General features: G+C 50.0%; 7 protein-coding genes, 8 non-coding genes and 1 pseudogene across 18 annotated transcripts in view; 6 read left to right on the top strand and 10 right to left on the bottom strand.

The window, feature by feature from the left end:
- The first annotated feature begins 10,523 nt into the window (after positions 1–10,523).
- LOC142831984 (CDGSH iron-sulfur domain-containing protein 1 pseudogene) lies at positions 10,524–11,001 on the top strand (annotated as a pseudogene).
- A 5,033-nt stretch (positions 11,002–16,034) lies between these two features.
- Positions 16,035–24,807, top strand: Alox15b (arachidonate 15-lipoxygenase type B). Its single transcript, XM_075942406.1, has 14 exons — positions 16,035–16,181; positions 16,268–16,490; positions 16,742–16,823; positions 19,634–19,756; positions 19,971–20,074; positions 21,247–21,419; positions 21,621–21,767; positions 21,860–22,063; positions 22,865–22,951; positions 23,090–23,259; positions 23,439–23,560; positions 23,661–23,761; positions 23,840–24,010; positions 24,448–24,807. The coding sequence occupies exons 1-14, from the start codon at positions 16,035–16,037 to the stop codon at positions 24,625–24,627; spliced, it is 2,034 nt and encodes a 677-aa protein (XP_075798521.1). The 3' UTR covers positions 24,628–24,807.
- A 12,565-nt stretch (positions 24,808–37,372) lies between these two features.
- On the bottom strand, positions 37,373–49,628 carry Alox12b (arachidonate 12-lipoxygenase, 12R type). Its single transcript, XM_075942408.1, has 15 exons — positions 49,271–49,628; positions 48,145–48,349; positions 44,470–44,551; positions 44,262–44,354; positions 43,781–43,903; positions 43,424–43,527; positions 42,939–43,111; positions 42,584–42,724; positions 40,883–41,086; positions 40,575–40,661; positions 40,129–40,298; positions 39,619–39,740; positions 38,230–38,330; positions 37,758–37,928; positions 37,373–37,614 (listed from the first exon to the last, which is right to left on the bottom strand). Exons 1-15 carry the CDS (start codon positions 49,415–49,417, stop codon positions 37,435–37,437), a joined length of 2,103 nt encoding a protein of 700 aa, XP_075798523.1. The 5' UTR covers positions 49,418–49,628; the 3' UTR covers positions 37,373–37,434.
- A 6,898-nt stretch (positions 49,629–56,526) lies between these two features.
- Positions 56,527–80,628, bottom strand: Aloxe3 (arachidonate epidermal lipoxygenase 3). Of its 2 annotated transcripts, XM_075992073.1 has the most exons (15): positions 80,083–80,628; positions 79,112–79,316; positions 77,638–77,719; positions 76,588–76,707; positions 76,134–76,259; positions 73,723–73,826; positions 73,049–73,221; positions 72,145–72,288; positions 71,862–72,065; positions 71,686–71,772; positions 70,999–71,168; positions 70,319–70,440; positions 64,777–64,877; positions 64,068–64,238; positions 56,527–58,033 (listed from the first exon to the last, which is right to left on the bottom strand). In XM_075992073.1, exons 1-15 carry the CDS (start codon positions 80,227–80,229, stop codon positions 57,854–57,856), a joined length of 2,136 nt encoding a protein of 711 aa, XP_075848188.1. In that variant the 5' UTR covers positions 80,230–80,628; the 3' UTR covers positions 56,527–57,853. The 2 variants fall into 2 exon arrangements, with proteins under 2 accessions (XP_075848188.1, XP_075848189.1); XM_075992074.1 differs by lacking the exons at positions 77,638–77,719; positions 79,112–79,316 and having other exon boundaries at positions 80,083–80,533.
- Positions 80,629–81,361: 733 nt separating this feature from the next.
- Positions 81,362–81,434, top strand: Trnak-uuu (transfer RNA lysine (anticodon UUU)). The gene has a single exon. It is a non-coding gene; the product is annotated as a tRNA-Lys (tRNA).
- A 505-nt stretch (positions 81,435–81,939) lies between these two features.
- On the top strand, positions 81,940–82,011 carry Trnaq-cug (transfer RNA glutamine (anticodon CUG)). Its single transcript has one exon. It is a non-coding gene; the product is annotated as a tRNA-Gln (tRNA).
- Positions 82,012–82,462: 451 nt separating this feature from the next.
- Trnal-uag (transfer RNA leucine (anticodon UAG)) lies at positions 82,463–82,544 on the bottom strand. Its single transcript has one exon. It is a non-coding gene; the product is annotated as a tRNA-Leu (tRNA).
- Positions 82,545–83,044: 500 nt separating this feature from the next.
- Trnar-ucu (transfer RNA arginine (anticodon UCU)) lies at positions 83,045–83,131 on the top strand. Its single transcript is given in 2 exon segments — positions 83,045–83,081; positions 83,096–83,131. It is a non-coding gene; the product is annotated as a tRNA-Arg (tRNA).
- A 465-nt stretch (positions 83,132–83,596) lies between these two features.
- On the bottom strand, positions 83,597–85,323 carry Hes7 (hes family bHLH transcription factor 7). Its single transcript, XM_075942409.1, has 3 exons — positions 84,997–85,323; positions 84,361–84,448; positions 83,597–84,048 (listed from the first exon to the last, which is right to left on the bottom strand). The coding sequence occupies exons 1-3, from the start codon at positions 85,090–85,092 to the stop codon at positions 83,597–83,599; spliced, it is 636 nt and encodes a 211-aa protein (XP_075798524.1). The 5' UTR covers positions 85,093–85,323.
- A 2,335-nt stretch (positions 85,324–87,658) lies between these two features.
- Positions 87,659–87,729, top strand: Trnag-gcc (transfer RNA glycine (anticodon GCC)). Its single transcript has one exon. It is a non-coding gene; the product is annotated as a tRNA-Gly (tRNA).
- Positions 87,730–93,498: 5,769 nt separating this feature from the next.
- Per1 (period circadian regulator 1) lies at positions 93,499–110,263 on the bottom strand. Of its 2 annotated transcripts, none has more exons than XM_075992075.1 (23): positions 110,153–110,263; positions 104,336–104,745; positions 104,097–104,195; positions 103,847–104,001; positions 103,632–103,753; positions 103,342–103,543; positions 103,152–103,203; positions 102,891–103,033; positions 102,452–102,530; positions 102,275–102,381; positions 101,945–102,098; positions 101,747–101,855; positions 101,529–101,660; positions 101,263–101,368; positions 100,990–101,155; positions 100,774–100,904; positions 100,369–100,548; positions 99,605–99,847; positions 97,972–98,579; positions 97,104–97,290; positions 96,747–96,936; positions 96,307–96,457; positions 93,499–95,737 (listed from the first exon to the last, which is right to left on the bottom strand). In XM_075992075.1, exons 2-23 carry the CDS (start codon positions 104,608–104,610, stop codon positions 95,459–95,461), a joined length of 3,870 nt encoding a protein of 1,289 aa, XP_075848190.1. In that variant the 5' UTR covers positions 104,611–104,745; positions 110,153–110,263; the 3' UTR covers positions 93,499–95,458. The 2 variants fall into 2 exon arrangements, with proteins under 2 accessions (XP_075848190.1, XP_075848191.1); XM_075992076.1 differs by lacking the exon at positions 110,153–110,263 and adding an exon at positions 106,235–106,348.
- Positions 93,965–94,046, bottom strand: Trnas-cga (transfer RNA serine (anticodon CGA)). Its single transcript has one exon. It is a non-coding gene; the product is annotated as a tRNA-Ser (tRNA).
- Trnat-agu (transfer RNA threonine (anticodon AGU)) lies at positions 94,304–94,377 on the bottom strand. The gene has a single exon. It is a non-coding gene; the product is annotated as a tRNA-Thr (tRNA).
- A 1,901-nt stretch (positions 110,264–112,164) lies between the features above and the next one.
- Positions 112,165–116,030, bottom strand: Vamp2 (vesicle associated membrane protein 2). The gene is made up of 6 exons (XM_075992077.1): positions 115,943–116,030; positions 115,864–115,909; positions 115,240–115,360; positions 114,612–114,770; positions 114,468–114,519; positions 112,165–113,879 (listed from the first exon to the last, which is right to left on the bottom strand). Coding segments are annotated over exons 2-6 (351 nt in total). The 5' UTR covers positions 115,866–115,909; positions 115,943–116,030; the 3' UTR covers positions 112,165–113,862.
- Positions 116,031–135,724: 19,694 nt separating this feature from the next.
- On the bottom strand, positions 135,725–135,860 carry LOC142832027 (U8 small nucleolar RNA). The gene has a single exon (XR_012907121.1). It is a non-coding gene; the product is annotated as a U8 small nucleolar RNA (small nucleolar RNA).
- Positions 135,861–136,264: 404 nt separating this feature from the next.
- Positions 136,265–137,918, bottom strand: part of Tmem107 (transmembrane protein 107) — a 2,263-nt gene continuing 609 nt past the window's right edge. Inside the window, exons 3-5 of one of the 2 annotated variants that reach the window (XM_075942410.1) lie at positions 137,878–137,918; positions 136,737–136,833; positions 136,265–136,544 (exon numbers count right to left, since the gene is read on the bottom strand). The exon at positions 137,878–137,918 is cut by the window's right edge and continues 60 nt beyond it. In XM_075942410.1, the coding sequence (XP_075798525.1) occupies positions 136,475–136,544; positions 136,737–136,833; positions 137,878–137,918 (208 nt within the window). In that variant the 3' untranslated portion in view covers positions 136,265–136,474. The remainder of the gene's footprint in view (positions 136,545–136,736; positions 136,834–137,877) is intronic. The other variant, XM_075942411.1, reaches the window with a different exon arrangement.

Raw genomic sequence — 137,918 nt, forward strand, 5'->3', positions numbered from 1 at the left:
CAGAACCAATGAGTCAGGGGCCACTATAACCCCATTTCACAGCTGGGGACACAGAGGCTCACAGAGGTTGTATGACTCATTTCTGGTTACAGGTTAGCTACTCAGTGAGTGTCAGGACTGTGCTTTTCCTGACTAACAAAGGGGCAGAAACTGATAGGATTAAGTCCCTGGGGAAATGTGAGTAGCCAAACCACTTCCTCAGAGGCAGGGAGCTGTGTATGCAAGTCGTTATGGGAAGTTGCCAAGGAGCTTTCTGGACTCTCAGCATCAGTGGGTGTGAGCAGGGAAGTCAGAGGAGGCTGTGAAAGGACTTGAGGTTAGATGAGAGGGGGAACACACAGAGCAATATTCATAAAATATCCACATCCTCGAGGTCGTCAACTTCCTAGGTCCCAACACCCCTGGATGTGGAGACTTTCAGGAAAGGGCCAGTCCAGTGTCAGATATTCACAACAAACATTGTATGTGGCTAGGAAAGCACACAGCATGGAGTCACCGGGGGCGATCCAGGAGTGGAGCAGCGGGCACTCAGGGACAGCTGCGATGGATGGAAGGCATGGGACAAACAAGCGAGAAAGGGCTGGGGTCTGCCCAGTCGTTGCTGGAGCAAAGGGCATCTCCTCGCTCACATCTTAAAGCAGACAGAGGTCTCGTGTGCATCAAATTTGTCTGCTTGGAAAATTGTCCCAATTAGGGTCACTGTTTCCGTGACGAAACACCATGACCAAAGCAACTTGGGGACAAAAGGGTCTATTTGGCTTAAACTTCCACATCACAGTTCATCACTAAAGGAAGTCAGAATAGAAACTCAGATAGGGCAGGAACCCTAGGCAGGAGCTGATGCAGACCATGGAGGGGGGTGGTGCTGCTTACTGTCTTAACATGGTTTGCTCAGCCTGCGTTCTTAGAGAATGCAGGACCACCAGCCCAGGGGCTGGGCTCCCCAGCAATCACAATCACTAGTTAAGAAAATATCCTAACCAAGAGAGAGAGAGAGAGAGAGAGAGAGAGAGAGAGAGAGAGAGAGAGAGAGAGAGAGAGAGAGAGAACACTCTGCCAACTTGTCTGATTTTATGATCTTATTCCCATAATAAGATCATAAGTCCCTTCTCTCTGCTGACTCTAGCTTGCGTTGGGTTGGCATAAAAACTAGCCGGCAAAGACGTGCATGAGGAAATCATCAGACTTGGTGGAACAAGCTGCATTCAGAGCTGGGCGTGCTGACATTTGCAGAGGCCCCCAGACATTTGGTTCTTATTTTCTCTCACATAGCTCAGCAGCAACAGGGGCCAGGGAGTAGGCGGTGACTCAGCCAGAGGCATCTGGGACATCGCAAAGGTGGGAAGAAGATGTAGGGCAGTGGTTCTTAACCTGTGGGTCACAACCCCTTTGGGGGTGAATGACCCCTTCACAGGGGTGACCTAAGACCATCGGAAAACACAGAGATTTACTTTATGACTCATAATAGTAGCAAAATTACAGTTTCGAAGCAGCAGTGGAAATAATGTTATGGTTGGGGTCACCACAACATGAGGAACTGTATTAAAGGCTCACAGCATTAGGAAGGGTGAGAACCACTAATGCAGGGTGTTGGAGAGTGTGGTTAAGTTTAGGAGCTGCTCTCACCCACTTGTGGTAGCAAGTGTCCTCCTGCAGCCAGCTACACCCCTAGCCTGACACTGTCTAGTTTAAAGCCCAATTATTCTTGCAAGGAGCCACACTGAATGGTGTAGAGCATTTTACGCTGCAGTTTCTACCGTCCAGAAACAGTCTCCCCACCACTTCTGAGAGCCGCACCACCCCCACCACTTACGGCATCTTCAGCCTGGCTACAGTAGGCACAGTCTGTGCAGCGAATTCTATGCTCTCCTCCCACTGAATCAGGGGTGGCCCCTGCCTCAAACGGGGTCAGGGAGAACCCTTTGCTAGGGAGCTTGGAACTGGAATGAAGACATTCCAAAACCTGTCTGTCTACCCTCACGAACATGGATCCGACGCACAAAACATGAAAACACAGGATGCGCTGGTAGCCGTTTTCTGCCAATGGAAAGGAACGGGAAGAGGAACAGTGAGGGTGGAAGGGAGACAACAAAGTAAGAGTGCACAGGGGACAGATGAGAGCAGTGAATTCCTGGGTCAGACCTCTCGGCTGTCCCCGAGGCCCTGTTGCCCGCCTCGGCCTTACACTCTTCTAGTAGAGCCTCCATTTCCCTCAGGTTCTCTCTAGGGAGCTCTTGTTAGTTATGAAGGATGAGTCCTAATTAACCCAACTGCCCCTGTCTCTGAAGGACAGCACTCTGGTTCTGCATCCCTCTGTTACGGATCCGTTACCCTCCTTCTCTTCCTCCTTCCCTCCCTCCTTCCCTCCCTCCCTCCCTCCCTCCCTCCCTCTATTCTTCCTTCCCTCAATCCACCCTTTCCCTTTCTTTCTTCTCTTTATCTCTTTCTTTGTTATCAAAGCAACGTTCTGTGTAAGTGTCTTCAGGTCTTCCTAATTTTACAGCTTATAACTAGGCATATGTTTCTAAATGACGGGGAGGGGAGGGGAGAGGTTCTTTCTTTTGTTGTTTTGTTTTCAAACCTCAACATGTGCTTCACAGTGGTCAAGTTCCAATGAGCCAGGCATGGTGGGCACATTGATAATCCCAGCACTAAAGAGATGGAAGAAAGAGAATCAGGAGTTCATAGCCAGCCTTGACTATATGGCAAGTTCAAGGCCAACCTGGGCTACACGAGACCCTGTCTCAAAAACAAAAGAAGCTCCGAATGAGACAATGGTTCTCATTTCTCTGGGGCTTGTCGTCCATTGCCTTTTACTTCCTGTAGAGTTTTCTACCCCTCAGACTCCATGATGGCGCTAACCAGCTATATGTGAGGAACTGGATGCACAGCCATAAGACTACAATACCTGCCAGGTATAGTAAAGAGATTGGGGGAGGGGTGTGCACGCACACAAACAGCTGCGTGCCGTGGATTGGCACTCTTCCTTCCCAAGAAAGAAGAGACTGGACACTATCTGAGGTGACCTAGAGAAGGGTGGTGGTGCCTCTGCCACTGCTCTCATCTCCTCTGCCCCCATCTTCCTCCTCCCCCTCCCCCTTGCTCCCAACTGAAGTCAGGCTTCCTGCATGCTAGGCAGGCTCTACCACAGAGCTACCCCTGGCCCATTAACCTTTATTATGTGGGTCAGCTCCAATCAATTGATTGTCCTGTTTGTCTAGTTATGATGAGAAAGATTTTGCCTCAGGCCAAGGGCAGAAGGCAGTCACATCCTTTGACAAAATATCACACGAACCATCTCTAGCCCTGTTGTAAGGAGGCTGCTTGTTTGTCCCGGCTGCCCAGAACTGAAATAATCACACAGAAACTGTATTATTTGCAATACTGTTTGGCCAATAGCTTAAGCGTATTTCTGGGTAACTCATATCCTAAACTAACCCATCTCTATTAATCTGTGTATCGCCATGTGGCTGTAGCTTACCAGGTAAAGTTCTGTCTATCTCAGGTGGGGGCTACATGGCTTCTCTCTGACTTCACCCTTCTTTCTCCCAGCATTCAGTTTAGTTTTCCCCTCATATCTCTGATCTGCCCTGCTATAGGTCCAAAGCAGTCTTTTATTAACCAACTGTACGCACAGCATACAGAGGGGAATCCCACATCATAGTCCAGTTGCTAATATTGTCCCCCTCTGAAGTCTCTTGACCTGAGCCTCCACAATCTGCAAAGCTCTCAGCACCACTGTCCTCCAAAACTCTGCTTAGATAGTCCATTAAACCCCTTACAGTATTCGACCGCTTTTCTAGTCCGAAGTCCCAAGAGTTTCCATATTCCCCCACCCAAAAAAATTACTGTCAGGTCTGTCCCAGCAATAACCCATTCCAGGTACCAATTTCTATCTTACTTACTTTTCTATTGCTATGACAAAATGCCACGACCAAGCTAACTTTTTGTTTGTTTTTGTGGGCCAAGTTTCTCTACGTAGCCTTAGCTGTTCTGTGACTCACTCTGTAGACCAAGCTGGCCTGGCACTTAGAGATCTACCTACCTCTGCCTTCTGAGTACTGGGATTAAAGGTGTGTGCCACCATGCCCAGCTGACCAAGGTGACTTACAAACTAAAGCATTAGCGGGCTTCGAGTTTCATAGGTTAGTCCATGATGGTGGAGAGACGCAGGGCAGCAGGAACAAATGAGAACCCTGGGAATCACCCTAGTCTTTTGAAACCTTGAAGCCCAGCATTCATGATACACCTCCTAATCCTTCCCAGATAGTTCTACCAACTGGAGACCAACTCTTCAAACATGTGAGCCTATGGAGGCCATTTGCATTCAAACCACGGAAATACACTGTCAAGATTTCCAGGAGGTCTTGTGAGTGAGAGGACCCAAGGCCCTAATTATAGTCTTAGGCTTCCTTTCACGGGGCTCAAGAGAAGAGGGGCTGGTTACGAAGGGACAAGGTTTAGTTGGTTCTCTACTTTGTTTGTTTTGTTGTTGTTGGATTTTTTTTTTCAAAACAAGGTTTCTCTGTGTAAGGGCCCTGACTGTCCTGGAACTCTTTGTAGACCAGGATAGCCTTGAATTCACAGAGATCTGCCTGCCTCTGCCTCCTGAGCTCTGGGATCAAAGGTGTACACAACCACACCCAGCTGCTTTCTCTATTTCCATTGTTAGTTTAGGTCCTATTTTTTCTACTGCTCAAGTTCCTTCCCACAATGCATCTGGCTTTAATCACATGCATGACCAATTTTGCATAGGTGTAAGATAGTAAGTAGGGGATTCTCCCTAAAGATGTACTAGAAGACAAAGTTTTACTCGTGTACCCTTTATCAGTTCTGGCCAGATGAGCCCTCCTAATCCGGGTACTTTAGGAATACATTTGAATAGAAATTTGTTTAAGTTTGATTATTCCAGAAGTGGAGAAACTTTGTTCAGAGATGGGAGTGGTTGCAGCGCCCAGCAGGTAGGAGGTTGAGAGGGCTCTGGGCTGCTAGATGCAGATGTGTTGTTGGGAAGGGAGCATGTACCTGGCCATGAACAGACCACATTACCAAGTTCCTTATTACAAAAACAGGGCAGCCTTGTTTCAACCACAAGGTTGAAGAGGCAGAGAATGGGACAGCCTGGCTCAGCTTAGACAAGCGAGATTCAGCAGCTAGTGTCCCAAACCCAATGGGAGTCCCAGGGCACTAAACTGTGCTTGCCTGCCACAAACATTCAGTTTGAACACCTGGGTTTTTCCCATCAGTTCAAAGGATCCTGAAGAGCAAGGGCCATGTCCTCTTGGAGATTTTGTTGTTTGGTTCTCAGCACCCATTATACCCAGACCCCTCTCAGAGATGGCTTTACCCCATCAGACTGGTGGAGGAGGTCACTAGGTAGGAGCCCCACACCATCGCTTTCTCCAGACTATCAGTCCTTGGAGAGGACTCCAAGTTCGAGGCCAGCCTGGTCTGCAGAGCTAGTTCCAGGACAGCCAGGGCTGTACAGAGAAACCTTGTCCTGAAAAACCAAAATGAGAGAGAGAGAGGGAGAGAGAGAGAGAGAGAGAGAGAGAGAGAGAGAGAGAGAGAGAGAGAGATTTAAATAGCCTAGAACTCTGGCGACATTTCCCCTTGCATCAATCTGCTTTACCAACTCTGATCTCCTAAATATTGGCTGTCAGAGAACAAACAGTCCAGATCTTAATCTGGTGATAATAGCCACCTTTCAGATTTTACATCGAACCACCCATCCCCCTTCCCAGTCAGACAACTGGGTGAGGGTGACACCCCGAGTGTAGAGATGCCCTCCTGGGGCCTCGGTGCAGCTCAGCCTCCTGGCCACATTGTTAGTTCAGGGACTGTCAGACAACCTACACAGAGCCATAAAGCCTGGGGGTGAAGTCAGCTCCGGAGGAGGCAGAGAGAAAAGACAGAAAGATACCAGTCCTGTGGGCCTTTCCGGGACAGCCTTGCTTCAGCCACAAGGTTGAAGAGGCAGAGAATGGGAAAGGCTGGCTCAGCTTAGACAAAGATGTCCCTCTTCCTGCCCTCAGGCAAGTTCGGCTGTGTGAGAGAAGTGCCCATCTGATGAACCGTCCATCGTGAGCCTTCCCTCCATGCTTGAGTCACAGTGGTCAGCTGTGCTGCAGAAATCAACGGAGGGCAAAGCTTTCTGTTGCTTGGATTGGGTCCCACTTGTCACCGGTGCCGATTTGGGCTGAGTCTTGTCCCTGACGTTTTCTCAGGTGTCTGCTTTTGAACCTGTCCTTTCTCCTTCCTGCACCAATGCCCCTCTCTCATTCCAAATAGCACAAAGATGTGTTAGGACCATTCGGTGTCAAGCTTACGTTAAAATAAGCATATGCTATACTTTAGGTCTGGAATGTTCCTCCAAGGTCCATGTCTTGAAGGCTTGGTCCCCAGCTTCATGCCTTTAGAGGTAGCAGAACTCTGGTGAGCTAAGAGAGAAATTGGGGAAACGCCTTTGAGTATATCCTGGGACCAGGCCCCTTACTGTCTCTCTGGCCGTCATCAGATAAACAGGAAACCCCTGCCATGCACTCCTGCCGTGGTGCATTGTATTGCTATAGGCTGGGAAGAACAGAGCCGCAGGACGGGGGCTGAAGCATCTGAACCACGACTGAGTGCACACTGTTCATCCTATCTCTGTTGGTTTGTCATACTGGGGACTAACACACCAGAGAAGCTCTAGACATTACTATGTCAGTCGGGCAGTGGTGGTGCACACCTTTGATCCCAGCACTCTGAAGGCAGGGACAAGTGGATCTCTGAATTAGGGGTCAGCCTATAAGTCGAGGACAGTCAAGGCTACACAGATAAACTCTGTCTCAAAAAAAAAACAAATACAAACAAGCAAACAAATGTCTGGGGCTTCTGGTCAGGGAAAAAACCTGGGTATAGCTTTTTAAAATGTTTCTATCCTTTTTCAGAATTTTGTATGTACAGGTGTTTACATATATATAGGTCTCCGTGGGAGACCCTTTTTCCAAATAAAGGAAAAACAATAAAGGTTATTGATGTGAGCTTAGAGCCAACATGCGTGAGATATCTGGTTCCCTGTGCATAAAATCCATCAAAAGGATATTTCAGGTGTTTATATGTGTGTGTGTGTGTGTGTTCATCTTGAAAGAAACTCTTTGACTCCACATCCCCGGCCATGCTCCATCTCTCTGGTTCCCTATGCAGTAAAATCCATCAAAAGGATATTTCAGTCTCACTGTGTGCACTCCTGTACCGTGTGTGTGTGTGTGTGTGTGTGTGTATGTGTGTATGCGCGCGCGCATGTGTACCAAAGGACAACCTTTTGGGAATTGTTTTTTCCTTCACCTTGTTTTGAGGCAGGATTTCTCTTCTTTCTGCTGCTACATGTCACATGCATGTCAGATCTGTTTCCAGCCCACTCACTCCTACCCCTCCAGGTGGGACCGGGTCCCAGGATTATAAATAAGCTCCGCCCCACCTGGCATTTTTAAATGCAAGCTTGCCTACATGTCTAGAGCATGCAGGCCCGATGCCTGTGGAAACAACAAAAGAGCATTGGATCCCCTGGAACTGAGCTGCCATGGAGGTGCTGGGAACTGGACCCAGGTCCTCTTAACTGCTGAGTCATCTTTCCAGTCCCCACATGGCTCCTGAGGATCAAACTCAGGTACTCAGGCTTGGGTGCCAAATGTTCTTACCTGGGGAGCCACCTCCCCCATCCTGTTCACTAACTTCCAATAATTTTATAAGCTTGGGTAGTGTGAGTTTGGTGAAGAAGTGAGCGAGACTGTTTCACTGTGGCTCTCGTTTTTGGTTCGGTCCTAACCTCCTTATGAATTCAGCTAGGAGGACCTACTGTTTAGACCTTCAGGGTACTCCCTGGAGCGGCATCAGGACATTTGTCTCTTTCTATCCATGAGGGGTTGGCTCCAGGACCTCTGACATCCAATTCTGCAAATGCTCAATCCCCTTATGTAAGTACAGTGTTTGTGTAGATCCTACACATAGTGCCACATACTTCAAAGCACCTCCAGCTGACTCGCAGGGTCGTGGACAATGCAATGCTATGCAAATAGTAGCCATGACAGTTTAGGAAATAATGGCAAGAAAATTCCTCTGTACGTGTTCAGGGCAGACACAACCACTGCAGACTAGCAACATGGTTCACACAATCCAGCTGACAGGTCTGGAGCTGTACATAGAAAATAATGAAAGCTGATAGGATATGGTCATTGGTAGAACTAGTCGGTAACTACAGATCAAGAAACGCAACAGGACCAAAGCTAGAAGACTTCACGTAAGCATGGACTTCCGGCCCGTCCCTAAGACCCAGTAAATACAGCAAAGGGTTCTTTCCTTTTCTTTGCACCAAGAGGGCAAGTCCAGTCCTCTCCTATTTTGATGTTGGGCTGGACTGTAACTGACTTTGGCAAATAAAATGCTTTGGAAACAATTTTCCAGAAAAGAAAGGCCCTACCAGCCCCCAGAGTCATTCTAAACACAGAAGTGAAGTCACCTCAGATATTCCTGTGGCAGCCTGTCCCTGGGTGGAAGGCCAGCTCACACTTCACAGAGCCCTACCCACATTGCAAAACTATGAGCAAATTATTCAGTTCTTCTCTGTTTTAAACTATTTTGTCATGGGGGAGTTTAGTTAGGTAACCAAAACTACCATATACCACAAATTCCCAAAATAAACAAAAAATGTTAAATGTCTTATAAAAAGAGAAAATATGACAAATTGAAACATGAACAGGATATCATTTCAGAATATACACAGAACAAAACATAACTCCTGAAATTAAGAATATGATAGAAGAAATTAAAGTTGATAGAGGATTAGAAGAGATGATTAAGACAACACACTAGAAAGTAGCAAAAACCCAACAAGATGGAAGTGGGAGAGAAAATAAGGTGGAAAATGGAGAGTCGGGTCAGAAGACACACCTGTCATTGGGGGTCACAGAGGGGACCCTACACAAAATGTCTGTCATTGGTGGTCACAGAGGAGACCCTACACAAAATGTCTGTCATTGGTGGTCATAGAGGGGACCCTACACAAAATGTCTGTCATTGGTGGTCATAGAGGGGACCCTACACAAAATGTCTGTCATTGGTGGTCACAGAGGAGACCCTACACAAAATGCCTGTCATTGGTGGTCACAGAGGAGACCCTACACAAAATGCCTGTCATTGGGGGTCATAGAGGGGACCCTACACAAAATGTCTGTCATTGGTGGTCACAGAGGAGACCCTACACAAAATGCCTGTCATTGGTGGTCACAGAGGAGACACTACACAAAATGCCTGTCATTGGTGGTCACAGAGGAGACCCTACATGAAAGGATAAGGATGGGAGGGCAATAATGAATGAAATCATTGAAGACATCTTCTAAACATTTCTAAACATCATCTAAACAAGTTTCCAGACAGAAGGGCCCCAATGAGAGCACTGCCCTGAATAAACACAGCCGTGGCAGGTCACAAGGAAGCTATGGGTAAAGACACGATCCTGAGAGCTCCAGAAAGGATGTCAGGTCATCTGATAAGAACAAGGAACTCAGATGGCCCGAGGCTCATTTGAAGCAAACCTTTAAAGCAGACCAGTATTTTCAAAATCCTGAGCAAAGTTATTTCCGAACTATTGCCAAGCATATAGGTGGACATAGATGTTTCTATGCACACAACACTTACCTTCTCCTTCTTCTCTTTGCTCTTGAGAGGTGTGTTTATAGACAAAAAGAGCAAGCAAGGCAACACAGCAGAGAGGAGCATGAGAGGTTGGCGGTAGAGAAAGAGTCCAGCTGAGCAGCAAGTGTGAGCCCACTGTGGGGCTGAGAACCAACTCTGGTTCTTTGAAAGAGCAGAAAGTGCTCTTAACTGCTGAGCCATCTGCATAAAGCAGTCCCTGGTTTATGCTTTAAACCTAATGCTTTAGTGTTACAGGAGGGTAGAGGCAAAGGTGTGTGTGTGTGTGTGTGTGTGTGTGTGTGTATGTGTGTGTGTGTAGCAACTTCCTGCGAGTTAAAACTTGGAGCTTCCTAGAAGAAAGCTCATTAAAACTCAGAAAACTTGGCTGGGTGTGGTTTAGGCATACACCTTTATTCCCCAGCACAAGACAGGCAAAGGCAAATCTCTGTGATTTTGAGGACAGCCCGATCTTCATAGTGTGTTTTCTCCAGAACAGTAAGGGCTATGTAGAGAGACCCTATCTCATAAAACCAAACCAAAAGAAACAAAACCTTAGGAAAGTCTAAGAGAGGCTAGAAAAAAAAAAAAAACCCTCAGGAGTAAACAACTCACAAGTCTCAGGAAGTTCCTAAAACTTATCAGAAGTACAAAGCCACTCCCTCTCCAGAGTTATATTAGCAATGAGGACAGGTGAGGAGAGGAGACTCTCTAACCTGTAAGTTGTACACAAAGTTCCAGCCTTTATGAATCATTAGCCATGCTAGGGTGGGCTTTTAGGAAGATTTTGAGTTATCCGTGTTCCTATAAGTAGCCCTTCTAGAGCTTGCCACGGCGCCTGCACAGTGACTGGAAGTGTTCCTGAAGGTCGCATCTTGCCTGGGTCTCCCTCGTCCCCAGCTCTCACTCACGTGGTCCTGCCATGGCCTTCCCGCTGCCCGCACCATGGGCCTCGGGTACGACTCCTCAGTGCGAGTTGAGTGGATTGCAGCAGTGACATTTGCTGCTGGGACAGCTGCTCTCAGTTACCTGGCTTACGTAAAGATAATCGTACCAAAGCTATGGTGAACCTCTAGATCCAGAAAGACAACCCCAAGGTCGTGCATGCCTTCAACATGGAGGACCTGGGAAATAAGGCCCTGTACTGCGCTGCTGGAGGTCCAAAAAGTTTCTGTTCTGTGATGGGGCTCACATAAAACATAACGAAGAGACTGGAGACAACGTGGGACCTCTGATCATCAAGAAAAAAGAAACTTAATGGACATTTTCAGTGCTGCACCCCAGAGTGTTGTGATGTCACCTGATCGTTTAATTAGAATTAATTAATTAATGAGAAAAAAGTAGCTCTTCTCCATATATATATTATATGTTATGTGTATATATAATTATTTCACTTGATGATATCATTACTTCAGTCTGTAATCAGTTCCCTATCTGGGGTGAATAGATATGTGTGTCACATCTCTGCAGGAAAAGACTCACGCAGCACAGCTAGCATCTAAATGGGGACACAACAGAACCAACTAGTGGCTGTTGCTGTGGCATAGTGGTCTGATGCTCAGCTATAGATGGACATCTCCATCAGTCCCCTGCAAGGCTTAGGGAACACTGTGGAAGAGGCAGCAGGAAGAGAGGAAGAGCTGGGAGGAAGAAGGGGTAGAATGTTGTGCAGCTATCTCCTTTGAGTTGAAACAGTCCATCCTGGAGGGAGCAGAGAGGCTCATGGGATGTGTTTATATCATAGATATTGTAGGGCCCATGTCGCGGGGACCCCAAGAAGACCACCAGAGACACAGACTCACCGAAATGCAAAAGCAAGGTTTAATTCTGCAAATTACAATAGGAACTTCTTCTTGCACATTGATGCAGTGGGGGCCAGAGGAGGAGTCCCACCCTTCTTAGGCAGGGTTTATAAAGGAAAAAGCCACAAATCTATTATTATGGGCATAAGGGGAATGGGTTACTCTGTGATTGGCTCCAGTCTAGGGGATTTTCACTCTGCTGAGATCCACCTTCAGCAGCTGGGCTGCAGTCTAGGGAACTTCCCTCTCTGCTGATGTCAACCTCAAACTGCTGGGGCTCCAGTCTAGGGAACTTTCCCCTGCTGACAGCCACCTTGGAGCCTAGCACAAAATGGAGTTGGTTTTGTCCCTTTATTCTCCCCCTTTTTTTGTTGATCAACCCAATCCTGGGTCTCTTACAGTTAGTGCACCTTAAGTTGGATGGGCCCAATCTTTCCTTCATAAATTGGACTAGCCTATTGGGTATACATGGTCCAAAAGTCAGCAGGATCAGCAAATTTACCAGGGGTCCCGTCAGAGTGGAGATGAGCGTAGTCAACCAGGGGAACTATTAAACCAGGATTCAAACCATCCTTGGTTGGCTTCCCTTTCTCTCTTTGTAAGTCTCTCCTGCACCTTGGCCATGGTATCCTTTACAAGTCCTGAATGGCCTATACAGAAACAGCATTCTTCCCCCAGGGCTGCACACAGTCCTCCCTGTTGTAGGTCCAGTCCCCTTCTGTTTTATAAAACCATTTCAGCCAGTGAGGAGAGGGAGTCCTGCAAGTGGGAAGACTGAGGTCTCTAGGTGTTCTATGTCAACACCTATAGCTTCTCTCAATGCAGAGTAACGTTCACTTTGGGACAGAAGAGAGGCAGTCTCTGTCCCCAGCCCTGTAAGGTTCACCCCTAGGAGGATGCTGAGTGTGAGGGTGCTGACGGGCTCCCTTTTTATTCTAGTTAGACCAGCATCCTGCCCCATTCTATCTAGGAAACCTTGGTAGTCATGGTAAAGGAGCCGGGTACCAGTCTGATGAGGACACAATATCCGTTAGACTCCTTTAGACCTGAAGTCTGTGCACAAGGAGTTAACCCCAGGAGCGTGCCCACCAGGTGTCATTGTGGGGATTAGGTACTCTGCAGCTGCTGTGGGGATAAGGTGAATTGCAAAGAAAAGCCTTGGCAGTGGGCACTTTACCTATGCAAAGCCCCTGCCCTGTTACTTGTTCCAGGGTTAGAGAGTGTGGGGAATGCCAGCGACCTTCATCAGACTTAGCTGCTTCTCAAATAAGACCCTGGACAGCAATTCCCTCATGATAAGGGGGAGCCACATCAGAACAGAGCTAATAAGAGTTGGTTAGGGTCGGCCGTGAGGAGTTTAGTCAGAAACTCCAGGAGCGGATGCTCTTCTGGCGCCAAAGGCTCAGTAATAGCTAAACTATCTGGGGCTGGTGTTTTAGGTGAAAGTGAGGTTACAGCCAATTGCTGGGGCACCGGTCTCTTTGTGGGTGGGGGAGTAGGATTTGGGTCCAGTGCCTTATTGGGCCTATTATTGCTGGTTTTATTGGCTCTATCTTAAGCCGAATTACAAGGGTAGATGGAAGATATCCCCCGTATCTATAGTATATTACACTCCAGCATAGGCCTGATGACCATCGTGTATCCCGTTTTTCCTGATCAGTGAAAGTAATTTTTATCTGGCCTAAGTAACCTGTCCTGCAGGGCTTGTTAGGCTGAGGAAGAGAGGGGCCATACCAGATTGGTCTTACATATTTAAAAGTGTCTAAGTCTGGTCTGATTACACACCATCTCCATTCCCCATCATAAGACATGACACAGTCCCAACTTTTGCAGAAAGAGGATTCCAGGCCTCCACACTATTTCTGATGTGACCTGAGCACACGTAAAACCCATACCTCCTGGCGTCCACCTGGCCTGTTGCTCTATAGCCACGATTCAGATCACAAAAGCAGAGATACAGGCCAGGCCACCAGGTGTTCAATGGGGCCACACGGGTAGTCTGGTACAGAGTTTCCTATGACTCTCCATCCTCGAGGACCCAAGTCACTTTAAAGGGTACGTGGGAGTTGACTTCTTTAGCAGGAGCAGAGGGGACCAGCATCAGCACCAAGAGGATCAGGAACGACGCTTGAGCCGGACCTTTAGGGGTTGTGGGGTGTTTGGATGCCTAGCACAAAATAGAGCTGGTTTTGTCCCTTCAGATATAAATGAACTTCACAGATCCTGGAAAACTGAAGACTCCCCAGGCTCCTCCCAAGGATATAAAAACAGGAAGGAGACTCTAGTATGTTGAGGTGACTGCGAGTCATGCAGAGGAAGCCCAGGGTTCCAACCCTCATGAACTGACACCCACACTGGGGTGGGCTTGGACAATGCAGCTGCCTTTAAGTCTGAGATCCTGTAAGTAACCCCTCCCCCATACTCCTATAAGTCACCCCAGTTTGGTTCATAAAACCAGATATGGTGGTATTGCTGCTTTGATCTGTTGTTAGTTCCTTATCTGCGGTGAGTAGACATTTGTTCATATCTCCCCAGAACTCATGTCACACAACATGAGTGTGTGTGTGTAGTGTGAGTGCGTGTGCGTATGTGTGTGCATGTGTCTGCGTATGTGCGTGTGTGCATGCATATGTGTGTGTGATATTATCCCTAGTTATTCTGTAATCTTATCAATCCGGCCTCTACCCACCACACTACAACACTGTTCTGGGTCAGCTCACGTGTTAGGCGTGGTTTCACAGAAACAGATTGATTTATGCCAAGTGTACCAGTGATCTCAGCACTTTGGAGGAGGAGACCGGAAGATCAGGAGTTCACGGTCAGTCTAAGGCACAGGAGACCCTGTCTAACACTGTATACTCCAAACAAGGGCTTATCCACCCATCCATTCTTATAAGGTAATATCACAAGCTCTGAGGTCTTCTGGCAAATTCAACAATTATTTCTCCACTTTCTTCTTGCCCAGTCTCCTAGCAACAAGTGACCTGATTGTCCATTCCCTTCTTGGAGCTCTCCTCCTCATTGTAATAGTCTGAGTCTTAAATTCTCCAGATGCCGGAGAGTTGCAAATCTGAGTGCTCCTAGAAGGTGATGAAGCCTTGAAAGGAGGGGCCTGGTTGGGTTTCGGTTATTAAGCGAGTACCTTTGAAGGATCTTAACAAATTCTAGACCCTTCCTTGACTGTTTTGGCTCCCTGGTCATGAGGTGAGCATTTTTCTTCTAGCATGTACACCTACTGTGATGGCCCCAAAGCAGTAGGGACTAGGGTCCCCCAAAACCACGTGCCAACATAAAGTACTTCACTTTTTATAACAACAAAAAAGTTGCTGCAACACACACTGAATAATCTCTGCTGTTTCCACCTCTTTTGAAAAACTTCTGAACCTTCAGGCACCTAAGAGCCCACACCCCCCTGCCATTTCCCAGCTCTATTCTCTGTTAGCCCGTGGCTCAGACATCCCTGCGGTGACTTCCAGGTACACACCCTTCAGTGATCACTAGTGATATTTAATGGGCACCTAAACATTGTTTCCAGATCAGAACCCCCAAATCTGTTAGTTTCCAAAAAACAAACAAACAAAACAAAACAAAACCCCTCTGTCTACAGCTTCCTTTTGACACTTCTCACTCATTAAACCTCTGCCTTACTCTTCTCCAGTGACCTCGGGGCACAGCCAATTCCCCCAGCAGGAAACCGTCCTCCCTAGACACACTCATTTTAAAAAGACATATTTTTAATTTATTGTTGAGATTTTCACATATGCGTACAATGTCTTTTGATCATATCCACTCCTATCTCCCCTCTCCAACTCTCCCTGAATTTCCCCCATGCCAACTTCACCTTCTCTTCCTTTTTAACAATAACCCACTGAGTCCAATTAGCGCTGCCCGCACACGTGTGCCCTTGGCTCACCTGCCACCTCCTCTGGGTCTCTGAGGCCTTTTCTCTCCATCCCTATTTGTCAGACTCTCACTTCAGCAATGTCTGATGTTTTTTCCCAGCATTCATTATCATCTAAATTTCTAATGCGTACTGCATTTGAATGTTTTTCCCCGTTGTGCTTGGCTTTAATAAGCATCCAGGCAAAGGTAGAGTCTTGCCTGAATCCGTGTCAGCAGCATCTAACAGTCCCGGCACAGTGATGGCTCTCAAAAGTATTTATTAAAAGAAATGAAGGGATGCCTGTAGCCGAAGAAGAGTTATGGGAACCGGGGGAGCGGATCCTGCAACATACATTTAAATCTAAGCCGGCTCATAAATAAATTCAATAGCTGTACTCCACAACCCAATTCCATCTCGAACTTGCCCTGGGGATCCGAGTCACTCCCCTGTCCCAGGTGCCACTCATTGTCACTCCAGGTTTCAGTCTCTCAGTCCAGCTCCTCCCTGCCCTAATTCTGGTGGTGCTGCTTCTGGTGGCAATGAAACCAAAAAGGAATTCAGTGGCAGCAAACACGTTTCCCCTTAACCTGGCATGGTGGGCGGGGCCTGCCTGAGGTAGAGTCACCCAGCCTGGTAGTCCGTCCACCTCGCAGTAGAGAGCCAGACTGGTTAGGAGTATGACCAAATTCAGGGTGAGAGTATCCACCGGGGAGGCTTGTGGGGCTGGCACCTGGGACAAGGTGTCTGTCAGCATCGTGGGGACCCAGGGAGAGAGCCCTTTAGTGCCTTTGGACCGTCTGGGCAAGGAGTTCACTGCCGGTGCTGTGAGTGTTTGGGGGAGCGGGCAGTAGCGATGGTGGAGGAGGGGGCCGGAGGGACCACCTTCGGCATACTAAACAATTCTTCCTAGGAAGAGGACTTCGAGGTGACGCTCCCCCAGGATGTTGGCGCTGTGCTGATGCTGCGCGTACACAAGGCACCCCCGAAGCTGCCCCTCCCGCTTGGGTCCCTCCAGCCTGACGCCTGGTTCTGCCGCTGGTTCCAGCTAGAGTGGCTGCCGGGGGCTGCACTCCGCTTCCCGTGCTATCAGTGGCTGGAAGGGGAGGGGGACCTGGTGCTGCGAGAGGGAGCAGGTAAGGAGGCCAAAGAACTGACTGGGGCTACTGCAGGGGCTCAGCAGTGTGGAGGAGGCTAGGGTTGGGACTGGAGCGGCGAACTGGTGTGAACACCAGGAAGGGGCAGAGGGGGGAGGGAGGAAGGGGAGGGGGACTACGCTGCTGGTCCCCGGGGTGAAGGGACCAGTGGGTGGGCGATAGTAGAAGGGAGAACATTTGGAGCCAGAGGTCAGGAAGAGTATCATTTCAATCCACGTTCCCACCCACAGCCAAGGTCTCCCAGGAAGACCACCACCCCGTGCTCCAGCACCAGCGTCAAGAAGAGCTGAAGGCCAGGAAGGAGATGTACAGGTGAAGAGGGAGCTAGCCATTCTTACAGAGGGACTCACTTGGGAGTGGGAAGCCGCCAAAACAAAGACTAACGTTGAGCCTGGACCCCAGGCCCAGCGGCGGCGTTAGCAACAGTGAGCCCCTGCGACTCGCAGGCCCTCTGACTCTAAACTTGTGGTTGAGCAGGGAAACTCTTACCAAGCCTTTCGGGTGACTCTGGCACCCACTCAAGTTTGCAAACTACTGCTCTAACTAGCCATGCCCTGTGGCTTACTCCTTCTCCACCTTCCTTTGAGGCTGTTGTTTGGTTTCTCTCTTTCTCTCGCCTGTTAGGTGCTTGCATTCTCTCATAACATCTCCTGGGGAACTCGGAACACGCCCCTAGAAATGAGACACCCCCCCAGATGGGGGTGCTTTCTCTATTGTCTGCTCAGTGCAAAGAGTTAGAAGGGAGAAGAGCTACCTAAATGCTGTGCTCTGAGAAGGTGGGAATTGCACAGGAATGAGGGGCCCCTGAGAAGTAAAGTCAGCAACTGTACTCGGGTGGACATTCTCAAAAGAGCTTGGTGCTCTTAATCTTGGCTGCTTTCTGAGTCCTGGGCTGCTGCCTTTTGCCCCAGGTCTCTGGAGACCAAGCAAGCATCGACTCATCTGTGTCCTGGTGAGTCTACATTTGTCATGAAAGCCATGACAGTAAATCTCACAGAGACACCCAGGCGGGAGAGGGCAGATAGTGAAATCTACCTCATCCTTGATGATGCGGTGTTAGGGAAATCATTCCATCTCTTTGATCTTTATTTTCTTTTTATTTGGGTTGTTAGGGAAAACAAATGAGAAGCGGTTAAGAACATAGCTAATAAAACCTGGGAGTGTAATTCTGTACCCAGTCAAGGCTCTGGGCTTGTCCTTCAGCAATGCAGTTATTATAAAAAGAAAAAACAGGGCTGGGGATACAGCTCAGTTGGTAGAGCACTTGCCTAAACAAGAAACCCCGAATTTGATCACCAACACCACAGAAAGCAGATATGGTGACATCTGTAAGATGGAAGCAGGAGCATCAGAAGTTCAAGGTCACCCCTGCCTGTGTTGTGAACACGGGGCTTAGTGTATGTGAGACCCTGCCACCCTTCCCGAAAACAAAAACAAAACAAAAAGCCACTCGGCAACAAAAACTCTAAACGATGAGTAAAAGTGTGTGGTTGGTGTTATTCCTGTGTCTGTCTCTCTGTCTGGGTCCTTAATATTATAAATAAAGTGAGGTTTCAACCCCAGCATGACCACCGTCTGGGTGCCAGCTAGAGAAGGCAGGCTCTCAGCGACCTCATGCCTACTGAGACCCTGCTGTCTACCCAGAACCCCAGATGAATAAAGTACAGAATTGTTTGAGACAGAGTTTGGCCACCATCTGGTGGCAGTATACTTTTATTGCAAACTGTCCTTTGATGTCAGAAGCTCAATCTAAAGGTTTTTTTTCATTATTAAATTGTTTCGTTTTGATACTGTGGATTAAGCCCATGTACTTTGCATTCTAAGTAAGCACACATTTGTGATTTATATCCCCAGTCCTTTTATTTTTTTATTTTTATTTATTTTTTAAAAGTTTATGCCTGGTGGTGGTGGTACGCGCCTTTAATCCCAGCACTTGAGAGGCAGAGGCAGGCAGATCACTGAGTTCAAGGCCAGCCTGGTCTGCAGAGTGAGTTCCAGGACATCCAAGGCTACACAGAGAAACCTGTCTTGAACCCACCCTGCTAAATTGTAATTACATTTTTCTTACAAGTGTATGTCTATGTGTGCACAATATATGATATTCATATGGAGATCAAAAGGTGACTTGAAGAGATTGGCTCTCCCCTGCCATGTGGGGTTTAGAGATTGACCCCAGGTTGCTAGGTTGACAGTAAGCAGCAATTTTTAATATCTATTTTTATTTATTTACTTTTTACTGGGGATTGAACCTAGGGCTTTGTGCATGCTAGGCAAGCACTCTGCTGTTGCTGAAGTGTGTCCCCAGCCCTGTGAAAGCTTCTACATGTAGAGAAAGGGCCTCCCCATGTCGGCTTCAATTCCCACAAGCTATTTTCTGAGCAATCCTAAAAGCTTGTTCAGCTTGTTGGGACCGAATGTTACTATTCCACCAAAAGGTCTCTGGTCGTGGCTTGCATGATCGTGGGCCTTAAAGCCAGCCGCCTTAGGCCAGAGCAGAGTAAATCGATATAGCTCCCCAAGCTGAGCTAAGTGCCTCTAAATGTGATGTCTGCCAAAGCAACTGACTCCTTGGGGCTAACCCAGCTCAGGACTGCATCCCTTCCCAAGATGCATCTCCATTAGGCTCAGGGTACTTCAAACAGATTACAAGCAGGTGTGTCAGCAGAACTCAGGGTACTTGTAGAAGTACTAACAGGGAAAATAGCCACCTATCAGGTCATGAAGCAAGGCAATTCCCTCCTATTTCCGGATGCTTTTCTCCTCCCCTCTCCTCAGCTCTCCCTCCATCCTTGTCTCTCTCCCTCCTTCCCCTGCTTCCCTGATTCCCAGCTCCCAGCATTCACATCCTATAATCCAGATACTTAAGACACCCTGTCCATCTGTTTGGCTCAGCTCCAACCTCAAATTCCTTAAGGGGGACTCTAATTGACCTAGAAGTCTCTTGTGGGGACATGTGGCTTACTTAAAACCCAGTGAGCATGGGGGAAAGGTCTCAGGGAGGTCCCTGTTGGCAGAATGGGGCTAGCTGTAGCCCGGGCCCCCCAGGGACAGGACTCTTCTGTTTCCATCCAAGGGCTCCCCACAAAGCCTTTGGCTGATCATTTGCCTCTCACCTACTCCAGCTGGAAGACTTACGCTGACGGTTGGCCTCGCTGCCTTGACCACGCGACTGTGAAAGACTTGGACCTCAACATCAAGTACTCCGCGGTCAAGAACGCCAAATTCTACTTTAAAGTTCATTCTGCGTGAGGATGCCACACTGTCCGTTGTCCCCACCTCTATCTCCTCTCTTCTATTCAGTTCCCTACCTCAGTATAGACATAGCTCACTCAGCCCTGCTCAAGGCATAGTTTCCTGTTCCACGGGACAATGGCTGCCTTGGGGCACTGACTACATCAGGCGGACAGGGGAGGGTCTCCTGGAGCCCTGTGCCTTCTCACACTTCACGTGTCCCGTCAGGTTTACAGAGCTGAAAATCAAAGGGTTCCTGGACCGCACAGGACTCTGGAGGAGTCTGAGGGAGATGAGAAGGATGTTTAACTTCCACAAGACTCCTGCGGCAGGTGAGGCCTTGGGCCACGATCCGGACCTCTTTCTGAGACATCAGTTCCCATCACCACCAGGAGGCTTGTAACGAACGACCACTTCACCTCGTGGCTTTAAGCAATCTCCTTGTCCTTCCTACTAGACCTTAAAGTACCCCCCAGAGACAAAAGAAGTGGAAGGCAGAAGAAGGGACCCTGATCTAATCCAACAGTGTCCAGATAACTGTGACCATCTGTGTCTGTGGACAAAGGACTCACGGCGAAGTTAGGCTGTGGTTACTAATGAGACTCAAAACCACATTATTAATGTTTCTTGGAAGATGTACTTATTGGCTTCAGAAATGGGTAAAGGGAGGACTCACCCTAGCTTTCAGGGCACCCTAGAAAGCTCTCATGGGGGGGGGGGGGTTAAGTGAGTATTAACACTGAGGGTGAGGCTAGGGCAGAGAGTGCTCCAGGGCCGGGGACAGAGAAATGAAGGCCCTGAAGATGGAAGAATAGGGCACCCATAAGAGGAAGAAGTTGCTGAGGCTGGCGTGGACTGAGCAAGGGAAGGAAAGTCAGGGAGAAGTCGTGCCCATGCTTGTGTGGACTGCGACGGGCTGGATGCTCTCCTAGGCACAATGCAAGGCTAGTGAGTGGCGGCCAGCTGGGGAACACTGGGTGGGTTGGTGGCCTAAGCACGGAGATTGGCCATGTGGCTCCAGCTGAGGTCAGCAGGGGAAGGTGGCTTCGTCATCAACCATGGCTGTGGCTGCGTAGCAGTGAACTGGACAGAAGGGCTAAGAGACACCGAGGATGGCAAGTTCATATGACTTAGCGGAAGGAAAAGAAAGTTGCTTCCTACGGAGTTTCTGGGCTCTGCTATGGACAGTCAAATAGATATACATGCCATTCCTTGGGATGCCAGGAAGGGGGTGGAGGCTGAGCTGGAGGAAGAACCCACACTGGGGATGCATTTGAGCCTAGTGAGTCCCCCGGGATGGTATCGGGGAGATGCCATGATGATAGGCTGAGACTAAGATTTGATCTTTAGTGAACAGGCAGTAACGAAAGCCAAGGGATCAGGAGGCCACTGTAAGGAATGAAGAGGTACCCAGGATGGACGAGAGGGAATTTCATCATTCAAGGAAGGAGAATACCTGTATGAACTATGGTGACTGGTCCCCATGTCCCCCACCCTCCTGCAGAGTATGTGTTGGCGCACTGGCAGGAAGACGCCTTCTTTGCCTCCCAGTTCCTAAATGGCCTCAACCCAGTCCTGATCCGCCGCTGTCACAGCCTCCCAAAGAACTTTCCAGTCACTGATGAAATGGTGGCCCCAGTGCTGGGCCCTGGGACCAGTCTGCAGGCTGAATTGGAGGTGGGCATAGACTGCAAGCCCTGCCAACCTACACGAGTTTCTTCGCGCTCATCCCTATTAGAGACAGAGGGGACAACCATGTGTTACCTAACAAGAACCTCTCTCAGAAGGCACTCCCCTGACAATCGTGGGTCTTCTTCTTTCTGTCTGTCCCCTCCTTTAGAAAGCCAGGTACAGCCATAGCTCCCCTTTCTCCTGCAGAAGGGCTCCCTGTTCTTGGTGGATCATGGCATCCTTTCTGGAGTCCAAACCAATGTCATCAATGGAAAGCCTCAGTTCTCCGCAGCCCCAATGACCCTGTTATACCAGCGCTCAGGGTCTGGGCCCCTGCTCCCCCTCGCCATCCAGGTCTGTAAGAAGGCAGGAAACAGGGGGAGGGTCCCACTGAGTGATTGACAGACAGTGACACTGCCTTCCTCCCTGCTGGCCCTACCCACCAGCTCAAACAGACCCCGGGACCCGACAACCCCATCTTCCTGCCCAGGGATGACAAGTGGGACTGGCTACTGGCCAAGACCTGGGTGCGCAACGCCGAGTTTTCTGTCCACGAGGCTCTCACGCATCTGCTGCATGCGCACCTGCTGCCGGAAGTCTTTGCCTTGGCCACACTGCGGCAGCTGCCCCACTGCCACCCTCTCTTCAAGGTCAGTGGCTCAACAAGTCAGCCCAAGCCAGGCCTGGCGGCGCACGCCTTTAATCCTAGCACTTAGAGAGCTGAGGCAGGAGGATCTCTATGAGTTTGGGACCTGCCTAATCGATATAGCAGAGTGTCAGGACAGCCAAGACTACTACATGGAGAGATCCTATCACAAAACAAGGTGGCTCCATCCATAACCTAGCCTGCAATCAAGTCTGTGGAGCCCTGGGCTTTATCCTGTACCCTGTAGTGTCTCTTCCTAGTGGTCTTTCCTCAGATGGCCTTACCCCTCCAGGCTTGGATGCAGGACTCCCATTCTGACTGAAAAACATGGAGTAGGGTCTACAGCCAGGGCCTAGGAGAATATCTAAGCTGAAATCAGAAAGTGTAAGCAGCCATGGGGATGGGGGGGACCTTCTCCGAGACGTCTTAACTTGATGAAAGAAACAAATGTATCTTGTGAAGGCCCACAGGCCCTGCTCTATGCTCTTCAGTCGGACTTAGGCTAAGGGGGACAACTCCACATTGCCAGGCCCCAGTCCTGCCCCAGGGATAGGAAACCCCAGGAAGTTTCCAAGGTCCTCATTTGACAAAAAGATCTGATGTTCAGAGGGACAAAAAGTCCTGCCTGAGGACAGAGGACAAGATGCTGTGGGACCTTGCGCCCATCCCTGGATGGGGAATACCGAATACTGTCACAAACTACAGCTCCTGGCCTTGCTCACTCTTTCTGTGCTGCTCACAGGGTGGGTGGCTTTGTGGGGGTAGGTCCGGGCTTCCCCGACTTTACCGTCTCCTCCCCTTGCAGCTGCTGATTCCCCACATCCGGTACACACTACACATCAACACGCTTGCCCGCAAGCTGCTCATCGCCCCTGGGCAGGTGGTGGACAGGGTAAGCAACGCCTTTGGCAGGAGGAAATTCTTCAGATGGAAGAATCTGGAGTTCTGGGGTAGGATTGTCTCTGCTTCCCTAACACCAGCTGGCCCCTGCTTTTGAAGCAAGGTTCTGATGCGCAGTTCTTTCCCTTAGTCCACAGGCCTCGGCATTGGAGGATTCTCCGAGCTGATAAAGAGAAACATGGAGCAGCTGAACTATTCTGTCCTATGCTTCCCTGAAGATATCCGAGCCCGAGACGTGGAGGACATCCCGGGCTACTATTACCGGGATGATGGGATGCAGATCTGGGGGGCGATAAAGAGGTGAGGGAACCATCCCCAGGAAGCCACAGGGGCAGGGGAGGCAGGAAGTCTGGGTGGGAGATGGGATGCCCTGGAGAGGTTTACGGTGAGGAGGGCTGGCAAGCATGACTCTGGGCAAGGAAGCTTCTCGGCCTGGGTCGAGTTTGGAGCCAGTGACTGAATCCAGCTGCATCTTGCAGCTTTGTCTCTGAGATAGTCAGCATCTACTACCCAAGTGATGTGTCTGTTCGAGAGGACCAAGAGCTGCAGGCCTGGGTGAGGGAGATCTTCTCTGAGGGCTTCCTCAGCCGAGAAAGCTCAGGTACAGGGACCTCAGCCCTTGGGCCCAGCCCCACCCTCTGGCCTCTCTGTGAGGTCCTAAGATCCCCAGCAGCCCCCACCGCAGCCCAGCTTTCCCACAGGTATGCCCTCCTTGTTGGATACCCAAGAAGCCCTGGTCCAGTATGTCACGATGGTGATATTCACCTGTTCAGCCAAGCACACAGCTGTCAGTGCAGGCCAGGTAAGGGACGGTCCGGGCGAAAGGCATTGCCATGGAAGGGCCAGAGTCTTGTTCTCACTTTGCCCTCTCTGCCTTCAGTTTGACTCTTGTGTTTGGATGCCCAACCTACCACCTACCATGCAGCTACCGCCACCTACTTCCAAAGGCCAGGCTCGGCCTGAGAGTTTCATAGCTACTCTCCCGCCAGTCAACGCCACATGTGACGTCATCATTGCCCTCTGGATGCTAAGCAAGGAGCCTGGAGACCGAGTGAGTGTGGGGCTAGGAGGCAGGTCAGGCCAGGCTGGATAGGAAGTACATGTTGTTTCCCCTCCCTGGACCAAACTCAACCCCAACATTGAGCCCCACACCACACTCGCACCTCACTAGAAGAGAAGACACGTGACCCTTGGCCATCTCACAGTAAGGATCAAGTGTCCAAATCAGATGACGAAAACTGTCGCTCTCAGCAGCGACAGCAACACGGCACTAAATGTTCCTTTAAATATTCAAATTAAATGGTCAAAGAACTTACAGATCACTGTCACTTGGGAAGATGTTTAGGAAAGGGACAGGGAGAAGCTCAACCAAAGAGTGTGCAAAGTGACTGGGTCGGGGGACAAGTTGTGGCTATAGCCAGCTCAGGTGGGTTGCAGCTGCTCAGAAGGTGGGGACCTCAACAGCTCGACCCTGTGATTGGTCCCCAGAGGCCTCTCGGCCACTATCCAGATGAACACTTCACAGAAGATGCCCCACGGCGAAGTATGGCTGCCTTCCAGAGACAGCTGATCCAGATCTCTAAGGGGATTGCGGAGCGGAACCGAGGCCTGGCACTGCCCTATACCTACCTGGACCCTCCTCTCATTGAGAACAGCGTCTCTATCTAAAATCCTGGAGAAGAGGGTCCCGTGCGACCTACAGACCCCTTGGCCATATCACTCCAAGCTGAGTGTCACCCAGAGAAAAGTGTCTTTCAAAATGTACGGGTCCCCAGGTGCTTCTCCTGGACAGCCAGGCCCCATCTAACTCACCTGTGAAACACAACTACACAACTAATAAAACCAAAGCAGACAAACCCAAACTCCTGCAGAAGACAGGACCTCACAGGACAGGGACACCGAAATGTTTGCAAACACCGAGGCTCAGCTCTGATCAAGGGCTTTGCTAGTTCACTTTGTTCGTGTCCCATTAACCATGGACTGTCACAGAAGCACAGAATCCTGTCCCACTGCACACAGTCAATGAGACCTCACAGTCATCACCTCAGACAGGCTTCTCGACAAAACAGGAAGCAGCCCAAACAAAACCTACCAAGAGATCCATTGTCACCTACAGGCTGGCGTTAAAAATGAATAGAACACTGAGAAGGGCTTACCAAGAGGTGGACTGCCACCTACAGGCTCACCTTGAATAGAACACTAAGAAGGGGTCATTGGAGGTCAGGAACAAAGAGAAGGAGGGGCTGAACGCGTGGCTCTGTGGTTAAGAGCACTGACTGCTCTTCCAGAGGACCAGGATGGCTCATAACTGTGTGTAATTCCAATTCCAGGGGATCAAACACCCTTTTCTGGCCACCAGGCATGCAGGCATAATATCCATATACATAAAAATTAGGTTTAAGGTTTTTGTTCTTAAAAGAGGAGGTTAGACTACCCGGGCCATTTCTAGCCCACCGCTTCTCCAAGCCTTCCCCAAAGTGAACTGGAAAGCAGGTCCCGTTTCCAGAGAATTAGGAATATGAACACACCTCTAATGCTTTGCCCTCGAAATTCCATCTTCATTCTGGATTCCCAATATTTCATATACACTCTCTGGTTCTGGTTGTTTGTTTGTTTGCCTTTGTTCTTGTTTTTTTCTGGCGCAGACTCTGAACATTACTAAAGTAACAAATGAGCCATTTTGAAGTCACCTAGTGACTTTCATCTCTTATATTACAGGCATCAAAGTTCTGGGTCTTCGGTTTCATACAGTTTTATGAAACAGTACTCAGAATGTAACATTTACACTTGGGCTGGGTGGTCCAGTGGTTAAGAGCACTTGCTGCTCTTCCAGAAAACCCAGGTTCAATTCTCAGCACCCATTTCAGGTGGAACCTCTTCTGGCCTTGGCAGGCATGGTACTCCTGTACACATACACACATAAATTTTATATTTATATATATTATAATATTTATATGTATACACTATTTACATAAACCCGTCATTGCATCCAGTAGACCCAGCTTCAGAAAGAGCTGTGTGGTCCACCAGACAGCCTTGAACTGCTCCTTCTCCATTGATAACGCTTTGCCAAGAGTTATATAGAGTTATTCCTCTCTCACACCGTTTTTAGTTTCTGTCGATACGCAAGCCCTGGGACAGGAGAGCTGGCTCAGTGGTTAAGAGTATGTGCTGCTCCTCCAGAGGGCCTGAGTTTGGTTCCCAGCATCCACACCAAGTGGCTCACAACTGCCTGCAACCCTAGCACCATGTGTATTCCATCTCTGGCTTCCACGGGCACTTGGACTCATATGCACGTACCAGCATGCAGACACACATACCTACACGTGCTTATAAAAAGTAACAATCAAACCTTTAAAAATAAAGGAACAATTCTTGATTATTTAAGCCAAGCTGGGGTGGGGGGAACGGGGAGGAAACTAAGTGGCTTTGAGTGTGGAGCTGTTAAACCCTGCAATTTCAGGTGAGAATTGAAATTCAGCAAGCAGCTGGGGGCACAAAAGTCGAAGTGCACTCTCCTTGGCCTTGCAGTGGGAAGAGGGAAGCTCCTGTTGACCTCTTCCCTTCCTGTATTTGCCTCAGGATTCTTTTTTTTTCTTATTTATTTATTATGTATACAATATTCTGTCTGCGCGTAAAGAGGTCAGAAGAGGGCACCAGACCTCTTTACAGATGGTTGTGGTTGCCAGGAATTGAACTCAGGACCTTTGGAAGAGCAGGCAATGCCCTGAACCGCTGAGCCATCTCTCCAGCCCAGATTCCAGGTTCTTGAAGGGGGATATTTTACCAACCTTGAGTGCCAGGAACTTGAGTGCCCAAGATGAGGTTGCCCCCAACATTTCCCAGCCGAGGGTCGGGTTAGGTTGGGGCCGTGTGACTGAGTCTGGCCAATGGACTGTGAGAGGAAGAAATCCAGGTTGCTTCCAAGACTAGCAGTTTAACTGAGGCACCCCCTTTCCATTTCGGGTCCGAGGCTGCCTTGCAGGCATGTGGTGTGAACTCCAACCTTACCTCTGTCTCCGTAAGCTTGGGAGGACAAGGTTAACAGCCGCGGTGGCCGGCATGGCAGAAGTTCTCAGTGAACACATGCTGAATGCAGAAACTGATACCCAAATAGTTCCCAAATCCCTCTAGTGAGTTTCTTAAAGGTGGAACTAGAACTTGTTCAACTTTAGATGCCATATGCCCAGAAACATGCAACCACTGTTTTAAATAATAATAATAAGTGGATGGATAGATGGTAAAGATGGACAGTCTCAGGGCTGGGGCTCAAGGAGAACACTGAGATTGTCCCTTTGGGTAAGATGTTTGTTAGGAGAATTCTTAATGGTTTGGACAGACAGTCGCAAGGTGGGGGCTATGAGGAGAGTTCAAGCCCCCATACTATCAACAGCAAGATGGGGACTTTGATGAAAACACAGGCCCATGAGGCAGAGTGAGGGTCCCTTCTTACAGACCTCAGAAAGAAGGGAGGGGTTTTATGCAGCCAGGCTGTCTGTGATATACCAAGAGGGAGGGGGATGGGTCACCACTGTCACCAACAGCCCTGGGATATCCCAGGGAGTCCGGCAACCTGAGTTCTGGAAGTTTCCTTGGAGAAGTGAGAATGAAAGTACTCCTCTGGAATCTGGACCCCTGACTCTTTCCTGACTGACGGACAGGCTCTTACTAGGGGCTCGCCTTTCCTCTGGGGCAGCTGTCAGAAAGAGGCTGCAGGTGGGCGAGGCCACAAGAGTCCACACCCTCAAACCTAACCTGGGCACATGGATGAACTTGTGAGCGCTACTGTGCTCAAATAATAAATAAATAGATTGTTTTAATGTTTGTCTTTTAAGTGTGTGTGTGTGTGTGTGTGTGTGTGTGTGTGCGTGTGCATTTCAAGACAGTTTCTCTGTGTTGCCCTGGCTGTCCTGGAACTCACAGAGATCTACCTTCTCTCTGCCTCCAGAGTGCTGGGATTAAAGGTGTGTGTCACCACTACCTTTAACTTATAATAAAATTATATATTTTAATTATATGTATATGAGTATATTGTTTGTACACCTAAGCGCAGTGCCCAAAGAAACCAAAAGAGGGCATCAGATCCTCAGGAGCTGGAGTTACAGTGTTGGCTTGTAGCTGCCAGACAAAGGTCCTATTGCTCTAGCCCCTCAGTATATGTCTTTTGGGATGAACTATCATCTACGAGAAGGAAAGAATCCAGTGTGTCTCAACTGTAGAAATCCAGGCAGGCAGTGTCCACCCAAGCTTGAAGAAGCTGCCCCTGTCTTCAGTGCAGGACCTGTGAGGCTGTGGGCCCTGTTACAACAGCAGTGGAGGAATAAACAAAAACCAAAACCTGGCTTTGTCTCAGCTGTTTTCAAAAACCACTCATTTTGGAGAACACATAGCTTAGCAACACATTAGTAGTCTCCCACTAGCTTGCCGTGGACTTCTCCTTTGCCACGTGTGCTAGGCAGACTCAAGCCTGGGGCATCAGAGAAGAGGGGATGGCACCTGAGAAGATGCTCCCATCAAACTGGCCTGTAGGCAAGTCTGTGTGCATTTTCTTGCTTAGCAACTGAAGTGGGAGGGCCCAGTCCACTTCTGGCAGCAGCATCCCTAGTCCTGGGTGGTACAAGAAACACAGCTGAGGGGCTAGAGAGTTGGCTAAGTGGTTAGAAGTACTTATTGCTCTTGAAAACGCCTGGGGTCTGAGTCCCAGCACCCAGGTGGTGGCCCACACCTTTCTGTAACTCTAGTCCCAGGGGATTCAACACCCTCTTCTGACCTCAGCAGGCACCGGTCACACATGTGGTGCACAAACATACATGCAGGGAAAAGACACAAACAAATGAATTGTTTGGAGGGTGAGCTGAATGGGAACCCGGAGAATAAGCAGCGTTCCTCCCTGGTCTCTTCTTCAGTCCTTGCCTCCGAGATCCTGCCTGAGTTCCTGTCCTGACTTACCTCGGTGATGGACTGTAATGTGGAAGTGTAAGATAAAAAACACTTCCCTTCCTGAGTTGCTTTTTAGTGTGGCATTGTTCACAACAACAGAAAGCAAATGAGGATACCACGGTAATTGTTGACTAAACTATCTTTCAGGGACCCAGTAGCCACTCCAGCTGCTGGTAGTGAAATTCTATTTAGCCCTTTATTTACATCTGCTCAGTGGGTGACTGAACAGGTGAGACAGGTTAGCACCTCTGCCTTCATACTGTGTGTTTCTTCTTTGTTGTCTTAACCTACACTCAGATTCCAGTCAATTCTGAATATACACACAATGATCATTTGAGAAATGTTTGCCCAAGACAAATTCAGGAGAAGCTTGACCTAACTCGGTCTTATCTCTCTCTTCCCAGGTCAAGGCTGACAAAGCACCCCATCCACCAGCGCCAAGACAGGAAACAAGAGACCGTGGGAAGGAGCAAAATGAGATGGTACCCAAGTTCCCGGGAGATCAGCACCTAGCTCCAGGAAGTACGAGAATACTCCTGGTCTTTATTAGCCTTTTCTCTCACATCATTCCCCACTCCATGGCCATGAGACAATTCCTCTGCAGTTCAGAGTCCGGTTTGTTCTTTGGATTTACTTTTTTCTCTTACATGTATACGCCACAAATGTGCTTGCTTACCAGACCAGAAGGGTGCCAGATCCTCTGGAACTGCAGCTATGGGCAGTGGTGAGCCTCCTGTGTGCTGGGAACTGAACTCAGGTCCTCTGGAGGAACACTAGGTGATCTTAACCACTGAGCCATCTCTCCAGAGTCTGTCTGGAAGAAAAAGTTTCCATTTCTCCATTCTTTGATCATTCAAAAAAGTCTTTCTTTTCTCATTTTTTTCTTAGACATTGATTTCTCCATGGTATGAATTTCTGGACCTGAGTTCAGTCACATTAAATCACTTACAAACACACCACACACACACACACACACACACACACACACACACAACACAACACAGCTAGTCCTTGGGCTCTTGGCCGTGGGAGAAGAGAACATTGTTACAGCTAACATTTGCCCAAGGAAATGGTGAGTGAACTTTTCAAATTAGTGGGCCCACGAGAATAAAGATATTCTAAAGAGACTTGTGCCCTCCTTTTGACTGTCAGACAACTGAAATAATGGTACCAAAGGAATTTCAGATTCCCCAGGAATCTCATGCTGGGAGAAGGAATGGGCTGGAAACTTGGTGCAGCCAGAGGAGGAACTTGTCTACCAGGAAGAGATTCACACAGTCTGACAGCTTGTCAGACCACCTTGCAAGAAAGACGGAGCTGAGACAATGAAGTCTAGAAGACCACTGGACCAGGACTGCGTGGGTCTGCTGCTCCTTGCCCTCCAGATAAACCTAAACCTCTGTCAGGACGCCAAAGATGGAGCAGTGCTGGACCCATTCATTCGTTCTCTTCCCGACGTGCCACAGTGGAGATGTAAATCACCCCCTCCCCGAGATCATTTACTTCATTTTGTAAGACAGTGTCTCTCTATGTAGCCCTGGCTGTCCAGCACTTACTGAGTAGACCAGGGTCTGCCTCCAGAGGGCTGGCATTAAAGGCATGCGCATGCGCCACCACGCCCAGCTCTTTCTGGGGCATTTAAGCAGTACTGCAGAACAAACTAGGGCATGCTAAGAGTAGGAAATGGGTCTGGGATCACACACACACGCGACCATACACCCCAAAGTATTTCAGCAATGTAAAAGGTTTGGCTTTTGAAGAAGGGCACAAGCAAGCAAGCGGGGTCTCACCAGCCTCTTATCTCTAAGGCGACAGGGATTTTTGTACCCACGCTGAGTGCCAGAGTATGGCCTGCCTCCTATTCCTACTTGACTGGCTAACTTAACACAGCGTTGTTGATCAATAGGAACGCAGCTTTCAAACACAGTGTACAGTCTTGAACACATATTTTGGCTTCAGGAAAATGCTGTCGCGGGAGGATTTTCACTGTGGCGTTTTAACTGTTTTCTTTCAGTGTGGCGCGACTCTCTTCTTAACTGCTCATAGAAAATACAGTCTGTTTCTTTCACATTCCCCGCACTAAGCAAGCACTTTTCCAATTTAGCTCTTCCCTGGCCCAATAGAGTTCTTTCCCCATTTTTAAAAAATATTTCTTTTCTCTTTAATTGAAGACAGGAGATCGGGCCCAACTTTTTGGGAGTTCCAGGACTTCAGTCAGCTCTCTAGCAATAGTGAACAGAAAGGGACGACTCATCCACAAGTTTCTCGAATCAGGAAGTCTGACGAGGGGAGCGGTTAGGTGCAGAAGCCAACCATATGCTCCTTGCCGCCCCAGGAGGCAGAGGGTGCAACACTGAGGGAAAAAAAATCAGGCTGGTGGGCACAATGCGGCCACACCTCCTCTGCTCTGCCCTGCTCCAGGACAGAGGAGAGTGGGGGCCGGGAGGAGTGCTCACAGTATATGGACGCTTTTCCCCTGGGTGAGGTATCAAGCCAGAGAGAATCGCTACAGTAACTTGTCACCCTGACAGACCATGGCAGGCTGCCTGTCCTCTCTTTTTATATCAGGCTCCACTAACAGTTGCCTTGGCCACCGACCTTCAGCTGTGAACAGGAGGTGACACTTTCTGCAAGATGCTGAAAGGAAGACCTCAGTTTATACGCCGGAGCGTGTCAGTGCGCTAGGCCGACAGTTCGGATCAGCGTGTTGCCAGAGAACACCAGCTGCCTCTGGATGGCACAGCAGCTGACAGGAGAACAAGAAATGGCTAAGGGAGGAAAAATGGATATTTCCCTCATGAGGGGCAACAAAGTGCCATGTAAAACAGTGTGTGGAGGAAGCCTGGTGGCACGACCAGTAAAAAGAATTTACTGACACTTTGAGAGAATCTGTTCAAGTGAGCAAGAAAGCAAAGGCAAGTTCCCCCGGAAGGGGTGGGGGCGGGGCGAGCCACGGCTGTGTTAAAGATTCTACAAGGCTGATTGGTTGATTGGCACTTCTGTGACAGGCAGGGGTTTAAGAGTAAGAAGTACTTCCTGTTACTGTAGAGGCGCCAAGTTCACTTCCAGGATGGGTAGCTCATGACTCTGGTTTCAGAGGATCTGACTCCTTCTTTTGACCTCTATGGGTACCCACAGAGTCATATCCTTAATAAAAACAATCTTTTTAAAAATTTAAGAAAGGGAGCTGGAGAGATGGCTCAGAGGTTAAGCACATTGACTGCTCTTCCAGAGGTCCTGAGTTCAGTTCCCAGCAACCACATGATGGCTCATAAACATTTGTAATGAGATCTGGTGCCCTCTTCTGGCAGAGAGGTGTACATGCAGGAGGAACACTATATATAATAAATCTTTTTTAAAAAATTAAGAAAGGAATATTAAGTCTACATCAGCAACCTTCACAGCAAATGTAGGAATCTTGTTTTTCAAACAATGAGAAGCTTCAGCCAGACTCCAGGGTGGCCAGTTCCTTTCCCTGTCCATTCCCCCATAATTTCCCTCTTTCTATTCTGTCCTTAAGACCACTGAAGAACCTTCCCCAGACCCCCAAACTGACAAATTAAGAGGACAGCTGCTTGTCTTTGTGTGTGTGTGTGTGTGTGTGTGTGTGTGTGTGTGTGTGTGTGTGTGTGTTTGCCTGCACCCCTATGTGTCTACTGCTGGTGAGGCCAGAGGAAGGTATCAGATCCCCTGGAACTGGAGTTACAGGTAGTTGTGAACAGCCATAGAGGTGGTGCTGGGAATCAAACCCCTGACCTATAGAAGAGCAGCCAGTGCTGTTAACTGCTGAGCCGTCTCTCCAGCCCCAGCTCGTCCTAAGGACATCTGTTTTCTAGGGAAATGTGGCATTGTTTATCTTTGCTGCTCATTATCAATAAAGACTTCAGACTCTGTGAAGCTCATGTTAGACGGGTCCTTCAGAAAGTCAAATGGGTTCTACTCAGTAAAACAGACAACTCAGTTGTCTAGTGTCCAGTAAGGCAGTGATGATTAGTTGTGTTTGTAAACCCAGTAATTTGGTTGTTTGTTTTCTGCTTTTCTAGACAGGGTTTCTCTGTGTAGCTCTGACTGTCCTGGAACTCACTCTATACACCAGGCTGGCCTCAAACTCAGAGATCCTCCTGCCTCTGCCTCCCGAGTGCTGGGATTAAAGTTGTACACCATCATGCTGGGCTTTCTGATGAACTTCTTATCCCCCAACGATTGGTCTGAGTACCCCCCCCCCACAAACTACATACCTGAGACTTTTCATCTTCCTTTGTTGCTACCTTGTTTTTCAGGCAGATTGAGGCTGAAGCTGGAGCTCACAGACTGGCCCCCAACATCCCTGGGACCCTCCTGTCTCCACTCACAAGCACACACTATACCAGGCTTTGGATGTGGGTCTGGGGATAGAAACTCAAGCCCTGTGCTTACACAGCAAGCGCCTTGCCAACTGAGCCAACTCTTCAACTTGTGTTTAATTTTTTGAGAATTATTCTTTAATCGGTTGGAGGGAGGGGTCCACGTGCCACCTAGATAGTGATCTAGGACCTCGTCTCTTCAGTCTCCTCCTGTTAGCTTCCTCCCTGTCTTTGCATCCCACTACACAACCCTACCCCATCCAGGCAGCACTTCCTACCCAGGACCCCACACTTGAAAATGCCTGAGGCCTGGGACAGGGACAAAAACTGGCAGGGAGTGACTCAGTGTCTGTTACTCCAAGTGGTTCGCAGAGACTCCGCCTACCAGGCTGGGGGTTCATAAGATGGCGACAAAGAGGAGGCCCCAATTTGGGTTGCAGGGGAGCCAATCCGAGCCAGCTGGACAGGGACCACAGAGTATCCCTGAAGCAGAAAATAAACCAAGTCCTCCCTAGGCCCAGAGAGACAAGCCCAGAACGTCAAGGTGGCAGCCAGAAAGAGCTAAGGTTAGCTGAGGGCTTGGGGTTGAGCTATAGATAATAGACATCTCTTCAGATCCCACCCACAATCCCTCATGCCCTGGAGCAAGGGGAGGGTTTGAGAACGGGGCTGGCACAACACCTTTGAATAGATACACCTCCGCAGGGCACAGAGTCGAACTCAATTAAGTGCACAGGTTTCTCCAGAACCACCTGCCCTGTCACCCCAAATACTCTCAAGGCCCCCACAATGTGAGTTCCTTCCAGACCCAACCCTGCCTGGGCTCCTGAGACACTCACCTACACACCTGAACCACCAGCCATGGCCAAGTACCAGGTGGGTGTGGCCACCAGCTCCTGCCAGGGCTTGGGTACCCAGGACAAAGATGTCAGTAAGCCTAGCGGGGACTGTGCGAGAGTCCCATCCTTTAGCTGCTGAACAACTGAGGAAAAGACTTAATCTGTGTGAGGAGAATGCAAGAGCCCCTGGGCCTACTTACCTCAGCTCACTGTCCACTCTGTCGTCTACTGCCCCCAGGAGGAGGACTTAGAGGTGACCCATCACCAGGAAGAACCATGAGGGGCTGTTACATGTACATGCACATAGGGCCCCTATCTCCAAGGGACAAGACCCCAAACTATCTCTGGTTCCAGCTGGGACCCCAGATCTCCTATTAGGCTGCTTCTAGTGGTTTGAGGAGGAGGGGACTTGATGATGGGGAAAGGGGACAGATGAGGGGACAGGGCCTGGGCCCTGTCTGAGAGGCAAAGCAGGCCAGAATTACCGTGGGTCTGTCTGACCACATAATTGAGGGTATGATGGGGAGCAGAAAGGGAGATACAGACAGGGGTGGGAAGTGATTTGGGGGTTTGGACAGAAGGTGTTCGGGGTTGGACTCTCAGCACCCACACGGCTGTTCACAACTATCTATAACATCAGTCCCAGGAATCCTCACCTCACAAGGACTCCGGGGGGGGGAGGGGACCGAGGGGAGTTGGGGAAGGTAAGGAGTGGATAGAGCACCTCTCATTCTGTTCTTCCAAAACTCATCTGATGGGGCAGCGACTCTGTGCTCTGTGCCTACTGTAGCCCACGAGCTAACAAACGGCGGCAGGAATATTGGTGAGCTGTTTGGGAGGCTGCTGGTCCCTAGAGTCCTCAGCCCGTGCTCAGCCTGCTCAGTTCTCCAGAAACAAACAAACTCTCTTACAGTTGCCCTATGAAGTCAACAGAACCTGAGGTCTGGCCAAGAACAGCATCCCAGATATGCTGGCAGACACCAGTTCAAGCCCCAGGTCCTGAAGCATGCCCTACCCAGCCAAACTCAGACCCTTTTCTCCATCTCTGCCCCTGGCTAGGCAAGTATTCCCCCGAGGCTGCTCCATGTCTGTGTGCAGAAGTCAAGGAGAGAGTTATGATAGAACTGCCAAAGACCTCAGTTCATCAAAAACCTTTACATCAAGACGCAGGCTAAAGACCACAACATAAAACAAGTAGCAAAAGATCCAAACTAGGAGCTGCAACATTGGCAGCAGCTGTGGCTGTCCTGGGCATGCGCTGTCTTCTACCATCTGCCAGCGCCCATGGCCCTGACCTGCTGACCTGGGGAGATGCAACACACAGACACACACATGAGGGCAGGCACACACGCTTTCACCACGTACCTCATCACACAGAAGGAAGCCCACGACAGACCAAAGAACAGAAACCACCAAAGTCAAAGTCCAGCGTGGTAAACCAATGAGTTTTACTGAGGTTACTTACAGGAGCAGAAGTGACTCAAAGACACTTCGTCACCAAAGCCCACTGCAGCATGGGAAACATAAAAACCGGGATCCTGAAACACACTGCACAGACTGCAGGCAGCAACCTTTCCAGACAGCTCCTCTGCGCTCTGCTCTTTCCAAGTGGCTGGGCTTACTGGAAAGTCCTCTTCCCAGTTTGACTTCTCTGTGAGTGACTAGCTGGTCTCTTTATTGCTTGTATACTTTTGGGGGTGGGAAGGGCCTGGAGAATCTGGTGGGTTTCAGGGACTTCCTGAAGCCATTTTGAGTTGCTTACTTTCTATCCTAACGTGGAATTTCTAATGTAGAATGTTTCAGTCTTGGGGGAAACTGTTATACACCTGTAGATTCCGGTTCCCCAGGACAGCCTCCTGTCAGGCCTCAGCTAGGTTCTCTCCTCCCAGCTGCCTTCCGTGACCCCAGCTGCACTGGCCTCATCTGATCTTACTTGGTCATAGTCCCTTGTTCAGTGGCCAGATGAATCAGTATCACACCTAGGGTGGCAAACAGCATCCCAGGAGGGGACTGTGCACAGGCTCCAGCGTGAAAGGACCAAGCCAATGTCATAACCGCTGCTCAGTCTTCTCTCAGAGATCAGGTCTCAATTTCAGTTTCTGAGGAAGAGCCATGAATAAAGGAAAATTAATCCCCAACACCCCAACAGCAGCTCAAGGATAGGCCCTGTCCCAGGCCTCCAAAAAAATAAAAAATGGAAAACTGTAGCCCTGACTACCCCTGACTAGCCCGACTAGCCCTGATCAATTAAAGTGTACTAATACAATTTCCACTTGCTTAAGCCAATCATAGCTAAAATGACCTAACTTCCTTAGACACCCCCATCAGTGAGGCTTAAAAGAAGCCTCCACCTCCCTCTCGGGGTGATTGCCATTCTGCCTTTGTAAAGGATGGTCAGCTCCAGCATGCTGAAATAATAATAATAATAAACTCTTTGCTTTTGCGTTAGATCTGGTCTCTTGGTGGTTTGGAGGGTCCTGACTCTGGGCACAACAAGTGGATCTGTGCTGACTAAATTTGGGGTGTCAGCTTGACTTCAGTCCTTGGATGTCCAATATTCCTACCCCTCATGCCGCTACCCCGACCCACCACCAAAAGTCAGGCCGACTTGACAGCCTCACTCCCTGAGCTCAATGCCGTGACCCATGCTCTTGTGTCCTACCGGGACATCAGCCATGAAAGGAAGTAAAGTCCAAGGTGGGGATGGGAGGGAGTCTTGGGACAATAGAGAAGAGACCTTGGGGACAGTAGGTTACTTGAAGAATGCCCTTGGCAGGATGGGTTCCTTGGAGTGACTTACAGGAGCTTGCAGGTGTGACTTAGAGTAATATGGATTCCGGGTAGGTGGAGCTGAGTCTTGTATCTGAGTTTGGGGTAATTGGGGTTTCTTGTTGACTGATGATCTTTTGTCCATTTTGGCTTATGTTTCAAGTTGGGCTCATCTTGGGGTCTGGCTACAAAGGGATTGGGGTAACGAAGTCTCTGTAGATGGGCACTTCGGAGGGACCAGAACTGTGAGCGGAAAGGTGGAATCCAGGTCCCAGTGTTTTTTCTTCCCTCTGCACCCTCAGCAGTGTCTGGGCACCTACCTAGGCAAGCATTTAGATGAGGACGCTCCACGGCAGAAACGGCCTGGCCTGAATCTCTAGGGCTATTTAGGATTGGAACCTGGAAGTGGAACCTGGCGCTGCCCTATGCCTACCTGAATGGCAAAGAACAGCATAGCCGTGTATGTGATCCCCCAGACCACGGCCTGCTGCCCGGGAAACCAGCAGACACTCTCAGCGCGAGGACAGTGTTTGAAGTAATTTTATTGGAAAATAGGAGTTAGTGTGTGGAAAGGTAGGGAGCAACTAGATGGAAATGCTGTTCTCAATCAGCACCGGGTCCAGGTAGTAGTACGGGATGGTGAGGCACTTATTGCGTTGGCGGATGTTGTGAGAGATCTGGGCGAGGTTCTGACGGAAAGACTCAATACTCCTCCGAGGGGCCTCCTCCACAAAATGGATGTCTGGGAAGTGGCCAAGCGGCCGCTGCAGGACAAAGAACCAGGTGCTGAGACAAAGCCAAGCCATCTTACCCGATCCTTCCTGTGGCCTCCCACTTCCTGCTTCCTGTCCCTGACACCCCTCAAGCATCCTTGCCACGCCCCCGCCCATGCTCAAGAGCCCCGCACCCTGTCGTCAGGCTCCCGGCAGAGAGTCCAGAGCACTAGGAGCACGATGCACGTGGTCTTCACATCCGGCAAAGTGTCCATGTAGGTCTGCAGAGTAGTCAGCCCCTTGGCCTGCATCGGGGGGTTCCGCATGGACGACGGGAAGTTGGGCATCCAAGAGGTGAACTCTAGCTGGAGTGGAGGAGAAGAGGTGTTCTGGGTGAGAAAATACTTGGTTCCCGCCAACCAAGCCTGGGCACCCTCTCGGGTGGTTGACTTGGACCCCTGCCCCAGAAGACCCTGGGTTGGATCGGTGGAGCTGGCATCACTGATGGGCCTGTAGGCTGGTGGGGCAGAGAAACTGGGCCAGGGCTACAACTGGCACTGAGGTTGAAGAGGGAGTCTGTTGAGACAAGCTGAGGTTGGACCAGGGATAGACTGAGTGTGGCTTGGGCTTGGAACCCACTGTTTAGGGGGACTGGGGCTGAGGTACCTGGCCCGTGTTGACAGCTGCATGCCTGGCGGAGCAGGTGTACATGACCATCGTGACATACTCGATCAGCTCAGGTATAGTTCGCAAGCAGGTGGGAAAGCCTGAGGGATGGTGGAACAGACCAGGCCATGTTCATCGCAGACCAGGCTGGTGCCCAGCAGAGGGCGCCTCTACTCCCAGCTCATCCTAGCATGTCAATAGAGTAGCTGGCGACCCGGGGTTCCCTCCTTCAACCTGCTCTGCCCTCCTGTGGCCAAAAACCTTCTTCCCGATCCAGCCCAGGACCAAACTGTCTTCTCCAGTCCTTAGCTAGCTCTGGGTTGCATCCTCACTTGTCTTACTTAAGCCCCCCGGTCACCTCCCTCCTGGATACCAAAACATCATCCTAAACTGTCCGGCACACATTTGCGTGGGCAGATATTTTAACACATAAGTCTTAGCTTTTTTGCAGAACTTTCAGTGACTCAGGATAGTCCCAGATTCCTCAACCAGGATACATGGCTTGATATCCGCTTCCAGAAGTCTGCTGACCTCCACCCTCAGCCCCAGCAGCAGGAGGACGTATTCCCTATGCCCCCTCTAACTTTTGGGTTTTTCTACATGCAGCTGACACTCAGCAGCCCCTTCTCATGTGCCCCTCCCTCAGGAAAGGACACATGCTGACCTCATCCCAGCTCTTGCTAAACGTCACCCAAGATGAGCAATCTCAGCCAGACCATGACTTGTGGCCTCCTCACGCCCACTATGCACCCACTACTCCCCACTGGGTGAACTGCCTCCTTGGCCTCATCCAGATCCTTCATCTCGCCTCAGGCTCCCCTAAACTGCTCTGGTTCTGCCATGGTGGAAATGCCTGTTCCCCGGTGCAACCCCTTCAGGCCAGTTCATGAGCATCTCGGAGGTGACACCAGTACCTGTCTTGGTCCCCTTTGCAGCCTCAGTAGCCAGCAGCAGTGCATCGAAGCATTTGCAGAGTGTGTCTCTAAGTGTCCCTAAGTATTATGACCTCATGATGCTTTCCACTCCTCTCCTAGAGCCTGCCACCCCCACCCTCACCCTAGCTCCTCGACCACCATATACTGTCCTTTCTCACTGAACGTCACAACTTATTTCCAAATCCACAAAAGCTTGTTTCCAGGAAGAAGGCCTGGGACACTGCCAGGTCTCAGCAGAGACAAGGTGTAGCCCTGAGCTCAGACAAGGCACAGGTGCTTTATCGCCCCAACCCCAGCTGCTGCTCTAAGGCTCAGGGCAAGGTCCTGTGCCGATCCTAGACAGAAGAGTGCTTGGGCCTTCTTCGGCCTACAGGGAGGCAGGCACAAACCAGGAAGGGACACGCCTGGAGATGTCCCCTGAGTCCCAGGTCCCTCTGGGCTCCCATGCCGGTACCTGAGCTCTCGCGTTCCAAGAGGCACTCCTTGAATATCTCCTGCACCCAGCACTGCAGTTCCGGGTCACCCTCCACAGCTGCGTCGTTCGGGTAATAGTAAGTGATGATCTCTGTCACATACCTGCCAGGAAGATGGAGCCTCAGTAAGAGTTTCTCCCACAGCCTCAGGTCACGCTGGCTTTGGCTGGCCACAGCGCCACCCCAGGCCTGCAGTAGGCAAGGCCCTTGGGGGTTATGAACAAGACCAGAAACTACTTAAATTTTTTGTAAAGTGTATACAAAGTTACTCTTTCTTTCCCAGATGGGGGGGGGGCGGCTCTCAAGCAGTTCCGAGTCTAGACTGGAAGCCAAAGCAAGCATGTTCCAGTCCATCAGGCACAGGCAGCAGATGGATGAACAACCCCAAGGCCCAGGAAACACCCAAGCCCAGGTCCTTAAAGGTCCCCACACCCCTCCAACACTCCAGGTGTCTGTCCCCCTGAGTACCACCTGCTGCTGTCCCACCTCACCTCTCCATGGCATACCACACAGCCAAACTGTCATCACGGAAATAATACCCAGGCAGGTCCTGGACCCCACGCTCCACAAAGTCATTGGGGATGCAGAGGCTTTTGTAGGTGAGCTCAGACAGAGCCCGAACCATCACCTGCGCGAAACCCTCTAGGCCCAGGGACATGGCCTTGAGGAAGAAAGAATTACATGAGCTTTCCTCTGAGCCTGCCTCCTAAATGCTATACTATGTCAGTCCCTCTGGGACCCACTCTGGGCCTAGGCTGTCCAAGGGCCAGGACCTTTACATTCCAAGTCCTGTCTCCGTACCCCCCAAAACATCCTCTCAAACGCTGCCCCTTTCCCCACCCCCAGAATCTTAAACAAGTGGCGCTCCACTTGAAGACTAACTGCAAAGGCCAGAAGAAAACAAGTGTCATGCTGGAGTGGGGGGCAAGAGTCTTACCCTGGCAGAGAGGCCCCCCTTGTTGAGAAGGAGGGCCCGCCCAATGCTGTTGATCTGGACGTTGTATCTGGTGTGAGGAATGAGGAGCTGGGCAGGAAGGCAAGGAGACAATGAGGAGAGTTGAGATTGCTCCCAAGGACCTCAGCACCCCTACTCCTGCTCCATCAGACCCTCAAATACTTTGGGGAGATCCCACTACAATCCCTCTCTGGGGATCCCCCAGATGTCTCGCAGGGCTCACGGGACACCCTCCCCACCCACAGAATTGACCCAGGAGCTTTCAAAGTCCCCTTCCCCCAAACCTATACCTTGTACAGGGGATGGCACATAGGAAGGTTCCTCAGCAGGGCCAGACAGAAAGCTTCCCCTATGAGATGGCTCTCCAGCAAGTGTGCGATGGCCTCGTGACAGTAAAACTCAGCATAGCGTACCCACGTCTTCGCCAATAGCCAGTCCCACTCGGAATCATTGGGCAGGAAAATGGGACAGTCAGGCCCAGGAGTCTGGCTGAGCTAGGGGTGGGGAAAGAGGTGGGTTAGTAAGGTAGAAACCTCCACTGGAGGAGGCAAAAGAGTCCTGTACTCCAGTCCCTCTGCCTTTTGAGCATCCTGGGGTCCTTCTTTCCCTACATTGGCTCTTGTTGCATCCTGTGCCCGACCCATCTTCCTGAACCTGCCTCTGCCCAGCAGCTCCCACTTTCTTTAAGAAGGCAGGTGGGGCTGGAGAGATGGCTCAGTGGTTAAGAGCATTGCCTGCTCTTCCAAAGGTCCTGAGTTCACATGGTGGATCACAACCATCTGTAATGAGGTCTGGTGCCCTCTTCTGGCCTGCAGACATACACACTGACAGAATATTGTATACATAATAAATAAATAAATATTAAAAAAAAAAGAAGGCAGGTGTATCTCTGAGTTTGAGGCCAGCCTGGTCTACTGAGCAAGTTGCAGGACAGCTGAAGTGAAAGCAGCAGCAGCAGCAACTTCGGGCATCGAAACGTGATGGTACATGCCCCGAATTCCAGCACTATGGAGGCAGAAGCAGATGGATCTCTGTGAGATCCAAGTCAGCCTAGTCTGCACAGTGAGTTATAGGCCAGCCAGGACTAGATAGTAAACTTCTGGCTGAAGAAGGAGAAGAAAAGGAGGGGGAAAAGGGTAGGAGGAGAAGGAGAAAAAGAAGAGAAGGAGGAAGAAGAAAAGGAAAAAAGAAAAGAGGAGGGAAGTCAGCCACAGTGGGGTGGGGCAGGGGGACCTGGTTGAGAAACTCCCTCTTCTGATAACCCTTCCTACCACAACCTTCATAGCCACCAGGGCAAGCAATGGACAAGTTCCCGGGCCTGGGAGAGAGGGGACGCTATCACTGAAATTTAGCCTGCAGTGTCCCACCTATGAGCCAGACCATCAGGGCTTGGCTGATGCCTCCAGAGAGAACCTTTTTCTAATTTTTAAATGACCCTTGTGAGGATCTGTGAGGAAGAGATGCCTCGGCTGCTTCTCCTGTCAGACCACAAGCCTAGGAAGCTGCTGAGTGTCAGTCCCTCAGGGCTTCAGCAGAGGTGGGTCTGCAGGAGGATGAGGGAATGCCATCAACAGGACAAGCTCCAACCAACCGCCTGGCCCGCTGGCATATGGGCATCTATGTGTGCATACACATGTTACACCTAGGGCCCACAAAGGAGAGCACCACAGGGCTCCAGACTCATATAAAGGCACATAATGGCAACAGCCAGGTGTGCACCTGCAAGGAGACGGTTCTCATCCCAGGCTCCACATGACCACATGTGGGTCAGGGTATGCATATACATGGGAATATTCTCAGATGCACACACAGGGTTGTACGCAGGACTTTACACAGGCATACACACTGGCATGGACACGTACTTGCTCACATATGCACAAGTAGTACACAGGCTTACACAACCATAAACATACAGAGAGACATTTAGGCACACGGGATCAGCGCTGGCCACACGCTCACACAGCAGCCCCACCCTCACCTTCCCTTAGTACCTGAATGGCAATGGGCATCATGCCGTCAGGACCAAAGTGCAGCAAGCAGATGGGAGCACAGTGATGCTGCTTATGACCATTGAGCTCCACAGTGGGGATGCCCTCCAAGATGCGGTAGTCTGCCAGGTAAATGTTCCCCTTCTGGAGGGAAACCACAATGGGCAAGCAGTTAGTCACTAAGATAGGGTACCTTCAACCCAGAGTACTGCCCCCAAGGCTCAGTGGTTGGATGGGGATAGGAAAGTGGGGGTGCAGGCATGGGTGAGACTCAAATGGACCTTGTTGATGGAGAGGCATGGAGATGCCCAAGAAAAAGCCAGGGACCATGCCCCGGGTAAGCCAGAGAGGGCCTCACCTCTAGCTCTGCTTGTAGGCAGGTTCCCTCACCCAGGAACGGGGCCACCATCTCATCTGTGACAGGGAATTTGTCTGGGAGCTGCGTACATCTGCGGATCAGGCCTGGGTTGAGGCCATTGAGGTACTGGTACCCAAAGAAGCTGTCCTCCATCCAGTGTTCAGCCACATACTCTGGGGGAAATAACACAGGAATGTCACGGTGAAGTCCGGCACCCTCTCAGAGATGGGGAGATGTAAGAAAAAAAAATAGTGGACATCAAGATGAGTCTGGAAGGGACAGGAAGTTCCTAGCTTCGCGTTGAATGGCCAAAGGGACACAGGATGATGATCTTCAAGAAGCCTCAAACAGGGTGCACCCACCTAATTTTCAAATGACCCTTCCGTTGCTCCCATCTGAACCCCTGACCCCATGAGATAAGGCTTCCTCTTGCCCCAAAGACCACCTGACTCCCTCGTGTTCTCTTGGGGTGACCCTCTCCATACCAGAGACAACAGTCTTGGTAGCAGGAAAGATATTCTTAATGTCCTTTAGTCTCTTCCAGGAACGTTTGCGATCCACCAGGCCACGCAGTTTGAAGGCCAGCGCCCTAGAAGGTGAGATACAAGGAGCAGAATGTTAAAGAGGAGCTAGGTGCACAGGGAAATGACAGGGCCACCTACTTGCTGCAGTTTCTGGGTGACCAGTGTCTCCGGGTCTTTTTGCTCTGGTCTGTGAGTGTCAAGTGTCAAGTTTTCCACTGTCACCCCCCACCCCACCGCCCCCTGCCTCCCCCAGTCTTTCTGACCTGATGGGGGAGGGGAGGCACATCTCTGCAGGTGCCCTCACTCACGCACACTCACATGGGCCCTAGGCGGTAGAAGAAGGAAGCTGTCTTGACGAAGGAGAAACGAAGATTTGAGTTTAAGAACCTGGTGGCCTTAATGTTGATGAGAATCGGGAATCCTGGAATATAACCATTCCACCTGTGTGGAGAGAAAGGGGCTAGAGTGTGGAGCCTGCTGTCTGGGGGCAAGGAGGGGCAGGTACTGGTCTTGTGGAAGGGGAGAAGGGAGAGGTAGGTACTGGTCTTGTGGAAGGGGAGCAGGGAGGGGCAGGTACTGGTCTTGTGGAAGGGGAGCAGGGAGGGGCAGGTACTGGTCTTGTGGAAGGAAAGCAGGAAGGGACAGGTACTGGTCTTGTGGAAGGGGAGAAGGGAGAGGTAGGTACTGGTCTTGTGGAAGGAGAGCAGGGAGGGGCAGATACTGGTCTTGTGGAAGGAAAGCAGGAAGGGACAGGTACTGGTCTTGTGGGAGGGGGGCTAGGCCAGCTTCTGGTCCTTACTCAGGCCGGTTGGGGTTGCGGCACCGCCGGGCAGGAGGGTGATAACTAGGAATGTCCACGTAGTTGGGAAGGCCAGGAACAAAGACCCTCCAGCTGCAAAGAGAAACCGGGTTCATGGGCCCTGACACCCAGGAATTACTCCAGTCAGGGCACAGCTGTCCATACCCACCACCAAGCTCTGAACCTCCCATGGCACCCTCCCACTCACTGGTAGAAGTCCTTCTTGGCTCTAATCTCTTCTTGTCTGTGTTCCAAAAGGATGGGGAGTGTGTCATCTGCTGTAGTCTTTCCTGTAGGGAGACCAGAGAGGAAGGAGGTTCAAGGCTGTCCCTGTCCCTTGCCCACCCCTGCTGTCTTCAAAGAGAAGGCACCCATCCCCAGGTCAGCTCTCAGAAGGAGGAGCTAAGGATAGGGGAGGGCCCTGTAGGAGAGAGAAGCTCCATTTCCCTGCTAAAATCTCCCCCATAGTCCTACTCTACCCTTCAAGCTCTCTATGAAGTCCCCCTTCTAGCCCCACTGAAGTCACGGTAACCAATAGTTCTGGAGAATTCACATGCAAGGCACTTTCTAACACACTATGTTTATACTAATAATTTAAGCTACACAAGAACAACCTAATGAGATAGATGAATAACTCCCTTTCCAGAAATCCAGAATGCGAAAGTCTCTAGAAATCCAGACTGCTTCACGATAAACTCATTGGCTGGGATCTAAGTTTACCTGAAGCTACATATAGGATTTGTTTGTACAGGATTTCTATATGTATTCCCGGCTAGTCCGGAAGTCATGTTCCTCTTGCCTCAATCTTCCAAGTGCTGGGATTGCAGGCGGGCACCACTATGTCTGGGATTATGTATAGTCTATTTCACTCACCCAACATAACTATAGTTTTGATTAGAAATATTAGTATGTGTCATTAGAAATACCCTAGTGATAGAATTTTCACATACTTCATGTGTGTGTGTGTGAGAGAGAGACAGACAGACAGACAGAGATTATTAGTCTAAAAATCCAAAATATTTCCAAATCTTAAGTTTCTTGGATGCCAATTGAAAGTCATAAGTGGAAAATTCCACACCCTGACCTCATGTCACAGTAAGAAAATGCAAGCACACTACAGTGTTCTATAAATCCCTTCAGCCTAGGTATCAAAATTATAAATGAGGCAAAGAAATCTGATGTCTAATCAGATCTAATCTAATTGAGTCTCATCACTGAGATAGCACATATGTATGCAAATATTTTTTTAAAAATACAAAACGCTTTGATACAACCATGTCAGGTAAGAAATATCCAAGCTGCAGTTACAAAGATAAAGACAAATCTAGGCATCTGGGACTAGCTAAGAGCACTCGCTGTTCTTGCAGAGGACCCAGATTTGGTTTCCGGTACCCATAGGATGCTGGCCCTCTCTGGCCTTAGGCACTAGGCATGCATGCAGTATAAGCGACACAGGAACAACCTAATGAGATAGAGGAATAACCCACAAATCCAGAGTATGAAAGTCTGTAGAAATCCAGTCTGCTTCACAATAAACTCATTGGTTGGGATCTAAATTTTTTGTATACATTGCATGCAAAAAAAATCCATACACATAAAACAAAAATAAATATTTTATATTTACATAAAACAAAATATGTGGTTTTATAGTATATATATGTACATATACACGCATATGAACATACACATGTATGTAGCTTCTAAAGAAAATCTAGATTTCAAAATACTTCTGACCCTAACATCTTTAACTAGATGCTGTCCTATCATGCCCATTTACAAGGGGAAAACAGTATTAGCATGAAAAGCAGCTAAGCTGTGATTTGGTCCAAAGCAGGCTGCTTCTGGACCACATCCCTCACCTAGTAACAACCTCGCCAGTTAAGCCTTTTGCAGCTCCTTTGAGGTGTTACGTCAGTGGATGTTCACATCTACTGTGAAGCAGGTTCTGTTATTCATTCATTTTACAGACAAAAGTACCAGAACTGAAAATACCACAGAAGCATGCCTAGGTGTCCAGGAAATAAATGACTGAGATGAACCTCCAGATCCGACTCTCTCCAGCCTCCTGGCTGACTGCCCCAGGCTGGTATGTGCCCGTCAGGACAGCCTCATCGTTTCTCTCAGAACCCTCACCCTGCCATCCATCGTCCTCTGATTTCCATATGCCTCAGCTCCTCCTGTTGCACTCTGGGAATGGTGCCCCCTGAAGTTATGCAACCCAGATCCCCAGCCTGGCTTCATCCCCAGGGCGGAAGCCTAACTCCTTCGAGGGCCCAGCAGATGACTCAGGTCTCCCTGCCCTGGTGTTGCGTGGCAGCCACCCCACCCAACCCCATTCTTGCCCAGCCAGCTAGTGTCACCTGCCTGTCCCCTGCCCATCCCCTTCCATGCCACACAGACCTATCACCATGGGAAGGTACTCTGCGTCCCCGGTGACTCTCATGATGACATCCTCACCCTCCCCTAGCCCTACCTCTCCAGCCTCAGCCTCTCCTTTCCCCTTGGCTGAGGCCCCATTCCCTCCTCCAAGGAGAATATTCTAGCACAGGGAAATGAATGAGTAGTGTGCCCGAAGGATGAGACTCTAGACACCACCATCCGCAGTTATGCCCCTTCCTCCTTAGAGAGAAGCCCTGCAAGGGGTAGAGTCTCGGGGTATAAGATACGCCTCTTGCCACCATGCCACAGCCGCACTTAGGAAGCTCCCTTAAGAGGCTGGATGAAGGCTTATGGCAGAAGTGGGTGTGGGCAGCCCAGGCACTTGGGTCCTAGCTTTCTCCCTTAGTAGCAACCACACATCCTCCCCCCCCCAAAAAAAAAGCAAGGCAGCTTTGCTCTGCTACAGGTCTGTCATTCCCCCCATCCAGTAGAGCCAAGAAGCCTGAATGAAGAACAAGGTCTCCTATGGGAGCAGGGAGGACCCTTGATCGGTAAAGGAGGCCTTTGGGAATAACAATGAATCCTGTTAAGAAACTAAGGTGTCCCATAGGGATAGCAGAGTCCTCTGGAGCAACATAATGTCCCATTAGCATATAAATACATACTATATATTATATATAGAACATATATTAATATTATAATAATAATATAATATGGATAAAAAACTAATAGGACTACTGAGTAGAACACAAATCCAGCTGGAACAATGGAGCATCATATATACAATACATACAATATATACGTTATATAAATTGTAATATATATGTTCTATTATCAGCAGGAATCACATGGTAGAGAGAACCAGTTCCCACAAATTGTCCTTTGACCTTCACTGTCACACAAAATAAACAAAAAGAAAAAAAGCATCAATATCAAACACAAGGCTTGGCATGGTAGCATATGCCTTTAATCCCAGCACTCGGGAGGCAGAGGTAGGAAGATCTCTGTGGGATGATTGATCTACACAGTGAGCTCCAGGACAGCCAAGACTACAGAGAGAGACCCTTTTTCGAACAAACAGACCATATACAACGCCTTGGTGACCCAGAGAGCTAAGAAACTAATTAGACTTCTAAGTAGAATGCAGATTCAGCTGGAACAATGGAGCATCCTTTTGTAAAAACCGAATCCTGTTCCAGAGGTCTTTGCAGCGTGCCTGGCATCCAATAGGAGCCAAGGGAGAGTGAAGGATGAAGGGGAAGAGTGATCTGGGGATGCTCGCTGCGCATGATGCTCATAGTGGTCCCTGGACCGCACACACTTGGGTTCCTCCAGTGTGCAGCCCCACACTGGGCCCAGAACAGCAACAGTGACAGTGACTGCGGATGACCATGGCAGGAGATCCCTGATTGGCTTGATAGGACCCCGGAGTGGCCAATCTAGCATAGCGGGGCTAGAGTGAGGAAACTCACTGCATGGGATACGGTGGCTGGTGCTGGCTCACCTGTGGCCTCCCGGAGTGCCAGGGTCTCATAGCCATCCATCCACTGGTAAGCTGGGAAGTGGTAGACACGGCAGTTGGGGGCACAGATCTGCACATAGTTGCAGTACCAGGGGTCCTTGGGTAAGAAGGAATGGGGCTCCTTGTGCAGACGGATGATGATAAGCTCCCCTAGGTCCTGCTGGCACTGCACGGTGTACTCGTCCACCTGCACAGAACAAAGGGGTGAGTGACTTGACCAGTTCTTCAGACCTCCCACGAGGCTTACCCTCTACCCAGGCCCTGCTCATGTTAGTGAACTGAAGAGTGGGCACAGCTGTGAGCCTTCTAACTTGGCTGCCCTCTGCTGGGCCCATCTACCCAAGGCAGGAAGGACCTCAGGCTTATCCCTCCTTCCCAGTTCCTAAGGTCCTGTCTTCTGCCCTCTTCCCCAGCCACTTGAGACTGCAGGAGCTATTTAGAGTCTTGGGGAGCTGATAACAAAGGGGTCAAAGGCCAGGCCTTCCTGGCATCCTTCAGTCTTAGTGTGGAATGAGGGGTCCCCCAGGCCCTGCTCCTACTTCTTAAGAAAGAAGAAGGAATTCAGAAGTGGCCACACAGATGGAGGAGCCTATTCAGGTCACACAGGAGCAGGTGGCTATCAAAACCACCAAGAGTGGCTTCCATCAGGACAAAGCAGGTCCCCACTGGCCAGGCTGGTCGGATGCCATTTGAAGTCACAGAATCCAATGCAAATGGAAGCCAGTTGTGATGCAACTTGGCTGAGAAAGAGTGAGAATGAAGGAGAGAGGTGATAGAGGGGGTAAGGATGGAAGGGACCTTAAGGAAGAGGGCTGAGATGAATGAGCTCAGAGAGAAGAGAGGGAGGAGAGAGAGAGAGAGAGAGAGAGAGAGAGAGAGAGAGAGAGAGAGAGAGGAGAGAACAAGGAAACAGGAGCAGGAGGGAGAAGGATGGGTTGTTTGGGAGGGATGAGAGAAGAGGGAGCAGAGGAGAGATGGTTGTGTGGGGAGGGGGGAGCCTTGGGAGTCCACAGAGGCTTCTCCACTCTCCTGACCCAGCTCTGGCTCCTTCCCCGATGCCTCCATCCATCCTGAGCTTCCATCTGTCCTGGGTGACTCGCACACTTACCGCCCCAGTGGCAAAGTCTCTCCCAAAGTGGTTCAACAGCTGCTTATGGCTCTCTCCTTGGGTTCCCACAATGGTCAGTGAAATGGAGTCCAGGGTCCCCGAAAAGAAGTCAGTGCCCGTGGCCACCTTGACTTTGTAGGTGGCCATGGCCGCTCTTCAGAAGGCAAGAGAGAGTTCAATCCCGGACACGATAGCTAGGACCTCACGGTTGGAAACAACGTAGGTAAGGGAAGCCAGGCAGAGAAAGAAGAGTTGACTGGGTCAAACTCCGCGATGGAACAGTCAGCGGGAACCACTGCACAGAGGATGCCTCTGGAGCCCGGAGCAGCTGCTGCCCTTGGCGGGCGAAATGTGAGCCGAGCAGGTGGGGCGGAGCCGGGCAAGAGGCTGGTGAGCAGGCGTCTGCGCTTGAGCCCTATAGGAACTGATGGGGAGGGACCATAGGCAGGGCGCTGGGTCTGCCTCTGAGAGGGCGTACTGAAGATGCTGAGGCTGAAGCAGCCTTCAGGGTGTGGGAGCTGTCCAGGGCCCCAGGGAAGTTGGGGGAGTGGGCGGGGCAGGGACTTCAGATCTTTATCAAACTAATAAGCTCCTTCGTCCGGTTCGCCCCCTCGACTGTAGCACCAGGCACCCCCTGCTGAGCTTGGCCGAAGTCAGAAGTGACCTGCTTTGGAAGGTGTAAGTGTTACAGACAGCGCTGTCCAGTGTCCTCCCCCGGGATGGGCTCCCGCGCTTGCATTAGAACCCAGGACGAGTCAGGGAGACTGTTGAAGCTGGAACTAAAGACCACAAGAGATTAGAGAGGCCCTAGAAGGCTATGGGTGAAAAGATTTGGATCTGGAAATAGGACCTGTTGCTTCTTTCCCAGTCGGTATTTACTTAGGAAGAATTGATACTGCATATGCAATTAGAAGGCAGAGTGAAAAGTTGAGGCAGGAGAATTAAACTAAGAGGCTGGGGGTGCAATTCAATGGTAGAGAACTTGAAGAGAATGTGGGAGACCTTGAGTTCAACCCCCAAACTCCAAAAGGAAAACTTAAACTAGAGTCATACATGGTGGTCACACCTCTAATTCCAGCTACTTGGAGGCTGAGACAGTGCCACCAAAGTCCGAGCGACACAGGGAGACCGTCGCACTAAATAAATAATTTTTTTTGTTTGTTTTAGATGTATGGATGTCTTGCAGCATTTGGGTGCCTGGTACCTGTGGAGGCCAAAAGGTGACACTGGATCCCCTGGAAGTGGAGTTATAGAAGGTTGTGAGCCACCATGTGGGTGCTTGGACTCAAACCCCAGCCCTCTGAAAGAGCACCAGTGAGTGCTCTTACCTGCTGAGCCACACCAGGCCCCAAATTAAGACATTTTGTAGGTGCTAAAGATAATATAATGGGAAAGGTGTCATACATTCAGACACAAGATGCTTTCTTACTGCATCAATGCAAAATTCTAGAACAGACAAACTCTTACACTGTTCAGACCAGCAAGTGCTTCCAGAATGGGGAAGGCTTGTAGGCAGCTAGAATGTTCTCTCTGATGGTCTGACTGATCTACAGGGCGCTTGGCATATTTTGCAAAATCTATGCTGTTCTTCCATTTCATAAAGAACATACCCTTACCAAGAAAATCTTTTAAAAAAAGAAAAAGAAAGAAAAGCTGAAAGAAAATGCTGATCATGATGGCTGGAGGCACAGACAAATAGATCTCTGTGAGTTCAAAGCCTGGTCTACTTAGCAAATTCCAGGCCAATCAGGACTAGATACCAGATAGTGAGGTACAATCAAAAAAAAAAAAAAACCCAGAATGGAAGGAGAAGGGAGTCAGAGATGTGGTTCATTTGGTAAATATGCAAGTTTAATGACCTAATCTGAGTTTGAGTCCCCAGAAGAAAGAACTGACTTATGAATGTTGACCTCTGACCCCCAAACATGTACTGTGGTACATATTCTCACATATGTCCACACACACGCATACACACACCAAATAAATAACTTAAAGAAAAAGAATGCAGCCGGGCAGTGGTGGCGCACGCCTTTAATCCCAGCAGGCGGATCTCTGTGAGTTCGAGGTCAGCCTGGTCTACAAGAGCTAGTTCCTAGTTCCAGGACAGGAACCAAAAAGCTATGGAGAAACCCTGTCTCGAAAATCCAAAAAAAAAAAAAAAAAAAAAAAAAAAGAATGAGACAAGAAAGATCTGGAATGAGGGTTACGATCCGATAGGATTGAGTTGGTCGAAGACCTAGCCATTCCTTACGTCTTTCTCTCACTTCCTTCCCTCCCCCAAGCCCCTCAGACACAAGGCAGGAAATAGACCTGGAACTTACTGAGGACGAGGAAGGAGCTGCAAGCTTACTTATTCACTATAATTTTGCATATTAAATGATCTGAAGATAATAAATCTGGAATAGGATCATAACAGCTTGAGTAGGGAAGGACTGGGGTGGGCGGGGCCTTGAGATAAAAGCCCGAGGTCTGAACCAACAACAATGAGGAAGGTCCGGCTTCTGCTCCCACCCATAGTGTTTGGGACCCAGAGAGAGTGAGGAGAGAGTCATGCCCCTGTCTTCTGGGACTGCCCTCTTCCCTTCCACCTCCCAGGGCAGCACCTGCCAACCAGGAAGTACCAGCTCTGGTTTCCTCCCTGGTGGCACCCTCCTGTCACCATCAAGGGAAGGTTACACAGTGACCATGCCAAGTTAGCAACAAGGGAACTCGGCCTCTGAGACAGAGAGAGGGGTACCAGTCGTTCCGGGTTGGAGGTGACTGCATTTCGGGTTAGTTTAGAAATAGGAATGCGGCTGGGGCTAGGGATTGGGATGACTTTTTCATGACTCAAATCTGCTGATGTCACCCGGTGCTCCCCACCATGCCTCATCAAGCCTGGCAGCATCTCTTCCTTGCCTTTGGGATGATACCATGTGCATTTTCTTCATTCACCAGCCCCTGCTGCATGCCCAGCTCTGTATCCAGCTTGGAGAACACGGTGTAACCAAAACAAACTGTGCACTCATGGAACTAACATTCTAATGAGGGAAATAGATAGCATTACATAACATCCAAGAAAACTGAATAGCATTAAGTGGCGATACGTGTTGAAGGGGAAAAAATAAACCGGGGAGGGAAGATGTGATGAAGTGCAGGGCTTGGAGGCTAGGCGTGGTACGGGGCTTGCTTACTAGGTTTAAGCCCTGGATTTGATCCCCAGCACTGAAAACAAAGCAAAAACAAAAACAAAAAAACACAAACAAACAAACAAAAACAAAGCAAACCACCCTGGGGCTTTTGTACAGAAGACTAAATTTAACTATAAATGGTTCTCAACACTTTATCTTTGCTTTCTGTATTTACCCTACTCGATTATGCATCTATAATTTATTTGGTCTAGGTTTCTCCCCATCTCCTGCCATGATACCTGAAATCAAGGAGACTCTTGAAACATTTTTTTCAAGACAGGGTTTCTCTGTGTAGCCTTGGTTGTCCTGGAACTCACAGATAATGCCTGCCTCAGCCTCCCGAGTGCTGGGACTAAAGACGTCTGCCACCACCAGCTGGCTAAATCTTTTTTTTTTTTTTAAGATCTATTTCATTTTCAGCTGGGCTTGGTGGCATCTGCCTTTAATCCCAGCACTTGGGAGGCAGACTCAGGTGAATCTCAGAGTTGGTGGCCAAGCTGGTCTACAAAGTAAGATCCAGGATAGCCAGGACTGTTACACAGAGAAACGCTGTCCTGAAAAACAAAAACAAAACAAATAGATGATTTTATTTTTAATCATGAGAGGGACCCCTGTGGAGCCCGGGGGTGTTGGATGCATCAGAAACAGGCAGGTACGAGCCTCTGATATGGGTGGTCTGGGAAAATAGCCCGTGCTAATCACTGCCCTGAGACACAAAGCTTGGGTGCATTAGTGATTAGAAGATGACGGTCGGGGTGGGGGTAGGTGAGATTCGGAGAGGAAAACTAGGTTAAACTAAATTCAGGTAGGACGATGGAGGCGGGGAATGGGTTAAGGAGAAGGATGAAGATGATAGAATGCTGAGGATGAAGGTCATGGCCCAATCTCTGGATGACTGGCAGGCTGTCTCGTCCCCCTAGGCACAATGCCATCCTAAGCTGAGGACGGAGCTGTCAGGCAGGTCAGGCCCGCCATCCTGGGCGCTGCTTGGCCACCCTCATGACTCTGCAGATCCTGAAAACCTGAATATACAAATCTGCATCTCAAGAGCAATCCATGCAAATGTTCCTAGCCTAGTACTTTCTAGCCACTCCCCTACCCTGGAGACTATGCCTTCAGGGGGCTGCTAATGAAGATGCTGGAAGGGATAGATTGAGAAGTGGAAAACATCATCCCTGGCCCCTTGGGGATGCCAGATCCCAGGGCACTGAGGGTAAGAGGTCCAACTGTAACCTTCTAATCTAGTAATAGTAAGATGAATGATGGGAATGAGGAGGTAGGGGCTCGTAGGTATCCTAGAGGACTGGACAGGAGAGGGCTCGGGTGACAGATGGAATATGATTGAGGTATAGAAGAGGATGGGGTGACCATGCATAGAGAGAACTATTTCTACCCCATGAAAAGCTGTCTCCCCAATAATGACTCAGTAGCAATAATTCTCATATATATGAATATATATATACATATCCCCTCTAATCCAACCCATGTTCTCCAGAAGCTGGGGTGACCGCTCTGGGTTTAATCCAGCTTTAAGCCTCGGGTGGGATTTATGTTCCTAAGCGGGGAAAAAGAGATAGATTCAGTGAGGACGTGAGTGGGGCCAGGGCTGGAACTGGGGACTTGGATGGGGTTGGGCATACGGATATGGATGGGCACTCCCCAATTGTGACCCAAACGTGGATGCATAACTCTGGGTAGGTGCTCACTGAAGAACTGGTTCTCCTGGACCAGGGGTGGGACCAGCATACATGAGAGGCCCTGAAATAGATGCACATTGGCCGGCGAGGCTCCTGACACCCACCTACACTAGGAGCTAGGTCCTCACTGTTGGGGCACCCCCCGACCTTGCCCCACCCCAAGCCTGAAAGGCTGGTAACACCTGGGGCCCTACTCCTCTGGGGTGCAGAGAACGAAATCAAATCAGACTCATCTCTTTAAAAGCACAACAATCCTCCTTCCAGTCAAACCCAAAGACTAAGCATAGATGGGGGACGTGTATGACGCAATATCTCTTTCCAGCCACCTTAGCTTCCTTTCTGTCCTGGAAGATGTGCCATTGATTTTAACACCTCCCCAAAACTGTTTGGAGAGTGTTTTGTTTTGGGGGTTTTTGGTTTTTTGTTTGTTTGTTTGTGTTTTAGTTTGGGGGGTTGTGTTTTTTGTTTGTTTGTGTTTTGGTTTGGGGGGTTGTGTTTTTTGTTTGTTTGTGTTTTAGTTTTGGGGGTTTTGGTTTTTGGTTTGTTTTGTCTATCCTCCACTCACACCAGTACATTTGCTGGCAGCCATCCAAAAGGACGCCTCTATTTTTTGTCTGTCTCTCCATCACCTGGAAACAAGAGTCAGCCTGGGGAATTCAGAGCTACTTCCCTGGAGAGCAAAGGTATCATGAGTCAAGCAGATCCTAAAAAGGCAATTCAGGAAGGGACTTCCCAGGGCTTCTGGGACAGATTTGGACCTCTGGGGTGGGGAAACTTGTTCCAGGCTGGCAGAGAAGAGACTGGCATGTGTCTTACTGTGACGATCAGCCTTCTCGACTAATGGGAAAGCGTGGAGGAGTCCAGCCCGCATGCCGGAAGAATCCCATTAAACAGAGCTGCAAAACCAGGCTAAATCTCTTCCCTGCTTCTCGCATTCGGACGTGCCCAGAGTCAGGGCCAAAATCCTCCGTGCCTTCAGGTGTGCCTTCCCAATAAATTTTCTCCAAAGCTGGCTTTCTGAGAAACTAGATTCCAGTGATCCACCCTAGTCCCTCCCTCTCCTGCTCAGAAGCATTTTTCAGGGTGGGTATGCCTTCGAATAGACTTCGAGCCACACAAGGAGTGTTCTTTGGGGATACAGCTACCTCTGCAGTGACCTGATCAAGGCCCTGGTTAATGCCATCCCCATTGTCCTCCCATCACAGCCTAGCTGGTCACAGGAGGGCACCCCCAGAATTTCTTGGTGCTAAAGCAAACCAAAACCTGGTGGTTTTAGCTAAATCACTGAGCTCTTTAAACAAGCTGTCCCCAAATATCTCTGTATGTGCAGTAGTATGAGGATTCCACTCTTCCAAAATCAGGAAGAGACAGTCCAGTCTTTGGCACAGTTCAGGTGTATCTACACACACACACACACACACACACACACACACACACACACACACACACACACTTATTTCAATGGGACAGTTCTTGGGCTAGAGAATGGGGAGAGGAGGCAGGTGGTTTTCCTGGCTCTGTGAGACAGTCATTATTTGAGACTTCAGAACAGTTGAAGGATCTTCACTGACTGAAGTTGGTAGTGGTCTGGTGTGGAACCAAGTGACCCTGTACAGCCTGCGAAGTCCTTGGCTACAGAAGGCACTGGTAGAGGAGACAGAGCTGTCACCAGTTATTCTGATTCTAAAGTGGATTCCGCTGTCGCCAGAACCGCAGGAATACAGAAACAGTCCCTTCTGTCACCATTCAAAGATGGATGTTGTTTTGCAACTCTGGTCAGACAGAAACCATGACTGGCTTTGGTCAGGCACCGGATCTGACTCAGGTGGCAGAGGAGACAGGTGTAATGGACAGTGCATGCCTGTGACCCCAAATTACAGGGGCTCAGATCCCCCGAAGGCACTAGAAGCAAAGGGGACCCCACGCCAGAACTTGGGGAGCAGATGCATGATAATTGAAGGTTTGAGCCAGCAGGGGCTACATGATAAGACTCTGTTGAGGGGCTGAGGGGTACAAATGGTGAGGTAGACTGGGCCTGAGTCAGACAAAACAGGAAACAGAGACCTGCAGCAGCTGGGGGAGAATGTGAACAGCTGATCGATGTAAACAGCACATCTTTATATTTTATTTGTTTGTTTTGTTTTTCTTTCTTTCTTTCTTTCTTTCTTTCTTTTTTTTTTTTTTTTGGATTTTTCGAGACAGGGTTTCTCCGTAGCTTTTGGTTCCTGTGCTGGAACTAGCTCTTGTAGACCAGGCTGGTCTCAAACTCACAGAGATCCGCCTGCCTCTGCCTCCCGAGTGCTGGGATTAAAGGCGTGCGCCACCACCACCTGGCTTTGTTTTGTTTTTCAAGACAGGGTTTCTCTGTGTAGCCCTGGCTGTCCTGGAACTCACTTTGGTGACCAGGCTGAATTCAAACTCACAGAGATCCATCAGCCTCTGTGGGATGAAAGGTGTGCGCCGCCACTGGCTGACAGATCTTTAAAGACTGTGACTGGAAAGGAGAAAACCATTCTGTCCAGATTCATCCGGTTCAGTTAGGGAAGGCTAAATTATGCCACAGTAACAAACAGTCCCACAAATTTCAACAGCTCCACTGACAGCCAACTCAAGCATCAGAGCCTCTGTTCGAGTCCCTCAGACATACAGGTGCATGCTGTCGCCTCTAAATGCAGAAGCAGGGAGTGCTGGACTGTCTCCGTGAATTCCAGAGAGGAAAATGCCACTTCTGTCTGGAACTCAGCACACAGTTCTGCATGTAACTCCACCCATGTGCAAGAGGGCAAGGAATGAGTTTTCCAGGAGCAGAACTGGATTTCAGTAATCCCACTAATAAATAGTACCGCACCCAGAACCTGGATTCTGGGACTTTGCAAAATGCTTAGTTCCTTCCTTTCAGTCCCCTGTGCCAGCTGTTCCTTCCCTTCTTGAATACTCGCTCCAGGAGGTAAAGGCATGAATATAGCCTAACTAACCAAGAAAGTCTCCAGAAAATATGGCCCACAGATTCGCTCTTGCTCTTTGCCCCAGCACTTCTACACTCCGCCGCTACACATCATCATCATCGTCATAACAGGAAATGGGAACCGAATATGCCAGCTTTTATTGAAGTCACCGGGCTCAAAAAAGGAGGGAAACAACAGAGTGCCAGTGGGCAGGAGGAGAGCTGGAGAAAGCGACACATACAGCCAGGCTAGACCTCCTGTTCTCAGAAACTCAACTAGACATCCAAGTGCGCAGGGCTGACTCTTTCCTTCCCCTTAGAAGTGCTAGGAGCAAAGTGGAGTCCGTGGCAGTACCGGGCACACACCCTTCCATTCCAGTTTCAGGGCTCTTTCAGAGAAGGAAGCTGAATTTAGTGGTCCTGAGCTTGGGAGAAAGGGATAAGGAAAGAGTTACGCCAAGTGAAAGACTGAGTTTGAGGGGGATGTGGAAGCAGAGCTCAGAAACTCAAGCTGGGCATCCCAGTATGGAAGGAAGATTCCCACATAAGAGCAAGGAAAAGAACTCCTTTCCAAGGAGCATATTGTGCATTTGAGTTATGTCAGCGGCTTTGACCCTGAACACTGCTGTACGTTAGGGCCATCTTGGTCCCATAGGCAGAGGAGAAGGTTCGAGATGAGAATAAGGAGGATGGAAGGGCCTAGAAGGCCCTAGGAAGTCGGCCTTCCCCTTAGTTGGAGCTTCCTTTCTTCTGGGATGGTGTGAAGCAGGGCTTAAATAGAGACACTGTTCTCGATGAGAGGAGGGTCCAAGTAGGCATAAGGCAGTGCCAGGCTCTCGTTGCGTTCCCTGATGTCCCTTGAGATCTGTGCCAGGCAGTTCTGGAAGGCTGCAATGCTTTGCCTTGGGGCCTCTTCTGTGAAGTGTTCATCTGGGTAGGTGCCCAGAGGCCTCTGGGAGAAAATAGGTCGAGATGTTAGGAAGATATTCAAGATAAGACAGACAGTAATGCATATCAACAGATAAAGTCAGGTGTTGTCTGGAGGCACAAATCAGCTACCACCACGGAGAACACGAGCCCTTCAGATCACAAACCCAGCCCACTCTCCCTTCGTTACAGCCTGATTCAGAACAGCCCCCTATGGTATTTTGAATGAGGATGTCTCCCATAGGCTCATATATATATATTAGTGTTTGCTCCCCACTTGATGGAACTGTTTGGGAAGGATTTGGAGGTGTGGAGGAGGCGTGTCAACCGGGATGGGTTTTGAGGTTTCAAAAGCCCACACCATTCCTGGTTGTAAAACACTTTAAATTGCCAACTGTGGTGGTACATGCCTTTAATCCTAGCAGTTGGGCAAGAGGCAGACAGCTCTCTGTGAGTTTGAAGCCACCCAGTCTACATAGTGACTTCAGGACAGCCAGAGCTACACAGTGAGACCCTGTCTCAAACAAACAAAACCAACAAAACCCAAAACATCTTGAACTTGTAGATCGGATGTAAGCTGAGTCTCAGCTATTGCTCCAGCACCCTGCCTGCCTGCTGCCATGCTCTCTGCCATGACAATCGCCATGATGATCATGGAACCCTGAGCCCCCAGCTAACTGTTTTCTTGTATAACTTGCCTTGTCACAGCAGTAGAAAAATGACTAAGAACCCCTCCCGACTAGCCCCGGAAGCCTGCGAAGTACAGAGCAGACCGCGACTTGGGCCCTAGCCAACCAGTTGGAGTGCTCCCCCTGCTGGCACCCCTCTCCATGGCACTCTGATTTTGAAAATCCATTGCTGGATCTCAAACAGGAAGAATGAAGAAAAGTCCAGCCCCCTCCACTTCTTCCCCTGATCCACTAGGGTTTTTTGTTTGTTTTGTTTTTGTTTGTTTGTTTTGTTTTTTTTTAAACTGGGTTTCTCTGTAGCTTTAGAGCCTGTCCTAGAACTAGCTCTTGTAGACCAGGCTGGCCTCGAACTCACAGAGATCCGCCTGTCTCTGCCTCCCGCCCAGCTGCCTGATCCACTCTTTAAATTCGAAGGCTGCAATCATATTCACCATTCAACAGCAGTCAACAAATGTGTTCCAGAAAACAGGTCCAAGAGTATAGCTGGCACCACACAGGTTTACTAAATCCAAGCCCAGAAGCCAGCCAGCCTCCTGGTTCTGAGGTCTTTACAGTCATCTGACATCATGAAACCTTTGCCATAGATAGACTCGCTATCACCACAACACTGCCACACTTTGCAACGTGATCGTCCTTGGATAGGACAGTCCTTCCACAATCACCGTCATAGCGTAGGTCCAAAGGCATGGGTCCAGCTTCCTAACCTTCAGGCAACACCAGGGCTACTGATGCCTTAACATGTCTTGTTTCCATTTGACTGCATTGGTGGAGGCCTTCAGACTACCGCTAAATAGCGGAAATAATAGTGGACATTGTTTTCTTGTCCCTAATTTTTCTTTTCTTTTTCTTTTCCCACCGAGACAGGGTTTCTCTGTGTAGCCCTGGCTGTCCTGAAACTCAGTCTGAACCAGACTGGCTTCAAATGTATAGATCCATCTGCCACTGCCTCCCAAGGGTTGGGATTAAAGGCATGCACCACCACCACCCGGCTCTTGTCCTTGATTTTAAAAAGACATCTATTTTCATCATAAATACAGTGTTGGGTTTTGGTTTTGGTTTTTAAGATAAATTTTTAGCATCGGGCAGTGGTGGCATGCGACTTTAATCCCAGCACTCAGGAGGCAGAGGAAAGTGGATCTCTGTGAGCTGAGGACAGCCTGGCCTACAAAGCAAGTTCCAGGATAGCCAGGACTGTTACACAGAGAAACTTTGCCTCAAAAAACAAAACAATCAAACAAAAAGATATGCTTCATGGGCGCTTCATTTGAGACAGGCTTTTATTAGTAATGGTTGTTTGCAGTAATCAAGCCTTTTTTGCCTGTGTTGGGCTAATTATACACTATGCCTTGATATTGATGCAACAAACGATATCGCTACACTTCATAAGGTGAACCAACCTTTCATCCTTAGAATAAACTAGGCCTTGCCACGACGTATTACTGTTTACTCCACAGTGCTCTGCCTTTATTGGCTGATACATTTTTAAGATTGTTGGAGCTAAGTAGAGGAGTTTATAATTTCATTTTCTTAATTACAGCTGACATCTAAGTATTTTATGTGAGCCATCACAACCGTACAACAACCCTGAAGACGGCTTCTTTTATCGGGCCACTTTAGAGATAAGGAAATTGAGGCTTGGTGTGGCCAAATTAGAGAGATCACGGAGCTGTTGAGTGTGACCCACGTCCACCTCCCTTAAGGTCAAGGCCTCTGCTAGCTGGAGAAGCAGACTCCCAGGACTGAGGAGGATTCCGCCTTTTCCTGTGGCTTCCAGAAGTTTGAAAGACAAAGGAACCGGATGTGGTTGCAGTTCGGCTGCCTTTGACCCCAGACTTCAGCGGGTGAATCTTCTGGGATCACCGGCCTGCACACCACACCTACCCTTACGTCTGGTTTGCATGTCTTTGAAAATCTGTTATGTTTTCGTAGAAAGTCATTCCTTTCGTCCAGGTTTCCAGTTTCGTGTTCATGAAACTGTAAGCAGTATAATCTTGCAATTTTAAAACTTCCTCTGTATGGTTTCCCCTTCCTATTCCCAGGGTGTATTTATGTTCTTTCCTTTCTTGGCTTGATTAGAAGTCTTGGGCTGGAGAGAGGATGCAGCTGATAAGCTAGGCTGGCAACCAACATGTTAACAATTGTTTATCATGTCTTTATAGTACTAGTCTTTTCTCAGGGACTGCCTTGTGCTCAAGGTTGGCCTGGAAGTCACTAGATAGCCCAGGCTGGCTTCAAGCTTGCAGCAATCTTCCTGCTTTAGCCTCTGGAATTATGGGTATGGACCACCACACCCGATTTATTATTGGCTCTTTCTTTCTTTCTTTCTTTCTTTCTTTCTTTCTTTCTTTCTTTCTTTCTTTCTTTCTTTCTTTCTTTTCAGTTTTTCAAAACAGGGTTTCTCTGAAGCTTTGAAGCCTGTCCTAGAACTAGCAACTAGCCCTATAGACCAAGCTGGCCTTGAACTCACAGAGATCCACCTGTCTCTGCCTCCAGGGTGCTGGGAGTAAAGGCGTGAGCCACCACCACCCAAGCCTATTGTCGGCTTTAAAAAAAAAAAAAAGACAGAATGGGTTCGGTGGCTAGGCACTCTGGAGGCAGAGGTTGGTGGATCTCTGTGAGTTCGAGGCCAGCCAGCTCTACAAGAGCTAGTTCCAGGACAGCTAGGGCTGTTACACAGAGACTGCTGTTGCCAAGGACCAGAGTTTGGTTCCCACCACCCGGTGTTTGGTAGCTGACAATGCCCGATTACTCCCATCCACAGGACCTGGCACCTTCTTCTGGATTCTGTAGGCACCTGCCCACATGTGTGCATGTATCTACACCCTTACACACATTACTAAGATAAAACACACTTTAAAAATGTATTTTAAAAAGTACAGCATGGTGGTGCACACCTTCAATCCCAGCACTGAGGAGGCAGAGGCAGAAGGCTCTTTGTGAGTTCAAGGCTAGCGTGGTCTACAAAATGAGTGCCAGAACAGCCAGGACGACTTAAAAAAAAATGCTGGGTGCTGGTGGTGCTCACCTTTAATCCCAGCCTTTAATCCCACTCGGGAGGCAGAGGCAGGTGGATCTCTGTGAGTTTGAGGCCAGCCTGGTCTACAGGGAGAATGCCAGAACAGATTCCAAAGCTACACAGAGGAACCCTGTCCCGAGAAACAAGAAATAAAACCAAAACATTTTACTATTTAGTAAAAATATAATGAAAGAAAAAGTTGTTAAAGAGATTTTTTTAAAAAGCTGCCATGTTTCTAGCACCAAACCAAACCAACCATGAGAAACGAGGGCGTGCAGAGGCGCCGTGTGACCCTGGCTTGGAGGCAAGATCACGGGGACAGAGTTGCATGACAGAACAACGCAGTGTGTGAATGGCCATGAGGGTAACCGATGATTCAATCGCTGCTCACTTTAGCCTAAACTCCTCAGCTGCCTCACCTCCTCTCTCCAAACCTGTCCCTCTCAGCCACTGACAGCCACAGGAACACCCTTACTGGAACAAATTAAGTCGCGTAACTTCTAGCTTAAAAGCCTTGAGTGGCCTCATTGTCCTCTGAACAAATACTATGCAAAGTCCTGCCTTACTCTTCACCCTGCCCTGCCAGGTCACTTCCCTGAACCTCGGCGATCATAAGAACACCCTAGACTCTCCCTTCCACTCCTCGGTGTCCCTCCCTTTGCCTAGAAACCAACGTTGCCCCTCCTCTGCCAAACTCCTACTTGTCCCACAGGTTTCAGCTTGTATGTCACCTATTCCATGAAGCTTTCTTGGCTTCTCCCATGTAGGTTTCCCAAGGCCCTATTCTTGCCTTGGGAATAACAATAGGCATTGCTCCCCACCGATGCCTTGTATACCAAGAGTACTCAGGAAGTGATCTTTAATGGAGGGTTATATATAAGAACTTCCAACAACACTCTGATGTTCCTCTTCATTCACCTGTATGTCACATGAAGGCATCAAGAGGGTGGGGTGGGGTCACATTCAACTTCATATACCTAGTATCAAGCACTATGCTGATATGTAGGAGGAGCCCCACATTTAATGCTTAGGTGAATTAATGAGTGGTTGGTGGATAAATGTGTGATTAGATAGATGGCAGGATGGATGGGTGGATGGATGGATGGGTGGGTGGATGGATGGTTAGGTGGGTGGATGGATGATTAGGTGGATGGATGAATGGATGGATGGATGGATGGATGGATGGATGGATAGATGGGTGGATGGATGGATGGGTGGGTGGATGGATGGTTAGGTGGGTGGATGGATGGTTAGGTGGGTGGGTGGATGGATAGGTGGATGGATGGATGGATGGATGGATAGATGGGTGGATGGATGGATAGATGGGTGGATGGATGGATGGATAGATAGATAGATGGGTGGGTGGGTGGGTGGGTGGGTGGATGGATGGATGGGTAGATGGATGGGTGGATGGATGGATGGATGGTTAGGTGGATGGATGGATAGATAGATAGATAGATAGATAGATAGATAGATAGATAGATGGATGGATGGATAGGTGGGTGGATGGTTGGGTGGGTGGATGGGTGGATGGATGGGTGGGTGGGTGGATGGATGGATGGATGGATGGATGGATGGATGGATGGATAGGTGGGTGGATGGTTGGGTGGGTGGATGGGTGGATGGATGGGTGGGTGAATGGATGGGTGGGTGGATGGATTGGATGGGTGGATGGATGGATGGGTGGGTGGATGGATGGATGTGTGGGTGGATGGATGGATGTGTGGATGGATGGATGGATGGATGGATGGATGGATGGATGGATGAGTGGGTGGGTGGGTGGGTGGGTGGGTGGGTGGATGGATGGATGGATGGATGGGTGGGTGGATGGATGGATGGATGGATGGATGGATGGATGGATGGATGGGTAGATGGATGGGTGGATGGATGGATGGTTAGGTGGATGGGTGGATGGATGGATGGATGGATGGATGGATGGATGGATGGATGGATGGATGGTTGGGTGGGTGGATGGATGCATGGGTAGATGGATGGGTGGATGGATGGATGGTTAGGTGGATGGATGGATGGATGGTTAGGTGGATGGATGGATGGATAGGTGGATGGATAGGTGGGTGGGTGGATGGATGGATGGATGGATGGATGGATGGATGGGTGGATGGGTGGATGGATGATGACTTGTAAATTACATAGAAGTCAGAACCCAGCCACTAAAGTGGCATTTGCTTCTATGTGTGTCCTTGGAGATCAAGTATTATTTTCTGTGTAGATGAAAAGACTCTCCAGGCATCTGAGCAGCAGACATAAATGGCTTATGACCCTCCTCCTCCAGAGCGCTTCGCTGCCTAGTCTCTGCAGCGCCCAACCTCTGCCCCACTCCTCCATGCACACACCTGGTCCTTGGGCTCCTGGCTGACCAACCAGAAGAGGAGAAGGTTGCTGCAGGTGATGTTCACTTCCGGGAGGGTGTCTAGGTAAGTCTTCATTGTTGTGTTCCCCTTGGCCTGAGGTGGGGGCTGCCTCATAGACGATGGGGCATTGGGCATCCAGGCGCCAAAGTCATGCTATGGAGAGATCCCCGACACCCCAGTTGGATGAGCATAAGTTCCTCTCATTCCTGATCCCACCTCGGCCATCCCAGATCTCAAAGTTGAGAAGTCCCAGAAGTCCCACAAGCCCAGCTCACCCCTTGTCATCCTCCACCCAGTGTTCCAAGATCGGGTAGAGTGAGTCACCCTGAAGGGAGGAACCCAGAGAGGAGGCAATCCTAGACAAAGGCCTTGGGCTGGCGTGTCTTGAAGCAACTTGATGCTCTACACAGCCAGTTTTTGCCAAGGTCAGTTCTGTTCCCAATAGAAGCTTCCCAGAGTCGCCACTGTACCTCTGGAAGCAGCTCCACCCAGCCATCACTCGGCACTAGCCCTTCACCCCACCCAGTCACTGCTCCCACCTCAGTGGCAATCGTAATCCCACCCCAACCCTGACCCACCCATTCGCTCAACCAGAACTCTGACCTCAAGTCCACGGCCAAGCCTAATCCACCTTTGGAACCTAACACCTTGGGTGGCCCAATGCCCCTAGGCCTGCTCTCCCAAGCCTTACCTGCCCACTATTGACTGCGGCGTGCTGGGCGGAGCAGTTAAAGATGATTGCAGTGAGGTACTTCCCGAGCTCTCCTGGAGTGCACAGCCGGCTTGGGAAGCCTGGGTGTGGAGAGGAAAGGAAGAGGGTGTGGATGTGGATGGGAGGTGCTGGATTCCTGGGGGTTTCTTGGGGCAGGGGCTGACCACTAGGGAAGAGTGAAAGATTAAGGGACTAGACATAGGCTACAACTATCCTAGGACTAAGATTAGCACTGGGATGGCCACCACCAAAGGCTCTGGACAGAGCCAGCATCAAGCTGCCTCTCTCTGACCCGGAAGGCACTTCCATCTCTAGGCCACTAGCAGTTTATGATTTAATTCCACTTATGAGACCAATATCCATGCTGGACACCACCAGCTGAGCATCCTCTGCCTGGCTTAGCAGAAGAGATTGCCACAGAGGATGTTACTGAAAAGTGCACCGTGAGGAGAGCAGAAAGGAAGAGTAAAGGAACAGTTTGGAACCTCGGGGAGCTAGAAGGACAGAAATTGGAGCTGAAGCCACATTGTCTGGGGAAGAGAAGGAGTCCCTGTCTTCGCCCCAGCTGAAGCACAGGTGAGACTTAAGTACAGAAAATTGACAGAGGCCGAGTGTAGAGGCTGCATCTACATTCCCAGAGTTTTATTTTAGTTTTTGTTTGTTTGTTTTTCGAGATAGAGTTTCTCTGTAGCTTTGGAGCCTGTCCTGGTACTAGCTCTGGTAGCCCAGGCTGGTATCGAGCTCACAGAGATCCACCTGCCTCTGCCTCCCGAGTGCTGGGATTAAAGGTGTGCGCCACCACTGCCCAGTTTAGTCCCAGATTTTTGGGAAGTTGAGGCAGGACTGCTTGAACCTTGGGGTTCAAGGCTGATTGGGCACTGCAGTGAAATCTCATCTCAGAAAAAAGCAAACAAGCAAAAAACAAAAAGGGCCAGCAAAATGGGTGAAGGGCCTAGCTGACCAAGCCTGAGCACCTGAGTTTGACCACAAGGGGCACACAGTGAAAGGGAAGAACCAGCTCGGCAAGCTGGCCTCTGACCTCACATATGTGCCATGGTGCACACGCCTTTACTCACACGTGTGCATCATACACATGCACGTACAAAATGAATAAATGTAATGAACATCAAAAATAAATAGAACAATTAAAACATCATTTAAAAAGATAACACAGAAGAGTTGGGGCATGGCTTCCATGGTAGAATGCTTTTTTTCTTCTTCCTTCCTTTCTTTCTTTTTTTCTTTCTTTCTTTCTTTCTTTCTTTCTTTCTTTCTTTCTTTCTTTCTTTTTTTCTTTCATTCTTAATGTTTGATCCCAGCACGGCACAGACCCAGTATTGGTAGCATATGACTGTAATCCCAGCATTCCAGAGTGGAAGCAGGAAGACCATTTCAAGGCTATCCTTGGCTACTTACTGAGCTTAAGGTCAATCTGAGATATATGGGACCACATCTCAAAATAAATAGATCAGTAAATAAGTGAGCAGCAGAGGGGAACATTGTCAGGCTGAGCTCAGTCCTCCATCTTTGCACCACACAAACCTCATCCAAGTCCATGGCTTTACTCGCTTGCTCTGATGAGTGCAATCACAGTCACGTTTAATAAAGCAAGATAGGAGAGTTGAACCAGTACTAGCTAAACACCAATGTGGGTCTTAAGGAGAAAGTAAACCTCCCGGAGAGAAGAGCATGGATTTTGGTACGTGTGTGTGTGTGTGTGTGTGTGTGTGTGTGTGTGTGTGTGTGTATGAGTGTGTGTGTGTGTGTGTGTGTGTGTGTGTGTGTGTGTGTGTAACTGATACCTCTCAGATGCCAAGGGACAACTGTACTTTTTTGTTTGTTTTGTTTTTCAAGACAGGGTTGTTTTTATGTAATAGCCCAGGCTGTCCTGAAACTTGATTTGTACATTAGGCTGGCCTCAAATTAGAGATCCTCCTGCCTCTGCCTACTAAATGCTGGGATTAAAGGTCTAAACTACCACCACCCAGTTTGTTTGTTTGTTTGTTTGTTTGAAAACAAGGTCTCTATGTAGCTCTAGAAGTCCTGGAACTCACTCTGTAGACCAGACTGGCCTCAAACTCACGGAGGAGATCCAGCTGCCTCCGCCTCCTGAGTGCTGGGTTTAAAGACATGTACCACCATGTCTGGCAAGACAGCCATATTCTTTATCCAGCTGGTGCTCACACCTCCTCCTACCTCACACATCAGCAAAGACTTCCAGAAGCCCATCTTCCCTGACCACCATGCTTTCCAGCCACCATCTCTCTTGTCACTTCCACCTTTTTCCTTTGTGGGGCTAAATCAGGAGTTGGAGGGGTGTAGAGCATATCAAGGCCCTGAATTCGACCCCCACCGCATGCGCACATGTATGCACACACACACATCATAAGTCCCATGATGTCACCTTTCACTAGAACCTTCTAAAGAGTGCCTCTGTTGCTCACTTTCTCTGCTCCTTCTTGCTTCCCTTTACTTACTCTACTCTGGCTACCTAGCCTTTGTGATATTCCTCAAACACACTGGTACAGCCAGACCCCAGGGCCTGACACTTACTGTACCACTGCCTGAGTATTCTCATCTCAATTAATATCCTCGACCCCTTGAGATCTCCCCAAGCTCTAGCTCCACAGTCAGTCATTCTTTGGTTCTCTGTATGAAATATTCTCCCTAGTGAGATTCTGGCTTCCTCCCTAACACTCATAGTCTTCTGACATGTTTGTTGGCCATCTCTATCTCCCTCCAAGGCCCCATTAAGAGCAGAAGTTTTGCCGAGTGGCAGGGGGAGCACACCTTTAATCATAGAACTCAGGAAACAGAGGCCTAGTCTACAGAGCTAGTTCCAGGACAGGCTCCAAAACTACAGAGAAACCGTGTCTCGAAAAACAAAAACAAACAAAAAAAAACCTAACTAGAGTAAACTGAGCAGTGGTGGCGTACGCCTTTAATCCCAGCACTCTGGAGGCAGAGGCAGATGGATCTCTCTGAATTCAAGGCCAGCCTTGTCTATCGAACAAGTTCTAGTTCCAGGAAAGCCAGGGCTATGCAGAGAAAGCCTGTCTCAGAAAAAAAAAAACTCCAGGGCAAGTTTGTACTGGAAGAGCTGTCGCCACTCTGAAAAGCGCTGTAGTGTATAGACTCATAAACAAGTTTAATACAGAGGGGGCTGACCCAAAAGTAATTAAATCTCAGTTTGAGTTTTATAGGAAACAAATGTGCCAGGGCAATGAGGCAGCCAGGATCCTGATTAACAGTAAGTTTGCAAAACACAGGGAAAGGTCACCCTTTAAAATACCCGAGAGAAATCTGAGTGTCGTCACCTTAACCTAGAAATCACTCCTGGTCTTGTTACTGTCGAGACAAGCTGACATCAGCTGCTTCGCAGTGTGATGCAAAGCGCCAGGACAGCATCGCCTGAGAAATATTCTTGCCAAAAATGTGCAACCTTTATACATTCCTTCCCGTTTACAAAAACCACACAAGACAGGAACAAGATGGGTCACACAGGAGAGAGCAATTAGATACGTCTCAAAGGTGACACACTGCCCAGCACGAGCCTGGGGTTTTCCATAGCTCCATGTTGTGGAACACATAGCAGGGTGCCAGGGGTGCACTGGCATGAGGGTGGCCTCTGAGCGTTTGAGGCCAGCCTGATCGGCCTTCAGAGCTTCAGGCCGGTAAGAACAACAGTGAGGCCTTGTGGGAAAAAAAAATCAAAGCAAATAAATAACAAAAGAACTCCAAAAGCTGCTGCTATAAGTAAAAGTAAAATGTGGTACTTGGTTGGCCCCTCTCCCAACTGGATCAGTGGAGGAAAACATGGCAACGTGGGGGAATGTGGACTAACTGTGAGGGTGATGCCGGTGAACGCTGCCACTTCTGTTAAGGGTAGGGCTAAGTGTGCATAGCTCAGTGGAACACTTGTCTACCATGTAGGAGCCTGGGTTTGAGCCCCAGAACTACAAAAACCCTATCAGAATGGGACCGTGGACTAAGTGTGGCGGCACGCCTTTAACTCCAGTGCTCCATAGGGCGCAGAGGCAGGCAGAGCTCTGTACATTGTAAGCCTGGGCTACCCTGATCTACATGCAGAGTTCCAGGCTAGTTAGGGCTACATAGTAAGATGCTGCCTAAAAGAAAACTCCAGAAGTCAGAGCAACAGATTAATCAAATGTGGCAAAATATTGTAGGATCCCATAGGCAGGTCAAGGGTCACTAAGGCGTACTCTGCTGTCCTATATATTTGAAAAACTTTGTCTAAAAAGATGAAAAAAAGTACAAAGTCCCTTCTGGATAGGACTGCAACAGCTGTCTGTTTGGGGGTGACTCGAAACTACCCTCTGAAACAATCAGTCATCTAAAAACCACGTCCCTACTCAGAAGACTTGGGCCAAGGTAAAGGAAATTGGCAGATGGGCATTTGAGCCACTTTAACACAACACAGACAGAAGGCTCAGCGGGTCAGGGTCATCAGGGACTGATCCCTGAATGCAGTTTCTGGGATCCATGCAGTAGGAGGAAGAGCTAAGTTACCTACACATGCGCTGTTGTGCACCTATCAGACAAACAAACATATAAATAAAAAAGGATTAAAAAATAAAAACAGCCGGGCGATGGTGGCGCATGCCTTTAATCCCAGCACTCGGGAGGCAGAGGCTGGCGGATCTCTGTGAGTTCAAGACCAGCCTGGTCTACAGAGCTAGTTCCAGGACAGGCTCCAAAGCCACAGAGAAACCCTGTCTCGAAAAACCAAAAATAAATAAATAAATAAATAAATAAAAAATAAAAACAGCAGGCCATGGTGGCACACGCCTTTAATCCCAGCACTCAGGAGGTAGAGGCAGGCGGATCTCTGTGAGTTCAAGGCCAGCCTGGTTCCAGGCAGTAAGGACTATATAGTGAGACCCTTGTCTCAAAACAACAGGAGAGAGCATTCTTTGGAAAAGGCGGTGTTGGTTTTTGAACCTGGAAATCCACCATGGAGGAGTAATAGAAGAAAGGTTCCTGCCATTAGAGATGCCCAGACAGGAGTCTCAGAGCCAGGCTAGCCAAGAGTTAGGTCCACAGGGAGCAAGGGGTATCATCTTCCCTGAGACTGAGAATACTAAGGAAGGCTTGGCACTGCATTTAAGGAACAGAAGTTGATGTTTTCGGGGGAGGTTGCTTGGGCAGAGGGAGGATGCAAGGGGACAGGGAGATATGTGGGATCAGAATGCATGACATCATATCCACAAAGAATCAATTAAACAAAATAATTTTTAAAATATGTTCAATAAAAGAAAAATAAAAAAAGAACTGAAAAAAAAAGGGGAACAGAAGTTGAAAGGAGCCATGTCAGAAGATAGGGAAGTGCCTCACTTAGCATGAGTGATGCCCTGGGTTCAACCCCCAGTACCACATTAAATGCAATTTATTAGTGTGGATTTCAGTAATAAGAACTGACTGATGCAGGAGAGGTAGGTGAGGATGAGAACTGGACCAGCAAGAGCTTGTGAGTGGTGTGGATGAAGACAAAGAGGGGTACCTGAATTCTCCCGGCCGAGGAACGCCTGAGCAAAAATCTCACCCACCCAGGCCTGCAGCTCAGAGTCCTGCTGCACTGACGCATCGTCGGGATAATAGTAGCTCACGATCTCGGAGACAAACCTGCAAGACAGAACTGCTGGTGCCTCTGGAGTGAGCGGGAGCCTGGACAGAGGCCAGCTGGTGAGGCCCACTGACATTCAGGGAGGGCAGAAGCAGTGGCCAGAGTCCACTATTAGGAGTCCCCAAAGAGAAGTGAGTTCAGTGGACCCCCAGATCCAGCAGGAACCACTGCCTAGACTCCCGGTAAGTCTCCCGCCCCCAAAATCAAGAAGGTTTTGGGTCTCCTCCCTGGGTGGCAATGAAGGGGAACATCATTCTGTTCCCTCTCTGTTCACCACTCTGGAGAAGAAGCCCTGCCTGCCTCCACAAGCCCTGACCCTCTTATCCCTCTGAACAAGGTGCCCCTTCCCTTCCTCCATCGCGGCTCACAGTCACCTGCTATGGCACAGGGGACCTGTCTGCCAGTTCCTACTCTTGAGAATTTCTTATGCTGAGTGGAGTCTGAGAACACCTAGAGACTCAGGCCTCAAGAGCGCCAACTGACATGAACGCAGGAGTCCACACTGCCCCCTGGGTCCCGAGACCTTGGTGGCTGGAAGGACCTGAGGGTCCCCACACCTCTCAATAGCCGCCCAGATCTTCAGGCCATCGTCCCGGTAGTGGTAGTTGGGGATGTTCAGGACCCCGCGAGCCCGTAGGCTATCCGGAAGGCAAAAATCCGTGTAGGTGAAGTGGGCCAGCCCTGTGCTCATGAGGTAGATGAGGCCGCGCCTGCCGATGGAAGTGACCTGGGGACACAGCACACAGCTGGACTTCCCAAATTGGCTCACACCCCACCCACAGTGCCCGGAGATCTGCTGGACTAATGGCTCAGCTCAGGGACGGGCATGTGTGATTTATCGTGCAGTCAAGGACCACAGATCAAATACTCATACGGGCCTGCTTAATGTAGGCTTCTCGGACTGAGGACCTACGGGATGCGTGGGAGGGGACCTTGAGGTACTGATAACTACAAGAGCGACAACGCAGGAGAGGTGAGATCTCAGGATAAGCGGGGAGCAGGGCTGAGCTAAGGTCGACTAGCCCATTGAACCTACTTTTGAGGGTGTGTAACCCGCGGCTGGGAGTGGCCAGCTGGGTCAAGGCTTAGGGGAGGGGCAAACAGGAGATTTGCAAAGAGGCGTAGCTTATGGGAAGAGGCTGGAGAGGATTACACAAGGGGTCATGCAAGCGGGAGCAAAACTTGTGGGCGGGGCAAAGCACGCTTAGGGGCGTGGCCTTATGGTCGTGGCGGGGAGACTGTACCTTGTCCACGAGGCCTTCTGGGTTGAGCAGCGTGGCCCTCGCGATGGTGTTCACCTGCAGCGTGTAGCGAGTGTGGGGAAGCAGGAGCTGCGAAAGGAACGAGGTCACGTGAACCGAAGGTCAGGGTAGGCCTGGATGCCCCGCCCCCTTTAGTACGGACCCTGCGTCCCGCGGACCTTGTAGATTGGGTGACAGAGCGGCAGTTGACGCAGTGTGGCCATGGAGAAGGCCTCGCATAGCAAATGCGTGCACAGAAAGTGCGTGTTGTTCTCGTGCACCAAGAACTCAGAGTTGCGCACCCACGTCTTGGCCAGCAGCCAGTCCAACTCGCAGTCAGTGGGTAGAAAGATGGGGCTCTCCGGTCCTGGTGTCTGACTGAGCTGTCGAGAGGAGTAAGAGGTGTGGCTCAAACCTATTAGCCTGAGGCTCCACCCACCAAACTCTCGCCCCCAGGCTTACCTGGATGGCCAACGGCAGCAGAACCCCCTGAGGGTTGAGCCACAACAGGCAGAGTGGAGCTGCTACGTACTGTTGGCGACCGTTTAGGCAATGGACAGGGGCCTCCGCCAAGATCCAGTAGTCCGCTAGGAAAATATGCCCCCTCTACAGAAGGCACACAGAGACTTAACAAGCCCTCCGCCCACACCACCATCCCCCGCCCGCCGCATGTCTCTCTTCCCTCTCTGCTCTGTGCAACAGGAGGAGCTGAGGTCCTCAGCTTGAGATTCAACAATTCTTGCTACCTGCACTAAAGGCCAACGCTCAGTACCGCACCCTTCCCAGAATGCCCGGAATGAGGTCTAGATGAGTCTGTCATTGTGGAATCCCTCATCCGGCCTCTGGGCTTGGACAAGCCGACTTCCTCTGCTCCTCCCCCAATACCTTGTCCATCCTACTCTCTCAGCTCGGAAGGAATCCCCTCCTGAGACCTGACCTCAGTGTATCCAACAACAGGAAAAGCAATACTCAATGAGTTTACCAACCATGGCCCCAGCCTCGGAGAATGTCTGAGGGCTTGGCTGTTACAGAGACTAGGCTGTCATCTGCTCCGGTCCTCAGAGTTCCTCGTTCTTTGTCATTGTTCCTGCTACACCTGCCAGTCTTGTGGCTGGCCTGTCCTAAAGCAGCTATCTTTGGCTTCAACACTTGTGATCTCTGAGACCCTAAAACAGGTCTCAAACCATCCCAAATCCCACCTGGGCCCTCCTCCATATCTGTTCTTGAAAAGTAGGCAGGCCTGCCCTGTGGATGGGGCCCACAGACGGGGACTATTCCACCTCTACCCTCCACATACAGCCCTAGTCCCCAATGGCAACCCACCTTACTCCCTCCTGTTAGGTCCCCTGCCAAGGCCCTCACCCACCTCTAGCTCTGTTTGTAGGCAGGTGCCTGGTCCCAGCAAGGGTGCCACCATGTCATTGGTGACAGGCAGCTTGCTGGGCAAGCTGGAGAGGCAATGGAGCATGACAGGATTGACACCATTCAGGTATTGGTACCCAAAGAAGCTGTCCTCACACCAGTGCTCTGTGACGTACTCTGGGGGGTGGCAAGAGAGGGAACCAGTAGGTCTGGAAACTACTTCCCAAACTCCGGTCCTGCCCAGCCCTTCGCTCCTCATTATGGCTTCAGTTCTCCCCCCAGGAACAGTACGAGGTGCACAGATCTACATTTTCAGTTGAATACTGGACCCTGAGGGCCCGTATGGCCGCGTGGCTTGCCCACTCGAGTGGCAGTGCCGGCACGAGAACCAAATTCTCTCTCTCTGACCCCAAATTCCAGAACACCTGGCAGTAGGAGTAGGGAAGGGAGTCATGTGGCTCTGATCAAAATCAGGACATCTTAAATGACCATGGGTCTCCTCTGGCTGAGTAGAGTTTCTCTATATCCTCTCTCCTATCCTTGCCTAAGCAGGTTCCTGGGCTCCTGAGGAAAATCTGAAGGATGCCAGTGATGAAGCCAGGATCCCAGCCCGTTGGAATCCAGCAGCCGGCATGAGCATACAGTAAAAGACTGGCACCCCTGCCTGGCCCTGCACACCTGAAGTGAAGGTCTTGTGGCACCAGAAGATGTTCCGGATGTCATCCAGCTTCTTCCAGGAGCCCTTCCGGTCCAACAGACCACGAATCTTCATGCCCAGGGATCTGAGGGACAGAAGAAGGTGAGAGCTGAACTGGCAGGGGGTGGGGGCAGTAGGAGTTACTGTGCCCAGCCTGGAGAGAGACAATAGGGCCATTTCCCAATTTTAAGTGCCTAACAACCCACATGGGAGAAAAGGCTAGCACTCATGTGAAACCCTGCAGACGTCAGGGTCCTGCTTCAAACCCAGCCATCCCTAAGAGGAAGGAGGGCGTTTGTGGACAGACCCACCGGCACTGGTGTTTTGACCTGCTTTCTTCAAACTTCTAAGATAAAGCCCCACATGCCATGAAACCTCACAGCTCCCTGTGCATCTGTTACTTCCCATCATCCTACTGTGAGTTCCTAAGGAAAAGGACTCGGCTCTGTACACCCTGCCACGCCCATCTCCTCGTGGGCACCCACCAAATGAGCTGAACTAAGGGAAAGGGAATGGGAAGGTCTGTAGCAAGCAGTCGCTAAGACAGCTGTGCAAGAGTGTGGACAGCTGAGGAAGGCAGAGGGTGGGAGCGGATTCATGACCTTACAGACCCAAGGTCAAGGTCATCTACGCTCACTTTAAATGCTGGCACACTCACTGCACAAACATTTGCTGAGTGCTTTTCAGGCACAACCAAATGAACGAGGCAGAGTTAAGCCTAGAGGCACAAACCGATATATAGTCCCTGCTACTCACAAACCTATATATAGTCCCGGCTACTCATCTGGCTAAGGTGGGAAGATCACACTCTCAAGGCTTCCTTGAGCTACAGAGAAAACCTGGAAGCCCTCAGTCATGAAGGCAGAGGCTGAGGAGTCAAATACGCAAAAAGACACTTTCTCTCTCAAGGGCCTGCCACAAATGCCCTTCACAACGACATACCTGATCTTGCCCTTCATTTGACCCCCCCCCAAAACTCCTGCAAGGCTGCCTGAGAACAGCCCCTCTTCCCTCTGACCTTGCTCAGAGCCCCCAGCTGGTGACCCCTTCTCATCTCTACATCCTCTGATGCCCCATTGTCCTGACTGAGTTTGGTAGTACATCCTGGTCCTGGAGTCTGAGCTCCCTGTGGCTGCTGGAAAAGACGTCCATCCCAGACAATCTTTCCTGCTTCCCTCCACCCTCTTTTGAAAGAATCATCCTAGACACACATGTGCAGGAACATTCTAGACACACTTGCACCAGAAGTGAAGACCCGGTTCTTGTCTTGTCCTCCTTTGAGCCTCCACATGCAACTCCAGATGAGTTTTCTCCCAGAACCCTTGGCTCATTGTCCCCACCCTGGACTCAGCCATCACTTGCTGTCCTCTCACCTCTTCCCTGCCAGGCTTGTTTCAATCCAGCCCTTCTAACTAAGAGCCACACCCTAAACCCAGCTAGCCTCCGTCTTCTTCTTGTACCCAGGGGCTACGGGACTCCTCCCTCTGGTCCTACACACTGAACATCCTAGCCATCGACTTAAACTGATCATGAACGCCCAACAGCTCATTAACCACATGCATGCCTCCTTAGTGGTCCCGCGGATTCCCTCTACCAAAAGGCATCTCCTTGAAGGGACCCTCTATCGATGGATTTTGTGCTTGGCATTATCTCACTTGCCTTTCCTTAAAACTTACGATGGCTCAGTGATTATGAGTGCTAGCTTCTCTCAAAGAGCCTGGGTTCAAGAGCCAGTACACACACTGAGTAGCTGGCAACCACCTGTAACTGATCTGATGCCATTTTCTGGCCTCTGTGGGCACCTGCACACGTATGGCAAGAACTCACATAGACACATACACAAATTTTTAAAAAATCATAAATTTTAGACTTATGATGTCCTAGTAAGTGGGTCATTTTACCCTTCAGACAATTGTCCAGAGACTTTGTAAAAATTAAAGTTACGTTAGGCAGGACATGGTGGTACAGTCTACACAGTGAGTTCCAGGACAGTCAGGCTATGTAGAGAGACCCTGTCTCAAAAAAACAAAACAAAACAAAACAAAACAAAAGCAAAAAAAATTATAGTTAAACATCCAGAAAATATGGGCTTTGGAGTTGAACCTGACATGGTCTGGCTTCACCTCCTCAAGACTAGGGACAGAGCCTCCCTATCCTACTTCCTATGGCCCCTGAGACCCATGCTCTGCCCAGAGCAAGTGCCCTGAAGAACAGACATAGGGACCGAAGGACAAGGCTAAGGGAGCCTGGGAGGAAGGAAAAAGGGCTGTGAAGATCTGTGGGAGGGAAATGGGCGCAGAGAGAAGAGCTGGGGCCTGTCCTGTGAGGGCCCGTGGCAGGAGTAGAGAAGAAGGAACAGTGGGCAGAAGGGCAGAAGAGGCAACACGCTCACGCAGGAATGGCATTGAAGATCAGCGAGGCCGTCTTGGTGGCTGAGTAGCGGATGTTGGGCTCCATGTGCAGCAGGGACGGGATGTCAACTTTCATGGGAAAGCCGGGCAGGTACCGGTTCCCAGGGCTGAGGAGAGGCAGGTAGAGAGAACAGAACCCAGTTGGTGGGTCTGGAGCCTGTCCCCCTCAATTCCTTTTCTCAGTCTCGTCCCCGGATGTTCTAGTTCTCCACTCATCGCCTCAACACGCCCTTTCTGCTCCCAGTCAGAAGGAAGGGCTTTCGTCTCCACAAACACTTCAGGACAATCACTGCCCTCCCCCCACCCCGTGCTCCTAAGAGGTGAATAAACTGTCCTCCTTAGAGGCTCCGATACCCCCTTCCATGCCGCCAGGCCCCATTTCAGCAACCATCTGCATCCCGCCCCTCCACCCCCTTTCCAAGCCTTGGTTCTCACTTGTCATCTTGGTCTGCACAAGGCACTGTCTTGGTCAAGGCAAATTTCTGATCTGACTCGATCTCCTCAAAGCTGCTGACATCCAGCATGCGAGGGAACCCGGGGGCATAGATCTTCCAGCTGCCCAGGGGAGGAGGCAGAAGAGGTAGGGTCATCTTGGGATGAACAGAATCCTTAGCTTCTAAAAGTATGACTTCAGGTGACCACTGCAGCTTTCTGGCTATGTGACGAAGAATTGGATTTTCTCTGCGAAGGCACTGAACCTCAGATAGGGAGGCGACACTCGGGATCTTGTGCGTGCTAAGCACAGGCTGTATGACTGAACCACATCCCTAAGCCCCAGAGATGGGCTTCTGTTATTATTAAGATAAACCGAGTGTGATGGCACACACCTGGCATCCCGACAATCGGAAGGCTGAGATAGGCCAGCCTGGGCTACCTGGTGAGTTTGAGGGGGCACTAAGACTGGTAAGTGGAGTGCTGTTTCCAATGTGGGGACCTGGGTTCCATCAGGGCCACCCAGAGGATGAGACTGGCAATTTGATGGTCTTGGATAAGTGTTGGATTTGGGGGTTGTTTTCTTGTTGTGGTTAGCAGGAGGCTCTTTTGGTTTTTTGGGGGGTTTTTGAATTTGGGTTTTGTTTTTTTCAAGACAGGGTCTCTCTGTGCCTTGCTTATTGTGGAACTCTCTCTGTAGACCAGGCTGGACTTGAACTTGCAGCCTCCCTAGTGCTGGGATTAAAGGCGTGTGCCACCAGGGCCCGGCAGATGTGGGGTTTATGTGAGTGTGTGAGGGATCAAACTTGAGACCTAGAAAATGGTAGGCAAGCTCTCAACTCCTGAGACACAGCTGTGTTCCCAGTCCAAGGTGACTGTTGGTATTGGTAGTCTGGGTCCAGACTCAAGATCAGTGTTAGAGTGGAATTAAGTTTGAGAGACGATGCAGATCAGAATTGAGGTCCCACGGTTTTAACTGAAGTCAGAGTTAGGAACAATCTGAGTAAGGCTGAATAAAGATGGTGGCTAAAAGTCAAAGTAGGCCATCCTCACCGATAGCATTCTTGGCGGGCCTGGAGTTCCCGTTTCCTGTGATCCAGAAGGAGGGGAAGGGAATCTTGACAGATGGTTCTTGCTGTAGGGAATGAAAACCAGTCTTCATATCAATGTCTTTTCAAACTGCTTCCTACTGACAATGTGTCTGAACTCTCTAAGTCCTGATCCATGCTATCTCCACGTGCATACTTGGGGAACGTCCACACGCTCTTTGTCCATCCGCCATTGCCATATTCCTATCTGCGCATGTCTGTCTCCTCGAGGACAACAGTCATGTCCCACTCATTGTATGTTCTCCCAGGGTCTGGCTTGGTGCCTGGCATCGTGTTCACAGCACACACTTGATAACTGTGAATAAATACATTTTAATGAAGCCACCTGCTCTCTGATGGCGAGTGGGGATTGATAGTAAAGTCATGAAAAGTGCTTTGTCGGCTGTGGATTGTGTTCGGTTGCCTCACTTTACACAGAGTACCCATCTCTCACCTCTGAGACATATCACCACACACACACACAAACACACACATACACGGCAACCCTAGAGTTTGCCTCTGTGGAACAGACAGTTCTGGAAGCAGAAAGAGTTTACACCAGTATTCTTGAAATCCAAAATTCAACAAGAGAGCCTAGCTCACTTCCCAGACACTTCATCCCCACCAGAAAAGCTAGAAGGAAGTAGGGCACAGGGTCTTTGCAGCTAAGTTCTCTAAATACCCATGGCTTTTCTACCTGTTGAAATGTAGCTTGTGAGTTAATTACTTTCTGAGCTCTGGAGAAACATATTCTAGAGAAATGCAGCGGGATGCCATGGGTTTTCAGCTGCCTGGTGTGAGAGTATCTGTCTGCATCTGGTGTATCTGTCTATAAGTGCCTATCCGTGTGGGCCTGCTTGTATGTGTCTGTTTGTGTGTGCCTGCCTGTGTGTATCTGCCTGAGTACCTATCTGTGTGTGCCCACCTGTGTGTGCCTGTCTATGTGTGCGCCTGTCTGTACCTGTCTGTGTGCCTGTCTGTGTGTGCCTGTCTATGTGTGCCTGTCTGTGTGTGCCTGTATGTTTGTGCCTGCCTATGTGTGCGTCTGCCTATGTGTGCGCCTGTCTGTGTGTGCCTGCCTGTGTGTGCCTGTCTATGTGTGCCTGCCTGTGTGTGCCTGTTTTTGTGTATCTGCCTGTGTGTTCCTGTCTGTGTGTACCTGTCTGTGTGTGCCTGCCTATGAGTGCCTGTCTGTGTGTGCCTGTCTGTGTGTGCCCGCCTGTGTGTGCCCACCTGTGTGTGCCTCCAGAGGAAGAAACACTACTCAGAAAGCCCGTGTATGTCAGGGCTTAACAATGCTCTTTATCAAAAGTTATTTATTTTTAGATCCCAGCATTCCTAACCCCAGTCCTATTCCCTACACCCTGAGTTCTGAGAGACTCATTCCTAATCCCAAAAGAAGCTGCTGCAGTACTGTGCAGTCCCTGGCCCTGGCCCACCTGTTCCTGGCCGCAGCTCCACGGTGCAGTAGCCCTCAATCCACTGATAGCTGGGAAAGTGAGTCACCGTGCCATCTGGGGCAGTGACGCTGATGCGACTGCAGTACCAGGGGTCCTTGCGGAAGAAAGCAAAGCGCTCCTTGTGTAAGCGCAGCAGCAGGATCTCACCCAGTTCTGCTGCGCAGCGCACCTTGTACTTCTGAACCTAGAGTGATGGAGGCGCAAGCAAGACAGTGAGAGGAGGGACTGCCGCGGCATCTTTGCACTAGGAAAGGTGCATTAGAACCTCCACTTATTCTGGCAGATAAGCCTGAGCACTTGTTGATCCATGCGGCTCCTTTGCGTGAATGAGAAAAAGCCTGTCTTCATATAGAAACAGGCACCACCCAGTGCCTTGCGGCGTTTTGCTAGCATTCCTAGCCTCCTTGACCAATAGGGCACTTTTATGTAGGGCAAACTCTCCTAGCGGCTGAAAAGGGGGAAGCAGACCCCTTCCAGAGAACAGGAAATCCGTGGTCAAAGTGAGGAAGCTATTTGGCAAAATTCTAGGGTCACTAATGGGAGGAGCCGGGCCAAGCAGTGGTGATGCACGCCTTTAAGCCCAGCGCTGAAGAGGCAGTTCTCTGAGTTCGAGGCCAGCCTGGTTGGTCTACAGAGTGAGCGTCAGGACAGCCTAGGTTGTGCAGAGAAATCCTGTCTGGAAAAACCACTAACAACAACAACAATAAATTGGAGGAGGTGTCAGGAAGCCAGGGAAAGTTCTCAGAGCCGCTTGTAAGTGCTCCTTCTCCACAGCCCTGTCTCATCATTCAAAAGGCAGGGACCACAAACGAAATGGTGATAAAGTTATGGTCATCATCCTGAGTCCAGCAAGACTTGAGGAATTCAACCAGAGTAATCCTTAGCCCTATCAGGTTCCCCGTGAGTGAGGTCTGTTCCTTAGAGGTCCCCAATCTCTCCTGTGTACTCACCGATCCAGAGGCAAAGTCCCTGCCCACACGATCCAGCCTCTGCTTGGGGCTCTCACCACAGGTGCCCACCAAAGTAGCATAGATGTTGTCCAGTGTGCCAGCCTTCAGGTAGGAACCAGTGGTTACACACAGGCGGTAAACTGCCATGCTGGGACCCGATAACCCGAAAACAGTAGCTGGCCCAGAGAAGGTGAGCTACAGGCAGAGCGGGGTCGTCTCCTGGGGTTGGGGGAGGGTGAGCCTGGAGAAGGGCCCAGCTCTGAGATGTTCCTGGGCTCCCTCTCTCTCTCTCTCACCGGAGCTTCACTGGTAGATCAGGAGTACTCTCCCCGCCCACAGTCTGGCACCCTAATACTTGTTTGCTTGCCTCTGACACAGCCGGTCCCTCTGGCTGGCTCATCCAGATGGATATCAGGAGACTAGGTCCATCGAGGAGGGAGGGAAGAAGGGAGGAGGAACCAAATGCTGAGAGGGAGACAGGGAGGAGGTGACGCGTGTGTGACTGGGACACTACCCTCTGCCTGATCAGAGGCTTGACTAACCTCCTGAGACCCATGTTCACCCTCTCCCCTGTTTCCACCCAGACCCTTCTCCTCCTATTTCCAAACCAGAAACGGGCACGAGAGCACCAGAATTCCTACATGTGAATCAACCATGTGAATCACACCGTACGTCGGAAAACTGCACCAACCCATAAGTCACACGTGACCTCAGCAACAACCAAGTAAACAGGACGCTCCTCTCAGCACGCGGCAGGTGGTCATGGTCCCCATCCTACCACCCAAACACCCGTTTCTTCCTCAAGCCTAGTCCCCTCTCTGTCCCCAGGTTATGGTATTTCCGATCTCTGTGGCGCCGGTGGAACAAGGCCAGCCTAGTGAATGGAGGCCTGCCGGGCCGCAGCTGGAGGGCCCGTGTGACATTCTTTACGCTCCAAGCCCTCCCTCAGCCTGCCTGCCGACCGTGGGAGGCAACCACGTGCCCTAGGAGCCGGGATCTAGGTCACAAGGGCGAGGGACGAAAGGTAGGCTGGACCAGAGCAACCCGTAGACCGCAGCGGCCCCGCGTGGCCGGTCTAGGCGCCTCGGGATTCCAGCCTGCGCGGCTCCCGCCCTGGCTACCGTCTTAAAGAGACCCGTGAGGCGCCGGCGTAAGCAGGTGAGCGGCCTCAAGTCAGGATCCTAGACAGGAAAGTACAGCTTTTATCATCTAGGTGAATGTAGACGACAGATGTACCTGAAAATACTCTTTTAGAAAAGAGTGCGAGACTAAGGCCAGGGCCCGGATAGCTCAGTCGGTAGAGCATCAGACTTTTAATCTGAGGGTCCAGGGTTCAAGTCCCTGTTCGGGCGCTTATTGTTTTTGTAAAACTCTACCCACAAATTGCGACTGTCAGGTCGTTTTACGAGAGCGATGTGGTAACAAAATAATTCTTTTAAAAAGAGATGTAGATTTGTGAATTGGGAACAAAATGCCGATGAGTGATGATAAAAGGGAAGAGCAGTGTCTGTGTAAACCACGAGTATGAGATTAATTTTCCGAAAAGCCGCAAGAAGAGTAAAAAGGAATTGACAAAATTGCTTTTAATAATATATTTCAATTAATATAGTATTTGAAAATCTTACTTTAACTTGAAGTTGGTATTTTAAAATAAGCAATTTTAACTTAATTTTTGAACTTCTTTTGTAATCTTCAGGTTTAGAAGAAGCATTCATATCTCGGGTTATGACCACATCTAGCAGTTGACTTTTTCATGCCATTGCTTTGTTTCGTTGTGGTAAATGATAAAAATGGAATGATACGCAAAACAGAATGTAGAATAATGTATATAATATCCGAAGGTGAGGACTTGAAGGGGGTTCCATGGTGTAATGGTTAGCACTCTGGACTCTGAATCCAGCGATCCGAGTTCAAATCTCGGTGGAACCTTATCTTTTCTCTTTTTTTGTAATCAACTTAATAACTTTGAAATTTATCTGTTTTTTATATTGAGTAGTTTAACTCTGTATTACCGACTATCACGTAGAACTTATAGAAAATAATTTACGTACAGTGGGATCTGCGCTGGACTTGAATATACAATACAAAATACAATACAATGCACTGTATATTTACAGGAATGTTTACAATGGAGATAGGTTATAAACAGGTCACTTCTAAGGTTGCTTACACATCTTGTGTATGAATACGAAATGGGTCTAGCGCTATGTTGGCAAGCCAAAGGTAAAAAGCTAATGCTGAAACACTAGCCAAGCAATGGTTGTCATAAAATTTAATATTAGACGCCTTAATAATAACAGCAGAGGCTTAATAATTAATTAATTAACAGCATCTACTACTGTAGTACAAGCCAGAGCGCCTCTGGAGAAAAACTCTGATGTGGCAGCGGTGGGATTCGAACCCACGCCTCCGAAGAGACTGGAGCCTAAATCCAGCGCCTTAGACCGCTCGGCCACGCTACCCGCACGAAGACTGCAATTTCCCGTCGTCTTCCTAAGAGAGTAGGACAGCTGTGCAAGCCTCACAACCGGAAACCCGACGCGAAATTTCTTTGTTGTGTATTTCAAACTCGGGATGAGGAACCACAGGGACCCCGAACGACTTAGTAAAGAGGCTAAACAAACGAACCGGGAGACACAGAGACTTACTACAAAGCACGTTTATTGAGTGGGATCAAGCCTGGGAACCGCGCAAGTCTGCGCTCGGTAGCGCAAGGAGCAACCTGAGCTGTGCCCTGCTGGCGAGCTCACATCCCGTGACTGTCCGTCCCTGCTCCTTGCACCTGCGTCCACCCTCATGCCCGCCTGGCTCACGCGGGGGCTACACCTCATCCCGCCGGCCTCCGAGCCCTTCGCCTCCAGCTCCTACGACGCTCGGCCCAATTTTTGTGCACACTCTCCCGCGCTACCCTTGTTCTCTATGCTAGTCTCCGTATGCTGGAAGAAGGCGCCGCCCGCCAGGTGGCTCTGTGGCGCAATGGATAGCGCATTGGACTTCTAGTGACGAAAAAGCAATTCAAAGGTTGTGGGTTCGAATCCCACCAGAGTCGGTTTTATTTATCTTGTCTTTCGTTAAAAAACAAAACACCCACTTTATTTTCAAGTCCAGTCTCAACCTCCGTCTGTCGTACGGCTCCTTACTTACCTGTCTGCCCCAGGGCTTGGGCCGTGGAGAGCAGGCCTAAAGGTGGGAGAAGGGTAGGGGCGTGACGACGACATAGAGGCAGGCCCCTGGCTAGGGGACACACCGGGATTTAATAACCATTTTATTCCATGCACTAGGGACTCGGGAAGGGACTGGGCCGGGGTAGAGAGGGTACAATCCTACACACAGGGTAGCGGGGCAGGGAAAAGGGACAGGAAAATATATATTTATATAGATACTCTAATATAAACCACATCTCACCCGCGCGCTGAGCCCGCGCGCCCCGCTCCCCTCCTCGCCCGGATCCCTCTCCTGCCCTCTGGCTGGAGTCTCTACCCCACCTCCAACCCCCGCCCCAGCCCCCCAAAGCTCAGGGCCAAGGTCTCCAAAAGGCGGGCGGTGGGAGTGGCGGGGCCTTGGGCGCCCCGTCTTGTCTGTAAGGCGGCGGCGGCGGCGGCAGCAGTCCGGTGAGGGGCGCCGGCGCGCCGGAATCCCGGGCGCGAGGGGAGCAGTGGGATGGGGACCAAGCGCAGCGGGGACTAGGGGCGCCCTGGTGCACTTGGGGGCGCTGGTGCAGCGCGGGACCAAGGATGGGTGCAGCAGGGTCCAGCGGTGGGCGCGGCGCTGGGAGCCCTGGATCTACGGCCTCTGGCCTGGGCGGTTTGGGACGCCGGTAGCCGTGCAGCGCGGAGAAAAGCTGGGAGCGGGCGGCCGGGCTGGCGTCGTGCGCAAAGGCCGCCAAGCGAAGCAGGCACTCGCGGAAACCGGACAAGTAGCAGCTGGCGAGCGCCTCGGCGTCCTGGCCTGGGGACCGGGGAGCCCCTGGTGCAGCCGGCGGGAGGACAGGCGGGCAGGGGAGGGGCCCAACGGGGGTGAGGGAAGGGGCGGGGCGCAGAGATCCCGAGGTCAGACGGGCGCACAGACAGAGACGGGAGATCAGATGGACGTGTAGAGGAGGGGAACGAGAGAGACACAGAGACAGACACGCGCAGGTGTCATTAACCTCGCCTCGGAGCATGGCCGGCCGCTCCCCCAAGCCTCCGTCCCCCGCGGAGCCCGCCCCTTCCCCAGCCCGAGCCTTCCTGGCTCGCACCCACCCTCCCGCCCTCCGCTGCCCCAACTCCCGCGCTGTACCCGGGGGCTCCACCCGGCTTCGCTCCCTCAAGTAGCCCACGGCGAACTCCAGAATCTCCGCTTTCTCCAGCTTCGGGTTCCGGAGGTTCTACAGACGGAGGGAGGCGGGGCGCAGAGACAGAAAGGGGTGGGGAGAGAGGGGGAAAGTGGCTGGGGGAAGAAGGGAGGGGCGGATACGGGAGCTGCGGGTGCCCCCATGACTCGCAACCGAATGTGGAGGTGATCAACAAAGGTCCCTGTCCCACCCTGAGACGAGACTGTCCAACCTGAGGGAGTGGAACCATTTCCCAACTTGTGAGGAGTGTGTAGGAAACAGCAACCCGGATGGTGAAAACCACCGCAGAACTGAAGCTGGCTGCTCCAGGGGCAGGAGGTAGATGAGGACATTTAGAAACCCAAAGAGGGAAACTGAGGCACGCTGGAAGCTCAGTTTACAGAGCCAGACAGGAAGCTTACAGACCCACAAGGTGGCGAAGATCGAATTCTGAGAGCGAGAGGGGGTGTGGGATGGGATTTCAAAGGCCAGGCTTGGGTCGGGACGCCTTAGAACCAGGGTCACCACTCCAGCTTATGTCCCCATCCCAGTGGAAAGCCCTGGGACACACTAAAGGGCCTGGGGTCGGCGGTGGAACTGACCTGGTCCCTGGTCCTCTCCAGCAGTAGAAGCCGCAGCTCTTCCAGGCTGCGGTTGATGCGGTCCCGGCGCCGCTTCTCCACCAACGGCTTCAGCATCTGTGACCAGCGGGAAAAGGAGAGCGGACCGACCGGACCGAGACTCAGCGCCGCCACGCGAGCGTCCGATCCTGCCGCTGGGAAAGCCCCCCGGCGTCCCTTTCCCCTCAACCCCTGATTGCCTAGGGCTGATCCATTCGTCCACTCTCACTGCCTCTTTCCCAGCGCCCCAGGGTTGGTGAATTTCAGTGGCTCGTCCCCTCTTCTCCCCGCTCCCTGCCCCTTCTGAGTTCTGCTTCCTCCTCTTGTCTCCCGTCTGCGACTCTCTCTTCTCTCTACATCTCTGTCTTGCGTGGTCTCTGCGTATTAGCGAAGAACTTTGGAGACGTTCTTTGCCCCACCCTCACGGTACGGATCAGAGTTAGTAGCCCAGAGTGGAAGGGAGACACAGAGCACGACCACACTTCCTGGAGGCAGTCGCCTAGAAGTCGCCACTGGTTCTCCTAAAATCTCTCACCCGGCCTCGCACTTCTGGAACCCAAGTCTTCTCTGTAAGTCAGATGGGGTTCACAACCGCTTACTGACGGAGAGCGTCCACATCCTCTCCTCCTTTTGTCCCCGCCCTGCTCCACGGGCTCAGTCCTCTAACTTATGTTGTTCTGTTTCTTTTGCTTGCTATGTGTTTGTAGGGCTCACTCCATGGCCTCGAACTTGCGGTAATCCACCTGTCTCAGCTTCCCGCCCCCACCCCAGCGCTAGGATAGACCACGGTGCCCAAATTCTGGCACTCTCAGGAGCTCTCCAGGCCACAAACCACAGCCCGCAATAACATAAACCCCTAGACCTCGGCTTCGGCCAACCACGCAAATTCGGCTCTGACCCTGTCCTCTTCATACAGGTTCTTTGGGTCTCAAGAGCATCTCTGTCCTTCCAGTCAGTCCTGTGTCTCCATCCTCACCCCTAACCCACAATGTTAGGACCTTTAAGTCCTCTGGCGGGAAAAGGGGGTCCTTGCTCCCACCCTTCCCACCTCTCACCTTGGGGCCGTCCCTATTCTCAGCTCGATCCCGAGTGACCATTGCGCCTCCGGACCCTGTGGTGGACGCAACGCGTGGTCCCTAGATCTTTATATCCTGCCTCAGCAGGGTAGGAGGGATAGGACCCGGACCCGCCCCCTTCTGCTCCAGGATGCCTAGGGCCAAGACCCCGGCACGAGGCTCCCGGAAAGGCGGGGACTAGAGGGGGAGGGGAAGGAGAGGAACTGGCCCCAAGTGTGGGAGCAAGGGAAGGAAGGGGCCACAGGCTGGTTTAAGGACCTTAAGGGGCTGTATAAGAAGGCGGGACTCAACTGAAGGGAGGGGAATATTGGGGGAGTTTAAATGAATGGGGACACAACTCGCTTAGACATGAAATTTGGGGATCTAGAAGAGTAGATTTCTTGGAGGTTCACTATAGCCTCACCAACACTGAAATAAATGTTAGCGCTCTTCAGCCTTGGGCAGGAGCAACCCCTAGAGGCGCAGAGCAGGTCAGTCTGCGGGATTCTATTAGCTAGCTGTGGGAACGCTCACCGGGTACCTTCTCTTCTACTCAGTTCCCACAGTCACTCCGCTGCTTAGCCCTGCAGACCTAGTGAACGCAGGATCTGCAATCAAGCGGCTATTACTGAAGCGTGTGCCCCGAGAACAGGTTTCCTTGAGGATGGCTGGACTAAGCGTGGGGGGGGGGGGGCAAAGGAAGCTTCTAGAAAAAGCAAGTATAAAGTCCTTTTAAAGTATAAGTAGGAGTGAAGAAATCTTTCCATTTGCAAGTATTTGGTTTAAAATTAAATTCAGGAGTATGGCTAACGGGGAAAACCTCACCACAAGCGCACCGGAGTTACTTGCCTCTGGAGGCGTCTAGTGACTGTAGGGGAGCAGGAAAATGTGAGATTTGCAAAAGTAACAAGAAAGGGTTGGTTACAAAAAGGGATCCGCACCCACCTCAAACCAAGAGCATGACCCTCGACGGAAGAATGTGTCAACACTTAGAGACTTCAGGGCGAAGTGCCTGAGGAGGTAAAACCGAAATTTAGCATGACAAGAACACCTGGGGAAAGGACACCATAAAGACAGGGGCTACAAACCCTACAAACTGGGCCAGAAGGTAGTTGTGGAGTCAGAGACAACTTCCAGAGGCCCTCCCCATCCTGAGCGGTTTTTCTGGCAGAGGCTGCCTTGCCAAACGCAGAGCAGGAGGGGCCCAGACTTAAGAAGGGGGCTCCCATTTGGGATTAGGGCCCCCAGTACATCCCACCTTCCCTACTTCAGCCAAATGGGAGCACAGATGTGTGGCCACAGCAGGCCCCGCCGCCCCCCTCCTTGGGAACCAGGATTGGGGTTGAGTTTTTCTCACCTGCACGTGAGGCTCGAGGGCCGGGGCAGTTTGCACCCGGGTGTGGGGCCGCCCCTGGCCATATGGAATGACTTTATGGCCCGGTGGCCGGATCCAAGGAAAAGAAAGAATGGCCCGGCGCTCCACCCACCTTAACTATCCTTCACAAACCCTTTCCACACACAGACTTGAGCATGGCCAGCTCCGCCTCGGACAACTTTAGATACATTGATTACAACAGCGTTGTCCGTCTGCATTGGTGGTTCAGTGGTAGAATTCTCGCCCGCCACGCGGGAGGCCCGGGTTCGATTCCCGGCCAATGCACAAGTGACGGCTTTGGTTTTTTTTCTTTCGAACCAGGAGAAAATTAAATTGATGAGGCTCCAGTTCAAGCAAGCAACTTTTTTTCTTAAACATTTCAACCAAAAGTGAACTGTAGTGTTTTGTCTCCGCGGCCGCCCTGGAAGCTCCGGAACTGGTCACTGACTCGGCAGATCCTCATACCTCTCTCCCACCTCTAGCCAGGGAGGTTCTGGCTGCCCGACACACACACCCCAGTCCTACCCTCCGCAACCCACAGAAAGGACACGCAGCTGGGATCCCTGCCCGGGGTCCTCTCCGCCCTCGGTGGGGGAGGACCAGGTCTTCCTGATCTTTCTTTCCCTCTCCTCTCTCTCCCTCGCATTTTCTGCTCTGAAGCGCCTTTTCCCCAGGTCCAAGGACCTGGGCATGTCAGCCTTCTGGTCTTTCGGATCTGAGTGCTTCTCAGCGACTCCATCTCGCTCTGATTTTTTTTTAAAGGCCTCAAGGCTGGGGTTCTCCGGGTCTAGGGTGGTCTCTTCGGCCTCTGAGTCTTGCGTCCCTCTGCTGCTCCCTCTCTGTACCTCTCCCGGCTGCCTAGTCTTGTTTCCTGGTCCCTGTCGCCTGCGGGGACCCTGCGCTCCCACGCTCTCACCCCCGGTTCCCCGCAGCTCCCGGGCCCGCCCCTTGTCGGCAGCTTTGATCCCGCACGCGCCGCGCCCGGGGAGGGCGGGACCCTGCACGGCCACCTGCCAAAGCCACTTGTGAGCAACCCGGGGGCCCTGACGCCCCGCGCTCCCTTTCCGCTCCCCTCCTGAGCGCGCCGCCGCCCTCCGCACCCCTCCTCCCGGCCTTCTCAGGTTCTCACAGTCTGAATTCCGGTTTAAGCCTTCCTCTCCTGTCTCTTTCAGCCTGGTGAAAAAAAAAAAAAGTCTCATCTTGGACTGTGTCAGTGACAACACTCCCTTCTCAGTTCCAAGCTGGAGCCGTGGTCCTAGGAGAAAGTAAACGATCTTGTCATCACTGCGAGCCCAAGTGGTACATTTGCCCGCTCAATCGTAGATCTGTGTGTGCCTGCTGTGTGTCCACTATTGTAAGGATTTGGGGATACATTGGCCCTGAGCTCGCCCGAAACGTGCATTATTGGCGGTGTGGGGACAGGAAACAACCAAGAAGGCAGAAAATAGACTAGGGTAATTTCCCGTGATTGTAAGGAAAAGTGCAGCCACGTGACAGTGAGTGCTTTCTAGTTTAGTCGGAGTGGCCAGAGGCAGCCCCACGGCGGTGATAATACCTCAACGTGGTCACCCACGAGTCCCAGCCCTCCTGTTGAAAAGAGATGTGTTGGAGAGCTAAAGAAAGAACCTAGAACAGAGAACTGGGGAATGGAGGATGTAAATTGGGATACAAGATAACAGAGCCCATTTCACAGGATTTTAGAAGCCTTAGAGGGTCTTGGGGATTGAGTGCAATGGAGAATTCAAGGCCAGCTTTGGCAACAAGACCACTTTTGAGGTGACATCATAGCTTGAGCAAATGTTCTTTTAAGAAAGTGTAGCCCCCACTTTCCTATGCCATGCCCTGCATCTTCTCACCTCTCGATGGGAAAGGGGTCTTCCCTGCTCCTGAGGCCCATTCTCCACCTCCTCCACATGCTGGCATCAACCCACCCATCTCCGACCCCACCCCAGATTCCCATTATTCCCATGGGCATCAGAAGTGCTACAGGCCATTTGATGAGAAGCGTGTGAAATGCTCATTTTGAAGAGTAGAAAAATAAACCTATGGGTTTAAGAAAATAGGCTTTCTCAGTCTGCTGAAGGCCTGTCTGAGAATTTCAAGTGCATAAGCTGCTTCACCATGATGCTAACAAAATTGAGGAACCCAAAAATAGAATCTAGGGAAAGTTCCAGCAAGGTGTTAATCGGGCCATAGCATTCTGTAAATTTCACATACACACGAAGAAAAATAATACACAAATATTAAGGCAGTCTGTGGAGAATATTGTGCAGGTCTACCAGAAGTCAAGGTGCTTTCCTGGCATCTGTCAGTGTTCTGCTTGTTAAGTATTAGTTATGGTTTAATCATCATTGTAATTATTTTTAAGACAGGGTCTTGCTTTCCTCGCTGTGTTTTTTTTTTTTTTTTTTTTTTTTAGTTTTTCGAGACAGGGTTTCTCTGTAGTTTTGGAGCCTGTCCTGGCACTAGTAGACCAGGCTGGCCTCAAACTCTGAAATCCGCCTGCCGCTGCCTCCCGAGTGCTGGGATTAAAGGCGTGCGCCACCACCGCCCGGCTTCCTCGCTGTGTTTTATTTCACTGACAGCTTATCAGATTTTCCCCCTAGTATTAAGGATTGAACCCAGAGTTTCATCCTCTGTCTGCTTTTTAAATATGTAAATTGCTACATTCTTGCGTTGTTCTAAATATTATTTCTTATACCTCATTTATGCACTATGGGTAGGGGTGGCCCACACCTTTAATCCCAGCACTTGGGAAGAGGCAGGCGCTTCTCTGTGAGTTCAAAACCAGCCTGGTATACAAGAGCTAGTTCCAGAACAGGCCAAAGCTACAGAGAAACTCTGTAGAGGGCGGGAGGGGACACACAACAACAACAACAACAACATAAAGTTACCTTCCAGTGAGACTAGTTGAATGAACTGAGTAATTTGACTCCAACTCCTTGCTCTGGTGCAGGTGTGGCCTGTGATGTGGCCTGTGTAGATGTCCCTAGTGTACCTTTGTTGTGTGTGTGGGGGGGGGATCTCTATGAAGATCTAAGCCTCTGTTTCAGAAAGAGCCTGTGTCCAGGAATGTCGTGTCCAGGCATGTCGTAGTTGTGTCCTATCAGCACATGTCCAGGTATCTATGTCTCACTGCACCTTCCCTATGGCTGAGGTTCGGAGGAGGGCAGTGCATGGCCACACGTTGGGCCCCGAAGGATGCAGAAGACAAAGACTGGTACAGTTGGTGCTGTGCTTAACTTCCCGTCCCCCACTTTGACATCTCCCCAGGCCTGGGTTCCCAGCCTCTTGTTCTTGCCCTTTTGCCCTTCAGAGGGAAAGTGTGCTTGTTAGGATGTCCTGAGTCCTGAGTAGCAGAGTCCAAGCCAAAGCAGAAACACAGGGGAGAGTTCTAGGCTCCTAAAGCAAACCCCTGTGGTCCAGATTCCTGGCGTCTTGTTCTGTGATTCAAAACTAAACAGGAATCACAGACCCAGATAAAATAGAAAAGAGCGCTTTTCTTCCTTTCTTTTCTATTTTGTTGTCTGTTTCAAGGAAGGGTCTCAACAGGAAAGAATATCATAAACTTTAAAGACCCCAGCTATAAAAGGTGAACCCCGCCTGCCATTTCTTCAGGCCTCAGCATGTTTATCCTACCTGCTCTGTTCTGGCCCCACACAGACAGCTCCGAACATAGTCAGCTCTGTCCTTACCCACTTCTGTTCTTGCAAGGTAGTGGGCGGGGGGGGGGGGGGAGAGGGGTAGAGGAGGGCAATATGTACGCTGGAGAAAAAGCGGAGAAAGGGAGGAGAGGGTGAGAACTGTGATTCTGCAAAGTCTCATCCTGGAAAGATGGAGTGCCAGGACATGATGGCTCCCATAACTCCTTTCCTAGCGCTTGAGGCAGGAGAATCAGAAATTCAAGGTCTTCCCCAACCACAGGAGATGCTTGGGATCGACGCCCTTTCACGTGAGCTCCGTCCCCGACCCTGCAACCATTGTCAGCCTCAGTCATTCTTGACTGAGCCACTGATATGTGAGAGATGGCAGGGAAGAGACAAGTCTGGATTAGGATGTAATAGTGAATTCGGGGATCCTTAGCTAAGCCTTGCATATTAGAAAAAGAAACTGCTGACTGATCAATATTGAATGTTAGAAAAAAGAAGACCCAAGGGGAATCCTAAGGGTCTTAAGTGTAATCAACTAGAGAAATAGAATTCTCATTGACCAAATTGAGAAGACCACAGATGAAGCAGCTGTAGGGAACAGTGTATCCCTGCTAGACAGCCAAGAGGAGATGAGGAAAGGCATAGAAGCATTTGGGGAACATTCGCAGACCTGGAGATGGAAACAAGAGGCCACGTAAAGTATTATCTGGCATTTAAAGGTACTAGACCAGAAATTCTCCTAACATGGCCAAAGTATCTCAGGCACCCTTGCTGTGTTCTGCAGTTGGCTTCCTTCTGTAGATGGAGATGTTTCTCAATGTCATCGTTGCGCAGCCTCTCTCTTTGTGTGACGCCTAGACTCCTCCTGAGACACGCCATCTCAAACACATTCAGCCGCTGTTCTGGGGAGCGTTTCATTGTCCAGGTTTCAGAGTTGTAAAGAAGGCAGCTCAAGACAAGTGTCTCACATACTTATAATTTTGTTGTCATTATGTCTCCTGCTGATCGAACCTTCCCTAGTGCCTGGAATGCAGCCCTTGGTATCCCTATCTGCCTCTTGACGTCGGAAATAGTTCCCTCCTTTGAACTGAAGATAACACTCCTTGGAGGAGCGTGTGGGATAAAGTGAAGAGGAAGACCCAAAAGACAGTGGATAGACAGCATAAAGGAAGACTGTGTAACCTTGTGCATGACAATAACACAAGCATCTAGGAGCGCTCAGAATAGGAACAACTGGAGAACTGCCGTAAACGGGCAGCCCATGCATGCTTAAGCATTGCCAGGACATTGATGATGATGATGATACCAGAGATACCTCAGCAGAAAGCACAGAGAGGAGAGGCCACTGGAAGACTGAGCCTTGGACTCCCCTAACACTTAAGATCCAGAAAGGGAGTCTGTGAACAAGCTGCTAATGGAGCAGAAGGGACATCAGAAGGGTGTTGGAGGCTGGGAGGCAAGTGGAGAGGCTCTAAGGGCAAGCATCTGGCTCTTGTCCATTTTTGCAATGTAATGGCTATCTGTAACCTTAACAAAAGGAAGCTATGATGGTGAGAAGGGTGTATACATGGTTGGAGGGGATTCAAAGGAGCACTGGAAGGTAGAAACAGTGAGATCACTTATTGTTACACAGAGGAACAAGGAATGAAATGGTAACTGGAGGACAGCATAGGGTCCAGACAGTGTCTTACTGGTTTTTGACCTTTCCCCGAGTTGACTTAGACCACTATAGTCTGGACAATCAGGAAAGAATAGAGGTCTGTCTAGCTCAGTAGTCTGGAAGCTGGGAAGCGTGAGAACATGGAGCCAGCATGTCTAGTGAGGGCTTTCTTGTTGACAGAGGGAATCATACGATGTGACGGAACAAGTAAACTTGTTGGAGTCGCTTCTTAGAAAGCTGTAGTCGGCGGGAGCTCTACTCATATGATATCCTCTAGTTTAAATAATGTCCTTAAGACCCTACCTTCCATCAAATTACACATCTGGGGATTAAGTTGCCAACACAAGGACTTTTCAAGGACACACAGCAGATATTTTTGTTCTTGTGGACGGAATCACCACGTCTGGAAGCTGATGGGAGCAATACATTCGAAAGGGAAATTTTGATGGTATGGAAAACAGAGCAACGAGGGTCAGAGGGATGGAAAATCTAGATGTGGAGGTTGGCCATACTTCAGCAGAAGCGTTCTTCTGTATTCGTCAGGGAGAGGAGGCGGGATGGCGGTTAGGGCATGCAGCTGTAGCTGTCCATGGGAAACTGTCTTCCCAGTGAGTCAGAAAACAGAGCCTCAGCTCTGCACAAAGAACTGTAGACAACCAAGAAAAGCTGGGAGGGGAGAGAAGGCCCACCCCAGGAAAGTGTGTACAAACTGGTTGTCAGCCCAGAAAACATATACAGGTAGCATTATACGAACCGAACAGGCTATATTTGGGAATATATGTGTATATACATATATCTATATGCATGCAATAACAATTAGAAAAATAAGGTCATGAATCTGAAGGAGAGCAGGGAGGAGTATACAGGAGGTTTTGAAGGGAGGGAAGGAAAGGGAAGTGAGAAATGAAATCAAATTACAATCTCAAAAATGAAAAATAGATTTGAAGGAGAGGCGAATGGGAGATTCGTGGTTTCGGATGACACAGTTGAAAAGTAGAGGAAAAGGTTGAGTAGATTTTGAGTGGAGCTGGGAATCTTTGTGGTTTGGAATTGAGTCCACGGTAGTTTCAGCTTCGCACGGGGGCGCTAGCGAGCTGATCCCAGGTGGCTTAATCTCAGTGAGCGCGTCTACAAAGAAAGAAAGAACTAGAAAACGAACTGTTTTTCCGCTAACCAAAGCACGAACACCTAATACCAAAACCAACTACTACGCTGTGAGCAGGATTCGAACCTGCGCGGGGAAACCCCATTGGATTTCGAGTCCAACGCCTTAACCACTCGGCCATCACAGCCGCGTGCGGCCACGGACTAGTTGTGGAACTATAGCTGCCTATTAAGGCCCTGGCCCTCGGAGGACTCGGCAGTTTTGTAAAAGCAGCTGTGCGCGTGCAGGCCGCGGTGGTACCCGGTAAAACCAGTTCCCGCGAGGAACTGGCAGCTTCGGAATCTCAGAAAGCTGGCCCTCGGAAGGGCCTAGGTGGAGAAGAGAACGCCTTCGCGGCAGACGTCAATAATTCGGCAATAATATTGCCGACATCCCAGACAAGTCAGGCACCGCTGGGATTCGAACCCAGGATCTCCTGTTTACTAGACAGGCGCTTTAACCAGCTAAGCCACGGCGCCAACGGGCTTGCTTGGCGCTTTTAGGACCAGCTGTTACTGACGGGAGGTGAGCAGGGAAAAGTGAAGTCCAAAAATTTGAACTGTACTTCGGTCGATTCAACCCACTCGGGCTCCTTCCTTGCAGGAGTGAGGGGTCTGATGTCTTAGCGACCCAAACTGACCGGCTGAAGAACTGTTTCCGCTGGTGTATTGAGGTGAGGCTAAAGAATTCAGCTAAACTACCACGGGTTTCCCAGTGCTCCCACGTGCTTCTGCCACAGTAGCTGAGACGAGCTTGCCAGAGACCTTAACCACATTCTTCTTGCTTCTCTGCGTCGCAGGATAACCAAGCTAACTAACTAAGGTAATGGTAAAGTGTAGTTCTATTGTGTGAGCAAAGCCCGAATAGGGCTCATCAACCCACCTATTACAACCTTGCTGGTGGTAGGGACAATCCTCCCCTCACCCAAACTCCCGACTTCATTCCACAAAGTCTTGAGTTTTTGGTTTTTCATTTTGTATTTAAAAAAAAAAAATAACAGACACAATATCAAAAACACAAATGCCATTGGTAGAGGGTAGAGCTGAGAACACCTGGGTCCCACCTGAGGGGCAGCACCAGGGACTCCATGGTCCACCAACCTCCCCTACCCTGGAGCAGCTAGGGGTTCAAAACCCCTGGGTCCTATACATGGACCCCAGGCTCCCCTCCTCCCATCTTGAGATGAGGTAGGAGAGTGAGCTGTCTCCCCCAATAAATAAGTGCGGCCCCAACCCTCTGACTGGGACTCAGGCTTAGCTGAGATTGAAGAGGCCAATTCAGCAGCTTGTCAGCCACCTGAACTGGATGAGGGAAGGTCTCCTCAGCAGGGTGGGGACAGACAATCCTCCAAACTGGGCTGAAATCTTCTGCTCTCTGCTAAGAGGCCAGAGGCAGCTCCTGGGTCCTGGACTGGTAGTGGGGGGTCCTGCCCCCTGTGTGGGGAGAAGCTGGGGCAGTTTCCTATTGGTTGGTCCGGCCATATCTTGAGTTCTAAGAACCCCAACATGGTTGAAAAGGAAGCCTCTCATAGACTGCTGTAAGTGACCCCCCAAATGGAGACTAGCTGGTGCCGTTTTCTTCTGCAGGTAAAGCTGGACTGGATGAGTTCCCACCTTGTTCTTCTTCCTCCATGGCAGAGTCCTGAGAGCTTGAGCCCTTAACCCCAGTTTGAGTCTGGGCCTCCTCACCACCACCAGCACCACCACCAGCATCACCACCACCACCACCCTCGCCTCCACCCTCCTCCATGGGCTCCAGCCCCAATCCATCCAGTTCTGAGAAGAGTGGGTCATCAGAATGGCCAGGATCTTGAACGCTGCTACCGCAGTCCACACAAGCCTTAGAGGGAAAGCAGGACATGAGTTAAGCAGGCTCCTCAGTGGGAGTTGGCAAGCCCAGCATCCCAACCTTAACCTAACCCTGAGTCCCAAAATAATCTCCCAAGAAACCAGTCCACACGTGTGGCTAAGGGCTAACAGGGTTGGAAAATCCTCCAGTGAAGGAGCTGGAGAGCCCAGTTCAGACATCAGTACCCACATGGTACTCAACCATCCTTAACTCCAGTTCCAGAGCTCCCGCTTCTGACCTCCATGGACACAGGACCAGGCACACATGTGCTATATAGACATATACGCAGACAAAAACACTCATATACAGAAATCTGAAAAATTTTAAGAAAGTGCTCCCCACTACTATGGGATGGTATGAGGGGGGCAGACAAGTTCTGTGAAAACTCATGAGGTAATATGGTTTAACATTACATAATGCAACAACAGATTTAGGGAATTAGCATCCTTCAGAATTAATGATCCAAAGACACTGAGACCAGACTTTACTCCTCTATCCCTTGAACCTGAGCTCAATTTCTTCCACCCTAGTCTCTTCCTGGCTTCCCAGACTTCTCTCACCATGACATCAAGGGCTCGAGGCAGCTGGCCCTTCCGGACCCAGGAGTGCACAGCACCCAGTTCCCGCCGCTGGTCCTCCGAGAACCGTGGCTGTTGCTTCTGCATGGCTCGGAGCCTCTCCCGGTCTTGCTTCAGCACAGAGGCCGTGTCCCTGCGTGAGGATGGTAGAGGATAGGATCCAGACCCATGATGTTGCCATTCATCTTCAACCACAATTCCTTAACCCGCTGTCTTCTGTGCCCTCCCTGACGGCAAGTAAGATTTCAATACCCGGAAAGCTACTCTCAACTACTCCTGGGCCCCAAAGGACAGGGGCTTATGCCACGATGGGCACCTCCAGGTCAGACCCGCCCCAGAAAGAACCTCAGATATCTGGGTCGTGCAGGGAGGCTAGTCTGTGCTGCTCTGAAAGGAAAGACGAGGAGGCCTCTAAAGCTCACCTGGCAGGCACCTGGTAAGTCATCATGACATGCTGGTCAGCATTGGCCATGAGCAGCCAGATGGGATCCTGGAGCACATACTTGATGACCTGATCCCCAGGCTCAGTCCTGGCCTGAGCAGCACCCGCCTCAGCCTCTGAAGAGTCAATGCTACCGAAGTACTTGCTTGTGTGGCTGCTTTGACTGCTGCCTGTGGAGGAGTGGGGAAGGCCAATGGAGCCAGTCTGGCTAACACATCCACCCTCTAAGGCTCACTGTGTCCAGCCCCTGGTCTTAACAAATTAGGTCAAACTGGGGCTTAGCTTCCCACCTCCCCATCTCTGTCCTACTCTGGAAGTCCTGGAGGATGGCACTCACGAGTAATGCTGGCTGAGGTGCTCCCCCCTTCATGGGATCCTGAACCAGACCCAGAGCCTAAGCCAGAGCCCAGGGAGCCCGAGGCTGCAGAGCCTGTGCCAGAGCGGGAATCTTCTTGTAGTAGTAGCTCCAGCAGATCGCTGGAGCCTGAAAGTGCGTCCTGATTGGAGGACTCAGTTACCTCCACCTGGAGACAGAGAGGGGTGGAGGGGGACAGGAAGGCAGTAAGGAGGCAACGCTGTGGCTTCTTCTCAACTGCTTCTACTGCCGAGGAGAACCAGGAGACACACCTAACCCAACCCAACACATCTGTGCTCCCTGCTCCATGACACAGGGCCAAGCTGAGAGGAGAGAGCTGAGGAGTAGCAGGGAACATAATGCAGACCCTCCCCAAGAGGCAGATACACTCTCAGAATGTACACTGATGTCCACTGTGACGTCCTCCACCTGAGGGACAGAACCGTCCCTTCCCAGGGGAGGCAGATACACTCTCAGAATGTACACTGATGTCCACTGTGACGTCCTCCACCTGAGGGACAGAACCGTCCCTTCCCAGGGGAGGCAGATACACTCTCAGAATGTACACTGATGTTCACTGTGACGTCCTCCACCTGTGGGACAGAACCGTCCCTTCCCAGGGGAGGCAGATACACTCTCAGAATGTACACTGATGTTCACTGTGACGTCCTCCACCTGTGGGACAGAACCGCCCCTTCCCAGGGGAGGCAGCTGAGTTCTGCTCCACTCACAAACTCCGCTTGGACCCCACCCACCCACAGCAACTCCAGGCAGCTGAGAACTGAACCAGGCAGAAGAGGGGCAAGGGCTGAGGGCATTGGGAGAGGGGGAAGAGGGACTTGTTGCTCACCAGTCTGGCCTCTGGCTCAGCAGCCTCCTCACTGGGAGGGAGGGGCCCAGCACTGCTTCCAGGGCCCCCTGCAGCAGCACCCCCCTCAGTGCGGGGGGACTCCTCAAGCTGCAGCAGATTGAGCTGAAGTGGGGAACTGCATCTTGAGTTGAACAGTGGGGAGTCTGGGCGGTGCGGGGGGCTAGGGGCCAGTGGGGGCAGGGATGGAGAAGGCGAGTGGGAAGGAGTAGGTGGCCCCTCAGCAGGGGCCTGGGATACCCCATATGGATAGCTAGGTGGGGCAGGGAATAGATAGTTAGGGAGCACCAAGGCCACCATTGGAGTCACCAAGGGAGAAGGGAAAGTAGCAGGGGACACAGGTGTGGGGGCAGGGGGAAGAGGTTGGGGACCTCCTCGAGGGGAGAACATTGGGAGTGGGTAGGGTTGGACCACTGCTGGGAAGGGGGTAGTGGCTGGTGGGGGCGGCCAGGGTCCAGAAGAGGGCACAGGGGAAGGATGGGAGACATAGCAAGGAGCTTCAGGCTGGGGAGTCTGGTGGTGACGAGAACGTTTTGCTTTAGATCTGCAGTGGTGTCGGCGACCAGGGGGCATGGGACCATGGTGGCAGCCTGTGGGGGAAAGACCAGGGTTAGCAAGGAGCCTGCCACCTCCACTGCCCTAACACACTGAGAAGGACAGGCAAAGGGCCGAAAGAGCTGCTCAGCCTGCACGCAAAAAAACAAACTAGAGCCGGGCGATGGTGGCGCACGCCTTTAATCCCAGCACTCGGGAGGCAGAGGCAGGTGGATCTCTGTGAGTTCGAGACCAGCCTGGTCTACAGAGCGAGTTCCAGGACAGGCTCCAAAGCTACAGAGAAACCCTGTCTCGAAAAACCAAAAAAAAAAAAAAAAAAAACTAGAAGCTAGAAAGTAGGGAAAGTTCCAGGGACGAATGACAGGAGCCAGGGGACAGGGGGGTTTATTGTGAAAAAAGTCAGGGAAGGGCAAGGTTACATGAGGGTCAAGCTGGGGTGTGCAAAACAGAGGCACACTGGTGGATAAGAAAAGGCAGAATGGGGTCCACGGATGAATAGGCAGGTGACTTCAGTACTTCTGCCAAAATCCCTCAGGCTGGGTCAGCCTGGATACTTGTCCTGCCAGTTGAAGCTGTGCTCTGCCTAACTCACAATGGAGCAATTTGGTGGGCAGAATAGGCCAGGCCTCAGTCCTACGTCCTGCAGGTGCCTGCAGAGGTCTCCTGCAGGTACCTAGACAGACTACTTTCCATCTGGAAGTCCAGCCCCATCCGAGAGTGGCCCAGTCTCTGCAGATCGCCATCAGTGATGCTGAGTCTCATGTGAGGGCAACTTTTGCCGTTCCCAGGCTAGGACTCGAGGAGCTTACCTGGAACGGAGCACTTTCACCCGCTCGTCTCAGTGCCAGCCCCCCAAGCTTCCCTCCTCAGTTTCCAGCCCGGAAGCCTGGCCTAGCAGGAAGAAGCTATCTAGGTGTCTAAACAGGGTCCTGAGGGTGCAGACTGCATCAGCCTGGGTCCCAGGGCAGAAACATCTCCCTCACCACCACATGTCCACCCTCAGCACCTGGCCCTAGGCTGGCTGCGTAAAAAGCATCTCAAGGAAGGCCCAGGTGCCTACCTCGCTCGCCAGGGGCGGAGGGTGCCACAGAAGAGTTGTCAAGTCCACGAAGCCTGCCAAGGTCTCTGAAGCGGCTGAGGAAGGCTTGCTCTTCCTTTTGTGTGTGCAGGGACAGCACGGCCTTGGTCAGACCCACTGGGCGGTAAGCATCTGGGGCTGGGTCAGGAGCTACTGTGGGGCTGGGGGCTGGGCTAGGGGTTGGGCCAGGGGCTAGGCCAGGCAGGTCCTCCATCATGGTGATGTCTAAGGAAGGTGAGATGGGGAAAAAGTGGTGAGAAACATCTCAGACATCAGCACATCCACACCACAACCTCCCCACCAAGAGCTAGTCCTGGACTTTTCTTCCCATGCAAAACTATCCCAGGAGAAAAGAGGATGCTCAGTCCCCAGCCATGGGCAAGACCCTGCAGGAACCCCTGGGGTAACACCTCTGCCTAAAAGAAGCCCACATCTTGCTTTTCACTCGTTTAAGGTCTACCCAAAGATTCCGAAGAGTCTTCCTATTCCTTGCTTTAGTTCCTCTATGGTCAGCACCTCTGTGTTGGTCCCCCTCCCCTTACACCCTGCTTTTATGGTTCAACTGACAGTAAGAACACAGGAAGAAGAATGGGGTGGGGGTGGGGAGCAAGCATCAGAGGTTAGCAGGGTAGACAGTGAGGAGCTAAGGTGGCCTCCTTCTCTCCATGGGGGAAGGGGGAAAAAGGCAGGGAGAAAAGAGAGGGATCAAGTGGGGCCCAGTCACTACCCCTCACTCATGCCCATACCCGACTCCGGGGGCTTCTTGTCTCCCACATGGACGATGGTGGAGCTGAAGCTACACTGACTGGTGACAGACACCACGCTCTCTGCCTTATTGGCCAGGGCGAGCGGGCTCAGGGTGCCTCCCACCACTGGCTCCTTCTGAGGAGTGGCCCCCTCCCCAGACAGCACTGCTGACGTCGGATCTGTGCGGAGAGATGGCACTGGTTACCCACCCTATCCCTTGGAAGGTCCAGAGAGGGAATCCCAGGGAAGAGTGGGGAAGGATTGGCTCAAGGGAGGAACCTGGAGATCAGGAGGCAAGAAAGGAGGGCCGGGAAGAGCAGGTAGGAGCCCCCAAGGCAGGAGTGTCAAAGCTCGGGATTACCAGGACTACAGGGCAATGGGAGCCAGGCATGCACTGTCTTTACCTTTCTTGGTCCCCACAGGAACTGGGCCTGCCCTCTGCTTGTCGTCATCAGAGGCGGAGGAGGCAGTGCAGGAAGAGGAGGAGGCACATTTACGCTTTGTTGTGCTGGGAATGTTGCAGCTCTCCAAATACCTGGGGTGGACAAAGCAAAGAGTTTAAGGGCAGGGCCTAGGGCAGGAAAGAAAGCCTGAGAGAGAAGGTGACTGGCAGGCCTTACCTGAGGATGCTGTCCAGGCAATTGATCTGCTGGTAGGAACAGCTGGAGGCTTCCTTCCTCTCCGGCTCCTCAGGGGCCAAGGCTAGTGGGGCTTGGTCGGGAGCAGGGGCCACCTCCAGTTCAGGGTTTGGGGACTGGCAGGGAAGGACTTTGGCCTTGAATGTACCTGTAGCAGGGACAAGGAGAAGAAAAGGTAAGTGGGTTAGGAATGAGGGTAAGGGGAACCTGAGGCTTTAATCCCCATCCCTGTGCTCTACTATGTTACCAACTTACCAAGGAGGCGGGGCCGAGGAGGAGGCTTGGCCCTGGACTCAATGAAGAGCTGTTGTCCCTGGTGCTTCACCATATGCACATCCTTACAGATCTGCTGGAAAGTCACCTGTGGGACAGCAGAGCACTGGGCAGCATTGGGGTGCTACTGCCTGGGGCCCAAGTATCAGTAAGAAGACCCGGGAGCCTAGGCAATGGTAGCATGAAGAACAGGCAATGTCCCAAGAGAGCGGACCATGAGAAAGGTGACTTGGGAGAAGGCTACTCACTGGAGCAGGAGGCCCAGGCCCCTCAGCATCACCCCCATTGCTATCACTGGAGGAGCCAGGGCTATGGAGAGGACCAGGGGACATCAGAGGGCCAACTCCACAGAGTCCTGTGGGGCTGGAGCTGTGCACAGGCTGCCACAAGGAGAAAGATGGGTTGGTTAGATATCTACATCCTGCCCCTGGACCACTTCACTCTTGAGGCCTTCCTCAACTCGCACCTGCAACAGCAGTCGATGGATCTGCTCCGAGAGCTCCTGTATATCAGAGTCCAGGGACAGAGCCGGGCTGGGGGTTGGGGGAGTGAAGACGTCCTCATTCAGGGGTGCCCTGCAGGATGGTAAGGGTGTACAGTCCTTTCCTTGATCCTGTCCTAGTGCCCCATCCCCAGTGCCAGATCAGAGAAATGGCACACTTACGTGCGCACTTTATGGCGGCCCAACACGAAAGCCACCTTGCGACTCCAGGGGTGTACAAAGCCGGCCCAGCTCGTGTCCATGGTGACATATTCCCCATTCCGAGCACAGAAGCGAATAGGAGAGTGGTCAAAGGGCTGGCCTGCCAGCTGCAGAACTGTGGGGGCAGGAAAGGAGGTGGTGTTAGTGGGTGGGAGAACGGAACAAAGTAAGGTGGAGAGAGAGGCACACGTAGACACACAAGAGACCAAAGCATTGAGCGACATTACCGCAAGGGCAGTTAAGCAACCCTGGGAACAAGCAGGGCAGGAGAGCAAGATGAGGAGAACTCACTCTTCTTATGAATGGCCAGCATGAGGGGTCGGTCCTCAGGATGCAGAAAGAGGAGCACTGGAGCCCCCAGGAGATCCTGGGGCAGGTAGCCCAGCAGCGGCGCAGCCCTGCAATGAGAGGAGCTGTCAGACCACGGGTTGGCCCTAGTTACCCACCTTCCTCATGTCTTTACCTTACCTTTCATCTACATCCTGGAAGAGGCAGCTGGGTGTGTGTCGTGTGGTGAAGACCCTCTTGTCAGGAGGGATCCGCGGAGCTGCAGCACAGAACGTGAAGGTTTCATTCACAGAGGGCTAGCTGTTCAGCCCTCCTCTCTGCTGAGGGTCTGCTGCCCGGCATTCCTCCTCTCAGCTCAGACCTGGCTCGATGGCCCCCGGAGAGCCTGAGTCATCTGGTGACTCACACCAGAGATGACACTGAGAATCACCTGTCACAGCTCAGTGATTTCATCCTACCCTACCTCAGCACGGCCTGACCCCTCTTCCTGACAACCTTCCTAAACCCTAAGGACCCCGCTTGTACCTCCCAGATTCTCATCTTAACTTCACCCCATCCTGGAGGGAAAACCGTCCTCCCATCTCCCCCAGGGCCAGGGCCCGGGCCCTAGCCTAAGCACCTTCATAGCCAGAGTGGATGCGCTCCGCAATGAGCAGGCAGCATGGCTGTGCAGGGGCCCCATCTGAGACCCGAATCTTGGTCACATATGGGGTGAGGCGGAACGGCTGGTACCGCGGCCCTGGATCTCGGTCAGGACCGCCTCTGGAGAGGGAAAGATGAAGGTTAGAGGTTTCCAGGGGAAAACCACCCACCCTCTTGTCCATCACAGAGATAACGGGTGAATAGGAGAGAAGGCCTGCCTCCTACTCTCCCTACCTACCTGATTCGGCAGAAGACAGACTTTTCCTGGGTGAAGTCTTTGAGGCCTGACCCTAGAACGGATGAGAATGACCATAAGCACAGTGCCATCCTGGCTGAGAAGAGCCCAGGAAAAGAGCCAAGGTTCAGACTGCTCATAGCAGCAGCTTCCGGGAGCTGTTCCGTCCTCTGCATAGCATAGGGCACTTTACCTGTAGAGGTCCCAGCGCCCCAAGTGGGCAGTCGAGATGGTGTAGTAGATCCATAGAAGACACCCACATCCTGGGGAGCTAGGAGCTCCGAGAAGCGGGCACCCCGGAACACATCCCGCTTGCAACGCAGCAGGACAGCCGCCTGCTCAGAAATATAGACAATCCGGCCTGTCAGGAAGGACACGGCCACAGAGAAGGTATCCTAGGAGACCAAGATGAAGTGGAAACTTAGAAGCTGTAGGAATGGGGATGAGGGTGTGTGAGAACAGAGGATCCAAGGTGCCACTGACTTGGTTGCGAAGAGTGTATTCAGATGTGATATGCTCCAGTTCCTCCAGGGTGTAAGTAGACATGTCCATGGCACAAGGCTCACCCTCCTCCAGACTCCACTGCTGATAATACTCCTGGTTAGCTGTAGGATAAGGGTATTCAAGCCATCTCAGTAAAGAGAATGGAACTTACAATAATTCATGCCCCAGCCACACAGTCAGGATGCTCCACTCACCCTGCACCTGCTTGACACATGCCAAGGCATACTGCAGTGTGGCCAGGGTCCCAGAGCGGCCCTTGCCCCGACGTTCAGGTGGCAGTCGAAGTTTGAGCTCCCGAAGTGCGGTCATGAGTTCCTTCTGGGTCCTGGCCCGAGCTGACTGTTCACTGCTACAAGGCCCACAAGGAACGAAGGGGTAAAGACATTAGCCCCAGAGTCCAGCCCTGCTCCCCTGGCCATCTCCCACAGCACTCACGCCACACACCTGCAGCCACTGGTAGACGGGTTGTCCTGCTCCGAGCTGGCACTCAGGAGGCTATACGCAATGGAACTGCTTGGTGGGGATGGGCTCTGGGAATTTGTACTAGAAAAGAAGCAACAATCCAAGGTGAGGGCCATGTGATCAACAGCACGGTGCTAGGACTGCTAGACTCCGAAGTACATGCACACTCACACACACACACACACACACACACACACGCACACACGCACGCACGCACACACCTCTTGCTGCTCTCAGTGGTCTCCAGCAGGGCTGAGTCCTTGCCATTGCCGGAAGAGGAGCTATGAGAACTCCGCTGAGACGCACCCCTGGATTCGTGTCCATTGGATTCATTGCCACTTGAGCCATTGCTGTTTGCATCAGTGTCATCAGCCAGGCTGGGCCCTGGGCAAGGCCGGTGCTGGGAGGCCCCAGGTGATGGGACTCCTCCTGGACAAAAAGGTTCTCCGGGCCTGGGGTCTCCTCCCCCATCAGCCCCTTCTAGGGGGCCGCTCATGTTTGGGCCATGCAGCGGAGGACAAGACAGGGAAGGTGAAGAGGTCACCACGGGTGCACAACGGGGTGCTTTTGAGGCTTGGATAAGGAAGGTGGGATGCCTGACTCTGAGGGCTTACTAATTTAATCGCAGCACCTAGAAAAAGAAACCAAGAAGGAAGGTTTAGCGAAGCTGAGCACCTGCTGGCAACAGGCAGTCCTTCCTGTCCCTCACTGATGGGACTCAGGCCTGGAGCTAACACTAGAAAGAGAGCTAAGTTCTGTTTCCCGGTCCCCTTAGGATACCACAGGTAGGAAGGTACTCTCTGAGGCCTTCTCTTCCGCCCTCTGCCAGTGTGGAGTGGGTAGAGCCTGAACAATTAACTAGAACTATGGCTGTGGGACAAAGCTTGCAGGTTTCCTATCCCCCAAATGCTTATCAGGTCCCCACTTGGTCTGGGACTCTGAGGCCTCTCAGAGCAGGGGGTGAGCTGATGGCCTCCTATATTTAGGCTTCCGGGCTAATTTTATCCGGGGGCGGTGCCACCCCCGCTGCACATGCGCGTCGATGTGCCTGGCCCCACCACGCGCTTCCGCCACAGCCACGGTCGCCTGGGAAACCGACGTCAGCCGCTGAGCTCAGCGGTTGCTGGAGGGACCACAGGAGGGCAGGAGCGACCCTTCCCCCACCCCCTATTGCTGTGGAAGTGGAAAACCGACCCACTCTCAACACTGGCCAAACCACTCTCATACTGGCTTGCAAAGACCCGGGGTCACCCATCTTAACAAATTCCCAGGGCCGAAGGGGCCCAGGAGCCATGTGAAGAGATGAGCTATAGGGACTCCAGGAGCAGGTTCTAGCCTCCCCAGGGAGAAATACACGGCCTCTCCTCTCTGTGGAAACGCCCCCATTCTAGCTCTTGCCTTGCTTCATCACTCTGATCAAGACACTGCTTTTCTTTCTTGGGCCCCTGCCCACTTCCGAACATGAGGACTGGAGTTACCACTTGGCATAGGCAGGACCCAAGCATCTTTTCCAGTCCCCTACTTTTCTAGTTAACGCTACCGCCGCCTTAGGTAGGGGACACATAACAACCAACATATAGCTCTTTCCTCTACTCCCTGTCTAACCACACCCCCATCCCAAGTATTTTCCAAGCACCAGGAGAAAAGGGGAGGCTGTGGCCAACAGCAAGAACTAGCAATAGCACTGAGAACAGGATGTTCCAGCATGAAGCGGCTGACATCACGACCGGCATGGGGCCAGGAATTGGAGGGAGGAAGGCAGGGAGCAAAAACCTAAAGGGGTCTTTGTGCCAGAGTAAACCCGAGGACTCCCCCGCCCGAGTGACAAGAAAGGGTAAGGGGCCACATTCGCTAAAGGTTTGTTGTTGGGCTTAGGATGGCTGCGATGGAGACGCAGAGCAGGAGGTAAGGTGAGCGAGGAAGAAACGCAGGCAACCCGGGAAGGGTTGAACACCTAGGGCCCCAGGGGCGGGGAAGGGGTGGACAGGGACAAGAAAGGCGGATTAGTGATTCGTTGTCCAAGCGCCAGAGCTGAAAATGACCCATCACATTGGAAGAAGGGGTAGCTAGCCAAGCTCCGGGACAAAGACTAGCCCTAGGATTGCAGTAGAGATCCCTACCTGGCCGTTCGAGCGCCCTCCAGCCGCCTGCGGTTTCAGCTAGCAACCGAGAAGCTCCGAGAGGCTGGGAGGCGGGTTGCATAATGCCAGGCCCTGCCCCTCATTGGCCTTCTGCCCGAAGAGCCGCAAGCCCCGCCCCCAGTTGGCTAAGGATCTCTCCCTGGCACCTGATTGGCTACTGGTTCCCACTGAGGTCAGGGCTGTGTCACACACATCCTTGCACGTGGACTTGGGTGCTGGTGCTGGGCTGAAGGGCCTCAGACAGCGCTCAGTCAGCCAATGGGTTCAGGATGCCTCGCACGGTAAATAACGAAGGGGAAGTGAAGGGGGGGGGGAAGCTACTCCTTTTCAGGGAAAATGTCTGGGTCCCAGTGGGTGTTCAAGAGAAACCTACTTCCGGAACAGACCAGCCTTGCAGAACAAGACACCTGTCCTGGAGCTACCCATGGGGAGTGGGAAAGAGAAAAACGTAGACTGATATTTCCTGGCTTCTCCCCAACCTTGTCTCAAAGAATCTAATCCCTTGATCTGACACTTCAGATCCTGGGAGAAGGACAATTGAGGGTCCACGTGTCATTAAGGGGTGAGTGGGTGATGGGAGGATACAGATAATAGAAAGGGCAGCGAGAGCCAATGGCTACAGTGAAAGGAAACAAAAGCAGGTGCCTCGATGGCCAATCAGAGAAAAGGTCTCCAGGCAGCCTACTTGGTGACTAGCACCACCTCTCTGCAGAGGATGCAGCCACCCACATTCGGGGCTGCCCCCAAAGTGGGGGCCAGGAAACCAGAACTGCAAAGGGGGCAGCAGAGAAGGCAGCTGAGGCCCTAAACAGAAAAAGGTGGGGTGGCAAGGCTTTATATTCCTGCTGTTTAGAAAGAGCAAGCTAAGGTTCGAGCAGCAAGCCCATCCATGTCACTTACTGTACGCTCAGCAGTAACGGAAGTCAGTCTAGTGTCAGGACTTGACACCTCGGAGACTGTCGTAAACATGACGACTTTGTTTCCATCGAGGATAGGTAAGAGAGGGAGCCTCGCGAGGAGAGGAGGCAGCAAAATACAATTTAAAAAAGAAAAGCGGTGCGCTGACTCCTAAAGAGAGCAGGGGCTTGGCTGGGAGAGGAGTAACGAGCCAGCCTGGGTCCGGGTGAGCAGCAGTGACACGTTCCCTCTACCCAGACCTGGGCTGAGTAGTTCCTCTCAGGGTTCCCTGGAAACGTAGGTGGCAGGTAAAGAGGCCTCCAAGCAGCCTCTGACATAATCAGCTGTAAGTGCACGCCCCTCGCTGTCACGTGGCTAAAGCTTTCCTTAACAATAGTGTTTCCCTTAGAGGGGGCGGAGGGGCAGGGATCTGTAGAAAAGCTGGGACACAGAAGTGTTATAAAACAACCCAGAAAGACAGACGCAGGAAAACGGAAAACAAAAGACATGTGTGCCTGACTCCTCAGCTTCCTCTTCCTGAAAATGATCCTGCTTTCCTGCCCCCTCGTACTGTGTGTAACTCTGTTCTCTCCTTTTTTGTTTTTCAGACCCTCCCTCCCTCCACAGCTCTCAAGGATTCAGATGTGCCTCCTCTGACCCAAACGGCCACCGCTCGCCCACCTCCGTATCTGCCATTTACACAGACAAAGGGTTTCAGCCCTCCAACAGCCCCCACCTGATCCCAAGGCCCAGGTTGTCAGGTCTCACCGTCCCCACAGTAACCAGGCTCTGCTGCCGTCAATGGAGAAGAGGGGGCGGGAGACAGTGCTGACGTCAAAGCGGAGGAAGGAGGCGGGGCGAGGCCGCCGGGGGGAATGTGGGCCAGGGAGACTGGAGAGGCAGCGGTTTGGGAGGGAGCCAGCCCCAGAGGGCGGCGGCCAGCGCACTAGGGAACATCGTGTTCTCTTGGCTGGTGGCCCAGGGCGTGCACTCAGACTTGGCGCCTCCCCCAACCCAAAGACAGCCGTCCCGTACAAAAGCCAGGGATTCCTGGAGAGACGGTTAGGAAGGAGGAAGGGGTCCCCCTTCCCTGACCCCAAGCCTGACTCTCTAGTCGAGATTTGTGTTGGTGGGCTCCCAGCTGGCTCTTACAGCTTCTGGCCTTGGCTTTTCCCTTTCACCAAACTGTACACAGCTGCTGGCCAGGTACCAAAGAGCCACCGCGGGTAAATCGGAGGCCCAGGTTCAGCGAGGGAACGCTCACCTTTGCTCCTTCCTAGAGGGGCCCCTTTCAGAGGCGGGATTTCTAGTTACTATTACAACACAGCATAGGTGGGAGGGGGTCGAGGGAGCTGGATTTAGGATGAGGGAGTCAAACTGGGACAGAGTAAGTAGCCTCTGTCTGGAGCCCAGATCTTGGGAGAAGAATACAGGGGAGGAATGATGGAATTTGGGCTGCTGCCTGCAGACCAGAAAAGTCAGGAAGAGGGAAAAGAGGAGTCATCAAAACTTGCAGAAAAACAGAAGATGAGGATTATTCCGAGCCACAACATTCACATAAATCCCTATTACTATCGTTTTGTTATCTTATAATTTCTGTTTTAAATGACCCAAGCGTTAGACTAAGTACTTTACATACACTGTTCTTTTTTAAGCCCCAGAACAACTGACGGTAGGTATCACTCTCCTTTCAGAGGTACAACTCAGACTTAGGAAGTACTACACTTGCCTTAATTTTCTGCTTCATAAAATGTTCTCAGTTTCCTAATAATGGAGCCTGAGGTTAAGGCTCTGAAGATGGCTTGTCCTTCTGCCTTCCACCCTCAGGGCCCCTGTGAAGTTACTGACCCTCTCATTCCAGCACTGTCAAGCCAGGACCTCTCAAACAGCCCCCTGCTTCTAAGTTTGGTGCCTAGAACACAAGCTGCATCCAGTTCCCTCTTCCCTCTCAGTCTGATCTCAAGGCATTGTTTCTACTCCACACACACCACCACAGTTCATTTTTTTTTTCAGTGCTCAAAAGCATAGAGATCATTTGAGAAGTCTCCAGTTACAGTGCTTTCCTAGGAACCTCACTTCCTCCCTCTCCCACCTCCCCCAGGCCTGACTAGACACCAGAGCAGATTTTTGGTGCCTCCTCACCTCTAGCAGCTCGAGAGGAGTGGGCAAGCCGGTAATACAGAAGCTCTCTACCCTCTTTTCTTTCTTTCTTTCTTTCTTTCTTTCTTTCTTTCTTTCTTTCTTTCTTTCTTTCTTTTCTTTCTTTCTTTCTTTCTTTTTTTGGTTTTTCGAGACAGGGTTTCTCTGTGGTTTTGGAGCCTGTCCTGGAACTAGCTCTTGTAGACCAGGCTGGTCTCGAACTCACAGAGATCCGCCTGCCTCTGCCTCCCGAGTGCTGGGATTAAAGGCGTGCATCACCACCGCCCGGCTTTACCCTCTTCTTTCAAAACCAACAAACTGCTAGCCCATTTCTGTTTGCAAGCAGGTCTCTAAGACCCCGATGCTGTCCTTTCCGCATGAAACAGTAACCCAGAGTCGTGATGCGACAGTCTGCGAGTCACACAAATCGGCACACCAACCTTTCTTGGGTCACCACCCCACGCTCCCACCTGCCCTACCAGGCAGGGCCTTTCTCCAGGCTCCGACTCCCTGCCTCTTCCAAGAGGAGCCCACCCAACCTTAAACAGCTCTCAGGCTTCCTAAGGCAGGCGCCTCAGCTCGCTCGGGAGGCTGAGGGTTTCTGAGCATTCCGCTCTAGGCAGTGGGGTCCGGGGACCCTGGAGAGGTGAGACATCTGATATTGGTACCTCCCACTGACGTTCCCTAGAGCTGAGTTTGCAGCCCACAACCATCAAACATTCCTACTGCAGCGAACACGCCTTTGCACGATCCCACACACACACCACGCCATCGACACCCCTTTTGGCCGAGTACATCTCCACAAGAAGAACAAAAACAAAACAAACCACTTCGACCGCCCCGGAGTAGGGGGCTACTCACAGTTTCGATAGCACACATACATAATCCAAATTTCTTCACTATTGGGGACATTGGGTAGCTACTCCACAGGCTCCTCCAGGCCCTCCCTCTGCCTATTCTGTCACGCCTCCCAAGCTTATTGGCTTACAGGCGCCAGCCCATGCCCCGCTCCGCGTGCTGCCGACAAGCCCTTGCAAAGCCACCATTGGCACTTCAGGGCGCAGTCATCTTGCCATTGGATAACTTGACAACCGGTAGTGACAGGGCCACGTGAGGGAGGGGGCGACCCAGCGCGTTGATTGGACATCCCACCGGAAGCAACACCCCGCACCCACTCCCAAGGCTTTTATTGGCTGTGGAAACAACCCCGCCCTACCTAAGTCAGTGACGCAGATGCTAGCCCTGCCCTAAAAACTTTCTCATAGGCTGAGGTCTCGGAGATGTAGGGAACACGTGCAGGCCGGCTCACGCGGCAACTTGTTTACCGAGAAGCTGGGGATTTTCCTTGACGACACTTACCCAAGACTGTGGAGTCTGCGCAGGCGTACCGAGCGACTTGTACGCAGGCATAGATGTGATAGGCTATGGCGTAGTGGGGATACTTAAAGAGACCCCGAGAGGCTCCTGGTGCCCGAGTTTTGTTTCTCTGATTATCCCCAAAGCTTAAGTCTGAGCATTAGCGTGAAGAGGTCTTTATATTGTATGACGATGATGGTGAAAATGACCGCCTCCTATCTGTTTTCTGTGCCAGACGCTTCTTGCCAAGGCCGGCTCACTACTCATAACCGCACAAGAGACGAGATGCAGGGGTTACATAATCAGTCAGAATTCCCATGTTAACATGTTGATGAAAAAGCTCTGACACCCGTGAAGGTATGTCGATGTCTTAAGGTCTATGGAAAGCTTAAACCTCTAGGTAATTTCAGGGATTAAATGCAAAAAGCCTAATATATTTAAACTCTCCATAAAGGGAGTTAGGATAGAGTACTGCTAAATACAAGACATCTGAGCACCTTAGACCCTCTAGAATAATCTCCAATGTAAGGGCCTGAAAAATCTATTTTTAGTAATACCTCTAATAGTTCTTATTCTTGGCAAGGTGAGGTGGCACACACCTTTAATCCCACACGAAAGAGACAGAGAGGCACTTGGATCTCGAGGCCAGCTCGCTCTACATGAGTTCCAGGGCAGTCAGAGCTGCATGGTGACACCCTGTCTCCCCACCCCGCCCCCCAAAAAAGTTATTTTTATTTAGGCAGGATCTCACTATGTAGACTAGGCTGGCAGCATGTTTGATTATAGGCACACACCACACCTGGCCCTCTAGTGGTTCTTAGACTCACTTCTCTCTAGGTTCAACAGCCCTGGATAGGCAAGGATCACCAACATCCAGCAAGTACCACACACACTGGCAGTGACTAGTCCCTTATACCCTGAACGCAGAGGGAAACACTGCCTCTTTCCTACACAGCTACATCTCAGTGATGCCCCTGAAGTGTGTATATGCGGACAGGGGTACTTACAGAGCTTTGAGAGCTCAAGAGAGGGGCTAAAGTGACAATCACACAACCAAGTGCAAGGGTAGTATGCCATCTATAGCCAGCTTTATGCCACAGTTGGCTTTGTCTCATCAAGCTGATCTTTCAAGCATTCATCTGGATGTCTGGTGCTGAGCTGTAAAGGGGACAAAATGCCCCCACAGAGCAGCCCAGGAGAGAACGGCTTTGAAAGAGCCTAAGGGGTAGCCAGGAATTCAATGGTAGCAGCATACTCAAGGCCAGGGAGTGGGGAGCTGGGAACCTCAGGCTGTAGAGTTCACCTGGCTTAGACACACCAGATTCCTTAGTGATTCTCATCTCCTAGTGCCCCACCTGGCCACTTCGGGAATCACACTTTGCAAGGGCCCAACTGAGGTCATGGCCTCTAGCAACAGGCCAGCTCCTCCCAATGAATCTTTTCCACCCCATTCCATTATACCTGAAGATCCAATATTCTTAATCCTGGTTAAGAAAAAGACCATAGACACCACCTGGTTACTCATTACACGTTTATTGTACATTTTCACAATCTGGATGCGCCACAGAATTGGGGGCATGGGGAAGGGGAAGAAGGAAGGCAGGGGACACTGGGATAATATTGGGGGTCTAGAACACAAGCACCCCCACCCCCAGCATCTCTCCTACCCTTTCACACCACAGTTTAGATCTCCTTGGTTCCCCTCCACATAGAAAACCTGGTGTGTTGGGGGGAAGAGTTTGGGGACACTCCCCCCGCCGTGGTAGGTTAAGGGGCTGTACCCTCAGACCCCTAAAACTGTGCCATTTTAAAAGACTAGATCCTTCTTCTATCATTTCACCCAAAAAGGGAATAGCTTGCACTCTCTCTCTCTCTCTTTCTCTCTCTCCCCCTCTCTCTCTGGACTTAACAGCCCTGGAGAAAGGTGAGGATCCCCACCATCCAGCAAGTCCCATACACATATTGGCAGTGACTAGTACCCCCACCCTGAATACAGGGGGGCAGTCAGAGGAGCTGGGCAGTGATGGGGGCAACACCCACCCCCAGATTGGGGAGGAAAGTTTTCATTCCAACCTCTAGCAAGTAAGAGGCCAGAGATTTCAGGCAGGAATTGGGGGGATTCTAGTTTGTCCTGCTCCTCCCCAAGGCAGTGATGACACACACACACTGGAGCCACCCCTCCTCAAGGAATCAGATTGTGGCCAGCCCCCAATTCTCCTGGTGGGAGGAGGAGGCAGATCAGGCAGATGGGAGGGAGGGAGACCTCCTGGGAATGTCAGTTGAGTGCCCCACATGAAAACTGGGGAGCAGGAATGTAGGGAGAGACCCCAAGTGGCAGAATTATTGGTCCATCATAACACACTGAACTCCAAGACACACACCAGCTGGGGGGGAGGAAGAGAAGGGTACAAGAGGTTTGGGAAATGGGGTAAGGGAGGTAAACTAGACTAGAGGGGCTGGGAGGGGGCAATTCTGGGGCCCAGAGCAGCCTGGTTCCCCAAAAGCCTAGGCTCCCCACCACCTGCAGGTAATGTCGTGCAAATGAAGTGTGATAAGAGGACCAATGGAGACAAACTCTTCAGAAAAGAAAGAAAACACAGAGAAGAGTGATGGAACAAAAAGGAAGAAAACGCAAAAGATGTTGGTATGCAAATGATATGCTAATTAACATCTTGGAAGCTCCCAGAAAACCTTGGAATTCTTAGGACCAAGTGGGACCAGTCTCAGAACCTTCCAAGGGATACAAGATGCAACCTAGGGAAGCCTGGACAGGTGGGAGTTTTTGTTTGTTTCTGTGGAGTTTGCTTTTTGTTTTGGGAGGGTCAGGAATTGTAGAGGGAAACTAGGGAAGGGCCAGTTAAATCCAAGGGAAGGAAGAGAGAGGGGCTATTGCATAGCAGATGCAAATGAGGGGACTTGGGGCTATCAGGAAAAGAGGAAAAGGGACAGAGGATGAGAGAGAGAAGTGAGGGGAACCTCAGGAAGGGGTGTTAAGGACAACCGGAAAAAATCTTCTAGTAATAAAACTACAAACAGACCAAATATATATAATATTATATATGTATAAATAACAGCTGGCTATTTACAGGGGGCACACACACGGACACACACACACGGATCCAAGGGAGGGGGGCTGAAAGATATGGCTGAGAGGTGGAGGAACGGCTGGGGGTGGGAGAGAGGCCCTTCTTAGGCAGGGCAGACTCCTCAGGGATTTAAGTGCTGAAGTAAACTGTGGAGAGAGGGCGAGAGGAGGACAAGGGAGAGGGGTAGAAAGAGAAAGAAAGCAGTGTGTCAGGCCTGGCCCTGTTCCAAACCTCCCCACTCCCCAGCTGGCTGGCATCCCTTCCCCTCTCTGAGCCTCAGTTTCTTCACCGATATAACAAAGAGAACTTGACAAGTGGGTATTAAGAGTTTGTAAACTCCATAATAGGGCAAAGGATCCACTGGGCATCCAAGAGTGGAGAACTTGGTTTCCTGGTCGCATCCAAGCCCCTCAACCCCCACTGTCTTCCACTCCCCAGTTCTAGGATCCCCAGACTTGGCTCTCTTAGACCCAAAGGGTTCTCAGTGGAGCGCCAGGGACTCACCCAGTAGAATTATCTTCAAAATCTTAACAGAAATTACCCAGAACCAGGCAAAGTAAGGCTATACAACAGCCTAGTTTTTTGGCTCTAGATGAATCAGAACTGCCAATAGCAGCAAAATGTGTTTTCGTTGAAGAGTAAAAACTAGGTTAATGACCTTCAAAACCCAGAATCCACAGGGAAAACCTCTACCTCTCCAGGGAAAGGGCCTTGGACACTCCTGCCCCACTCACCGATGATGATGATGAGGATGATGGCGCAAATCACTCCCAAGATTATCATCATCTAGGAGCGAGAGGGAGGGTCAATGAGACGAACGGTGCCGCCCTCAGTTGCCCACTGGCCCTCCGACCTGTCCCTATCTCCTGCCCCCTTACCTTGAGGTTTTTCCACCAGTATTTGCGCTTGAGCTTGGCTGCACTTGTTTCAAACTGGGAGGCCCCTGCCTGGAGGGCATCTGCACGATCATCCAGCTCTGATAGCTTCTGGTCCCGCTCCAGGACCTTGTCCACATTCACCCTCATGATATCCACCACCTGGGGGGAGGGGTCCACGAGGCAGGGGGTGTGCCAAGGCACGCCTTAAGGAGGGCACTTCTTGAACATGTGCCCATTGTGCCACACATGGAACATGCACCCGATGTTTCCAGGCTAACATGCCAAGGACATACACAGAACATGCCTAGCACACCTGGGGACATGCAAGGAGCACACATCAGGGGCATGCTGCAGCCATACACTTCAGATGCCACAGCAACACCCTCTATATGGATCAGCCTATGACCAGAGCACACCTGCCCCAGCTGGCACACCCCAGCCTAGCACAACTGATTAACACCCCATAACCCTTCAAGTGCATGCTGACAGGAAAACAGATGGGACACGGTGGGTCTCTGACCCAAAACCCACAAGCGTAAACTATCATCACCTTCAAGCCAAGATGGGCTCCCACACCTATCTGCCAACCCCATCATCTTGCACCTTTGACACACACACACACACTCACCTCATCCACCTGGGCCTGGGTCTGCTGCAGTCTCCTATTACTGGTAAGATTTGGAGGGGGTGCAGGGGGGCCACCCTCGCCGGCCGGGGCGGCAGGCGGGACGGTGGCAGCGGTAGCCGACCTAAGGAGGAGAAACGGATTAAGATTCAGGGCCTGAAGCCTCGGGCCCCGCGGCCGGGGCTCCACCCATCCACCTGTCCATCCATAGTCCCTCCAGTCTTCCCTTGCGCGAGGAAAAGCCACCCGACAGGAAACCCTGTCACTCTACGGCCCCGCTGCGGTTGAGCTGTGTGACCTTGAGAGACCCTCCTCGTGCCTCAATTTCCCCGCCTGTTAAATGAAAGCGACCTCAGAGATGCTGCTCAGGGTCGACCCGAAATGACTGACAGCCATGGTGGCTGGGGCGGGGCGGGTGGACGCCGGGTCCGCTCCCTCCCGCGGCCATCGCCCGGGCCAGACCGCCTGGGACAGGTTCCGGGCGTCCAGGCGCAGTCATGGGCACCAGCCTGGTCCACCGCGTGAGAGGCGCGGGCGGGACCCCCGTGTTTCCCGGCCCACTCCTCGGGGTGGCGGCCCGCGCGGGGCAGAACGTCGCGGGTGGCGAGTGGCGGGCGCCCGACTTACATGGCGGGGGCAGCGGGCAGAGGACTTGGCAGAGGCAGTGACGGCGGCGGCGGCGGCGGCGGCGGCGGCGGCGGCGGCAGCGGCGGCTCGCGCTGGCTCCGACTGGCTCTGGCTGCCCGGGACTGGAAGATGGCGGCCGCACGTCACCCGCATCCGGGCACTGCGGCGGGGGCGGGGCGCGGCAGGCGACACGTCGCTAGCGGACCGCGGGGGCGGGGCGCTGCAGGGCCTGGGGTCGTCTAGCTGGGTCTGTGGGCCCTAGTGGTGAACCTGACTCGCAAATCACCGCTGTCCCCAAGGCGTCTGCCGCCTGCCTCTTTTGGCACCCACAACCGAGACCCACACCTCACCCTCATCCTTGAAGCTGATGCACTGGTCCTTACCTCACACAGCCTAAGGTCTCACCCTACAACCTGGTCCCAACACCTGGTGACCCGCCCTTGGCTCCTGGAAAGGGTTGAGGGTGGAAAACAAGAAGCAACCAAGGCAGGTGCCAGGACAAGACTGATAACTGGAATCCTGACGCTGGGGTGGAGGGCAATTGTGAGACCTGACCTCACCCTGCAACTGAATGTCTCAAGGGAGGTCTGGGGCCTCTGATTTTCTAGCAGGGTATGAGCAAAAGGAGTTAACAGAAGACACCCCAGCGCGCGCGCACACACACACACACACACACACCAAGGGCTGTGAAAACCGCCCCTCCTCGCAGATAAAGTAAATTCAGACCAGGTGTGGCTGGCAGTCAAAACTGGAGCAGATCCCACAAAGATTAGACAATCTTAAAGACTCCAGGAAGGGCAAAGCTGACTGATGTTGGTTTGCCACATGGTAACCGCAGGCTGGTCCCAGACAGGGGTCAACGGTCCAGCCCCAGCTTAGATTCTAGCATAGGGACTGGGCCGAAAAAGAACAGTGGGCAGGAGTGTGACACCTGCAGGGCGTGTGTTGTAGGCACTGCTTCACCTGCAGATTAGCCTCACAGACATGACCTTGGCAGGGCCCTAAATACGTCACACGTGTGGACACTCAATAAATATTTGCTAAATGGCTTGATCTAGATAACACAATAGGAGATTATCTTAGACCTGGTCCATCCCTGACTGCTCCCTTTTAAGTACACTGACTGCCACAGCAGCTGTACATACGCCCATCCTGCATCTAGAGACCGACCAGAGAGCCAGCTGTCTCTTTAGCAAGGCTCCAGGGTGCAGGAGGCATTTTAGGGGAGGACTAGTGGCTCTGAGTTGGGAATACTCATTACATCCCTACGAGAGCCTTAATCTCAGAGACAGGCAGGCAGGCTCTGGCTTCCTTCCTCCCACTCCAGGCTTCCCAAGGCCTCTGGAGTGTGAGATCCTCCTGCTGCAGTGCCCCACCCCCTCCCAGCAGACGCCCCAGGACCGGTTCTGTCGTGAGAGGTGTTATTTCCCAGCTGTCTGGGGGAGGTGAATGAGCAGGGGAGTGCGTGCTGGGTGCAGGATTCGCTCTCGGCTGCCCTCCTCTCTCAGGAGAAGCCATGAGCCTGATCTTTGTTTAGGCTGAGCTCCTGAAAAGAACCACTTTGGTGGGGGTCTCAGATCAGCTGTGAGGCTCTCGTTTTCTGTCCCTGAGACCACTCTACTTTAATCACAGAACAACAAAGGTGCCAAATTCCATTATTTCAAGTTAGTGTCTGAATAGAAGACATCTTTGAGGGTGGGAAAAGAGTAACTGTAAGCAGAGCCCCACACACAGACCAGTACTCGGCCTGAACTAGAAGGGAAACAGTAAAATCTCAGATCCGGGTTTAGCCAAACGCAGAGGGCAGAGGATATGGGAGAGAGAAGAGTCACAGACCAATCTGGGGAGGTTAGGCCTTGGCATATCGCTGGGAAAGTTGTCTTCCCAGGGGACTCTGGGGACAGCAACAGCAGGATAAAACTGAAGGCACATGTGAACAGTGGAAAGGACCCAGTGGATTCATCTTAGAGAGGAGACTGTCACTGCACAGCCCAGCCCAGCCCACCTCGGCTGTGGTGTTAAGAACTAAATTTAGATCAATGCTGGGGGTGGGGGAGGCTGTAGCAGAATAACCGAGTTCACCTGGAAATGTGTCGAGACTGTTTTCTGCAAACAGGTAGGACTGAGACTCTGAATAGATGAGCTGAAGAAAAGCACACACGGTATGTGTGAGCCCGAGAGGCTTGCTTCCCACGCTGGCCTGCTTCCGGGGATTGGTGGCAGAACTGCTAGGCCCGGGTCCTGAGCTCGGAAGGTGATGGGGGGGGCATGGGAGCCGGAGTGCTAAGACAGTCTGCCAAGTGAGATAGCCTGGGGCCTGGAGACGATGGCTCAGGGGTTAAGACTATTTATGGCTGGTCCAGCTTCCCACATGGCAGCTTGCAGCCATCTGTAATTCCAGTCCTAGGGGATCTCACCATTTCTGGGCCCTCTGGACTCCAATGTGCACAGGCATACATGCAGGCAAAACTTCCATACACATAAAAGTAGTTGTTGTTTTTAAAAGAGTTAACAGAAACAAAGCCCTCAAAGGTAAGAACAAAAATAAAAAAATATGCAGGAGAGGAGCGAGCCCAACGTTCATTTCTGTTGTTGTTGTTTTCTCTGTGTAGCCCTGGCTGTCCTGGAACTCCCTCTGTAGACCAGGCTGACCTCGAACTCACAGAGATCTACCTGTCTCTGCCTCCCGAGTGCTGGGATTAAAGGCATGCGCACCACTGCCCAGCCCAAGGTCCATTCCTGAAGAGCTCCTTCAGGGCTCTGATGTAGGTGACATAGAGATCACACTTTAATGAAAGCTTGCTCCACTATTTTCTTCCTCTTCACAGGACTCCTGGGTTTAGAGACTGGGGTGGAAGGGGGCTGGATTACTTATCCCCACACTAACTCATGAACTCCTTCCATCCTCGTGAGTCAAACCTTGAGAAGCCAATAATTAATTTCTGGGATTTTGTCCCCTCAATATAGCTCTCATCAACTTTTAGATTGTTTCCAATTTCTTGGTTTTATACGCTATACTCTTATGAATGCTGGTAGCATTTGATATATTAACATATTATTGATATATTTGGGCAAACCTAAGCTGAGAGCAATGTTTTGATGGGGTCTTTGTTTGTTTTGAGACAGAGTTTCTCAATGTAACATGCCTTGGCTGTCTCAGAACTCACTCTGTGTTGGAGGGGGGTCCAGGCAAAGATGGGGACAGACCACCAAATTCTAATAAACCAGAAGCAAACTTTATTCCAGAAACCAGAATCCAGGAAAAAAATTAAAAATAAAATAAAATATCTCCATGAGGCACAAAAAGCTTATCAGCTAGTTGAGACCACAGCCAGAGATAGATTTTGTCAGACTGTGGCAAAGGCCTGTTTCTAAACCCACCTTTTTATAGTAGGGCCACCAAGCATTAGGTCGGAACCTTTACAATCTCAAGGTAAAACTCAGATATAGATTGCCTTACTTTACAATCTCCATTAACAGTGTTTTTTAGTTAAATTAGTGTTTGTACTTAATCTATTGTCTTCCTTGGTACTTCCAGGTGGTGTTTACTGAAGTCCTGTGGTCTCCCCTTTGATGCTGCCAGTTTCACATAGCAGGGATAATGCGTAACCCAGAGGTCATATATCTATCTCCTAAAAGTTGACTCAGCTCGTATCCATAGGCTAGCTCTCAGTTTGCAGAGAGATGCTTTGGCCTTGTGAACAGAGCTATAGGTTGTAAAGCGGAGAAACCCACTGTTAATCCTCGAGCTACTGAGAAAGCTGCTGACAGTCTGTTCTCATCCTCCTAGGCTTACAACTTTATATTTCTTTATTTCTACATTTCTATTTCTGGAATCTACATTTTTATATTCTTATTCTTGGACCCTTCACTCTGCAGACCAGAGCTGGCCTCAAACTCACAGAGATCCCCTACCTCTGCTTTCTGAGTGCTGGTATTGAAGGCCTGTGTCACTGCCACCTGGCAGATGGAATCTTTTTTGGTTCGTTTTGATTTCGTCTCTTAACTTTTTTTTTTCCACATCCAGGAAGGTTAGGTTGGATTTTGTGCTTGTGCTCGCAACATTGGAGACTGAAATCGGCATTTTTCTGCTTTTTTTTTTTCTTTTTTGGTTTCTTGAGATAGGGTTTCTCCGTGTAGCTTTGGAGCCTGGCCTGGAATTTTCTCTGTAGACCAGGTTGGCCTCAAACTCACAGAGATCCTCCTGCCTCTGCCTCCCGAGTGCTGGGATTATTAAAGGATGCGCCATCACTGCCCGGCCCTAATGGTATTTCTTTGCCAAGTCGTTTTTTTTTTTTTTAAAGATTTATTTATTATGTATATAATGTTCTGTCTGCATGTGTGTCTGTAGGCCAGACCAGAAGAAGGTACAAGATCTCATTACAGATGGTTGTGAGCCACCATGTGGTTGCTGGGAATTAAACTCAGGACCTCCGGAAGAGGAGCCAGTGCTCTTAACCACTGAGCCATCTCTCCAGCCCCTGCCAAGTCGTTTTATAGTGAAAAATAACATATGCACACAGAAGTCACATCTTGTGGCTGGAGAAGTGGTCCTTACTGCTCCTCCAGAGGATTCTGTTCCCAGCAATTAGAGTAGTGATATAAAAACCACCTGCAACCACAGCTCCGGAGGATCTGAAGCCTCATCCAGGACACAGACCCACACAAATAACCTACAACCACAGCTCTTGGGGATCTGAAGCTCATCCAGGACACAGACCCACACAAATAACCTACAACCACAGCTCCGGGGGATCTGAAGCCCTCATCCAGGACACAAATAAAAGATAAAAGTATTATCTTATGGGGTTTTAGACAGGGTTTCTTTATATAATACCCCTGGCTGTCCTGGAAGTTGCTTATGTGCACCAAACTGGCTTCAAACTCACACAGATTCTCCTGCCTTTGCTTCCTGAGTGCTGGGAGTAAAAGTATGTGCCACCATGCCCAGCTATCTTGTTTGTTTTAAAAATTGCATTATGACATGTGGTTATCAAAGGACGACTTACAAGCTTTTCTTTCTTTTCACCATGTTCGGTGATGGACAGGTCATCAAACTTGGCAGCATGTCCTGGTGAGTCATGTCATTGGACCCATTTCTTTGTTCAGACATGGTCTCACGGTTCAGACTGGTCTACTGAACTCTGGGATTACAAGTCTATGTCATGGCACCTACCTGTTTTAAATGGTATCTGTTTCATCTGTGTAGTTTTCCCTACCCAAATACAAAGCGCCATGCCAGGAAATTTCTGAATAAAGAAAGATCAAAACAGTGGTGCTCAGTGAAGAGTATTCTAAGTGAGACTCAGAATAAAGAAATACATAAGCACTAGGGAGTGGTGGTGCCGATCTTTAACCCCAGAGCTCAAGAAGAAAAGGCAGGAGGATCTCATCTGAGTTCCAGGCTGTCCAAGGCTGGGATTAAAGACTTGTGCCACCACAGCCCAGCCAAGACTCTGTCTTTAAGGGAAAAAAAAATAGTTGTCAGGAGGCAAAGGCAGGTGGATCTCTGTGAGTTCGAGGCCAGCCTGGTCTACAAGAGCTAGTTCCAGGACAGCCAGAGCTACACAGAGAAACCCTGTCTCAAGAAAAAAAAAATTTTGTTTTCAGTGATAGAAATAGAGTTTATTAAGGGAAAAAAAAAAGGCGCTCCTGAGGGTGGAAGTAAGTTAGTGACCTGGACAGACAGACACTTAAATGTCATTCATTTTATTTCTTCTTACAATTTATTTATTGTATTTGGGGGCAGGGTAGGTCAGAAGACACTTGTTGGAAACTGATTTTCTCCTTCCGCCATGTTAGTACCAGGGATTGAACAGAGGCTGTCAGGCTCAGCAGTGATGTGGGAGTGTCATATCAATCTGTTGATTTCATTGGTTAAGCAATAAAGAAACTGCCTTGGCCCATTTTATTGGTTAAAACATAGGTGGGAGGAGTAAACAGAACAGAATGCTGGGAGGAAGAGGAAGTGAGCTCAGAGACTCGACAGCTCTCCTCTCGGGAGCAGACGCCTCAGAGAGATGCCATGCTCCCATCTCCAGGGCAGAAGCGAGAGCTCTGCTCTCTGAGACAGACGCGATTCAGCTCCAACCCAGGATGGACGTAGGCTAGAATCTTCCCGGTAAGACCGGTGCTCACAGATTATTAGAGATGGGTTGATCGGGATATCAGAATTAGCCAGTAAGGGCTAGAGCTAAAGGGCCAAGCAGTGTTTAAATGAATACAGTTTGTGTGTTGTTATTTCGGGCATAAGCTAGCCGGTGGCTGGAGCTGGGTGGCAGAATGCAGCCCCACAGCTCCCACTACACGGCAGCACGCAGTTTACAAGCCAAACCAGCTCTCCAGTTCTGCGCTTTTATCTTTCAAAAGTTACTTAGGAACTGGTGTGGTGGTGCAGGCTTTTTATCCTGCACTGGGGAGGCTCAGAGAGTCAGCTACATAGTGACAGGTCTCAAAATAAAATAAAATAAAATAAAAAGTTATTAAGGGCTGGAATGTAGCTCAGTGGTAGAGTGTGTGACTAGTGTGTTCAAGGGTTTGAGGCCCCATCACCTCAGAATTTTTTTTGCTGGCATAGTGGCACATAGCTGTAATCCTAACACCCAAGAGTCTCAGGAAGAAAGATCACCATGAATGAGTCTGACGCCAGCCAGACTACACAGGGAGACCTGGTCCCTAAAACAAATTAGTACATAAATTTGTGCTCAGAGCTCCAGAACTTCAGAAGAGCATGCAGGGGGAAAGAGAGCGTCTCTTCTTGCATCCCAGGTGCCACATTTCCAATAACTGATAACCCCCATGCCTGTGCCTCCTTGCAAACACACGTTTTAATCTTTCTTCCTAATGCAAGCAATCTATATATACTGTTCTGTTCTGCACTTGGTTTTTCTATTTAACATAATTTGGAGATTGTTCCATTATATGTAGGGTCTAAAACTCACATTTTTATGATTGTGTAGCATCCTGCTGTATGGCTGTAATGTGCTTTAATCAATCCACTGTAGACAGTCTCTTAACTTTTTGCCAACCTAAACAAAGCTACAAAGAATATTCTACACCTTCCAATTTTACCTATATGCAAATATGTCGGGTGAATTTCTAAATATGAAAATCCTAGGTCAAAGCCAGGCACAATAGAACATACCTTTAATTTCAGCACTCTGGTGGCAAAGACAGTTGGATCTCTCTGAGTTTGAGGCCAGCCCGGTCTACAGAGTGAGTTCCAGGACAGCCAGGGCTACACAGTGAAACCCTGTCTGAGAAAACCAAAAAGAGAAGAAAAGATAGAAAAAGAAAATCAGACCATAGACAGAGCTAGGCCAGGAGGGAGAGCTTTAATGTGGTACTCAGGCGGGTGAGGCGGAGAATCACAAGTGGAAGGCTGTCTAGACTGCAGAGTGAATCAAAGGTCAGCCTGGGAAGCCCAGTGAACCCAATATAGCAAACTGAAAAAATAAAATATCTTGAGAGGCTGGTGATAGAATTCATTAGTGGAGTGTCTGCCTGGTACCAATGGGCCCTCGGTTCAACCCTGGTACTGGAAAAACAAATCCTAAGCCCAAAGGTGCTTGTGATTTTAACGGATATTGCCAAGTTACTACCCAGGGATGTACTACCAAGTTTTCCTCCCACCCAGCAAACATCTCCTATATGCTATGAAACTTTTTAGGCATTGTTAATATGTTGGGGCTGGAGAGCTGGCTCAGTGGTTTGGAGTGCCTGCTGCTCTCCTATCAGATCCAGGCTGGGTTCCCCAGTCCCTAGCCAGCAGCTCACAACTTCTAACTCTAGCGCCAGAAGGTTCAGTGCCCTCTCCTGGCTTCCTCAGGCGTCTGCACACATATCACATCATACACACACAGATACAGACATACACATATGTAAAAAGAAACCTTGAAAATAAATAAACATAATGCCTGGCGATGGTGGTGCACACCTTTAATCTCAGGACTCAGAAGGCAGAGGCAGGTGGATCTCTGTGAGTTTAAGGTCAGCCTGGTTTACAGAGTGAGTTCCAGGATAACCAAAGCTACATAGAGAAACCCTGCCTCAAAGAAACAAAACCAAAAACAAACGTATTAACTAAACACAATTATCATTTCTTGTATGGTGGATGATATGAGGTTTCTTCACATGTTTGTTGTGGAACAGAATATTTGTTTAACTATGCAAAGATGTGTTACTGTTTCACCTTGCCTGCCTAAGGCACCTGAGTGGTCTAATAAAAAGTAGAATGGCCAATGTCTAGGCAGAGGAGGGATAGATAGGGCTAGTAGGCAGAAAGAAAAGGAGAGCCAGCCAGGGGCCCAACCAACCAACCAGCCAGGGGCCCAGCCAACCAACCAGCCGGGGGCCCAACCAACCAACCAGCCGGGGCCCAGCCAACCAACCAGCCGGGGATCAGCCAAGACGATATGGACGAAGGAGGAAAGCAGCACGGACAGTGCATAGACAAGGTCAACAAGTCTTGGGCCAGCACATAAATTAATAGAAAGGGGTAGATTAAGTTAAAGCGGAAAAAGCTAGTTAAAAACAAGTCTAAGCTAAGGCTGAGCATTCATTAATAAGTCTCCATGTCCAAGAAAGCCTGCTATGTGGGGGCTGGGGAGATGGCTCAGTGGTTAAGAGCATTACCTGCTCTTCCAAAGGTCCCGAGTTCAATTCCTAGCAACCACATGGTGGCTCACAACCATCTGTAATGAAGTCTGGTGCCCTCTTTTGGCCTGCAGACATACACACAGACAGAATATTGTATACATAATAAATAAATAAATAAATAAATAAGAAAAAAAGAAAGCCTGCTACACATTTCATAGTTACTTTTAACTCTACTTATCTGTGAAGTGTCTATAAATTATATGATTTTAAGCTGTTCATACTTTTCTTATAGATCTATAGATTTTGGGTCAACATTAACTTTTTCTCTACGAAATGATTTACAAATATTTTCTCAACAGTATCATCTGGCTTTCAACTTGTTCTATTTTTTTATTTTTACTGTGCATAAGTTTTGTTGTTGTGTTTCCTTGTTTTTACTGACAAAGTGTCACCGGAATCACTTAGGTTGGCTTCAAACCTGTAATCCTCCTGCCTCAGTCCCCCGAGTTTCCAACATGCACCAGGATCCCCAGCTACAGAGTTTCAATGTTTTGAACTAAGGATTAATCTCAGAATTTAGTGGATCCTAAGCATGCCTTCCACCAAGCTACACCATCCCAACATTCCTGTACAGTTAAATGTGCTAGTATTCTTTTACAGCTTCTGTTTCTTATCATATAAATATAAGTTATACATTTATATGTAAATATATAACCTACTCAAAATTTATTGTTAAAGACTCCGCAGAGTTGAGTGTGGCTGCAAACACCTGTAATCTTAGCTATCAGGAGGTGAGAGGATTGCTCTAGTTTGCTTTCTGTTGCTTTGATAAAACATTGATCAACAGCTAAACGGTGGTGGCACACGTCTTTAATCCCAGCACTCGGGAGGCAGAGGCAGGCAGATCTCTGTGAGTTCAAGACCAGTCTGGTCTACAGAGCTAGTTCCAGGACAGGCTCCAAAACCACAGAGAAACCCTGTCTCGAAAAACAAAACAAAACAAAAAGAACCTGTTCTCAGCAATCAAAGAAAAAAAGAAATTCAACGCACCTTTGAGTATTTTCTTGTGTTGAGGTAGAACTTCCCTATAAAGCCTTAGCCTGGTCTTTAATTTGCTATCCTCTTGCCTCAGCCTCTCCAGTTCTAGTGAGAAAGGCACTAGCTCTCTGTAGGTAGTGAGGAGAGAGGCCGCAGTGAAGGGTGAGTTGCTCAGACAGACAGACAGACAGACAGACAGCAGAGAGGGCAGAGGTGGAGCTAGAATGAAGGTCAGGACTTAAGTGACAGCACAGGAGCACTGAGGAAGATGGCCGTGCAAGGGCCAGGCTCCGGCCAGCGACGGCAGGGCCCTGTCCCTCCCCACCACAGAGTGCTTAAGAACCTATGTAAGACACTCTTGTCCTTCCACATACCCTTGCAGCTCATGCAGCAGCTCTGTGGTTTTGTTTGTTTATTGTTTCTTGAGATAGGATTTCTCTGTGTTGCCCTGACTGCCATGGAACTGGAGTTATAGTCCAGGATGGCCTCGAACTCACAGAGATCCCCTTGTCCGTCCCTGCCTCCTGAGTGCTGGGATTTAAGGTGTGGGGTGCTGCTGCTCGGCTTAATGCAGCTAGTTGTAACAGATTAAAACATAAAGATGGCTTCGGACCAGAAGATCACACCGAGGCAACTGCCTCAGGCAGCCTTACAAACAAGGAGCTAGGTTTGAGGTAAGGAAGAAGGTGCAGCCACACCCTGGTGACTGGGATAGGGCTAACTCTCTGCTGTGGTAAAGCTACCAGCAAGAACAAAGGCTGCACCGTATAATGAATAGCACTTGTGACGCCTGCGTGCGAGGTTGGAGGACAGTAATGCTGGCCAGTCAACTCTCAGCTAGCCAAGCGTCCAATTCAAAGTTGGAGAGCTGGTTTTCTCCTTTCACAATGCGGTTCCAAGCCATCAGGAAAGTGCATCTACCCACTGTAGCAAGTCTTCCTCTCTGCCGCCAGCTCCCAAATAACCACACAGACTTACTAATTATGAAAACTTGGTAAATATGAAATCTTTAGCTTAGGCTTGTCTCAACTAGTTCTTATAACTTAAATTAAGTTTTTATTACTTAAATTAACCCATTTATATTAATCTATGATCTGCCATGTGGCATTACCTCTCTTCCATCTTTTGTTTTGTTTTTTCAAGATAGGATTTCTGTGTGTAACAGCCCTAGATGTCCTGGAACTAGCTCTGTAACCCAGGCTGGCCTTGAATTCACAGAGTTTCACTTGCTTCTGCCTCCTGAGTGCTGGGATTAAAGGTGTGTGCCACCACCGCCTAGCCCCTCTCTTCCATCTTTCAACTGTTTTCTTTTCATGACTGAAAGGCAACTCCACCTTTCTTTTTCCCAGAAGCCTCTCTGCTCCTGGAAGTCCCGCCTAACTTCTTCCCATCTAGCTATTGGCCGCTCAGCTCTTTATTAAACCAATCACAGTAACATCTTCACACAGTGTGCAAATATCCCACAACAGCGTCTTATACCATATTCTAGTTCTGAGTCAGGAGAATTGAAAGCTCAGTGCTAGGTTGGCTACATAGCTGGGTTATGTCTTCAAAGAGCAATAACGAAAGTCAATTCTTTTGGGAGGGGGAAATAAAAAGCTTGTCTAAAATTGAGGACAGCGGACAAAGAAAGGGCAACAGTGGCGACAAGGAAGGACAGCTGTAGACAGAGGACTCGGGAGTCTGAAGAAGAGAGAGAGAGATGGTTTTCTCCTTTCAGCTCTGTCAGAGGGTTTTTGGATTTTGCTTTTTTGTTTTCTCGGTGGATATGTGAGTTCGGCCTGCTTTGTTTTAACTAAAGAAAATATTATGAGGGGCTGGAGAGATGGCTTGGTAGTTAAGAGCACTTGATGTTCTTTCAGGAAAACCAAATTGGATTCCCAGCACCTACATTGGGAGGCTCATAACTGCTTGTAACTCTTTATAGGTGGATCCAGTGCTCTGATCTCTGAAGACACCTTCATTCAAGTGCACACAAGCACACACACAAAATTAAATTTAATAAAAAATATTTAAAATTATTATCTTCTTGATGTAGGCTGGTCAGCCTCCTGAGCACTGAGATTAGAGGTCTAAGCCACCACAGCAGCCTTGTAAGAGAGAGTTCTTTCAAATGTCCCAGAGGCCATGTATTAAAGGAGGAATCCTTTTTTTTTCTGTCATATATATATATATATATATATATATATATATATTTCTTTTTTTTTTCTGTTGACAGGGTTTCTCTGTGTAGCCCGGCTGTCCTGGAACTCACTATGTATCTACCTAAAGCAGGGATTCTTAAAGTTTCTCCAGAAAAAAATTTAAGGAGATGCTCCCCTAGTGTATATGTATGTAAAACAGATATACTAATCAAACATTTCCTGATTAAAAATCACAAAAAAAATCTTAAAATAATTCCAAGAAGAGGCAGGTGGATTTCTGTGAGTTCAAGGCCAGCCTGGTCTACAAGAGCTAGTTCCAGTACAGGCTCCAAAGCCACAGGGAAACCCTGTCTCAACACCCCCCCCCCAAAATTCCAAGAGTTGGAATTATTGGAAAGATGTTCTATATAGCAAATTCTAGTCTGGCTAGAGCTGCATGGTAAGACCCTGTTACCTCAAGTCGGGGCTGGAGAGATGACTCAGCAGATAAGTACACTGGCTGTTCTTCCAGAGGCCCAGGTTCAACTTCTAGCATCCACATGACAACTCACAACTGTCTATAACTCCAGTTCCAGAGGATCTGACACCCTCACACAGACATGCATATGTTGTGGAAGCTCCATCAGCCAATAGCCTTTAAGATACAGCCCACTTGGGTGTGGTCTCTTATACCATAAACGCAGCTGTAAAGCAGGCGCTCGCTCTCTTGCTTTCGGCTGCTAGACTCTGTTCCCCATTCATGCAGAGGACTGTGATCTAGGACAGTGATCTGTGATTCTTCCCTAAATAAATAATCTTTATTATACGTAAATCTAAACTAGTGTGGAATTATTTTGTAACTTCCATCATCATACATACATGCAGGCAAAACACTGATGCACATGAATAGATTAATTTTAAAAAGTAAATTAATGAATTAGTGAACAAGATATGAGATAGGCTAAGGACCAGGAGGAAGGGGGGATGATAGGGTAATAAAGAGAAGGAATAGGATTAAAGTATGTTACATACATGCATAAAAATGTCACAATGAAATTTACTACTTTGTTCAAATGAACCAATAAAAATTAAAATAGCCGGGTTTAGTGCTAAGTTTCTTTAATGCCAGCACAATGGGCAGAGGCAGCTGGACTTCTGTGAATATGAGGTCAGCCAAGTCTGTCCACATAGCATGTTCCATGCCATCTGGGGATACATAGTGAGATTCCTCATCTCAAATTATTAATAATTAAAAAAAATTTAGAACTGAGTGATGGTGACAAACACCTTTAATCCCAGCACTTGGGAGGCAGAAGCAGGCAGATCTCTTGAGTTCGAGGCCAGTCTGGTCTACAGAGTGAGTTTCAGAACAGCCAGGACTACACAGTGAAACTCTTGAAAAACAAATGTTTTTTAGGTTTGCTTATTTTATGTGTGTGAGTGTTTTTATCTGCATGTGTGTATGTACACAATGTGCATTCCTGTGGAGGCTAGGAGAGAGCAATGGATCCTTGGAACTGGAGTCGCAGATGTTGTGAACCACCATGTGGGTGCTGGGAACCAATACCAGGTCCTCTATAGAAGCAGTAAGTGCTTTTATTCAGTGATCCTCAACTTAGAATGGTGAAAACCACACCACACCACACAAACACACAAACAACCATAGCCACTGTAGCTCTCCTGTGCTCAGGAGCATTAAGATTCTTCTTGTCCTACCAGCCCTGTGTTCACGTCCATTCTCCATCTCCCTCACAGATGTTCCTGTGTACAGCACATAGGGACCACATTCTGCTGGCACGTGGCTGGACACTTGGGACGTTTCTCCTTTGCTTTCATGAATGATGCTGCTGTGATGGAGTGTGTGTATATCTATCTTCATCTGTTTTCAGTTCTTTTGGAAACACACATATGTATAGTTCAGAGGTACAGTTTTTGCCTGACTTGTGGCACTTCTACATTACCCCTAGCAATGATGCAGCTTAAGTTTTAAGAAGCACTTATCATTGTAAGACGTGTTCCTGGACAGTAAAGAATTACAGATTCACATTAGGACAGATTCAGACATAAAAAAACTCTAAATGGGTCACAGTGTTGGATAAATGTACGTAGACTCGGGAGGGAGAAGAAAAAGAGTATAAAGAGTCATAAAATAAATTTAATGCTTAAAAAAGGGTAAAGTCTTTAAAGAGACAGAGTACAGATAGTCATAGATTAAAAGGAGTAAAGAAAAATAAGCCACATAAAAATGGAAAATTCAGCCGGGCGGTGGTGGCGCACGCCTTTAATCCCAGCACTCGGGAGGCAGAGGCAGGCAGACCTCTGTGAGTTCGAGGCCAGCCTGGTCTACAGAGCTAGTTCCAGGACAGGCTCCAAAACCACAGAGAAACCCTGTGTCGAAAAAAAAAAGGAAAATTCACAGAGAGTCGGGATTATGTATATTGTGTTTTCTTTGAATTTTTTGACTGTGAAGGAGCTAAGTACAGAGAGACATTTCATTGTATGGGCTGCTAAGCTAAACCAGCATATATGTTCTAAATGTATCTTGATTCCAATATTTGAGTCTAAGGATATGTTGCATTGGAAAAGAGGTTTGTTGTATGAGCTGCAGGCTGCGGTCCTGCCGCCAGCTCCCGGCTGCCTGGCTAGCTTATGCCCTAAAATAACAACACACAAAACTGTATTCATTTAAACACTGCCTGGCCCATTTCTATTAATGTGTGTAGCACCGAGGTGCGCTTACTGGGAAGATTCTAGCTTACGTCCATCCTGGGTCGGAGCTTCATCGCATCTGCCCTGGACTGGAGCATGGCATTTGTCTGAGGCGTCTTACCTCACTTCCTCTTCCTCCCAGCATTCTGTTCTGTTTACTCCACCCACCTATGTTCTAACCTATGAGGGCCAAGCAGTTTCTTTTTTAACCAATGACCTTCCTCCATCAGAGATTTTTCTTTTGTTTCAAGATGAGAATCTGTGGAATACTTCTAGACAAACGTGGTTTGATAGGTCACACCCCCCTGAAAGGTCACCATGAACACCCTCAAAAAATTACTTCACCCAGATACTGACTGAGATGAACCTAGCACACAGGATACACCAAAAAAGACCTGATTAACAGCACCCCCAATCAGCAGGAAGCAGTACGGACAAAACCATGCCCATATTCCCAAATATTGTTTATAAATGTTCTTTTACATTTAAAGGGGGGTATTCTACAGAGATTTGCATTGGTATGGATCTTGGTTTATTGATACAAATTTAAGGTCAATTTTGTTACAAGTATATGTATTTCTGATTTTGATTAAGGCATTGTGTTTGTATAGCTCATTTTAAAAATGTAATGTATAATTAAGAAATATAGCACTCAGGAGGCAGAGGCAGGCGGATTTCTGTGAGTTCGAGGCCAAACTGGTCTACAAGAGCTAGTGCCAGGATAGGCTCCAAAGCTACAGAGAAACCCAAATATATATATATATATATATATATATATATATATATATATATATATGTGTGTGTGTGTGTGTGTGTGTGTGTGTGTGTGTGTGTGTTAATAGATAGTCATCTATAATAGTTAAGTTTGTATTCATGTTATTTAGATTTTCTAGATGTATAGAGATATATTTCAGATGGGTAGACATTCTTCAAACCTTTCAAAAACTACAGAATATGGCATTTAAAATGTTTAAGAACTTAAGACTGTTCATGAAAGTGAGACACATCTGCTCCTGGCAGCACCATTTACTTCAAGAGGAAGATGGGTATTGAAGAGGCTCCTTAGCCACTTGCATAAGAAACTTCTTGCTTGGACTGCTTCACTGGACATGCAGTACCCACAGAGAGATGACTGCTGAACTTGCCTAAAGGTGAGATGGTGCTTTGGGGTTCCTGCTTCATGAAAGAGTCTGCGAGACATTCTGCAGGACACAGAAGAAAGTGATTGAACTGTCTTTGAAATTTCCTGTTTCATGGAAAAGTCTGCTGGATGCTATAGGCCTGTAGGCTGAAGATGGATGCCCCAATGGTACAGAAGAACTTTGGGTGACTGTCCATGCAGTGAGATGTCTCTGTCAATTTTAAAGTTTTAGAAGTTGCTTACTTAGGTAATATTATATCCTTTTGGAGTCTGAGGGAGCTGAAGAATAGATAGATAGTTATAGTTTTCCTTAGTTGTGATAAAAGATAAAGTAAATAGAAATATTGTAACTGTAATTCTTGCTTGATGCCTGTTATATGTAATTTTACTATGTTAAAGTTAAAACCTTCCTTTTTATTTAAATAGAAAAGGGGAGGTGATGTGGGAGTCCCCTCTGTGTGAAGCTATTGGTTAATAAATAAAGAAACTGCGTTGGCCTGATAGGGCAGAACTTAGGTAGGCAGAATACACAGAAAAGAATTCTGGGAGGAAGAAAAAAAAGTCAAAGAGATGCCACGGATCCATCAGAGACAGACCCTGGGAATTTTACCTGGTAAGCCACTGCCATGTAGCAATACACAGATTAATAGAAATGGGTTGAATTAAGATGTAAGAATTAGCCAATAAGAAGCTAGAACTAATGGACCAAGCAGTGATTTAATTAATAGTTTCTGTGTGGTTATTTCGGGGCTAAGCTAGCTGGGCAGCCAGGATGAACAAGCAGTCCCCTGCAACATGTATATAGCCCTGGCTGTCCTGGACCTCGCTTTGTAGACCAGGCTGGCCTCAAACTCACAGAGATCCACCTGCTTCTGCCTCCCAAGTTCTGGAATTAAAATCATGTACCAACACCACCCAGCAGGGTTTCTTTATGCAGTGCAGCTGCCTGGAACTTGCTGTGAAGATTAGAATGGCTTTCAACTCATAGAGATCCTCCTGCCTCTGCCTCCAGAGTACTGGGACTAAAAAAGTATGCACCACCACTCCTGGCCATTTTTTAAAATTGTGTGGCTATATATGGATATATGGCCATGAGTGCAGGTACCTACGGAGGGGCCTCACATCCCCTGCAGCTGCAAGATGTGGGTGCTAGGTACCAGAGCCTGGGTCCTCTGCCAGAGCAGCACCAGCCCTTATGCACTGAGCCACCACTCCCTCTCTACTGTTCTAGTCAGTTGATTTTGTAGAATGCTTTATTTATCAGAACCCTAAGCTTCTCTTTCCCAAGTATAAAGCATGAATCCTGGCTTGTTAAGGTTTACAGTTGAATTAATCACTGGAGCAGGGAAGATGGAATGCTGGTATTGGGCAGGTTAAACTACCTGGTCAACCCTGAAGCAAAAAGAGGATTAGGAGAGAGTGACTGTCAGCCTCTTACTGAGCATAAAGACTAAGAACGGGGTACCATTCTTAAGAAGCCAAATGGGGTACCATCATAAAGAAAAGGATAGATGCTGAACAGGTGAAAACAACAGATGTCCCCATGATCCAAGTAAACTCATGGAAAAGGTCCTAACGTTATGAATCTGACACACTACTGCCCCATCTACCCCATCCCCACTGGTATTAGCTTAATCTTCCTTGCAGCCCCACCAAATAGTCTGTGAGCTGACATGAACCAATTTTTCCCTTTCACAGGTAGCTGTAGCACACTCGTCCACACCCATAAAAGTATTTATTACTGAGAAATAGCAAGCAAGTTCAGTCAGATGGCTGCTCCTCAAGCTGCAGGTGCCCACCCTTCACCCTGCCTTGCAGGAAGCACACCCCATAACAGACTTAGCACGCTCACAGAAGGTGTCAGGTAACTACAGATCTAGGACGAAGTGGCCCGAGAGAGAACCTTCAGGACTCAAGCCTCAGAACCATTAGTACTCAGGCTGCAGACTTCATTCCTCCAGTTACGACGAGGGTCTCTTAAATAGTCCTGAGATCTATAGCACAGCGTGTTGGCACACATCTTTAATCCCAGCAATCAGGAGGCAAGCAGGTCTGTGAGTTCAAGGCCAGGCCAATCTACATAGCAAGTTCCAAGATAACAAGGGCTATGTAATAGAGAGAGCCTGTTTCAAAAGAACCAAAAATGAACAAATAACCCTCAGATCTAGAAAGCCTTTAACATCACAGCAAAATGACAATCTGTTTCTGATGCTGACCGGTAAGTCCTCTGGCGCTGACTTGTGAGTACAGATGAGGGAGCTGAGGAGTTCAGAGTTGCTGCTCCACAGTTACAGAACAACCAGAAGCATCTAGCTAGTATGTAAGGGCTAGAGAGGAGACTAGGAGTGGGAACTAAGGGCATACCTCAGGTGGGAGAATGCTTAGCACACACAAGACCTTAAATTTCAACCTCAAAGCCACAGAAACTGAGCACAGTTGAGTGAGCCTTCCTGTAATCCCAGCACTTGGGAGATGAGGACCAGAAAGACATTCAAGGTCATCCATCCTTAGCTACACAGCAAGTTCCGGGCAGTGTGGGACACTTGAGACCTTGTCTTTAAAAACAAGTAAGGGCTGGAGAGACTGCTCCACAGTTAATAGCACTGACTGCTCTTCCAGAGGACCTGAGTTCAATTTCCAGCACCCATATGATGGCTCACACCTATGTGTAGTGAGATCTGGTGGGTGCCCAGAACACTGTATACATAACAAATAAGGGGTGGTGGAGTTAGAGGGTAAAGACGCCTGCTCCCAAGACTAACACCTGGTGGGTGGAGAGTACCGACTCTGGCAAGTTCTTGTCTGACCTTCCCACACGTGTGGCCACAAACATACAAGCATACCACATACATCAACGGAATGTAATTAAGAAGTAGTAGTAGTGCCAGGTGGTGGTAGGACTGAGAAGGCTATGAAGTCCTGAGTTTAATCTTAAACAGGGCACAAAGGAGAAGGAGGGAGAGGAGGAGGAGTCAGCAGACAGTGTCCACCAACACTTATTTAGTGGGCTGATGACAATGTAACAGTTCTAACACTCTTTTGTTGTTTTGGTTTTTTGTTTTGTTTAAATAGGATTTCTCTGTGTAGCTCTGGAGCCTGGCCTGGATCTCATGAGGAGGATCTCTGTGAGTTTGAGGCCATAGTGGTCTACAGAGTGAGTTCCAGGACTGGCTCCATAGCTACCCTGTCTCAAAAAGAAAAACAAACAAACAAAAAGTGCTTTGAGAAACTTTTGAAAGATTTGACTACAAAAAGGAGCATTTTTTTCTGGGGGTCCAAAGGGATCTGTCCTTGACAATCCAATCAGCAGAGGATAGTGTTCAGCAGCCAGCAGACAGAACTGTTTCAAGCCTACAGCTGCCTAGGAACCTTCTCAGGCTGAGATTAGCCTCCATCCTGGGCTGCAGTACCACCACCCTCTTCGTGGCTTTGATGCTGGAGGAACTCAGCACCAACCTCCACAGCTGGACCAACTTCAGCAAGGTCTCACTCTGTATCCCTGCCTGGCTCGAATCACTCACACTCTGCAGATTAGGCTGACCTGCGCATGTGAGTGCTGGAACTGTGGGCAAGCATCGCCATTCTGGCTACTTTTAAGTTTTTGATGCTGAGGATCTCACCCAGAACCTCAAACACAGCAAGTATGTACCTACTTAATTGCAAGTTCACACTGTTTAATTTTAAATAATAGTTATATTTGGCAACCTGTCAGTAAAGCTCCTGAAAAAGCTATTTTTTTCCACGTTCAGTAAGACACATGCAAGGGTGTGGACTTCTCTGAGAGTTGTACTCAAGCAATAGCTGAGACATGTAATATTTTGGTGGCTCTCAAGTCATAACTTTAGGAGTTATAACTCCTAAGTAGTTGTGGGTTTGGCTTTTTGTATCATGTACCACAACCTCTTCTCCACACTGTTAAGAGTGCTTTGGCTACGGTTAGGTTAGGTCATTGAATCAAGGTGAGATGAGAGGATGCTAAAGGTCAGAGGGGTAAGGCTGTTATGTTAGTAGGCACTAGACTAAGTGCCATTCCAGGACTCTGGGTAGGTGTCAAAAGAGCCTCCAGCCAGGACTTTATCTTGGAGAGATTGGCACTTCTTGCAACAGATAAGTCTGAGCAATCAGACAGTTAAGATAAAAAAAAAAAACCTAACCAAGCTTATAAACAATGACAAAACAAGTTATGAAACTAAACACCTATTTGGAGCATTCTATCAATTTATACGCAGAAAATAAGTGTGATCGTCAGAGAATCAGATAGGAGCAACCAGGATGTTGTCAGGTCCTGGCTACACGGAAATGCTAATCAGCAAGTCATGCAAGCTCCACTCATCATTTTCTATCTGCCCTCCAAAAGGAGGAACAGGTAAGGATTAACCTCCTGACGATACAAACCGCAGGGTCCCATTGTTTATTGAGCAAAGATATTTCCGGTTAAAGCAAGGGTGAAAATGTGACAGTTTTAGCACAAACCCAGTAATTCGGGGTTTTTGCAACCGTAGAATAAAACCTATTTGCAAGTCGCTATATATAAATTATTTTCCATTCGGGGCCCAAAAGGGAGATATAAAATCCTCCCAGAATGCTCCGCTCGCACACGGCAAACTAGAAGCTCTGTGTGCGGTGCTTATTTACATATCTCCGCCCACTTACTTCCGTCTATCGTGTACCGTAAAAATCCAAATAGAAGGATCGCCTACTAGCTTACGTACAGGAAGGCTAGGAAAAAAGTTTTTACACCAGCTCCATGGCCCACCCAGTTGTCTTCTGAAAAATAGTATCAGACTAGCTCTTACTAAAAAATGTATTTTATTACAAGGCTCTAATAAAATTATAAGCCAAGATTTGAGAGATCTTATCCCAACACTGCCATCCTCTGCTTAGAAGCAGTGAGCGGGGCATAAGAGTAGGGAGAGAAAAAACTGAAGCCTGTCTTTCTTCTTCCCCCACCGAGAGAAAGCTCATCACTTTTCCAGCCTTGGTTCCTACGTCCAAGTCGTGATCAGAAAGGTTTCTTTTTCAGCCCAAAGACAGCGATGAATAAAGCCGTTTCCGTGAGAGCGGGGATGAGGCTGTGAAAAGGAGGGCATGGGTTCAGGGCCCCTTCCAACACAAACACCCAAACCGCCAAACACTATACGGGACTGTGTTTTGGGGTGCGTATGACACTTCAAAACACTAGTAATTTCACAGGGGAAAATCTTCAGATTTAGGCTAGACTTTCCACCCCCACCCCTGTTCTAGAATATTGGGTGCTACGGCACCTGCAGAAGGCAAAAATGTACCAGTATGTGGTACATTCCCATCGCTCGAATATGAAGAAAGATAGGGCCACAGATGCGCTACAGTGGGCTGCAATGGCTTAAAAACACAGCAGAGTCAAGGAAAGTAACGGAGTGACGGGCCCCATCTGGACCTGGGTTCATCTCTTATTCCCTCCCCATAAAGCAAGTGCCCGAGTGGGCAGTCATGCATTCTGAATGTGTGGACAAAGATGCTTAAGAGACCAGAGCTCAGACTAGAGGCGGTGGTACACAGCTTTAATCCCCAGCACTAGGGAGGCCAAGGCAGGTGGATCTCTGAGTTCAAGGCCAACCTAGACCACAAAGCTAATTCTAGGACAACCAAGCTATGCCAGGAAACCTTGTCTCAAAACACCAAAAAGGGGGGGGGGGCTTTCTACATATCTAGGGCAACCCTGCACACTTCTGGGGGAGGTTAATGTTACATACACCCTAGGCCACACATGAATACCTACAGGCCTGATAAACTGCAGGAATCTCTCCAGTGCCTGATCCTCCTTGTCCACAGTTCAGTCAAGAGCCGCGACCATTGCCTTCCTCTCTTCTCATCCTCCTTTCTTTCTTTCTTTCTTTCCCTCCATCCTTCCCTTCCTTCCCTTCCCTCCCCTTGTTTTCTTTCCTCCCCTCCCTTCTTCCCTTCTTCTTCTCCTTCTTCTTTCTTTTCTTTTTTTGAAACAAGGTTTCTCTGTGTAGCTCCGGCTGTCCTGGCACTCGTTCTGTAGACCACACTGACCTCGAACTCAGAGATTCGCCTGCTCCTGCCTCCCTGGTGCTGGGATTAAAGGCCTGTGGCACCACATTCTGCCATCAAGAACCTTCTTTTGTGCTTCATTGTCTTAGTTCCTTCTGAGTTCTCGTATTGCTTTGTATTTTACATACTCTGCAACTAGTGCTTATCACACTGATTCACAGATGTGTACCTCCCTCCCCCTCGAATGGGAGAAAATGGCTTATGACAGGGATGAACAAATGTTTGAAGACTAGTAATTCCCCATACTGTCTAAGACCTCTCACCTAGAGAGATTCGGTTTGCCCCCTGAGCAGAGACTTCTACCCAAAAGGTCTAAAGGGGTGGAAAGAGTGGGGCAGGCAGAAAGGATACAGAGGAGGCTCTGGGTGCTATTGAACATGGAAACTCCTGAG

This window comes from Microtus pennsylvanicus, chromosome 11, assembly GCF_037038515.1.
Source record: "Microtus pennsylvanicus isolate mMicPen1 chromosome 11, mMicPen1.hap1, whole genome shotgun sequence".
NCBI lineage: Eukaryota > Metazoa > Chordata > Mammalia > Rodentia > Cricetidae > Microtus > Microtus pennsylvanicus.

Excerpts from the sequence above, each read along its gene's own strand:
- Hes7 (XM_075942409.1), bottom strand. The coding sequence starts at position 85,092 with ATGCTGAAGCCGTTGGTGGAGAAGCGGCGCCGGGACCGCATCAACCGC. Across the intron at positions 84,449-84,996 it reads TGGAGAGGACCAGGGACCAG|AACCTCCGGAACCCGAAGCT; the intron begins GTCAGTTCCACC and ends CTCCGTCTGTAG. Across the intron at positions 84,049-84,360 it reads AAGCCGGGTGGAGCCCCCGG|GGGCTCCCCGGTCCCCAGGC; the intron begins GTACAGCGCGGG and ends CGGCTGCACCAG.
- Alox15b (XM_075942406.1), top strand. The coding sequence starts at position 16,035 with ATGACCAAATTCAGGGTGAGAGTATCCACCGGGGAGGCTTGTGGGGCT. Across the intron at positions 23,260-23,438 it reads ATCTGGGGGGCGATAAAGAG|CTTTGTCTCTGAGATAGTCA; the intron begins GTGAGGGAACCA and ends TGCATCTTGCAG. Across the intron at positions 23,762-23,839 it reads CAGCTGTCAGTGCAGGCCAG|TTTGACTCTTGTGTTTGGAT; the intron begins GTAAGGGACGGT and ends CTCTGCCTTCAG.
- Aloxe3 (XM_075992073.1), bottom strand. The coding sequence starts at position 80,229 with ATGGCAGTTTACCGCCTGTGTGTAACCACTGGTTCCTACCTGAAGGCT. Across the intron at positions 76,708-77,637 it reads GCCCGCCAAGAATGCTATCG|CTGGAAGATCTATGCCCCCG; the intron begins GTGAGGATGGCC and ends TCCCCTGGGCAG. Across the intron at positions 71,169-71,685 it reads CAGAAGGCCTCGTGGACAAG|GTCACTTCCATCGGCAGGCG; the intron begins GTACAGTCTCCC and ends CTGTGTCCCCAG.
- Vamp2 (XM_075992077.1), bottom strand. Across the intron at positions 114,771-115,239 it reads CCCAGGCCCAGGTGGATGAG|GTGGTGGATATCATGAGGGT; the intron begins GTGAGTGTGTGT and ends CCCTCCCCCCAG. Across the intron at positions 114,520-114,611 it reads ACTGGTGGAAAAACCTCAAG|ATGATGATAATCTTGGGAGT; the intron begins GTAAGGGGGCAG and ends TCTCGCTCCTAG.
- Per1 (XM_075992075.1), bottom strand. The coding sequence starts at position 104,610 with ATGAGCGGCCCCCTAGAAGGGGCTGATGGGGGAGGAGACCCCAGGCCC. Across the intron at positions 103,544-103,631 it reads AATACACTCTTCGCAACCAA|GATACCTTCTCTGTGGCCGT; the intron begins GTCAGTGGCACC and ends TTGGTCTCCTAG. Across the intron at positions 102,531-102,890 it reads CATCCACTCTGGCTATGAAG|CTCCGCGGATCCCTCCTGAC; the intron begins GTGCTTAGGCTA and ends TCTGTGCTGCAG.
- Alox12b (XM_075942408.1), bottom strand. The coding sequence starts at position 49,417 with ATGGCCACCTACAAAGTCAAGGTGGCCACGGGCACTGACTTCTTTTCG. Across the intron at positions 43,112-43,423 it reads TACCAAGACTGTTGTCTCTG|AGTATGTGGCTGAACACTGG; the intron begins GTATGGAGAGGG and ends TATTTCCCCCAG. Across the intron at positions 41,087-42,583 it reads TGATGCCCATTGCCATTCAG|CTCAGCCAGACTCCTGGGCC; the intron begins GTACTAAGGGAA and ends CCCCACCCCTAG.